Source organism: Nuphar pumila, chromosome 8, assembly GCF_984573655.1.
Source record: "Nuphar pumila chromosome 8, dmNupPumi1.hap1.1, whole genome shotgun sequence".
Taxonomy (NCBI): domain Eukaryota; kingdom Viridiplantae; phylum Streptophyta; class Magnoliopsida; order Nymphaeales; family Nymphaeaceae; genus Nuphar; species Nuphar pumila.
This window is the reverse complement of record NC_143256.1, coordinates 31,695,331-31,839,509: the sequence shown is the minus strand read 5'-3', so window position 1 is coordinate 31,839,509 and position 144,179 is coordinate 31,695,331. Positions and strand designations below refer to the sequence as shown.

Below are 144,179 nucleotides of genomic sequence, written 5' to 3'. Positions count from 1 at the left end.
CACTTCTGCACCATAAGTCACAAACATCTCCATAAATATTGCCATTTTTCTTTTTAAATCTATCGCAAGATTTTCAAAAACCAAGACAATATTGATAAAAATGCAATTTTTTAAAGATATATAGAAGTATCACATTTTATCCCAATATTATCACGTTATTTAACATAAGATCTATATTTTTTTACTTTGTAATGTTTTCTAATATTTTTGTATATTTTTTGCCTGTTTTTGTATTGCTGCTTACTGTGATTAGCAGACCATCGCTTGTTGGTAGGAGCAGCTACTGCATGTCACCTTGTGTTGGGAAGTTATTTGGACGTTGCAGGATCAAAACCGAATGGTAGTAGGGGTCTGCCTAACCCCAGCTTGTCTTTAAAAAAAAAAAGAAAAGCTTACCAAGTAGGGAGCTCCTAATTCCTAATACTGAGCATTGGCATTAAGCCCATAAATGGTCATTTGCATCCTATTAAAAGTTTAACAAATTAGGGAATTCGTAAATAAAAATATTTACATGAAGCCCATATTTACCATCCAATTCAAAATTTAAATGGTAGAGATCCTCGGTCTGAATTGCTCCTTATTGAGGGTAATGTTGAACAACGTCTTATGCTGCATATTTTCTATTTATAGATAGAATCTCTGCAATTTTGACCGTGTATGGCTGTATAAAAGTCCATCTTTACCATCCAATTCAAAAATTGAATGGTGGAGATCCTTGGTAACAATTTCTTAACTTATTGAGGTTAAATTGGATTTCTCTGAATTTTTTTTACCGTGTATGGTTTGTATTTGACATATGAGGAAAGACAAGGGTGTTCCAGTCTTTTTTCCATATTTTACTGCGGGCGGTGGCCATGCCCCCATTTACCCTTCCGCTATATCTGACCGTTGGGTGAAAAAAAGAAAGGGAAGCTATGTCGGCGATGGTTGTTCTCTTGTGAGTTGCTGCTGGAAAGAAGGATGTTTTACTCCCAGTGTATGCTGTCTAGCAAGGGGCCATTGAGCGCCATATGGGTGGCTGCTCACCTTCACAGGAAACTCAAGAGGGCCCAGATTATGCAGACCAACATCTCTTCTTCTATTGGTAAGGTTCCCTTGTTCTTCTTCCTCTAGAAGAATGATTCTAGATGCATAAGAAGTTGTATGTTTGATGTAACTTGATGGTGGTATGCCAAATTTGAAGTCTAACTTCTTCTTCTTCTTCTTCTTCTTCTAGAATGGTTTTAGAAGAATGAGTGGTCGTTTGTTGGATGTAATTTTATGATGGCATGCCAACATGAAGACTAGAAATTATAGCCTTCTTCTTATTTTTCTTCTAGAACGATTGTTTGTTAGATGTAGTTTTATGGTGGTATGCCAAACTTGAAGTATAGCAATTGTAACCTTGTTCTTATTCTTTTAGAATGGTTTTTAGCTGAATGATGGGTTGTTTACTTGATGTAATTTGTGGTATATCAGATTTTTGAAATTTAGTGATTGGGCTTTGTTGGGTCTCTCTAGAAACGAAGATGGTGTATTTTGAGAAACAGAATTTGGGCTGAGAAGGACGCTAGGTGGATGAATTTGCGAGCTTTTTTGGGTTTCTTTGTTAGTTGAACGCACCCATCTTGTTCTTTTATTTTTTTGTTGGTTGGGTCAAAATTATTGCAGAGACTTTTTCTGTCTTTATGGTGGAAGGTTGAAAGTTGGTTTGCAGAGTTTTTTACCCAGAGGTTTTGGAAGGGGTTTTGGGAGTTTTTTCTTGACTCTTCTTGAATGATTGGATGCTAGAGCTTTGCTTCTTTAACATCTTTCACGTCCTTGGTTGGAAAGTAGTGAGGAATTTGTTTTTCTGTTAGTACTAAATGGAAATACAAGTGGGTGAAGGGTTGAACGAAGTTGTGTGAACATCAAATTTTTCTGATGCCTTCCTGTAATGACAATATCAAAATTAGCTAATTGGCCTTTGCTCGGGTTTATTCAGGAACGGATTTGGTGGAATATTGAGCAGAATATAGCCCCTGTATTTGGTCGAATATTTGAGCAGAACATTGTCTTAAGGTTGCTTTGATGGTTCGGTTATGATATTTTTTTTTCGGGAAGGGGTTATTGACATACTCTAATTTTGTGCTTTCTTTGGGCTTCCTTGTGGACTCTCAATTATCAACCAAATGTTTTGGTGCCACTTTTGGTCGAAGTTGATCTTGGTCTCGCTTGAGCTTGTTTTTATTAGACCCACTTTTTGAGCCTTCTCTCACGAGATCCATTCATGAAGGCATCTATTCTTGTCTATTTACTTCTTCTCCATGAAAACCAAAGGGTTTTAACCATTCATAAAGTGATTTTTCTTCATACTATCGAAATAAAGGCATAGACAATGATGGAAATTCATTAAGCCCAGTTTTGTAAGGACATTTCCTTCATAAAAAATTGGAACTTTTGAACCAAATTTGAGCTTTATCTTTCAAGTTAATCTTTTTTGGGTGCTTTGATTGGTTTTGTTTGCCAATCCAGTGCACTCTTTAATTTTATATAATCCTCATGCTAATTGCATGTAACTTTAGCAATTGGGATTCTTGGTTCCACTTAGACCATAATTGGTGCGGTGTATGGGACAAAATGTACAAACAGTAAAATGTTTCTTTGATTAGTGTTGGGTTTTTATTCAACTTTTTAAATGACAGTGTACTCATCTTTTTCTTTATTTTTCATGCAGATTGCATAATTAAAGATCCCATTGAGGTTCCCATCGCGTTGAGAATATCTGGCCACCTTCTACTGGGAGTTGTTAGGATATACTCAAAGCAGGTGGACTACTTATATGATGATTGTAATGACACATTGACCAAGTTGAGAAATTCTTGGGGTTCTATTGGAGCCAGCTTGCCTGCACCAACTAACATTGCACCTTTTCATTCTATAACTTTACCTGATAAATTTGAGCTGGACACTTTAGATCTTGAGGAGCTAGGATATAGAACAGAAGAGTAAGGAACACTTCTCCATATCTTTTTTGAGAATTATATGTATCTTTTGAGATCTATTCTTTGGAGTATAATGACGCTTATTACACCATATGTGTATGTAGCTCTCCTGATAAATATGTCAAAACTTATGAACAGATTACTCTTGAAGGTATCTAATTTTCCCAACCTTTTAGCTTGTCACTCGTCTGTTTTCTTTTCTGTGCCCTAAAAGTTTTATCCTTGGGTTATGCTGCATGACAGATGAAGAGGGGTCACATGAGAATCTTAATGTGGTATGTGGCTTCATAACTGTTGTTCATATTCTGGCTATACACAACATTAGTTTCTGGATCTGTTACATGTCTGTAGTAATTCCCTTGGGCGTATTGATTTCTTTGCGCCTTTTGGCTTTTCTATGAAGGATTATCGAATGGGTGAGGCCACATGGAATTCAGCTCCTACAGACAACTTGCCTATGGAAGATGAGTATGTTTTGTAAAATTTGTATTCTATCTATTTGAACTTTGAAGGTACCTAATTGCTTCATGAAGACTTACAACCGACTGCTATTTATCATTGTAGGACTCTTCTTCCCCATCCAATGGATGTGGATTTTCACATGGATGAATTGGATGGATCTGATTACGAGGCAACAAGGAAGAAACTTCGAGAAAATCATATGTATGAGGAAATTCTGGAACCCATACTGTTGGAAGAAGTTCATGAATGGTCAGATTCTCGACAGCACTCTGTAAGGTTTGAAGGTCAGTCTGCACCTGTTGATGAAAGTAATCATGAGGAGAAGATAAAATTGAAAAAGATGAGAAACTTTGACCTTGAAGATGCTCAAATTCCTGTTAAGGAACTTCCTGCACATTCAATGCCTGTATCTGAAAGTCCTGCCAAGGCTCCTAACTCCCCTGTACTGCCAGCTCATGGTCAGTAAGCATGGTCCTTTTCCAATACTAGTAGTAATTAGAAAGTATTATTTGTTTTTTTAACTAACATGTACTTTTCTTGCTTTATTCAGATGATGTCGCACCTGAATTTATTGCTCTCCCAACCCCTAAGAAGCAAGAGCAGAATTGGAAATCAAGGAAAAGAAAAGTGCCATTGGAGAACCTAGGAAAAAAGGCACTGCTGTTTGATGAAAATATTATCTTACCTAATGAGTAAGTGGTGACTGTTTGATCATTTCTCACCCATTTGTTTTTAAGATCTATTGTTGGCTGTCTTCTTTTGAGGTTTAGCAAATTTTATCACAATGTACTGCCTGTTTCAATCTGAAGATGATTTTTTATTTATATTTTTTTTATGGATCGGATTATTGAGTTTATTAGTTTGAGTAATTGGCTATTGTTCTGAATTTACAAAAATAAGGTCTATGAGGTAAGATGCCAATTGTTACTATATGAAGAAACTGAGTCATAAAGTTGAATAATACTAGTTTAATTAAGTTTAACCTGTAGAACTCACACTTTAGGTCCTGAACAATCTAGGTTACCATTTCTTTGAATGAAGGAATTTGAATAAGAAAATAAGTGGATAGCTTTCCTGTCAGTTTCATCAAAGGGGCTTATGGTTAGTTGTTAATTGACACTTGATAGCTTTTCTGAAATAAGAAATTTTCATGATACCTCAAATGCATCCAAGCTGCTGATCTATGCTGGTTCCTATTTGGTCATACTTCACAATTTGACAGAAATAAATATTATGGCTTTGTCATTTTGTAGAAGAAACAATTGAAATTGTGAGGTGGTTTACGCAAAAGGTTATTGTAGCATATTTTCTATGGATATCATCATTTAGGGTGCAAGGAGAAAGATAAGCCAGGTGATCTGTCTCTTCAACCAACAAAGTACCAAGTAATGAGAGGTCCTTTTGAAATATTGCATGCTTAGGGTCCATGATTTGCATATGATTGCTGTTCTAATCAACAATTCAAGAACAACCATCTCCAAGAGTGTATATATATACATAGGGAAGGGGGACCGTCCAACCAAAGGAAGGTCCAAAATCTACAACCAATGACGATCGGATGGCTCCCCTTCTCCAATGCTTGAGTATCTCATCAGTCGGACCTCATATGTTTGTTCTTTATAATTTATTTAGTAAGAAATGTGCTTTACACAAAGACTTTACGACATATAGACATGTTTTTTGAAATGTTAAAAATTGATGGCTTTACAATGCATTTAAAACTTTACAATACAAAGTATTGTGGGTCGTTGATTTTTAGCGCTTTCAAAAACACATCTAAACATAAAAAATTTATAATCTAAAACATATCTCTCACTAAATGAATGATAAAAATCCAATATGTAAAGTCCGGTCTATGAAAAACTTGATTGTTAGAGAAGGAACACCGTCGATTATCATTGGTTGTAGATTTTGAACTTTCCTTTGGTTGGATGGTCTCCCTTATATATATATATATATATAGTGAGGGGTAGGTGCTTAATGATACGTGCCTAATGGGGTTTTCAAGTTTTTTTCGTTTTATTTTTAAATTCTGACCATACAGATGTGATCTATGTACTTGATTTTATAGGGATCAGCTCCATTCCGACACATGGGTGGATTTTTATAAGGTTCGAAAAATCAACAGACCAAAATCTTTGTAAATTTTTTAGGCTCCAAATATCATTTTTTCATCGAAAACACATGATCCATATGTGGATTGCTCGTACCATGCCCAACACATTTATGGGGTCGGAACTGCGAAAAAAACACCAGAAGAGCAGAAAAACCCACTTATCATTAAGCACCTACCCATTTCTCTCTCTCTCTCTCTATATATATATAATGCACAGGATATACAGTGGGCTTTATACTTAACTACCTACTTATATACATATATGGATGTATGAATACAAACAAAAAACTAATATGTACACATATATCTTGCTATAAGTTCCAGTTCCTGATGATGAACCTGTTCTAACGTACATATTTTTCTCTTTTTTGTGTAAAGTGGTGTCAGGCTTAAGAATAAGCCATGGTGGCACTGGGGAGATTTCAATTCACTCGCTTATAACGAAGACAACAATGTTCTGGTGATCTTCAAGGGCTTTCTAGGACTTCATCAATTTTGCGGATTCTACAATGTTTCTATGGGAGGAGATTGAAAACAAATAAGAACAGATAAAAAGAGCAACTTACTACACACGATTTACGTGGTTCGGTGCTTATGATCACCTATGTCCACGGGTCAAATACTCTACTCAATATGACGACTTGAGTAGGTTCCATTATTAAGAGCCTTTAAATAGCTTTTAAAAGTAGATAACATATCTGGACTCTCTCTCTTTCTATCATTATCGTGAACTTCTCTCACAATATTTGGAATCTCTTTATGTTTAACGTGAACTCCTCTTGAGATAAGGTTATTTTGGTTGTCAAGAGACTCCATTTGCTTATCACGTATAACCTTATTGCACATTCGGTTATGGGACATTTGCTTAGCCACCTCATTGTGATCTTTATCATGTATAACCTTCATTTGCTTATCCACCTCGTCATTGTTATCATGTATAACCTTCATTTGATTATCATTCCCCCCTCAAACTCGAGTTGAGGTTAATCCACAACCCGAGTTTGCTACGAAGCTGATAAAAAATAATTCGAGGGAGAGCCTTGGTCAAAATGTCAGCTACCTGTTGTGACGAAGGTACAAACTTAATGATAAGACTGCCACGAGCTACCTTTTCCTGAACAAAGTGAAAATTAATATCAACATGCTTCATGCGAGAGTGAAATGCCGGGTTGATGGTTACGTGAAGAGCTGAAAGATTGTCACAAAATAGAGTAGGCAGTTCAGATAAATATATCCCAATATCTCGAAGAATAAATGATAACTATGTAAGTTTGGCTGCAGTTGACGCCATTGCCTTGTATTCAGCTTCAGTGCTGGACTGAGCCACTGTGTGTTGTTTCTTAGCATTACAAGATATGCAATTGGCACCAAGGAAAGTGCAAAAACCTGTGGTGGATCTTTTGGTAAGAGAACAACCTGCCCAATCCGCATAAGAGAAAACATATAACTGAATTGGAGTATTAGCCAATAATCGGGTTCCATACTCAATGGTGCCATGAATATATTGCAAAATTGTTTTCACCATTTGAAAGTGAAACCCAATGGGATTTTGCATGAATTGACTAACATAATTTACGCTATATGAGATGTGGTATGGTAAATGTCAAATATTGTAACCCTCCAACCAGACTTCTATACAAAGAGCAGTCATGGAATAATATTTCACTTTCTTTCGTAGGATGAAGATTAGATGCCATAGGAGTGAAGATTTTTGGGTTTTTAAATCAGCAAAAACCCCTTGTGTTTCATTACTTGTTAACACCATTTTTTTTGTCTCAATCCTGACCAAACCGAGTCGGCTGGGCTCTGCCAACATATGGCTGCCCAATCAAAACACCAACAGTCCCTATTTTTTTTTTTCATTAGTATGCAGGCACTTGGCCCAACCCCAGCCGAACTAGGTTCGGCTGGGCCTGACAGGCCCTGCACGCTAGGCTGCCAACCAGCCCAATTGAAAGCCATATTTTTTTTTTCCAACTGTTTTTTTTTTTCAAATACCATGCCTCAAAACACACACACACACACACACACACACACACACATATATATATATATATATATATATATATATATATATATATATATATATATATATATATATATATATATATATATATATATATATAACCAGCCAACTACCAGTTGGCTGGTTTTTACTTTTTTAAACAGTCACCACTCTGCACAGGCCGAACCTGTGCAGGTCTGCCAGTCCACCCAGCATAGGCATAATAAAGTTTTTGATGTACAGGAAAACCAGTCATGTTCAACTTCGGATATGCATGCATAATACATTAATATGGCCAATATTATTTTATGTCCATATGAACTTATGAATAACCATTCACAGTCCTACATATATAGATTTTCATTTTGGGAAGCACGTATGGACAAGTAACTTACAAATATGCATGCACATATTGATTTTAAAATCCACTTCTACAAAACCCCATTACGTAATCCCTTTATCATGAAATATGCCATTAAACATACCATCCTATCATGGTAAAAATTCTGTTTTAATTATAAAAACAATCATAAACAGCAAATATGCATAAAAAATATATATCTATATGCAAATCGCAACACACTTTGCTTTTCAAAATGTCAGAACCCTAGATCTGCGTCACATTATATATATATATATATATATACTTTCACGAATATTTTTGTCTCAAAATAATTTTTAAAAATAAGGAAATACATTGATTTCCACCATGAATCCTAGAGTAAATTTTCATATTTACTCTTTTCTCATGGGTTTCAACTAAAACATTGCATGAAAATCGAATTCATGCTCTTTTTCTCATCCGAAACAAGAAAATGACTCATACCTTGATCGTAGATCGAAAAAGAACAAGAAAACAATGGTGGAAAAATGTTTGATGGTTGGAGAAGAAGCTCCCTTCTTCTTCCTCATCCTTCTTTTCCTTCCTTTTCCTCTCTTTCTCTCTCCTCTTTCTTTTTCTCTTTCCTTTTTTTTTATGCTTAAATAGGCCAAGAGGGGGGTGATGCCCCCCCCCCTCTTCTCCAGCCCCTTCTAGATGGGCTGGAGAAGAGAGTACAACCCAATATGGGTTCTCTTCTCTCTTGAGAGTTTCGAAAATTATAAAATTCCAAAGTGTTGACTTTTCAATGTTTTATTTTAAGTAGACTCTGTAAAACCTTCTTAGTTCTTCCATAAGTAGTTAAGGACTCTTTTAAGAGTCCTAAACCAAAGCCAATTTAAAAATTTGAAATTAAATACAATTAATTAATTAATAAATAGTTAGAATCTTCTAAAAGTTATTTTATTGAGCTAGGATACTTCTTAAGTGATTCTATATGGGTTTAAGTACTCTTCTTAGAGTCCTAAATCAAGACTTAAATCAAATTTCAAAATTGAAATTAATTAATTAATTAATTAGTGTTAATTAAAAATTTTCAAAGGTTATTTTAATAACATAGAAGACTTCTTAACATTAAATAACTTTAATTTAAAGCTATGTCACACGGACTCGGCTAGGGAGGTGCCGCACCCGAGTCGACACGCCCCGACACGGGTGCGGACACGGGTGCGGCCTCGGACACGGCCTGGACTCGGTCAACGCCGAGTCGGACTCGGTCAACGCCGAGTCGGACTCGGTCAACGCCGAGTCGGACTCGGTCAACGAGTCCAGGCCGAGTCCGTCTTAATTTTGGACTCGGTCAACGTTGACCGAGTCCAAAAATGTCCATTTTTAGTACAAAAAAAAAGATCTTTTTATATATTTTTTAAAAAAATATATATATATATATATATATATATAGCATGAGTCTTAAACATTAGGCCCAGAAAAAAAATTATTCTTAAATATTATCATTTAATTCTCTCTCTCAATCTTAAAAGCTAATAAATTCTCATCCACGAGTACCAACACTTTTCATCCACCAAGTTCTCTCTCTTATAAAAGCTAATAAATTCTCATCCACGAGTAGCAACACTTTCTCATCCACCGAGATCTCTCTCTCTCTCTCTCTTTTTCAAATCTAGCTTTGAAAAATTAAAAGCTTTTAATGCTTTTAATTAATGTTATGAATTTTAGCAAAAGATATTTAATGCATTTACCAGAACATGCTTTTAGTTAATGCTTTTAATTAATACCTTGATGATGTTTTATTCCCATGGTAGCTAAGACTCGGCTGAGTCAATGATAAACTCAGCCTAGTTTGGTTCTAACACAGTTATACTACTATTTTAACTCAGTTAGTTCAAGATCTGAGACAACTTGGAAGAGTCACGAGCCGAGTCCAAAATTTATATAGACATATGCACACACTGGATATATATATATATATATTTTTAAATATATATATATATATATATATATATATATATATATATATATATATATATATATATATATATAGCCGAGTCCCCGTGTCCAAAATTTTTAAAATTGCGCCGCACCCGTGTCGCACCCGCACCCGCACCCATGTGACATAGATTTAAAGCTATCTAATAAATTTAAAGGTGGAAATTCGTTGGGCATGGATCTGAATCCAAGATCCAAATCTATCTCCAGAAATCCAAATGGGTCTTGGGCTGGATCAAATCCAAATTAATATGGGTCTTGGATAGAGTTCAGATCAATATTAATTTGGATCAAATCCATCGGATCCAGTCCAATCCAAATCTGGATCTGAATCGACAAACTGCTTCTTTTTCGAAAAAATGCAATTTTCTGGCCAACCATAGCCTGAATTTAAAAAAGTAAAATATCATTATGCTCAGAATTTTGAGACGCATCCAACGATATCTAACTTGAATTTCGCCTCATAAATTCATCCAAAAATAACCTGAATTTTGCTCGAATTTAAAGGTTGAAAATAAAACCTTTTCTCACGTTTTAAGTGGCTTGTTTAGGCCTTGACAATGAGACCTGGGCTAAGTCCAGACTCAAAAGTGTTGGCCTAAAATCGTGAATCTACCGATTTTTCTTCTATACTTAGCCAAATTTTCGAAAATCTCAAATTGACTAGGTGTGAAAATACGCGATATTACATAGATGTATGTATATGTGTGGATGTATAGAATAACAACTCTAAATCAATATAATTAGGAATACCAAATAATGAAACTAAGTTGAGATTGAAATGAAATGTAGTTGATGACAAATTTGAAAAAAAAAGAACTTAGGTAAATAGGAAATAAACAAATAAGATCATAAAAGGAAATGGATAAAGTTAATGACGCAATGTTGATTGTGTGTTAACTGGTTTGACTATGCCCATGATGCATCCAAGAGTGTCTGAGTGTCATGTCGTGTTGACACAAGATATGCATGCTAAGTGAAGTGTCTATGTGACATAGCTAAAAATTATCAAAGAATGGTGAGCTTAGTATATTTTATGTTTAGAGGAACCAATGTTTTACTAGTTAACTGTTAAGATATATAATATCATACTGTATTTGTTGTATGTACCTAAGTATACTTAGGTATACTTATTGGTACTTCTTTTTGTATTCTTATTCTTTTGTAGTTAAGGTATACTTTTGGTTTACTTATTGATTTTTCTCCTTAGTAGTGTAAGTAGACTTAATAGGGTAAAATAGGTAGGTTGACCAAAACTAGCCATTAGGATTGTGCCTAATGGCTAGTTGGAGGAGGTCCAGCTAGCCGTTGGACTTCCCTCTAACTAGCCGTTAGGCTAGTTCCTCTCCCCCTTTTATATATAAGTGTGTGGGTGTGTAAGTGAATGTGAGAGAGGATGGATGTATATTGATTGTGTGTGCATGAGTGTTGTAGTGAGGTTTTTCTTGTATATTTTTTTGTGTTTATTTCACATCAATAAAATATTAATTTATTTTTATATCTTGTTTCTTCTCTTGTGTTTGCATGACTTATTGTATCTAGCCAAATGCATTTGGATTTCATTTATGTTGTTATTTTTAGTTTCTTATATCTCAGGTTTCGTGCCATGGTATCAGAGCCAAGAAAATCTTCTTGGTATTTTGCTTCTTTGGGTCTTGGGACCCTTTGGTTTGAGTATGTGCCTCATGAAGGAATCATGATCGATGTATGACTTAGATTCAAGGGAGATTTTGACCCAATATGTATCTTAATATATGGTTATTTTTACTTGAGTTGTCTATCTCATGCATTATGAATGAGAAAACACTCATTTTTCTTATCTTTGAAAAATTATTTGTTATTTTTTAAAGCTCTTTTATTGAAATTTCTTTGTTTTATGCTTGTTGGATTTAATTGCTTGTTAGCAAATAATTGAGCTCTTTGAATTATCTTTGGTATATGGGGTTATTTTTAAATCTTTTAAATGTTTTTCAAATTTTGTAATTGGATTTAATTGCATTCATATTTGTGCTAATTTAAATTTTTTATTAAATGTTTTATATAAGGTTTATAATATTTATTTGATTTTGTGAAATAATATCTATACATGTGTGTGCTTCTCTGAGATCTAGTTTGAATCTTAGGTTTTTGAACTGTCTTTATTTAATGTGTACGTGTGTGATCTAGTATTCTTGAGCATGTGTTTGTGGCACTTAGATGCTTTATTCGAGTACCTTGTGGTTATAAATGTCGAAGCATATCTTTATATATGACTTCAAATTCATGCCTTTTCATTTTGAGGGTTGTGATCTTTTTTTGAGGCTAATCCTTGTGAACATGACTTAGAAACTTGTGGAATTTATATGGATGCATATTGCATACTCTTAAATTATCTTTTGTGTGAAATCCTTAGTAGTTTTATTCGATAATGTATATTATAAGTTTTTTTGTATATGCATGAGGATATTTTCATGTGTGAGCACTTTATAGGATTTTGATATGTTCTCTTCATACATGACATGTTCATATTCTTACCATGGTTGGATTTGTAATACATGCTCTTGTATTGTGTATTAAGCACTTTTGTTTGTATCTTAACATGTATTAGATCTATAGGATCATATTGTTCTTTGGATATTATAATGTATTTCTTTATGCATTCTTCGAGCATTATTATGAGCTTAATAAAATAATATTCTTTAAGTGTGCTTTCTCACCCTTAGTGGTTTGTGTTCGTGACCTTAGTGGCCTTGAATGTGTATCTCTCACTTCATCACATGGTCTTGAATATGTGAATATGCTTTTTGTATTTGTGAGAATTAATTCATATTTTAAGTATGGTCCGATTTTTGTCCACTCTTGTGCTTATGTTCGTGACTTGAGTGCTTCCATTGCCCTAGTGGCATTGTGATTATTTCACTATTGGCTATTTCCCTCTTGAATTGCCTTCTCATTGCATTCCTTGTAAGGCTTTCTCTTTTGAATTTTTGATGCACATCATTATGTGATTTATGGGTGTCTTATATATGGTCTCTCATGAGGTTTTTAGTGATCTTGTTTTGCATATTTACCTCTTGAATTTTTTATGCTTCTCGTCATCTTGTTTTGCATATGATTGCACCTTTATTTATTCGAGGTTTCAAACTACCTTTGTTGGATTTAATTTGAAATATTGTGTTTTAAATTGGCTCTTATTTATAACCTCTTTTTGGAAAGTGATTTATGAGGTTTTTCTTGTTGTCTTCTTTTGGCTTGGATTTACTTCATCACAATATTTTCTTTGATGTTTCATCTCTTTTCTTTGGCCTTTTGAGGTGAGTTGTGTACACCTCGTTGTTGTTGAGCGAGTGAGTTGTGTGCACCTTGTTTTGTCAATTTACATTGTCGGTTTATGAGTGTCATGTTTGTTGAGATGAATGTACAAGGTGTCCAAGGTCCTACGCCAATCAAAGAAGGATCCTAAGAAGCCCAAGACATCTCCTAGTGTGACTTTTCCTCTAGAGTCCCCTCTTGAAAGGACTCCTAATGTCGAGAACTCCTCTTCATAAAGGACTTCTATTGATTGTAAATCTAATGTAAGAAACCAAACCAATAAGGACTCCAAGGTGATTGGAAATTGTAGTGTCCTACATAATCTTGGATGTACTCTTTGTGCCTGTATAAATGAAATAGGCTCCCTCCTCTCTACGTGAAATAGAGAGAGTGAGGGTTCATTGTGGATGTAGGTCACGTTAGACCAGAGTTGCCAGAAGCTTCTTAGATAGGTAGGAAGCCCGCTTCTCTGAAACTCGCTTCTTTTGTATACGTTTTTTTGTACTTAAGGTATACTTTTGGTATACCTATTGGTTTTTGTCCTTAATAGTATAGGTAGACTTAATAGGGGTAGAATAGGTACTTCTCATTTGTTGCATGTATTTTTCAGCCATTATTTAAATGACTGATTTTTGTATTTTTATTTTTTGTTTTGTTTTTATTATTTTTCTTTGTTTTTGGTCAAATTAGGTTGACCAAAAGTAGCCACGTTAGACCAGAGTTGCCAGAAGCTTCTTAGATAGGTAGGAAGCCCGCTTCTTTGAAACTCGCTTCTTTTGTATACGTTTTTTTGTACTTAAGGTATACTTTTGGTATACCTATTGGTTTTTGTTCTTAAAAGTATAGGTAGACTTAATAGGGGTAGAATAGGTACTTCTCATTTGTTGCATGTATTTTTCAGCCATTATTTAAATGACTGATTTTTGTATTTTTATTTTTTGTTTTGTTTTTATTATTTTTCTTTGTTTTTTGGTCAAATTAGGTTGACCAAAAGTAGCCATTAGGACTCCTAACGGCTAGTTGGAGGAGATCCAACTAGCCATTGCACCTCCCTCCAACTAGCCCATCTCCCTCTTGTATATATAAGTGTGCGAGTGTGTAAGTGAATATGAGAGAGAATTGATGTATATTGAGTGTGTGTGCATTAGTGTTGTAGTGAGGTTTTTCTTGTATATTTTTTTGTGTTTATTTCACATCAATAAAATATTTATTTACTTTTATATCTTGTTTCTTCTCTTGTATTTGCATGACTTATTGTATCTATCCAAATGCATTGGATTTCATCTATGTTGTTATTGTTAGTTTCTTGTGTCTTGGGTTCCATGCCATTTCGTGACATTAACAATATTTTCTCCTTATTGAAAAAATGGATTCTAGTATGATAAGCTTATTGTGCCTTGTTTTGAAAGAGTATTGTAGTAAGATAAGCTAATTGTGCCTTGTCTTTATTCACAAAATGCTATTTCTAGGGTTATTGAGAATGACATCACATTTTGCAGGGTCATGAGGCATAGATTGCATGATACTAGTAGAATTATGCGTAATCGGAGGACAGTACCTCTTTTAGTTTTTGATGTGCAGAGGATCTCCACAATTTCATCTATGGAGCAGATATTCTTCATACCCTCAATTCCTTGTGAGTTTGGTTGTTTTGAGTTCACATTCATCTTTCTGTCAATTTCTTTCAGCAGACAGGTAACTTTCCTAGCAGGTATGTCACCAGAGCTTAGAGAACTACTGATAAAAAGCTTTGAAAAGCCCAAGACAAAAGTGCAGTTTGTAGGGCTCTCAAAATTAGCTGAAGGTAATGTAGTTAAATACCCTCAGAATTAGCTGAATGCAAATGTAGTCTAACATAACATGGCCAAGACTCCTGGAACCGAATTAACAAATTTATATGATGCTCAGTTGATGGTGCTACATCAAGGCTTGATGATACCCCTGTAGCAGAAGAGTATTTTGCCTCAGTTTCTGAGCAAAAGCAACCAGAACCGCTTGAAAAGAAGCGTCTCAGACCAAGACAACTGAAACTGACTGATGATGAGCCAGATAGCATGCAAGTTCAAGTATCACATGCAAGAATTGAAAACGAGCCAGATAGCATGCTTCAAGTTGAAGCATCAAAAATTGGAAACAAAAAAGTTTACAGCACAAGCTCTGATTTCAGCCTTAATCTATCGGATGAGGTAGATGTTGTTTGTTTGGTATTCTTACAGTTGCTTGTCTTTTGACTGTTTGACTGCCAGCATTATTGTTGTTTATGGTCTCTCACTATTGATTTTGTTGCAGGATTTGAACTCTTTTGTTGTAGATGCTGGACGCCAATGTAAGACATCTACTTTTTCACAATTTTCCAGTAAGAAGGTGAAAATTCAGCAATTGTGAATCCTAGGAGGTTTCTTATAATTCGGATCTGTTATTTCATGGTTAGTTTGTTAGGAAGATGTCTACATAGTTGTGGTTCATTCACATTAAACATCTAACCGAAGAAGAAAGCTGCAGGTTCCCTGAATCACTTCTACATTCTTTGAAACCCTTCTCCCTTGCTTGCCTTGATCCGTAGCTCAGAGACTGATCATCACATTTATAATGTGTTGATCATTGGTTCAATTCTTGTAGCCAGATTTTCTTTCATGTCCTTTTCTATGATTGATAATATTTCCTTCAGATTAAGGAATAGTAAAAGAGGGCGTTCCTTTTAATCTTTTCGTTCTAAAACTCAGGTTATCAACCTCTTTTGCCCATGTTATACACTCACTTTTGCAGTCCAATTATGTTCCAGGAAATTTATTTAGAGCAGTTGTATCTCTACAGAACAAATTCTGACCGATGAGTGGAAATTGCTTAGTGATTGATTCTCAGTATTCCTTGTCCTTTCTTCATCTATAATGTTCATTGGCTTAGTATTCCCTGTAAGTTATTGGTCGTTGAATCCACATAAAACTTGTCAGGATCATGACTTTTTTGCCTCGGCATTATCTAGCTCTTGCATACCAGAAACTCTTTTTAGGTAGTATTATTACAAATATGTCTGAGAACTGTTTTTTGGCTTTTCGGTGGGTGTGTGGGATCGGGGATGGCACACAGTCACACAGAGGTGCATACTGCTAACTGTGACTGATTTTGATGTATTTAGGTGATTTTGATGGTCATAGTAACTGGTCGAGAAGGACTAAGTAAGTAGTTCTGGAACCTTATACTAACCTTGATATTTATACGCTGAGGTTAGATTGTTTTTATTTGTTCATGGCTGTTTTTGATGAATTCAATGACTCAGGGTGGTAGCACAATTTCTAAGGGACATTTTTAAGAGCCCGAAGTTGCAAAACCAAGATAAAGGTCTAAATGTGACATACGTTCTACAAGGGAAAACAAGAAAGGAATGTGCTCTATTTTTCATGGAGATACTGGTACTTTCCCATTTACTGTTCTGTCTACATCTATTATATATGTTATTTGTTAGTAGGGGAACTGGCTGCTATGTGTTTTTCACTGATTGATGTTAAGAACTCTAGCTGGTTCCGAGAACCGAATTAACATGGTAGCTGTATGGATGAGCCGTATGGAATGTGGGGTTTGGCATGCCTTTCCATGTTCAAACTTTTCTGTTGCCACATTTCTGGTTGAATTCAGAGTGATGATGTTTAAGTAGAGGGATTGTTAGCATGCCAATTTCGATTTAGGTGTAAAATGGTCATATGCAGGAGCACTGGGCTGTTGTATTTAAGCAGAATGTGGCATCCACTGTGATGCTACCTGTCAAATTTCTTTTTTGGTGGTGGATTAGGAAATAATAACAAATAAAATAAAAATAGATGTCATCCTCCTCGAGACTGTCTGGACCAAAAACTCAGTGCTTATTTTTATACTTGTTAAGAACTCTAGCTGGTTCCGAGACCCGAATTAACATGGTAGCTGTATGGATGAGCCGTATGGAATGTGGGGTTTGGCATGCTTTCCATGTTCATACTTTTCTGTTGCTACATTTCTGGTTGAATTCAGAGTGATGATGTTTGAGTAGAGGGATTGTTAGCATGCCAAATTCAATGTGGGTGTAAAATGGTCATATGCTGGAGCACTGGGCTGTTGTATTTAAGCAGAATGTGGCATTCACTGTGGCCTTTGTCAAATTTCTTTTTTGGTGGTTGATTAGGAAACAATAAAAAATAAAATAAAAATAGATGTCATCCTCCTCGAGACTGTCTGGACCAAAAACTCAGTGCTTAATTTTATATTTGTTAGACCACAAGGGCTCTGCACACCTGTCTAGGTAGGTCATCTTACAGCATTCAAGTTAAGTATGTCACCAGTTCGATCTTGCAGTGTGCATCCCTTGCTGCAAGGTCGAAGCCAACGGGAAACTATCCCCAGTGGGCAGGAGGGAGTACTCGTGGAATTTTACACCGCAGACAGTGAAATAGGGCCACGATCAACGTGGCACATCTCTGCCTGTAACTGGATGTCCGAGTCATAATGATGGTTTCTCCTTGTTTTATATTGTTGAGAGATTTCTTTAGAATTGCTGATTACCATTTATTACAATGTAGGTTTTGAAGACGCAAGATTTTATAGATGTCGAGCAAGATTCACCTTATGATGATATCCGGCTAACACCATTGCCAAAATTAACCAAGCTACACATCTGAATGAGTGAATGTTGATTACAGTGGTAAGTTCATTCTTTTTATGCATTTTATCTTATTTTGAATTTGAAGCATGTGTATGAGTGATGATCTTTTTGACTGGGAGAACAGCAAGGAAAAATGTTGATCCATGGCCAAGATATGGCTCCAACAAGTTCTCTATGGGTATTTTAAGCTTCAAACATTTAGACTATAATGGGTTATTCCTATGAGATAAAACCCATACATTTTGAGTTGTTTCTTTGAGACTGCTTACTGCCACTGATCACCATGTAGGTTTTGAAGAAAGAAGGCTATATATATATATATATATAGGTGTACAACAACACTGATCTGATGACGATGTGGATCTAACCCCAACTTTAGATGCTGAATGCTAGTGATTTTTGGCATCTTCCATTTTGGATTTGGAGCATGTAAATAAAGTAGTCAGTTTTAGTTGAGAATCTGGAGAGAATGTGGTTCCGTGGTTACTCGATCCAAAAAAGACGACTTTACAGCAAGACATCTGATGAAGATGTGGATCTAACCCCAACTTTAGATGCTAAATGCTAGTGATTTGACATCTTCCATTTTGGATTTGGAGCATGTAAATAAAGTATAGTCTGTTTTAGTTGAGATGAAAGTTTTCAGTTCATGTGCATATGATTTGGACCTCAAATATTTCGAATGGGCATGGGGTTTGTGATATGGAACCTTTGTTAATCCGTGGGAAATACATGCTTGTAGACTTTTCACCAGTTTATCATCCTAGCCAATCCTAACCGATTCAAAGAACTCTTAATTGCAAGTGTTTTTCATATCATTGTTTGTTTACTAGAAAGAAAGCGTGCTTTTGGTCAAGACTTGGTTTTTTATCATAGATTTTTTTATGCAATATGGTCAACTGATTTTTAGCTCTCCTTAGGGAAAGGCTTTAATCATAAAAGCTGTATGATCTAATACATGATCTTTCCACTAAATAAGCTATAAAGATTATATTCATAGGATCTGATTAAGCAAAAAGCGCTCTAAACTATTGCCCTTTTGAATCGATTAGAAATTAGGATGTTTAACTTGGTAGGCCGTAACAATTACTGCGTGCTTTATAAAATGATCATACGATGCCAATTAGAGTTTGCCTAAAGTTTGGTCCAGATGGGGGCCCACCCCAGAAGACAGGGTTGGCTCTGTCCTAACAAACCATAGTAAAGGATTTAAGGATGATCAATAGTCCCTTCCCCCTCCAGAGCGGCAGAAGTCTGAAACCAGCAGCCGAGCTTGAAAATAATTTAATTTAGATTCAATTTGAGGTTTCAAATCCGAATCTAAATATATGCAGAAAATGTATCTGGTTAGCTATCTTATGCTAACCGGATCTAGATCCAGATGAATCTGAAATCTGAATGTGAATTCCAATTTGATTAGGCCAAATTCAATAAAGGCAACATCCAAACTTAATCTTTCACTTTTACAGCTTAATGTGTGTGTAGAGATTTGTAACGTAGGCTTGTAAACGGGCTGGGTCTGGGTTGATCCGGTGATGACTCCAATTTTCAAAGAGTGGATCAAATTTTGCATGTGGGTCTTACTCTGAACAATGATATACATATGGATCTAGATGTGATCCAACCCCCACTGACCCTGGATTTGCTAAAAACAGGTCAAGTATATTGTTTTTTTCATAGAGTACGTAAAATGTGTTGGACCAGACATTTATCTCCTCATTTCTAACTCAGATCTGATTAAGTCTCACACTACTCAATCTGAATCCGACCCATTTGATAAATGAGCCCTATTTTAATGAACATTTGTACAAGTTTCTTCACGCTTGTGCTCATGAGCCCCTAGCAGGCTCTGGATCGGACCTGAGGGACATGCGTTTTGGATTGGGGTGGGCACTGCCCACCTTGACTCAAACCCTCCTTTGGGGAATTTTTGGGTCTACTTGGCTCCGCCCGTCTGAAACAATCCATAAGTTTTTGTCAACTGATAGCCCATACTAGGTCCATATTCACAAAACAAGCCGGGCAGATAGGGATGCAAAAAGGTTGGATCAAAAATTGCAAAACCTTCATCCTGGATCTGACCCATTTGTATCCCTTGAAGTCGAGAGTTATTGGTGTTATTCTCATGATTTTGTCGGTTATATATATATATATATATCATCATCAAATAGGTTTTTCGAACTTGGGTTGGTCGCGTTGCCGAACGTGTGCATAAAAAAAAATTTAATTTGTGTCCTTTTAGTGCTGTTCCTGACCGCTGCTACAAGACCAGAGTGCGCAAAAAAATGACCAAGCATCACCGATGATCGCTTGCATGATCAACGGTGATGCTTCATCCTACGCATCATCAAACAGTTTAACTGGATCTAATCAAAGCTGCGAACTAGTTAAACCTGTCACATGGACCACTTGGATCCAAAATGGGGATATTTTGTCTTACCCGACCTGTTTTTGTTAATGTCCAAACCGTAAGCAACCCAATCCAGACTGGGACTTTATCTGATTCTTATTTCACTATTTAGACATATTTAGTGTTAATTTAGTAATAACTCCAATGTGGTGAACAGTTTGCTTAATAAAAGGAAACTTCCTAAACTTGAATCGTACTCATACTGCCTGAATTCAATATTAGAAGACAGGATACATCCGGCCTACCAACCACCGCCCTAACTCACTCACTCACTCAAGACGGCCTCTTTGATCTTGGTCCATACAGACGATTCGGCGAAATGGACTCGGCCAATATGAGTTTAAAATTAAAATCATCATACATGGCCTATTAATTATGTTAATAGGCTCTTCCATGCACTTTGTACGCCTAGGTGCTAGGGCAGAAAGACAAGCCTAACGATCCGAACAGTGCATGTTCGGGCTCAACTTGTTTACCAGTGGATTGAGCTCATGACTTGATTCGTGTCCGTGTTTAGCTGAGCCAAGCTCAAGCTCGACTCGTTTTGAGATGAGGCGAATACAAGCTGGATCATGTAAAAACATTCCATGTTATTTACACATGGAATATATATGTATTTTTTATACGGAAAGTGATTACTGTACAGCAAAAATGATGAGTTTCCCTAAAAACCTCACAATTTGTTAAAATTCATCCTATGTCCAAAATCGCAAATAAGCAACTCTGTTAGGATGTTTTTACCCTTCACATGTGTGAAACTCAAGAAATTCATGCGATATATCACTCTGCTTGTCAGGTATCACAAACTCTCGCTTAAGAGGAGATCCACACATTTTTTTTTCGAACCTCACGAAGCACTCAACATATTATGTTATTTATGTGGTCTTCTCTTTTAATCGTAAAATCACAATTACCTTAGTAAAATCGCTTATTTTATACCAAAGTCATGAAAAACCGTGCGAACCATCTTGATCTCTTTTCTCTAACCCTCGCTTAAATAGAGTTCACACATTTTTTTTGGTTTTCATGAAGTGCGCAAAAACAAGTTTTGCTAACCTCCTTATGATCGTAACTTTGTAAATACCTTAGGACAATCACATATTTTATACTAAAGTTTTGTGAACCTTCTTTCTCCTTTCTTTAAACTACATGTCTAAATTTGCGATGTTCTTTCATATTTGTGGTTTTTCTACTAGAATAAATGTGATTCTTCAAGGGTATAAAAAGTGATTATCCGCACCCCAAGGCTATTTTTGCATATTCTAGGGTTTCTTTGGGATCTTCAACTTATGGTCCCCTTCTTGATCTTTTGTAAAAAAAATTGTCGACTTTTTTGGCAACTATGTATAGCCACTTTTTCCTAGCGATTCATCAACGACACTTCATCATTGAGTTTTTCATATTCATTGACAATGAGTTTTTCGGTAAGCACATTCTTAACGATGAGTTTTTTTTGGTAAGTACAGTATTTCTGATGAGTTTTTCAGTAACTCTTTTTTTTAAGTTGTATATTCTCTCTTGTACATCTCTTTATGAGTTTTTCGATAAACTATAGTAGTATTAGAGGCATTGCAATTTTTCTTTTTCTTATCTGATATCATTAAACATTGTTTCATGTTTTTTAAGCATGCTTTTTAGTTTAGCTTTTCTGGACTACATACAAACAATGTTTGATGGCTATGAGCACTTTTATATAGAGGCTTGATGCTCATGTATAATTTAATGTGAAATGTTAAATTATGTTCTTCTCAGTGTTGAGTTTGCATAGTTTAACACAATATGGCAACTGAGAAGTCTGTGTTCGAGGGGCCCATGCCCACATCGTCTGCTAGTGTCAGAACACAAAAAAAAATGCCAAAGAAGAAAAACTAAGTATTGGGTTATTCTATCTACTAAGATGTACACCATCAACTTGAAATGTGGATAGAGAGGGAGCCAACTCTATAGCCAAAATATTGGTTGTCCAACATTTATCACAAAAAAATGCAGCCTCAGTTATGAGCCACCTCCAAAAGAGTAGCACAAAACACCTAAAATGTTGACCAAATTACAGTTAACTCCTAGATTGCACAAAATTGAAGTAGAATGTTCAAAAAAGAATGAAAAGTTTGTTGCCACAATCATATCTACCATCTCGGAAGCGTCTAAGAAGGGAGAAGGTGGAGGGGGACTCAGTGAACAAGAAGTTTGAGCCATGCACTTACTCTGAGGTTGTTGCTAACCTCAATGACCGGGTAGATAAAGCTAGATACATGACCACAAAGAATGTGGATGATAGAGGGGAGGAGGTGGTGGCTTAACAATGGGAATGAGAGGCACCTTAGTAAGGGGTGGATGAACGTCAGCAAGGAAAGGATGAACCTCAGCATGGGGAGGAGAAACTCTACAAAAAATTGGAGGAGGCACCTAAGTAAGGGGAAGATGCAGAGAAAAAAATAAAAGGTCCAAGGAAGAGATCGAAGCAGAGAAGAAGGTTTGGTGTTCCTGGATAGGTACTTTAGTCATTTGTTATTTTGTATATAAATATTTTTAAAGGCTCTATTGAGTCTCGAACCTTCTTTCTTCCCCAATCCTACTCTTTCTCTCTCCTTCCATTATGTGCACGCGTAGCTCAGCCCCGCCCCTGCATCTCCCTGGTCATCTCGATCCCACTATGGTGACATAACCCTACCCCACGGCCCCCACCCTTGATCCTTTTACACATGCGCAACTCCCATTTCTCTCTCTCTCTCCTGCCCCACTTTGCCATTGAGGCATTGACCCTGGTGGGCCAGCCCCACCACAAGCCCCATCAGGCCACCACACCATGATGGTATGACCCCATGGGCCACCCTTGACCACACCTCACTTTCTCAATGTTGTTGTGGCGTGTGTGGCCCCTTTGATTCTGAGTCTCCTAAATCTTGAGTCTCGACACCACTGACCCACTCTCTCTAGTTTTGGGGTCTCGACCATGAGCCCCTGCCAATACCATGACTGACCGCCCCACAACCACATGCCTCTAGCCCACCTCTCTCTCTCGATCTTGTTGTGGCCGTATGACATGTGCAGAGTAGTGCCCCCTCCTCACCCAGACCCCAAAATGATAGAGAAAATAGGCAACATTCTTCAGTTGGCCACACCATCGGCCCATCACTGTCCTTCGATGCACCGACACATGCACATGACATTATGGTTTTTGGTAAATTTTTAATTAGTATTGAATTAGTTTTTTTATTATAATTTTGTGGTTAACCCAGTAAGATGTAAGTCTTTTTGTACATCATACCTACCAAATTTGAAAATAAATATTGAAGGACAAAATCTACATGCTAATCCAATCCTACTCGATATGTTAAATTATGATGTCATACTAGGCATGTATTGATTACATCAACATTATGCAAGAATATTATGTCAGAAAGGAAAAGTGATATTTAATCAACCCGAAATTCCTTCTTAAATAGTTGCATTTCAATAACTAGGGCTTAAGGTTTTTTGTGCTTATTTTTCTCAATTAGCATTTAGGTTTTCTGTATTTTTTAATCAACGTTAGACATTATTCATATGCTTAATTTTATCTAGAAATTGAGTTTTTTTTTTGTTTCAAATAGCTTATGTATGAAAACTATGAATAATGTTTTCTATTATTGAGGGTTTTATTTAGTTTTTTGCTAAATAACATGAAAATTTAATTAGGTTTTAGAGTTTATTGGATTTTTTTGAATAACATTTTGTTTTTTATTTTATTTTAAAATATGATACATATTTAATTTAAGTATTTTTATACCTTTTTAATTAACATTAAACATGATTCTACATGCTTGATTAGTATAAATGCATAATTGATGATTTAAGAATTAGGGTTACGATTGTGCATTTGTTTAAATGACATAAAAATTGGATTATGATTTTAGGGTGTTATGTATTTTACTTTTTAATTAACATTAAACATGAAAAATGAATACTTGACTTTTGTTAGAACTTAGAATTTTAGGGTTTTTTTGTTTCAATTAGCATAAATGAGAATTTTAGGTTTTTTTTTTCAATTAGCATGTATTTGTTAATTAAATAACCATGATCATGATTTCATCTTTGATTTATGTTATGTTTCGTTTGTGTTTTTTTCTGATTTGTTTAAGTATTCAATATATATGGAGGTAGTTTGATTATTTAAATATTTTTGCAATGCAGATTTACCAAAGGATTAACAAGGCTTATCATTAACTTTAGTGGTGTGTTTACAAACTTGATAGTTTCTACTTTGCATATTTTGAGTATTTGAATTAATTCAATTCTTATTCACTTATTAAATACTTGCTACTTGTTAGTAATTATTATAATACTTATTACTTGTTAGTAATCATTAGCATATAATATTTTTCTAAAGAAAGTTAGTGTGTAGTTAATGATAAATGATTATTAATTTTATTCTTATTTGGTTTGATAATGTATAGGGATGGACAAATTCATTATAAGAAAGCTTATTTCTCATCAATCTTCTTCAATTGAAGTAAATAGAAGATATGACGAAGAAAAATTACATGAGAAATGAAGCCGAATAGAAATTAATCTAGCAAAATTATATGTAGATCTAGGGCTTCATGTTCTTATATCTAATTATCATCCTGATGAACAAAATAATGTTTGTAGGGTGTATCTTTGCAAGGGGTCCTTGTCAATCTCGTAATCACAACTTTTCACAAAAGAAGATTGAGGATAAATTATGAACAATGCTTAATTTGTTAAGTGTAAAGGTTGATTAGAGTATGGCAAATCTAAAGATGCAGTGTTTTGCTTGTATTGCTATCTTTTCAAGCCAAATTGGGCCGATCAAGTAAATGAAAAAGCATTTATTTCTCATGGGTTTGATAATTAAAAGGAGAAGAAGAAGCTTCATGTGTATATTGAAGGTCCTGACAGTCATCATAATGGTGCACAAACTAAGTGTGAGAACCTAATGAAGCAAGCACAATATATTCAAATAGTGTTTCACAAGCAATCAGATTGCCAAAGAAATTAATATTGAGTTCTCCTAAATGCAACAATTATCATAATTAAATATTTATTGAGATAGAAATTGTCATTCGGTGGACATGATGAATCTGAAGACTGTTAATAGATAGAACTTTCTTGAGTTGTTGAAGGTTTTTACAAATATTGATATAAAAAATATTGTACTGCAAAATTCTCTAGAAAATCCCAAGTTGGTATCACCTTACATACAAAAGGATGTTGTGAGAGCCGTTGTTGTGTAAACAACAAATGTCATTATTCAAGAACTTGGAGATGCATTCTTTTCTATTTTAATCGATTTAAACAACACATATTTTGTTCTAGTTAAAGAAAAAAATAACTATTGTTTTGCGATTTGCCAATAAGCGAGGTCAAGTAGTCGAGTGGTTTTTTGAGCTTGTACATTTTTATGACACGTGTTATATCTCTTAAAGTAGCAATCAAAGATGTATTTTCTAAATATGGGCTAAGCCTAGCAAAATTGTGTGGACAAGGTTACGATAGAGCAAGTAATATGTGAGGAGAGTTTAATAGACTTAAGACATTAATCTTGAGAGAAAATGAATAAGTTGTTTCTATTCATTGCTTTGCACGTCAACTCCAATTAGCATTGGTTGCTCTCGCAAGAAATCACTCTCAAGTCAACTCATTTTTTTATACAGTTTCTACTGTATCAAATATTTTTGTAGCCTCATGCAAACAACTTAATCATTTTTTAGAAGTACAAGTGATTCAAATTATCAAATCAATTAAGTTAGGTGAACTTGAAAGTGGGCGATGATTAAATCAAGAGAAGACTCTCAGATAGCCTGTTGATACACGTTGGAGCTCTCATTATAGTGCATTGATCAATTTAATCAGCATGTATTCTAGTGTGATTGATGTATTATAAGTTATTGAAAGAACTTCAAGTTCAGGAAAAAGAGGTTGACTTTGTATTTTGTTTACATTTGATGTGTAATATTTTAAGAATCATTCATGATCTTTCATCAGTACTTCGGCAAAAATATCAAGATATTGTCAATGCTATTAGTTTAGTTGCAGTATCAAATGAACGATTTCAAGAAATGAGAGATAATGGATGGGATTCCCTTTTGGATAAAAAATTTGCTTTATGTAGCAAGTGTTTTATGTAGCAAGGATTTGGGTATGGTTAGATGTATCAAAGATGAAACGCAAAGGGTTTTAGTCAAAGATGAGGAGATTAAGGAAAGATGGAAAGATTATTTTGATAAGCTATTTAATGATAGTCATGCTCAAGATCTTGGAGACTTCTCTATTCCTTTTCATGAGATAAATCGTGACTTCATGCGCAAGATTCAAAAGAAAGAAATTGCAGAGGCTTTGAAGAAAATGAAATCAAGAAGGGCAGTTGGCCCAGATGGTATACCTATCGAGGCTTGGAAATGCTTGGGAGAGAAAGGTTTAGAATGGTTGACAAATCTTTTTAACTTGATTTGGCGAACAAATAAGATGCCTAATGAGTGGAGGAAGAGTACTTTGGTGCCTTTATATAAGAATAAGGGTGATATACAAGATTGCACAAACTATCGTGGTATAAAACTCATGAGTCATACTATGAAACTTTGGGAGAGGGTGATTGAGTCTAGGTTGAGGAAGGTTGTCATGATATCGGAGAATCAATTTGGTTTTATGCCTGGAAGATCAACTATGGAAGCTATACATCTTCTTAGACAACTTATTGAAAGATATAGAAAGAGGAACAAAGATTTGCATATGGTTTTTATTGATTTAGAGAAGGCATACGATAGAGTACCTAGGGACGTTCTCTGGTGGACAATGATGAAGAAAGGTGTTTCTCTCAAGTACATTAGTATAATTAAAGATATGTATGAAGGAGTAGTAACCAATGTCCGCACTTGTGGAGGGGTGACAACCAATTTTCCGATAACGGTTGGGTTACATCAAGGATCTGCTTTAAGCCCTTTCCTATTTGCGATAGTGATGGATGAGCTTACGAGATCAATCCAAGAAAATGTACCGTGGTGTATGTTGTTTGCTGATGATATTGTTTTGATTGATGAGTCTAGAACTGGGGTTAATGCTAAGTTAGAATTATGGAGACAGACATTGGAAGCTAGAGGTTTTAAGTTGAGTAAGAGTAAGACTGAATATATGGAATGTCGGTTTAGTAAGCAACGAAGTAGTGATGGGAGTGTAGTGAAGCTTGGTGAGCAAGATATACCGGTGAATGATTATTTCAAATATTTGGGATCCATCATTCAAAAGTATGGAGAAATTGATGGAGATGTAAATCATAGGATAAAGGTTGGGTGGATGAAATGGAAAAGTGCTACTGGAGTGCTGTGCGATCGTAGAATGCCATTGCGGTTGAAGGGAAAGTTTTATAGGACGACTATTAGACCCGCTTTACTATATGGTACGGAATGTTGGGCTGCCAAGAGACATCATATTCAAAAAATGAGTGTAGCTGAGATGCGAATGCTTAGATGGATGTGTGGAAATACAATAAAAGATAAGATTCGGAACGAAGAGATACGTAAGAAGGTAGGTGTTGCACCAATTGAAAATAAGATGCGAGAGAATCGTTTACGGTGGTTTGGACATATTCGGCGAAGGCCTAATGATGCTCCAGTTAGAAGGTTGGAGAAATGGGAAAATATATTAGTTAAAAGAGGTCGGGGTAGGCCTAGGAAGACTTGGATGGAGATGATAGGAAAGGATATGAATGCTTTGAACCTCACCGAGGACATGGCGTTGGATAGAAATGATTGGAGGAAAAGGATTCATGTGGAAGACCCAAAATGAATTTCTTTTTTGGTTCATATCGCTGACCCCAATTGTTTTGGGATGAAGGCGTAGTTGTTGTTGTTGTTGTATGTAGCAAGTGTGATTGTTATTCCTAATATGATTGATTTATATAGGCCTTAAGGATGATTGAGACGTAAGGCTGAAGATATTACGACGTTGCATCATTATCGTATTGAATAGTTTTATACAATTATTGACATGCAACTTCTAGAGTTGAACAATAATTTCTACATAAGCAAATACAAAGATACTTTTTTATGTAGCATGTTTAAGTCCAAGAAATTCATTTTCTGCATTTGATGAAGACAAGTTGATATCTTGCAAAATTTTATCTTAGAGAATTTTCTACATCAAATTTATTGATTCTTGACAATCAACTATAAACATGTATCATTGATGTGAGACACAATATGAAGTTTTCAAATTTAAAATACCTAGTTGAGCTATCAGAAATAATGATAAAAACTGAAAAGCATAATGTGTTTTCTCTAGCTTATTTGCTTATCATGTTAACTTTGACTCTATCAGTTGTGATGATAAGTGTTGAAATGGTGTTTTCAACTATGAATATTATCAAGACTCAATTGCATACTTGAATGGGAGATAAATGGGTAAATGATGTTTTGGTTACTTATATAGAAAATGATATTTTTGACACCATTAGCAATGAATCAATTATGAATGACTTTCAAAATATGGAAAATCAACAAGGCCAATTGTAAAAGGTATGTGTTAGAGTAACTATTTGATTTTTTTTTAAAACATGTTAATATATTCTAGTTTCCTATTAGTTTTATTGTCTTTTGTTCATTGGATTGTTACTTTAATTTTTTTTATTTTATGATGTTCATCTTCGTTTTTTAGTTGGTTGAACTTTTTCTAACTATTTATAAAATATTTATGATGTCCTTTATAGATTTTTTAGAAGATTAACTAATTAATTAATTATTTATTTGTAAGATGTTTGTATTCCTTTCTCAGATCTTGTTGAATGCATTTCAAGATCGAAACTTGAGCGTGGTCACACTACATTATCCATAAAAGGTACTTCTTTTGGTCTTTATATCACATAAAGCTAATTGTTAGAGTATACAAGCATATTATTATGGTACTCTTTAGTTTTTCAATAATTTTCTTTATTACTGAAAATATGTTGTTTAGTTTCAATCAAGGTTCTTAATTATGAATATCACACTTGTAATTCTTTATTTTTTTTTGCACTTGTTAGTATAGTTTATTATAAAAAAATGTATTTTTTTACGGTGCATTTGTGCCCACCCTAGTTTAAATTCCTGGTTTTGCCCCTGCTTTGTATATATATTTTATGCATTCTTCTATTTATATATTACACTTAGTGTGTCACACACACACACACACACACACACACACACACACATATATATATATATATATATATATAGAGAGAGAGAGAGAGAGAGAGAGTCACTAGAATATCAAAATTGAAAATATAAGAAATATCGTGTGAACCACAACTTTCATGATTTTTTTCTCTTAAATATAATATGGATGTGATCTACATGCTTGGTTTTATAAGGACCAGCTCTTGAATCATCCCATTATGATAAACAAGATTTTTTTAAGTTTTTAAAATCAATGGCTAATAATCTTCATAAATATTTAAGCATTTAAAAATCACAGTTTTCATCTAACATACACGATCCAACAGTTGATTCATAGCAAATTTATTACCATATTGAACACATCTACAATCTACATGGTAGGATTCAAAGAAATGCTGGAAATGATCATATTTCAGTTCTCTCTCACACACACACACCCTAAGCCAAGCTCAACATCTTGTGTTTAGGGCTTGGCTCGTTTAAGCTCGATCCACCAGCTATACAAACCAATAAAAAATGAGTTTGTGATGAGCTGAACCGAGCCGAGTGACGAGCTGATCAGCTCGTTTAACAGCCCTACTAGGTGCTAAGGCGATTTGTACAACTTTCATTGTCTGAACAATCGTTTTCTTCATTAGTGAGTGTTAATTTCAATGTATTAGAAATAAGGCGGACAATGAGTGATAGTTGTAAAGCACCCAACCTAAGCTAAATCCGAAAAACAGGACATGGGCATAAAAAGTATCGGCAATGTTATCCCGTCCATGTTACTCAAAAGTTAGGTTCAGTTGACCCGGACAACATTGACAAAAACAAGGTCAATGTAGTCCGTGTCAACTGGACTAAACTTTAACATGTGGATCGGATTTAGGCTACGACTCCACCCGGACACTCAACGGGCTTGAGTGCACACTTGACAGCCCTATTGGGATTGCTCCTTTAGGGTGTGTTTGATCATGGGACGCTGTGGCGATCAAAACTCTGGATGTGGTGGAACATGCGTCCCCCTTCCTGTTACGCCGAGAATGGGACAACGGGAACACTAAAAAAAAAACTCAGGCGGAGGGAGGTCTCTCTCTCTCTCTCTCTATATATATATATATATATATATATATTAGGGATTTGAATAAAAATTCTTTAATTAAATTATTTTATATTTAGTTCGATTATGGTTTTTAGTTGATTGAATAGATTTTTTCTTAAATTTTTTATTATGTTTTTTTTTCTTTGATTTCATTGATTAGGGCTTTAAATCAAATATCTTTAATTAGAGCTTTTGATATTTAATTTGATTAAAGCTTTATTTTGATTTGACAAGGGCTTTTAATCAAATTTTCTTAATCAGGGTTTCTTATAATTATTTTGGGTAGGGCTTTTATTGTATTTGACTAAGGTTTATTTTTTTTATTAGGTTTTTTATATTAGTAACGCTACAATGCTTTGGGAACACCTACCCCCACCTAGTAGAAATCATAGTTGTATGTTGTATCTTCTCAATCAGACCTTATAGATGCACTTTATACAATTTATTTGATAAAAATCATGTTTGGATCATATTTTTTTGACATAAAAATAGGTTTTTTCAAGTTATGAAATCTTGATATATTGTGAGCTGTTGATTTTTGAGCATCTTAAAAAACATACATCTATGCCATAATTACATGATCCAAAACTTATTTTCCACTAAATAATGATTGTAGATTATATCCATAGTCTGATCAACAAAAAAAACTTCAAATTTTGGAAAATTTAAATCTTCTATCAGGTGGGAGTAGGTGCTCCAAGAGCACTGTATCATTATTAATTTTATAGGTTATTTATGATTTTTTTTATTTTATAGTTTATTTTTTTAATTTAGAGTTTTTTGGTTTATTTGTGATTTATTCTCTTGCTTTTAAGATTTTATGATTTTTCATTTATATATAAAAATATGAATTCTTATTATTCTTAAATTACCTAAATTTTAAACATTTTTTCGTACTTGGATCCAATTTGAGATCATATTTAGGGCTAAAATCCATAATTTTTTAATAAACTTTCATAATTAGACCCAATGTGACACCGATTAAAGCATATTTATATAATATTAATTCTTATTTTTTCTCATATTACCTAAATTTTAAATATTTTTTGGTACCAATCTAAGATCCATATCCAAAGCTAAAAACCATATAAGCACGTTAAAACATTCATATGGTAGGGCGGGTCAAGTCGTACGATCCAAAACAAAGTTATCCAACCCATTATCCATATGTGTCCAACCTAATCTTGGACATGCAATCAAACACACCCTTAGGTATACTAGATTGCCTTTTTGAAACAAAATTATCCAACCCATTATCCATGTATGTCACAACCCAATCTTGGACAAGCAATCAAACACACCCTTAGGTATACCAGCTTGCCTTTTTGGCTTACATTGCTTTCTTTCTTTCTTTTTCATTTTTCCCCATTAGTTATTTTTTTCATTTCTTTTTTCCACCGTATTCCTTGTATCACATAACAAACTGATCAACAAATGATGATTTCATGTTATTATCATGTCCTCTAACACACCCTGTAATGGAACATTGAAATATATGTCAAGATTAGCAAAAAAGTGAATGATCACAACCCTATGTGGCTAGTAATTAAAAGCACTTAGTTCACCATATGGTGGGTAAATCTCATAGAACAATTTATTTTTGTCATGCCCAACAAAACACCATCCAACAATATCAGGATGCCCCTTCTAATTGCCATTGAGAGAATGCAAAACATGATGATGAGCAAAGGACATAAGATACTTCTAAAAAATTCAATGGCAGAGATGCTTCTCAACAATCAACATTGACTTATTAAGTGCCATTGTCATGGACATACTTCTTCAATTGGTCAACGCAGTGTGATGGTCCTTCCTTACCACTGCAAGCCTTTTGGTCGGTCGCTTGCAGCTGCAAAAACTTTGATAATTGAAAGTACAAGAAAGCGAGAGAATAGAGAGGGAGAGAAATCGAAAACACTCAGAAGCAATCACAACAAGGGTGAACAAAAGAAAGCTCTTCGCATTTACATTCATTCACATATTTGCCTGAAGGCTCGTTACAGTTCAGATCTACAGGCTGACCCTTCAGGGTATTTTTTCAACTTGAACCAAAGTGTATGGGTGGCTCGGAGAAAGTTACATGTGACTTGACACTTTACATCAAGATTCAACCAAAGCAAAATAGACTCTAGACACAACTATACAAAGTAGGTCGTAGGGGAACAGGCTCCCCCCTTCAAGTTATGCACCATCATCGGCGCCATCTGCTTCGTGGTAGGCCCTGACTTCAACCAGATAGTGGATCCTCATCCAGAATGCTGGCTCTCACGTCGGCTTTGCTGTCTCCTCCCACTGCATCATATACTTCTTCGGTTTGCCCAACTAATTGACCTTGTGGCAAAGAATTTTGTTGAGATGCTTCTCGGCCCGTTATGCTGTCGAGGCCCTCTGCAGAATAGGAGTGCGTTGTGGCACGCTACGTTCTGAATCTTACTCATATGCATAGAATAGTCTCTGGTTGCACACATGAAACACCGAGTGCATCTTGAAGTTTGGGGGTAGGTCCAGCTTGTATGCTAGGTTGCCCACTTTCTTGGTGATGGTGAATGGTCTTTCTTACTTCCTGATTAGTCCGAAATGCCATCCACGGAAGATGCCTGTGCAATCCGGGTAGAGTTTCACCAACACCTAGTCTCCAACACAGAACCCAGTGAGGCGACAGTGCATGTCTGCCCACTTCTTCATCATCTTGCCCGCTTTGTGCAGAAATGCTTTTGTCAGCTCGGTCTGCTCATGCCAATCTCGAACAAACTGATAGGCAAATGTTGTCCTTCCCTTCTCCTACACAGCTAGAGTATGCGGGGTCAGCAGCTACTGTCCCGTGGCTATCTCAATCTGGTTGTGGCCTGAGGACTCATTCTTCTAAAGATTATAGCATAATTGGACCATGTCTAGGAGCTTTACCTAGTCTTTCTGATTGATACTAACAAAGTGCTTGAGGTATTTCTCCAATAATCCGTTGATGCGCTCCGTCTGCCCATCGGTCTATAAGTGAAAACTTGTTGAAAATAGCAGATCAGAGCCGAGCAACCAAAACACTTCACGCCAAAATTTTTCCATAAAATGAGCATCATGATCGTTCATAATACTTCTTGGTACACCCCAGTGCTTCACAACATGCTTAATGAACAACTCCACCGTCTTCTCTACATGGCATTCTTTGAAAGCTGGGATAAAGGTGGCGTATTTAGAAAAATAGTCCACCACCACCAGGATGAAGTTGTAGCCATCTACCTTCGACAAGCTAACAATGAAGTCCATGGAAATGCTTTCTCAAGGACGTTCTGAGATAGGTAAAGACTCAAGGAGGCTGGCAGTCAAGGCACGTTCGCACATACCCCTCTATATTGTCTCTTATTTATGGTCAATAGTAACCGCGCTCAAGGAGTGCCATGGTCCACTCCTGACCTAGATAATCTGCCTATAAAGTATCATGGCACTCCTTAAGTAATTTGTGGCAAAGACTTCCCGACCGCGACATAAAGATATATCCCCCTTTAGTCATGAGGAGGTCATCCACACAATCTACAGAGGAACTACCAACTCAAGGGACCAAAATAACAAGCATTTTGTTTAAGATGGGCACTCCGCTAACCCACAATCTTAGGAGAGAATATAAAAGTTTAATTGAGTCTCTAATATTCAAAGGTGCAAATCCATCTAACCGAATTCAACGTGTGTTCTCTACATGCATAAGGCAAACGTCACGCTCCACCTGCGAGCCTAATGCACAACTAGTAGGAATCTTTAGCTTATCCATGTTCCCTTAGCCAACTAAACAACAACCTTACACTTCTGCTTACTATTGACAAGATGACCCATACTACGCTACCAACATCTTGCTTATATGCTTGGTCAACAACACTTAAATTACACAAATTTGTGTAACCGACAAACCCTAAAAGATATTTGATTTCTGCTATCATTTAAAGACCTTTGTAGCCAATATCATTAATAGAATCCCTGAGATAAAAGAAGGATCAGAACATCTCCAAGATGAAGGAGTTTGCGACGTACCCTTTCCCGAAAAAGAGAGAAAAGTCAGGACACATCCAAATGAAGGATGATATAAAAACCCGAGAAAGTTCAATGACTCAAAAAAGAAAAGAAAAAAAGAGAGAGTGCAGAAAGATCATCGTGGGAAAACACCCAGATATCAAACTGCCAAATTTGCCAGAAGTCATCTTTTCTCATGCAAAATTCCTTTATCAGTATCTTTTCACTACTTGTTTTTATGAAATTAAAAATATTTCTTCTCTTCTCATATCAAAGAAATGGATAGCTTCCTTGAAGAAAATCATCAGCGCTAAATTTTTTTGAATTTGACTCTTAAAACCAAGGAGTTAACCTCGATGGAGGAAATACTCTAGGTAAAAGAGGGAATGTCTTTTGCACATATATGCACATTTTCAAGTGTTTGAGTCAACTATAATTTTATCCTATTTGGCAAAATTTTCTAGCTATTCAAAAAAGAAATAAACATTCAATATCTATTTTGATGCAACCTAACGTTGTTTATATTTTTCCAAAAAGTTACCTTTTTCAGAAGGAGTATCTCTTCCTGTCCCATCACGGTTTCTTCACTCAAGAAATTTGTATGGTCGTACCCACTCAGGTTAAGGGTCAAAACCTCAATTTTCTGCTGAGAGGCCATTGATTTCAAAAGCTATTTCAGTCTCAGCAATGAGACACCCAAAATCATCCCCTTTTCCAAGCTTCAAGGAACCCCATCTTCTTCCTTTCGCAAACCCCTTTTGGATTTGTTCGTCCAAACTCCTAAGGTCCCATTATGGTTTCTTCATTTGAGGATTCCATTTGGTCGTCCCCTTCAGGATAAAGGTTAACCTGAACCTCGTGCCACGAGGTATCTTCCTTTTTCAGGTTTGAGTTAAACCTGAGTCTTGTTCCTACAAAATTCATCGTTTTGACAAGGTGTTTTTCTTCCAGTCCCATCATGGTTTCCCCATCAAAGGAACCCATGCTTTATATATCCATCCAAGAAAGGATCATACTTGAGCTTCATCTCACGAGGCATTTTTCTCAAAAATGTCCCATCAAAGTCCTCATGTATTCCTTTCCTCATTCAATTCATCTTGATATATCTTTGTCCCATCCAGGTTAAGGGCTAAACCTGAGTCAGTAAAAAAAAAATTGATCTTGTCTCACCTATAAAAGACTGAATCAAAATTCTGATTTCTCCATCATTTCGGGATTTTCACCCAAAGTCCCATCACGATTTCCTCATCCTCTGTTATTCAGTCATGCCATTTTTAAGGATTTCGTCTTCCCAAAGCCATTCAGGGTAAGGTGTTAAGACCGAGAAGTCACATTTTCAAAAAAAATCTTCCACACCCAGTTCAGATCTGCTAACTGGAGCATTTTCAAAAATTTGGAGTGTTATCTTTGCCACTAAGCTCGGCCTTCAACCGGCTCAGTAGCAAAGAGGGGCATCTGTGAACACCCCAAATTATTCAAAGTTTTGTAAAAATATCCTTTTTGCCCCTGATCGCATCTTCTGAGAAAATCAAAGCAATTTCAAAACCAAATTTCAGTTATTCTTCAGATTTTCTGGATTAAATCCCATATTGATATATCCAATCCGATTTCGGATCCGGATCCAGTAATCTGAGCCTCGTTATCCAAATTTTCTAATTAAAATTTCAAAATACCAAAAATAAATTTTTGAAAGGCTCAGACAGCCTATCTGGTATCCTGTTGGATCCACAACTCTGTATTTCTCGATTCGAGGTTTTTTAAACCTTGAATATTTCCTCAAAACTCGGATATAAACTCACTTTCTGAAGAATTTTTCAAAAGAATAGCCTTGAATTCTCAGAAAAACCCTTTTTTGTAAATATTTCTCAAAAATACAAAAACAATTAGTTTTAAATCTTTATTTCCTCGTAAATCTTAGGATTTTATTCTAAAAAATACAAAAAAATTTTGAAAAACAACAAAAAAACCAAAAAAATATGAAAAACTATGAAAAAATGAATGGTTTCAAGCTTTTTAAAGCCGTTTTACTAAAAACCTTATTTGAAAAACCATTTTATATAAAGTTTCCTTTAAAGGGATCCTTTTTTTGGAAATACTGGAAATATACAACGGTTTCTGTTCTGCGCATTTCCACCTCTGGAAGCTTCCATCGAGCTCCTGTTCACAGGATGGCTCTCCATGGTCAATCCTTAACAAACTCCTTCATTCTCCACCCTCAATCCTCAACGGATTTCCCCTCTCGAGCCTTCCACTTTCCCTTTAAGAAGAGGTCTCCAGACTTCTTCGAGATCATCCATTTTTCTTCTCTGATATCCTTCATCCATTATCGACTTTTCTTCTCGAGCATCCATCATCTGTGGCCCTCTGAACACTGTAAGCAATCCCTTCTGATCGATTGGAGAAGATCAATCCAGCCTCAAATTTCAGAGAAAACAGCATCGTTCGATCGAACCAATCGAAGCAAAGTTCCATTACGGGATATATGAAATAAATGGAATTTTTATCATTTTAATTTCAATATTATAATAGTTAGATATCAATGAGAATATCTATTTTCAGCCTTAGATAGAATGAATGAGCATGTAAATACCATTTGTTTCATCATTTTTTTTATTTCTGAAAATTCACAAATGGGAACATGAATGACACATGCACCAGTCTAATAGGAGGTGATTAAATCCTAAGTTGATGATTTGCATCAATGGCCATAGTCAAGATGTGAACAAAACTTAGGATTTTCATCTTTTATGGAATAACACTGGATCCACGACTGGACCCCTTTCAAAAATCATCATATTTTTCAAAATATTTTCCTCTTTTATCAGAGTTTAGTTTAAAATTAATTCGATACATATATCAATGGCCATAGTCAGGATATATTGAGAGTTAATTTCATTTTAAACTCTATAAAAGCACCAAAAATGTGTTTTATTCTTTATTTGAATTTCAATATGATTATTATATGATACATTCAATGACCATAGTCAGGGATGTATCATATCTTCAATCTTATTTACATTCATTTAAAGAATGAAATATGATTTTCAAATCCAATTTCAAAATTATTTAAAATCATTCATCATTTAGGATAGAATTGCATCATATTTTCAAAATTCCTTTTCAAAAATCCAGGTGGTTTTTCTTCAAATCAATCCTTATTTATAGGTTCAGATTCTCAAAATTCAAAGTCCAAATTGACTTTGAAATTTCAAATTCATTTTTGGTATTCAAAACTTCAATTTCCAATTCATAATTCAAACTTCAAAGTCCAATTTAACTTTGAAGTTTCTGATTTTCAAATCAAGTTTATCTTCTTATCTTCAAAACTCAAAATCAAAGACTGAGATTGATTCTGAATCTCAAAAATTTGACTCTTCCTAAATTTTAAATTCAATATGGGTTTTCAAAACCCAGATCCATCTTCAAAAGTCCCATTTGGACTTTCAGATTCCAAACCCAAGGTTAAAAACCCCATTCCATCTCAGATTCCAGATCTTGGATCCAAATCCATCTTAGGATCCAGAATCCAACTCCATCTTAGATCTCAGACTTCAGATCCAAAACCCATTTTAGGATCCAAAATCCAACTCCATTTAGGATCTAGAATTCAACTTCATCATTGGATCTCAGATTTCAGATCCAATTCCCATTTAGGATTCTAAATCCAGAATTCAATTTCATCTTGGATCTCAATCCAGACCTTGGATTCAAATTCCATCTTGAATTCCAGATTTCAAATCAAATTCTATTCCCAATTCCAACTTTCAATTCCAATTCCAATTCCATTTCATTCCAAATTTTAAAATCCAAGTTTATCTTGATTCCCAAAATTCCAAAAACCAATTCTGTTTCCCAATTCTATTTGGATTTCTCAAATCCCATTCTGATTTCGAAAGCTAGAATTCAAATTCCATTTTTAAACATTCATCCAGGTTCAAAATTCTAAATTCAAAAGTCCATTTCTGACTTTGAAACTTCCTTCTTTTCCTTTTTATCTCAACTTCAAATCATTCTTTTCAAAATTAAAGATTTATTTTCTCAAAACTCTGATTATTTCAAAGACTTAGAACTTCAAAATATCTTTCCTGATCTATCTCAAGTTCTAAGTTAGATCCAATCATTCGAAAACCATTTCTTCACTCTATTATCAAATTTAAAAACACTTGGAGATTTCCAAAATCATTTTTCGAAAAGAGCATACATCCTTGCATTGCACAAGCATGATTCTTTGTGCATATAGACTTAGGATAAATTCTTAGATAATCTTTTAGCAAAGCAAGAAGGCATGAATTCGACCCTTAGTTCGATTATCCCTGATAAAGGCGCCAGAAACGGTCGAACCTCGTACCGACGAGCGAGCTCCGTCTCCCAATTTTTCCCGCAATATTTTAAAAAAAACAGAGGCGAGTTATTTTCTTAAATATTTTTCAAAATTAAGGTCAAGTAAGACCTTGCAAAAGAGTTCCTCTCTCTTCTTCCTTTTCTCATTCTCTCTTCTTTTCTATCTTTTATTCTCCTTCAAAAGAGGGGAATAGAGGTTAGAAAGGCGAAGAGAAAGGAAAAGAGGAACGAGAGGAAAATTTTTGCGATGATCACAGGTTTGGCGACCGTGATGGGACCTGTCTTCGTCCGGTCAAATTTATGCCTTTTTCTTTTGCTTTGATATTATCTAAGTCTTTATTCTCCAAATGTCAGCTTCATTTCTATGCAAACCTTAGGAGCCTAGACTCTATCCTAAGCTGACATCATTGCATATAGGATTTAAGTATGGTTTGGTAGGACCATATTGAGAAGATTATTCCATGCTCACATTAGACTTAGGTCTGAAATACAACTCTCCTCAATTCTAGGAATTGAATATAAACAATGTATGCAAGTGTATGCCTCTCTTCATTTTAAATCTATCTCTTTAGGACTTGCATTAGAGCCATCTGATTTCTTGCATGTTGAACATGTTTTTGAAAACATCCCTACCTATATTGTCCCGGTCTTCACGTTGCTGGGTTGTCTCACTGAACCATAGTTCGGGAGAGAGCCTCACAACTGGGCCACTTATTGTGGGTTCGCGCCCCCTAACACGTACCTAAGGGCCATAGTCCGAGGTATATCGGTAGGCGCTCAAGGATGTTGGGAAGCCATTACCTTAGAACCAGAGAAATATTTCTATGCCACGTACTTCGAGTTTCGGCTTAGATATATCAGCATATCTTTATTGGAATCAGATGATCTAAACCTTAGAGTTAGGATTAAGGTCCTACAAGCCATTTCAAATATTGCATTTAGAGTCAGCCTTTAGGGAGTGTTGTGTGCGCATCCTTGTTTATGCAGCTTTGGTTATGCAATGTTTCTCTTATTTTCTTATATATATGTATCAAACCTTTTTCAAAAACCCTGGGTGTATTATTCAAAATTTCCCCTTACTTTCAAAAAACCCAGGTGAATATTTTCCTCTACTTATATTTCTTTTCTCTTTTAGATCAAATTTTTCTTTAAAACCCTAGAAAATTCCTTTAAAATTTCCTCGATCTTTCAAAAATTTCCAGGTTTGTACCTTCAAGAGTCTATCCATAAGTCCTGCATTCTATCTGATCTTCCTCATTCTTCTTTGCCCCAGTGTCATTTCGATGGCATCTGATTCTCTCGATGCTGTCTTTCCCAGAGATCATGTCTTCTATCAGACACAGGATGGATCCACGGATCATCGAGTCATCCAGTCTCATCCTTTCTTCCCTCGGTGGTATTATTCTTGGTTCGCCACCTTCTCGCGTATGTTCCCAGACCACCTGGATGACTGTGGGTTGGAGATGGAATCGGCAGTAGGCAAGCGAACCATCAACGGGAGTTTGATTCAGGCTGTGGCAGAGGGGTGGAATCCACATACCTGCACATTTTGGTTTTCATGGGGAGAGATGACTCTATTGATGGACAAATTCAACGATATTATGGGATTGCCCGAACCAGCTGGTCAGCCAGATGATCCTGTCGAGCAGCAGTTCCTGATCAACATCAAAGGAGTGGATGTTCGAGAAGCCTTAGCTAGAGCAAGAGGGAGCAGATCCTGGCCTCTCACAGAGATCGATGAGAATCAGTTCATTGACCTATTTGGACTCTATCGCAAGTACGAAGCTTACGAAGAGGTTGACACCTTGTCTTGAGCAGCGAAAGATATAATTCAGCATGCCATGATCTTATGCACAGTGGGATTAGCTTTCTTCCAAGATAGTCAGAATTTCATTGACGTCAAAGTTGCCCAACTCTTTCGAAGATGGGGAAGCAAGCAGACCCGTCAGCTTTCAGTCTCTATGGCCGCTTTAACCTTTCTTTACCGAGGTTTGACTCATTTTGCCCTTGAAGAGACCATTCTGGTGGAAGGATGCACTTATGCCCTGCAATCGTGGTTCCTACGACATGTTCCATCAAATTCCAGTTCCTTCAGATTTAGCAGTAAGCAGCCAAAGTCGGTCATTCAGTATCGAGCCTTGATCGAGAAACTGCATCAGAAGAAGATCGTTTGGTATTATTTTGACAGGCGGGAATCAATTCCTCACTACACTTATGCTCGCAGCAAGCGCTACAGATTGCTTGGCCTCTTCTTCTGTGTTGATTATCAGCTAGAAAGATGTCTCAGACAGTTTTCATAGTGGCAGGTTCGCACCAACATCCGCTTCCCGACGAGCAACATGCCAGAATTCAATCTGCAGTCGGATAAGTGGTCTGGGGCATACCATGTCACCAAATATACTTGGAATTCTTTCATTTCTCTATCTGTATTTCCAGAATCTAATGTATCTTCTGAATATCAAGAGTGGTGACAAACTATCTGCCCGCCCTCTCTTTGTCTTTGAATTTACATCAATAAAATTTACTTTTGTTCTATTTGAAAAGCTTTTTTTTGGGCTAAAAATTTTATTCTTTTTTTTACCTTTTCTTGTTTAAATAGCACAAAATGGTCACAATTCTGGTGACGACCTCATCCCGGGTAAATGGGACATTCCTCCTACTTTTCTTCAATATCTTTTATCATGGTTGACGACCTCGCCTAGGTAACAAGGCACATTCCTCCGTTATCATAAAAATGGTAACACAATTATCACAAGTCTTGTGATGACCCAATCTCGGGTAATGGGATAATCTCTTAAAATTGTCTACCAAAACCCTTCATTCTTTCCTCAAAAAATTGTGGTTTTCAAAAAGTTTCTTCCATACTCTAACCATTCTCGTATTCTACAAGAAAACTTTGGCATCCCAAGATGGTTCAGACTAGAGCTGGTAAGCAGACTGTTCAGCAGCACAGCGACAGTGAGAATGAGGAAATGAACTCTCCTAGATTGTCCAGGGGACATGACTTAGGGGAAGAAAGTGATGTTGATCCTGCCATGTACAGAGTATTTCAGAAAATGATGATGAAGATGATGGCTGAGCAAGTCAAGGCTGTTCCAAAGAAGACATTTTCTAAGAGTAAGATAAAGAAGAAGCCCATGAAAAAGCCTGTCAAGATCAGTAAACAGAAAATACAGCGTGACAGTACTTTTGAGAACTCAGAATCAGCTGAAGAGGACTCTGAAGAAGAAGAGAAAATGATGTATATCTCGAAGCATCTGCGACAGCCTAAGAGGACAATTGAGGAGCCTGTATCAGTAAAACCCAAGTACGGGGCCCCCGCGGAAGATCCAATCCAAGCGCTAACAAAGATAGTCAAGGATCTGCAAATCCGAGACAAGGGAAAGAAATCATACACCAGGCAGGACTTCTACCTCGGCTTGGAAGGAGATAACAATCTAGAGAACCTCCCCAGGAAGTTCATTAAGTTTGACGGAACCGACAATCCCAAGGCCCACCTTGCCATGTTCTTCGCCGAATGTGCCAGGTTCAGCGAAGATAATCGTGCTCTCTTCCTATGCTTTCCCCGCAGTTTGGAGGGGATAGCTGCCAAATGGTATGCCAAGCATGTCAATCCCATTGAACTGAGGGATTTTGACAAGGTTGTTAATATGTTTATTGAGCGCTTTCTGTTCAATACAGAAGCTTTGCCCACGCTCAATCATCTGTACAACCTTAAGCAAGAACCCAATGAGAGGGCCAGAGATTTTATCCACAAGTGAAGAAGTATTTGTAACAAGATGAGGAATCCCATCTCTGAGGAACATGCCCTCCAAAACATCCTCAACAACTTCTCACAACCTCTGAAAAGCCTCATTTTTCCATACCCGTCCAAATCATTCATTAAACTGATAGAACGAGCAGAATGACTCGAAATGGGAGTAGAGAATGGAATGTATGAAGGCGTCACTCTGGCCAAGAATGTCCAGGATCCGAAAAAGAAGGCACATTTTACTTACTCGGCCGATGCTCTCGGGGATAATCAGAGCAGTAGCAGCAATAACGGCAATAACAATGGCACGAAGCCTGAGCAAAAGAATGGGAGAAAAGGAAAGTTCTTTAAGAACAATGATAAACCTCTTTTAAGCGGTCCTCAACAAAAAGGGGATCTTCAGGAAAAGCCCAAGCATATCAATTGGAGCAGGGACCAAAAATTTACTCCCCTCGACCAGCCCTTGGAAAAAGTTTTGGAATATCTATTGTCTCATGGAATGGTTAAACATCCCAAAGTTGCAGATCCGCCAGTGATCATGGGAAGGTTCAATAAGCAGTATTGCAAATTCCACAGGGCAATGGAGCATGATACAGAGTATTGCTTCATCCTGAAGCACTTGATCCCGGACTGTATTGACAAGAGTATCCTCGTAGAAGATGAAGAGGAAGGAAAAATGGAAATTTTATCAGCTCCATTCCCAAATCATTCCCCGCAACCATTTCAGAACATTCATTTCTTCCACAAAGCCATATACATCCATACTCCAAGAAAGACATAAGTCTCTAGCATCAGGTAATGATTCTACATCGAGACCAGCCTACATCCCAGAAAATGAATATCTTCTCATTTTTGAACCAAATGAATGCATCAGTTGAGAGCGGAAAAACTTAAGTTTTCCCAAAAAGATTTCTTAAAAAGGAAGCCTTCGCAGAGGAAGCAGAAACCTCTAAGGCAGTCGAAGAGCGAGCCAATAATCTCCAGAAACCGATCACGACACTCTCCAACATTTTCATCCTTGAATTAACTCATGATTCCCCCAAGCATCAAGAAATGCTAGATGATTTGCTGAGAAAGATCAAGGTGAAGCCAGGCACCACGCCAGAAGATATGGCACGTATAGTAAATAAGATAATGACCAATGCGCCTATCACCTTTTCTGATAAAGACTTACCAAAGCCTCATTCATTCCATAACAATGCATTGTATATCGTGGTAAGGACCAGGGCATGACTGTCCTGCACGTACTTGTTGATGGAGGCAGTAGCCTCAACATCTGCCCAGAGATGACAACAAAGGCCTTGGAATTAAAAAAAGAAGAATATGTGCCTGATCCTATCACAATCTATGGCTTCGACAATCACGGGCAGACTGCAAAAGGCAAGATCTTCCTGGAAATCTTCATTAACTACTCAGTGCATACAGTTTTGTTCCATGTCTTCAATGTGCCGCCCACTTATAATCTTCTGTTGGGACGAACATGGATCCACAACACTAATGTCGTTCCATCAACCCTCCACCAGTGCAAAAAATGGTCCATGGGAGGAATGATCACCACCATTCTGGGAGAAGATCCCGAAGAAAGGCTGCCACAGCCTATGATTCCCCGTCCAACATTTACAGCAGATATTCCAAGCATTCGAGAAGCTGATGAAATCAACCTCAGCGAAAGCTTAGAAATGCTGAAGTTGAAAGATGTCCTGAAAGAAGAAAACGTTGCAGCCACGGTCCAATGGCAAGGACCCTGTTTCTTCAAGTTAGGAGGACGTATCAACTACACCTCCTTCAAAGATCATCCCTTATTTCCTCAATTTTCCAAAGCAAGAAAAAAATTTGATCTGCTGATAAAACATAGATACCAACCATTCTAAGGCATGGGAAAAAATGAGGATGACATAGTGGAGCCTATCATTCCCGTTCAGCATTTAGACAGTTCAAGGTTGGGGTTCACCGGCCAAGATTCTAACAAGAAAACAATATTTGTTAGAGGAAACAAATGAGAAGATGATGCCTTAGTTTTCTTGCTTTCTGTCCTTGTTTTTCTGTTGATCTTGTAGGGACAATATAGTCCCATCTTTTTGTCAAATTTTGTAAATATCTTACTTCCAATCAATGAAAAGTTAATATTCTCTTCATATTTTGGCGTCTATCATTCTTTCTTATATTTTGTCGGTGCCATTATTCTTTGCTTTGTATAAAAAGCTTGTTTTTGGCTTGTACTTTTCCTTAAAAACCTTTCTTGGCATTTTCAGGATCATAACTCCTGAATCAATGAAGAAATTCATTATCAATCCCAAATATTCAAAATTGGCAAGGATTCCTAAGATAAAAGTCAGAGCAGAGGTCAGTCAGGCAGCAGAGCAGACCAAAGAGCTAGCATAATTTGATTCAACTATCCAAGAATTGCCAGAATTTGCTCACATTCAGAAGCAGGATAAACCCTCATCTTTGGTTCAAGATCCAACTGAGGATATCAACATCGGTTCAGAAGATGATCCGAAAATTCTCAAAATTGGTTCAAGTCTAAATGCAGTTGAAAAAGCAAGACTCGTCCAGTTCCTTAAGTAGCATCAAGAAGTATTTGCCTGGACTTATGAAGATATGCCAGGATTAGATCCCAAGCTGGTTGAGCACCGACTCAAATTAAAACCAGATTCCAGACCAATCAAGCAGAAACTGAGGAAATTGGACCCTCAAATTAAGCAACAAGTCAAGGAAGGACTTGAAGATTTGTTATAAGCAGGCTTCATCCGAGCCATTGATTACCTAGACTGGTTGGCAAATATCGTGACAGTTCCTAAAAAGAACGACAAAGTTCGGATTTACATTGATTTCAAAGATCTCAATAAGGCTACCCTGAAGGATGATTATCCACTTCCCAACATTGATCTTTTGATCGATAGCACGGCAAGCCACGCTATGTTCTCCTTTATGGATGGATATTCAGGATATAATCAGATCAAGCTGACCCTTCGCGATCAGTCAAAAACTTTATTTACTACACCATGGGGAACCTTCTACTATACTGTAATGCCATTTGGGCTCAAAAATGCCAAGGCAACCTATCAGAGGGCAATGACCGTCATTTTCCACGATCAGATGCATAAGAATATGGATGCATATGTGGATGACATTCTGGTCAAATCTAAAGAAGAAGAGGATCACCTTAATGCTCTTGGTCAAGTTTTTGAATGACTCATTCTTTATAAGTTGAGACTTAATCCTCAGAAATGTATTTTTGGAGTAGAGTCCGGCAAATTGCTCGGTTTCATTATCAGCAAAAAAGGAATAGAGGTGGATCCGGCTAAAGCAAAAGCAATTATTGACATGCCGCCTCCAACTAATCTCAGGGAACTGCGAAGCCTTCAAGGGCGTATTCAGTCTATTCGCAGATTCATCTCCAATTTAGCCATGAGATGTGAACCTTTCAATCATTTGCTAAGAAAAGGAGTAAAATTTGAATGGGGATCGGAATGCCAACTCTCGTTTGAGCGCATCAAGCAGTATCTCCATAATCCACCAGTTTTGAATCCTCCAAAATTAGGGAAGCCTCTCTTATTATACATTTCCGTCAACCAGAATGCTTGTGGTGGATTCCTCGCACAATACAAAGAAGGCAGTTTGATAGAGCACGCCATCTACTATGTGAGCAAAACCTTCATTGACTATGAGAAGAAGTATTCTCAGATGGAGAAAACTTGTCTAGCTCTGGTTTGGATGTGCCAGAAACTGAGACATTACTTGTTGGCATCTGAAATCAAATTTCTATCAAAGCTCAATCCTCTCAGATACATTTTGGAACAACCATTTCTCACTAGTCGGATTGCAAAATGGCAAGTCCTCCTAATGCAATATGACTTAGAATACGTTTCTCAAAAGTCAATTAAAGGCCAAGCGATCACAGATCAGTTGACAGATTTTTCCCTGACAAAAGAAATTAAAGCAGAGGATGATTTTCCTGACGAGCACATCTGCAATGTCCAACAACCTCCAGTTTGGAACCTATTCTTCGATGACTCTAAAAACATGTCTGGCATAAGGATTGGAGTTTTGTTAATCACTCCAGAAAAAGAAATGATCTCGTATTCTCTCAAACTTGGTTTTCAATGCACTCATAATATGGTCGAGTATGAAGCTCTAATACAAGGCCTCAAAATTCTGCAAAAATTCAATGTCAAGAGAGTGCATGCTTTTGGCGATTTATTATTTGTCGTCAGTCAAGTTAACACTGAATGACAGGTGAAAGATTCCAAATTGATTCTCTATCAGAAGATCGTCCTAGCTCTTGTGGACAACTTCGAAGAATTTCAGCTCAATCACATCAGAAGAGAGCACAATCAGATAGCCGATGACTTAGCCAGCCTGAGCTCCATTTTATCATTCAAAGGCAGTGAATCATGTCGTTCTTTCGAAGTTGGCAGACTTGAGCAACCTGCTTTCATTTCAACCATGCAAGTAAACCAAGTCAATCAGAAGGAGAAGCCTTGGTACCAGAATATCAAAAAAATTTTTGAGACTGGTGAATTTCCACCAGAAATGCCTAAAAGGGAGCAACGTGCAATTCAGCGTATGTCCATCCGTCATTTCATCCTTGCCAATGTCCTCTACCGCCGTGGTTTCAGTTCTGAATATGCCAGATGTTTAGACAAAGAAGAAGCTATGAAAATTATCCAAGAGGCACATGAAGGGATTTGTGGCGGCGATGTTGGCTATCCGACTCTCGTCAAATAGATCGTCCGAGTAGGGTACTACTGGAATACCATGCAATAGGACTGTCATAGATTTGTGAAGAAGTGTGTCAAGTGTCGGATGCATGCACCTTCCATTCATGCGCCGACCACATATCTACAATCAGTTGTTTCTCCTTGGCCATTTTCTATGTGGGCGTTCGATGTAGTAGGCCCAATTACTCTGTCTGCTTCCAACGACCACAAATACTTTCTGGCTGCGACAGAGTATTTCACAAAATGGGTCGAAGTCGTCACTCTGCGCACAGTAGAAGGCCGCCATGTGGTTTCTTTTATTCACAAAAACATTCTTTGCCGCTTTGGCATACCATATGATATTGTTTCAGACAATAGAAGTCATTTCAAAAATGAGAAAATGAAAACATTTTGTTCTAAATTCAAATATTGCCATCATTTCTCAGCTCCCTACTATCCTCAAGGGAATGGCCAAGCAGAGGCTACCAATAAGATTTTGATCCGCATTTTGGAAAGGACTGTGAGAACAGGTCGAGATTGGCATGAGAAAATTCATGATGCACTTTGGGCATACCGAAGCACCATTCAGACTCCGACTAATGCCACTCCTTCAGAACTTGTTTACGGGACTGAAGTAGTGTTACCTCTCCATATCCAGAAGCCCGCTCTCAAATTCGCCTCCCTTAAAGAATTGCCACTTGATCAATATCAGCAGCATAGATTGGTGCAGCTGGATCTACTAGATGAAAAGAGACTCAAGGCAGCAGAGCATGCTCAAGCTTATCGACAGAGGATAGCTCGACACTATGCCAAGTCTGTCATTGAGAGAAAATTTTGAGTTAACGATTTGGTGCTCAGATCGACAACTCATATCAAGCATCGACCGCGGGGCAAATGGTCACCCAATTGGAAAGGCCCTTATGTGGTTAAAGAAGCATTGTCTCGCAATTCATATCGGCTGATCAACGTAGATGGGGTAGAAATGCCAGATCCTGTCAATGCTCTGCATTTGAAGAAGTTTTATACCTGAAATGTTCATTCTAAGCCTTTTGTACTCTTTAAAAGAAGTCGTTTCAATAAAACAATGATCTTCTATCAATTCTCGCATTCTTCTTCATGATACTGGGGCATTTTATTTTGATCTATAATTGTCTTCCTTCATCATATGCAGGCAGGATTAGACAAAATTCTTTTCTCAAATTCTACTAATTCTCAAATGATCTTGTGATCTTTAATAATTTCATTCATATGGTTTATTTTCTCAATTTAATCAAATTTCACCAAATTATTGCCAATTTTTGTTAAATTTTAACAATCTTTTGTCAATTTTACTATTGAATTTTTATCCATCTTTTTCTTTTATACCCTTTCAGGTTAAGGGATAAACTTGATGCCTCCTTTCAATGAGGTATTCTTTTTATTATTTTTTTCCCCGTTCAGGATAAGGGGATAAATCCTGAAAGCAGACCACATACAGTTAAACTATGATGGTCCATTAATTTGCACCAAGGATCTTTGATTTTTAAATTCTTTTTGAAAATCGAGCTCATCTGTAAAACCCGATCCTCGCATTGGATATTTCTCAAACTTTTCAATCGTATATTGAGCTCATTTGGAAAATCCAGTCCTCGCACCAGTAACTTTCTAAATTCAGTCTTCTGATCATAGTCTTCCCTTCTACAAAATTCAAGTTTTGTCTTAAATTTCCCAAAATTTAATATATTCCAACAGATCCAACACTCGTTGGTCATGTATTTCCAAAAAGATCCAACACTTATTGGTCATGTATTTCCAAAAGATCCAATACTCGTTGGTCATGTATTTCCAAAAGACCCAACACTCGTTGGTCATGTATTTCCAAAAGATCCAACACTCGTTGGTCATATATTTCCAAAAGATCCAACACTCGTTGGTCATGTATTTCCAAAAGATCCAACACTCTTTGGTCATGTATTTCCAAAAGATCCAACACTCGCTGGTCATATATTCCAAAAGATCCAACACTCGTTGGTCATGTATTCCAAAAGATCTATCTCCCGCTGGTCATGCATTCCAAAAGATCAAACCCTTAGGGTGCGATTTCTCAAACTCTATCATTTCCAAACCTTCAAAATCTTTATTCCATCAGTTCCCAACCTCTAGGTCGCAGTGTCTTCAAAATCTCATCATTTCCTTAACCCTCGGGATATAATCTACCAAATTCAATCACTTTCAAACCATCAGATTAAATCTTTCATCTCAAAATTCAGTTTCTCATAACTGGTCTGGATTTAAAAACCAGTGTTTCCACTGGTCGGGATTTTCAAAATCCAGTTTTTCATAACTGGTCGGGATTTGAAATCCAGTGTTTTCACTGGTCGGGATTTTCAAAATCCAGTTTCTCATAACTGGTCCGGATTTAAAATCCAGTGTTTTCACTGGTCGGGATTTTCAAAATCCAGTTTTTCATAACTGGTCGGGATTTTCAAAATCTAGTTTTTCATAACTGGTCGGGATTTAAAATCCAGTGTTTTCACTGGTCGGGATTTTCAAAATCTAGTTTTCATAACTGGTCGGGATTTGAAATCCAGTGTTTTCACTGGTCGGGATTTTCAAAATCCAGTTTTTCATAACTGGTCAGGATTTGAAATCCAGTGTTTTCACTGGTCGGGATTTAAAATCCAGTGTTTTTCACTGGTCGGGATTTCCAAAATGTTAAAGTCAAGTTTTTCAAAGTCTGATCTTTACATCATTTTCCTAAATTACAACTAAAGGTCTCATCAAAATTCATATTGAGTGATTATTTCACAAAAGAATTCTGGAATATTATGCCAATTTGCTAAAAACAGTTGTTGATTACAATATACTTACTACACAAAAGAACTACCTCAGATTACTTCTAGTATTCTTTCCAAAAAGGTGAAACTTTTTGCGAAAAAGGGATAAAATTCAAATCTTTTTCCTGTTAATCAACCAAAAGGACGTGAGAAATGCCCTCGACATGATTAGCGAAAGAACTATTCAATGATATTGAAAAGCCAGAAGCGAATTGATATTGATCATGGATATGACGCATGTTTTAAAGACTGCTATCTGACAATCAGGCAGTGAAAATATCTTGAGCTATAAAAGAATCCACTCCACCCATGTCTCCTCATCTATTTAGAGTTGCAATCAAATATCTGCAAAAGGGATCTCTCAACTGTCGTCAAGATGAAGACGGATATGCGAGCTAGACCCCTGGGGCCAAAGAAGATTCAAATCATCTGCGAGATGAAGGAGTTTGTGAAGGATCCTTCCAGGGAAAGTTCAGATCACCGTCGAGATGAAGGCGAGTGTAATGAACCTACTAACAAACCCTAAAAGATATTTGATTTCTGCTATCATTTGAAGACCTTTGTAGCCAATATCATTAATAGAATCCCTGAGATAAAAGAAGGAACGGAACATCTCCAAGATGAAGGAGTTTGCGACGTACCCTTTCCCGAAAAAGAGAGAAAAGTCAGGACACATCCAAATGAAGGATGATATAAAAACCCGAGAAAGTTCAATGACTCAAAAAAGAAAAGAAAAAAAGAGAGAGTGCAGAAAGATCATCGTGGGAAAACACCCAGATATCAAACTGCCAAATTTGCCAGAAGTCATCTTTTCTCATGCAAAATTCCTTTATCAGTATCTTTTCACTACTTGTTTTTATAAAATTAAGAATATTTCTTCTCTTCTCATATCAAAGAAATGGATAGCTTCCTTGAAGAAAATCATCAGCGCTAAAATTTTTTGAATTTGACTCTTAAAACCAAGGAGTTAACCTCGATGGAGGAAATACTCTAGGTAAAAGAGGGAATGACTTTTGCACATATATGCACATTTTCAAGTGTTTGAGTCAACTATAATTTTATCCTATTTGGCAAAATTTTCTAGCTATTCAAAAAAGAAATAAACATTCAATATCTATTTTGATGCAACCTAGCGTTGTTTATATTTTTCCAAAAAGTCACCTTTTTCAGGAGTATCTCTTCCTGTCCCATCACGGTTTCTTCACTCAAGAAATTTGTATGGTCGTACCCACTCAGGTTAAGGGTCAAAACCTCAATTTTCTGCTGAGAGGTCATTGATTTCAAAAGCTATTTCAGTCTCAGCAATGAGACACCCAAAATCATCCCCTTTTCCAAGCTTCAAGGAACCCCATCTTCTTCCTTTCGCAAACCCCTTTTGGATTTGTTCGTCCAAACTCCTAAGGTCCCATTATGGTTTCTTCATTTGAGGATTCCATTTGGTCGTCCCCTTCAGGATAAAGGTTAACCTGAACCTCGTGCCACGAGGTATGTTCCTTTTTCAGGTTTGAGTTAAACCTGAGTCTTGTTCCTACAAAATTCATCGTTTTGACAAGGTGTTTTTCTTCCAGTCCCATCATGGTTTCCCCATCAAAGGAACCCATGCTTTATATATCCATCCAAGAAAGGATCATACTTGAGCTTCATCTCACGAGGCATTTTTCTCAAAAATGTCCCATCAAAGTCCTCATGTATTCCTTTCCTCATTCAATTCATCTTGATATATCTTCGTCCCATCCAGGTTAAGGGCTAAACCTGAGTCAGTAAAAAAAAGTTGATCTTGTCTCACCTATAAAAGACTGAATCAAAATTCTGATTTCTCCACCATTTCGAGATTTTCACCCAAAGTCCCATCACGATTTCCTCATCCTCTGTTATTCAGTCATGCCATTTTCGAGGATTTCGTCTTCCCAAAGCCATTCAGGGTAAGGTGTTAAGCCCGAGAAGTCACATTTTCAAAAAAATTCTTCCATACCCAGTTTAGATCTGCTGACTATAGCATTTTCAAAAATTTGGAGTGTTATCTTTGCCACTGAGCTCGGCCTTCAACCGGCTCAGTAGCAAAGAGGGGCATCTGTGAACACCCCAAATTTTTCAAAGTTTTGTAAAAATATCTTTTTTGCCCCTGATCCCATCTTCTGAGAAAATCAAAGCAATTTCAAAACCAAATTTCAGTTATTCTTCAGATTTTCTGGATTAAATCCCATATTGATATATCGAATACTATTTCAGATCCGGATCCAGTAATCTGAGCCTCGTTATCCAAATTTTCCAATTAAAATTTCAAAATACTAAAAATAAATTTTTGAATGGCTCAGACAGCCCATCTGATATTCTGTTGGATCCATAGCTTTGTATTTCTCGATTCGAAGTTTTTTAAACCTCGAATATTTCCTCAAAACTCGGATATAAACTCACTTTCTGAAGAATAGCCTTGAATTTTCATAAAAACCCTCTTTTGTAAATATTTCTCAAAAATACAAAAAAAAATAGTTTTAAATCTTTGTTTCCTCGTAAATCTTAAGATTTTATTCTAAAAAATACAAAAAAAATTGGAAAAACAACAAAAAAACCAAAAAAATAAAAAAAAACTATGCAAAAATGAATGGTTTCAAGCTTTTTAAAGCCGTTTTGCTAAAAACCTCATTTGAAAAACCATTTTATATAAAGTTTTCTTTAAAGGGATCCTTTTTTTTGGAAATACTGGAAATATACAACGGTTTCTCTCCCGCGCATTTCCACCTCTGGAAGCTTCCATCGAGCTCCTGTTCGCAGGATGGCTCTCCATTGTCAATCCTTAACAAACTCCTTCATTCTCCACCCTCAATCCTCAACGGATTTCCCCTCTCGAGCCTTCCACTTTCCCTTTAAGAAGAGGTCTCCAGACTTCTTCGAGATTATCCATTTTTCTTCTCTGATATCCTTCATCCATTATCAACTTTTCTTCTGGAGCATCCATCATCTGTTGCCCTCCGAACACTGTAAGCAATCCATTTTGATCGATTGGAGAAGATCAATCCAGCCTCAAATTTCAGAGAAAACAGCATCGTTCGATCGAACCAATCGAAGCAAAGTTCCATTACGGGATATATAAAATAAATAGAATTTTATCATTTTAATTTCAATATTGTAATAGTTAGATATCAATGAGAATATCTATTTTCATCCTTAGATAGAATGAATGAGCATGTAAATACCATTTGTTTGATCATTTTTTTTTATTTCTGAAAATTCACAAATAGGAACACGAATGGCACATGCACCAGTCTAATAGGAGGTGATTAAATCCTAAGTTGATGATTTGCATCAATAGCCATAGTCAGGATGTGAACAAAACTTAGGATTTTCATCTTTTATGGAATAACACTGGATCTACGACTGGACCTCTTTCAAAAATTATCATATTTTTCAAAATATTTTTCTCTTTTATCTGAGTTTAGTTTAAAATTAATTCGATACATATATCAATGGCCATAATCAGGATATATTGAGAGTTAATTTCATTTTAAACTCTATAAAAGCACAAAAAATGTGTTTTATTCTTTATCTGAATTTCAATATGATTATTATATGATAGATTCAATGACCATAGTCAGGGATATATCATATCTTCAATCTTATTTACATTCATTTAAAGAATGAAATATGATTTTCAAATCCAATTTCAAAATTATTTAAAATCATTCATCATTTAGGACAGAATTACATCATATTTTCAAAATTCCTTTTAAAAAATCCAGGTGGTTTTTCTTTAAATCAATCCTTATTTATAGGTTCAGATTCTCAAAATTCAAAGTCCAAATTGACTTTGAAATTTCAAATTCATTTTTGGTATTCAAAACTTCAATTTCCAATTCAAAATTCAAACTTCAAAGTCCAATTTAACTTTGAAGTTTCTGATTTTCAAATCAAGTTTATCTTCTTATCTTCAAAACTCAAAATCAAAGACTGAGATTGATTCTGAATCTCAAAAATTTGACTCTTCCTAAATTTTAAATTCAATCTGGGTTTTCAAAACCCAGATCCATCTTCAAAAGTCCCATTTGGACTTTCAGAATCCAAACCCAAGGTTAAAAACCCCATTCCATCTCGGATTCCAGATCTTGGATCCAAATCCATCTTAGGATCCAGAATCCAACTCCATCTCGGATCTCAGACCTCAGATCCAAAATCCAACTCCATCTTGGATCTCAGACTTCAGATCCAAAACCCATTTTAGGATCCAGAATCCAACTCCATTTAGGATCTAGAATTCAACTTCTTCATTGGATCTCAGATTTTTGATCCAATTCCCATTTAGGATTCTAAATCCAGAATTCAATTTCATCTTGGATCTCAATCCAGACCTTGGATTCAAATTCCATCTTGAATTCCAGATTTCAAATCAAATTCTATTCCCAATTCCAACTTTCAATTCCAATTCCATTTCATTCTACATTTTAAAATCCAAGTTTATCTTGATTCTCAAAATTCCAAAAACCAATTCTGTTTCCCAATTCTGTTTGGATTTCTCAAATCCCATTCTGATTTCGAAAGCTGGAATTTAAATTCTATTTTTAAACATTCATCCAGGTTCAAAATTCTAAATTCAAAAGTCCATTTCTGACTTTGAAACTTCCTTCTTTTTCTTTTTATCTCAACTTCAAATCATTCTTTTCAAAATTAAAGATTTATTTTCTCAAAACTCTGATTATTTCAAAGACTTAGAACTTCAAAATATCTTTTCTGATCTATCTCAAGTTCTAAGTTAGATCCAATCATTCGAAAACCATTTCTTTACTCTATTATCAAATTAAAAAACACTTGGAGATTTCCAAAATCATTTTTCGAAAAGAGCATACATTCTTGCATTGCACAAGCATGATTCTTTGTGCATATAGACTTAGGATAAATTCTTAGATAATCTTTTAGCAAAGCAAGAAGGCATGAATTTGACCCTTAGTTCGATTACCCCCGGTAAAAGCGTCAGGAACGGTCGAACCTCGTACCAACGAGCGAGCCCCGTCTCCCAATTTTTTGCGCAATATTTCAAAAAAAACGGAGGCGAGTTATTTTCTTAAATATTTTTCAAAATTAACGTCAAGTGAGACCTTGCAAAAGAGTTCCTCTCTCTTCTTCCTTTTCTCATTCTTTCTTCTTTTCTATCTTTTATTCTCCTTCAAAAGAGGGGAATATAGGTTAGAAAGGCGAAGAGAAAGAAAAAGAGGAACGAGAGGAAAAATTTTGCGATGATCACAATTAGGCCCCTTCAAAAATCATAGTTTTAAGTATTTTTTCTCACATCTAACACCGTATATGTGATATATAGGTTTTGGTTAGTGGGAATTGGCTTTTGGATTGTCAGAATTTGACATATATACCGGTTTTTTCTGGTGATCCAAAATCAATGGTTATGAAGGTATCAATTTTTTTTTGCTCAGAAAAATATGTTTTTTCATAAAAAAAATATGACCCAAGAGTCGATTTCCACTAAATCGAGCATGCTAAACATATCTAATGGTTCAGATCTATCATAAAACACTTAAAACCTATAGGGCAGAACAAGAAATAGAGCCTAATATGTTTAGTTCTCTCTCCCTCTCTCTCTCTCTATCTATCTATCTATCTCTCTCTCTCTCTCTCTATATATATATATATATATATATATATATATATATATATATATTATACACACACACACACACCATTATTGCCTTAGGTATTTTCACTACGTATCTCATATACATATAATATATATATATATATATATATATATATATATATATATATATATATATATATATATATATATATAAATATATATATACATATATATTGATATACCTATATATATACTTATATAGTCCTTAGTTGAGTTTAGCATAGTTAGTCTCTTATTTTCTAAAATACAAGAAAATAAATTTTTTCAAAATTTATTTCTTGTTTAGAAATTAGTTGCTTCCGCATCATACACTTGGCGTGTACTTGTACGCATGAGACTAACTCCTGTAGTTCGGTGTTCACCTTTTTAGTATCAGAGCCTAGGCTAGGGTTTACCTACCTTAGCGAGATCCTATGTGCATAGTTCGCCATGGCTTGGCGACAACGCAAATGTGGTCACAATGATGGATTCGTTGCGAATGACGCAAGAGATCGAAAGCATGTTGTGCGAGACTTGCAGCATCAAGTCAAAGAGTTGACTCGAATGGTTCGCGGCTTGAACCAAGATCAAGAGCATAGACTAGAGCGCATTGGGTATTTAGAGTGCCGATTTGAGCGAGATGATAAAACCCACTTTGTGGGATCACACGAATCCCACAAAAATAGCTAATATGATTCAGATAATGAGTTTGAGATCCCCACTCGAACACATTCTAGTAGATCCCATGAAATGTCTAGAAGAAACAACTGAAAAACTGGGATAAAATTTGAAATTCTCAAATTTAATGGATCTAACACTCTTGAGGACTTCTTAGATTGGTTAGGAGAAGTCAAATATTTTTTGGAGTTTCAAGAAGTTCATGAACACAAAAAAGTAGGGTTGGTTGCCCTTGGGCTTAAAGGTAGGACGATTTCATGGTGGCGTCAAGTTAAGCAAGCTCGACACAATCAAGGCAAGGCCCTAATCTCTACATGGGCACACACGAAGTGAAAACTATGCACATAGTATTTGCCTCAAAATTATCATGGGAAATTGTACCCTAGGTATAAAAACCTCAAACATAGAGATCTTAATTGCCAGTGTCATGTGAATTCTTTGCATAAGAACACGAGTTGGGGTGCTTGTAGGTCTTTTTCATCATCCACACCCCAACCAAACCCTTCTACATGTGAGCATATTGCATCTAGTGTTAGGTTATCTCGTTTTGATCCTGAAATAGAACCGAGTCTACCAAGGTTTCTAATTCGGTAGCGTCCATGTTTTCCACCCTATTGGGTGAGTACGGTTTTGTGCCCCATTCATAGATAAGATTCATGAACAATCTCTCTCTAAATTTGAGGGTGAACCATCTTTGATGAAGATATGGAGATATAAGAGTTGGTCCATACTCCTTTGACTTTTGAATTAGAGTCTCATAAAGAACCTTCCTGTAAAATCCTTGGTTCTTCGATCTTTGACGAGCACGATGAGGAAGTCGAAGAAGAGTACCCACATGTTTTTGAAGATGCCGTAGTAGTTGATGAGGTTCGCAAGGAACCTATGAGTGTAATTGAGGGCAAATCTATTTTTGATGAATTTGAGGATAGTAGAGGTCAACAAAAAAATTGTTTTCTCGAGCATTTAGGAGTTGAGGAAGAAATTTCTCATGTTGAGCCTTTAGAGATTACATGTACACATTTTAATCCTATATGTGAATTGAACATTTTGTGTGTGAAAGGCCTAAATTTTTTTGTTTCATTAGGAATTGGTTAATCTAGGACATGCATTAGACATTACATTTGAAACTCGAAAAAATGCATGTAGTTCATTCGAATTATTGCTTTTTAGTATGTGCTTTATTGCTAGTTTTGCGAAAGGAAATGCATCATGTAGTAATCTTAGGCCGAAATCCTTTTATTTGAGTGAAATTTTACATATTTTTTTTCTTGTTGATGCTCAATTTTTTTTTGAATTTGTAATTGCCTTGTTTTGAAGAAAGCCTGTTAAATATTTCGTCAAATAATTTTTTGCTTTACGAATTCTATCTTGTATTGAAATTCAAGAACATGTTAAATATGAATTTTATGAAGAATTAAATTAGAGGAATCAGGTAATCTTCCAACTTGAAACTTTTATTTTCCATAACATGCATTTTTATTTTGTTTCTTTTGGAATTATAAGCTGCAAAATATTTATTAGAGAATTTTTTTACAGGTATTATGGAGATCCGCTTGAGAAGAATCAGGCTTCGAAGATGAAGCCTTTAGATCTAGGAGAGAATGATGCAAGAGCATCGAGATCTGTGCCACACATGAGAGGAGTGAGTGTAGGATCCAAATCTAGAAATCTGATAAAAAATGCAAATCCAAATATACCCGATCCAATTTTGATATATTTGCCCCAATTCGGGACCCAAGGTATTTTGATAATTTTATTTTCAGTAATTTTCTGAGAATTTTGCATAGTATATCTAAGAAAATTCATTTTGACATTTGATTTCGTTATATGAATTTTTAGAACCACATAATAAGCTTTTGTATTTTTTTATAGAAGTCGGATTCTACAAATTTGGATAGATCTGGTATCCATTAGGCTTAATTTTGTGGTACTAGAGGGTGTAGTGGGTCTGATAGGTAGTTTTAATTTTAAATCCAAGATCTAGATCCATATTGTTGAGTGAGCCCCTCATTTCATGCCAAGTGGAATTCATTTAGTGGGCTTTGAGGGAGGTGACCACTTGAGTGTCCAACCAAGGGCTAACCACCTCTCTTCAAGCCTCATTGGGCTAAAAAAGAGGTGCTGCCCAAAAATCCCAGCTCAATCTCTCTTGGTGGCTCCTCATTGGCCAACCAAGAGAAGAATATGACAAATTTTTCAAAATAGGGCCTTTCATCGGCCTCTAAGGAGGTAGCCTCCCATATGGCCAATCAGATCCCATGCTACTTTCCTCCTTCATCTAAAAATAACTCCAACAAAAAATAGGTAGAATCTTTTTGACTAATTTTGAGAAAAAATTTTCTAGAAATGAAAAGGAAAATAGGAGAGAAAAAAAACATGAACTTGGGAGATGTTGAACTTGTGGATTGCAAAATTCATGAATGTCAAGGTTGTGAATCTAAGGCATTGCTGAACTGAGTTGGAGGTCCCCTTTGGATGTCCTCCATTGTTGTCTTGTGCTACTGCATGTGGTTTGCTAGTTCATATTTGGCACAATCGAAACTTGTGGTAAACCGATCCATAGCTGAACACAACTTGTGGCACATTAAAAACTTATGATGCCTTTAGAGCTTGTGGTTGGGCGTGAACTGAGCCCCATTGAACCAGACCATGTATCTCACTTAGGTGGTGAACGATTGTTGCCGTTTGGAATAGTGTTTGTGGCAGCAACATTTCCAGGGACATTTCCTAAACTTAAATAGAAAGTTGCCTATTATTGTATGCTAGGACTTAGTGTGTAGTTTGTGAAAATGGTGGGTCTGAAATCTTGTTTTTCTGTACTTATTAGCATTCCATAAGATTGGTAGTTTCATTATCAAATGCTTGTTTGAGATTATCATCAAAGAGGAGAGTGAGTTTTTTTTTTTAATACCACTGAAATCATCTGTTTTTAATTCATTTACATCACTAGCTGAATTTGCGTACAACAATAGTTATCATGCGAGCATCAAAATGACACCTTTTGAGGCTATATATGAATGGTCATGCCAATCTCTGATATATTGGGATGAGGTTGATGAGTGGACTATACATTTACTAATCATATTGCAACATTATACTCAGCAAGTATAGATGATACAAGATAGGTTGTGTATGGCTCAAAGTCAGCAGAAGAGCTATGCAGATCGACGACGTAGAAAACTCACTTTTGACATAAGAGATTTTGTTTTTGTCAATATATCTCCTATCAAAAGTGTTATACCTGTTGTTATGAAAATGTATGCATGCATAGGAGAAGGGTCATAAGTGAGCTTGTGGGTCAAAAGAACTATTGTGGTGCCATAAAAACACATATTGTGTTGTGTAGCATGTGATATGACTGTATTGTAAGGCATGGATAATATGCAATGTGCATGTGTTTCCTCGAGATTGGGCATATAGTTTAAATAGACTAATAAGGTGATGCATGTGCACCAAGTTATAATATTGATATACATGCACACATAACTTAATTTAATACCCAACTTGTTTAAATGCATCTAGGCGTATGATGCTCGACAAGTTCAAAGGTATTGAAGCTTACTGAATAGGTTAACCTGAATGAGCTAATAAAATTATGTAACTATCATGAATGTGTAGTATGAGGCTCATTTCAAGAAGGCAATGTAGTAAGTTACCCTAGAGGAGTAATTAGGCTATTGAGCCACGAGTGCCAGATTATTTGGGCACATGTGAGGTAATGCAATAAACCCTCTAATAATAATGATAACTCATTCAAAACTCGAGCTTACCTTAGAGAGAGTATATATTACAAAACTCTGATCTTCGTGACATTTTAATGCTTCAAGTGGCAATGACTCAGTTGGTCTTCAGTCCTCAAAATTAGAGGGTTGGACTACCAATTTGCCCTATGTAGTAGATTAATGTTCTTATTCTCCAGAAGTTTGGGATGCATCTTGTTCGTTTTGGGCTTTGGGGTTTTCTCTTGGTCATTGCACCCTTCTCTTTGGATTCCAGTTCAAGTTAGTCACTTGGGTTATTAGAATACATAATACAATAAACCCTCGAGTGATCTCATTATACTTGGGCACATTTACTTTATAATGAATTTGTATTGAAATATGCCCCTATGATGTAAATGCTATATTGTGGGTATTTACATGTTCTAGATTATTGTTGCATGGGTTTAATTGTTATATTTTGTCCACTAAATTGCATCATAATAAATATGAAAATGCATTACATATGTTCTAAAATATGTATGTTTATGTATACTTGGTACCATAAATACATACCTTGTTATTGTGTTTCTACTACTGAGACTTGTTGAAGTCTGACCCACGTATATTATACATTTTCAGATAAAAAGTAATGAGTTAGAGTTGTTGCAAGGATGTTGCGGTGGGTGGTGCCAGGAACTAGGGGTGGCAAAACCTGACACGACCCGCCAACCCGCCTCTTAGGCGGGTTCGGGTTGGGCTTAAGCCAACCCGTTTAATAAACGGGTCGACCCGCGTAACCCGTTTATTAAACAGGTCGGGTTCGGGTTGGGGGTATGCCAACCCGCCAACCCGGCTGACCCGTTTAATAAACGGGTTAGGCGGGTGGATCAACCCGCCAACCCAACCCGTCAACCCGCCAACCCGACCCGCGGACCCGTCGACCCGCCAACCCGACCTGCCAACCTGACCCGAGAACCTGAGAACCCGTTTACCCGACCCAACCCATTTATTAAATGGGTTGGCGGGTCGTGTCGGGTTACCCGTTTATTAAATGGGTCGGGTTCGTGTTTGCCACAGCCGACCCATTTAATAAACGGGTCGGGTTCAGGTTGAGGTATGCTGACCCGCCAATCCGTCGGGTCGACCCGCCAACCCGACACGATTGCCACCCCTACCAGGAACCATCAATTTTGTCTTCTCGTGATGTTGCTTTGAACATTTAACTATTATTATTAAGACTCATTTTGTAAATGCTTTATAAGTTTGATGAATGATTCAATTTGTTTGTAGAATGGTAGTGTTGGGTTGAATATATGCAATCCCCCCAGAATTCTAACTGAAACAAAAAAACAAATGTTTTCGTTGTTATTTTTATTTTCTTGAAAAAAAATTATGGTTCTATTTTTTGCGTTAAAATTTTGAGGCATTACATCTTTATTCAATCCCGTTAGCGCCAGTGAGCTTCCACCCAGCAAGGATCCTGTTGGACACCTCACACCAGTCAAATACCCAGCCACTAGCGGTGGCCCCACTGGCTACTATTCCAAATGGGTCTCAAAACCCTAACTGCACCACTTCCTTTCCTTCTCTTTATCATGGGGAGGAATATTAGAGACCCAATTCGATTTCAAATTGGTTCCATCTCATTACTCTCTCTCTCTCTCCACCTTTTAATCCAGGACTTAAAGCTGATTCAAGATTTCAAAACTAGTTCTAAACCTCCTTTGCTCAATCTAACCATGCTTTGGACTCTGGACTAACCCAAAATTGTCAACCCAAGCTAGACTAAATGCCTGTCCAAACTCTATGGGTCAAACCCAAACCCGATATTCTGAACCCAATTCGTTAAACCAGTCCCAATACCCCCTTGGGACCCATATAACTCTTATTTGGGCCAATATCTTCTCCAATATTCACCCAAACCAACCAAAAATGACACAACTACCCATTATGACCCAAATCCCTACTCAAACCAATCAGATCCTATTCAAACCTGTCCTTCTACTTGTCCAAGCCCTAATCCGATCAAAGTCCACAAGTCCCAAACTCATATCAACCCACAAGACCCAAATCCAACTCCACCAAGGTCCAACACAAACAGAAAGTGGATCCTGCAAAACCATACTTAAATGAGGCTGATGGAGATCTGGTAGCAAAATTTAAAGCACTCATAGTTCAATTACGACGTCTCCTTTACCAAGGTTTGAAGTCTGTGCAAGAGTATATTGAACGGTTGCATACCATGACTCTAGAAGTCTAGATTCAAGAGACCATCGAGGAGCAGGTCAAGAGGTATATTTTTGGATTAGGGTTCCGTATATGTAATGAATGTAATGGTGTCGAGATTTCATCTTTTGATAAAGCTATTCAACAAGCTCCAGGTATCGAAAAGAAGTTGGCAAAGGAAAAGGAGAAGCCTCTACAAGTCCCTAAACTTATCCAGATCTAAATAGTTGAAACCCACTTAAAACCCAATCCAAAACATATCCCAGAACTTAGCAAATGGCCAAATCCAATTAAAAAAGATTTGGATCTAAAACCATGTCTCAAATTCAAATCCCTGATCCTCCTAAACCCATTTGGACTGTCCTATCTCACTATCCAAAAAACTTAAATTGGACTTAAACTCGAGCCCATTGGATCCAATCCAAAATGAACCTTCCCATACCCTACCTCCTATCTAGATTCAAACCTCACCCAGATCCGACTTATCTAAACTAAACCCATCCGAGAGCCTTAGCTTGTTTGGAGTGTGTCACCAATAGTACGTGGAGCAAGAGATGATAAGACGGGAGATCCAGATCATTGGTTTATCGATTTCTCTACCATGAACCATATCAGCATTGAGATTCAACGAACTATGGATGGTTATGGAAGAACATCACAGGCATTCGAGCACATATTGGGTAGGGTTATGTTTGGTCTACGCAGTTTCTGTAAGAGGGAGGCTATTCTGTTTCATATTGTGGGCCCATAACCCAAAAAGTGAAGCAAAATTGAAGAAAGTATAAGCGGAATCCAAACTTGAAGGCAAGTCAAATAACAATATTTTTGGATTAAAAATGCCAAAAAAATGAAAATTTTCAAAATATCTTGAAGAATGCATGGACACAAAATTGCATTTTTTGAAGCTCTGCATGACATACATTTATTTTGTTGATAGTGACGTGAATCACCAGAAAGTGGATTTCACTACCTTCTTTTTTAAGGTACTGTTAATTGCGGTTATTTTCTTGATGATGATGATGATGATGAGTGACTGACGCCCTATGAATTATGCATATTTCAAACTTAATTATGATAGTTTTATTTTGTTCGTCGTTAGCTTTACCCACAATTTACTTTCCTATTGAGGATGATTCATGATTCAACTAGCCATTGTTTTCTTAATCATACTTTAATTGTTTTTAACTGTTTATTTTAATGAAATAAAAACATTTTTTTTTTACTTTTATTGATAACACCATATGACCGTAGAAAAATAAAAATTGCATGAAATGGTAAAACTCTTCAAATGAAGGATAATAATAAAATAATTAAGAGAACAAAAAGGTATTGTTTCACAGCTGATTGAGTCATCACATCACAAAGCCACTAGCAACTATTCAAGTTGGTATTGGGATAGTTACAAAAACTGTGGGCAGTAAATGATATTAAAAAAACATATAAGAAACACAATGTTTATTTTTTTTCTAGACTATGGATATCTACATCCTTTCTAGGTAATGGCGCACAATGGATGGAAAAAAGAGGTCACATCTATTCTTTCCCAATTGTAAATGATAAAAGTGTGAGACTTTTTACTTTCCCTTGGCTTTTTTAGTTTGTTTTTTGAAGGAACTAACAAAAATCAACTTGATATCTGTTTTAAAAAGGATTATTATGCATTAATGTTTTTTCTTAAACTTCAAAATTCTTGTTATAGGCACCTCCTTCACAAGGGATGGATCTTGCTTGTGCACACACACAGTTAATTTCAAAACTGAATGCCTTATAATTGACAGTTTACTCATTCCATGGTATTTATGAAACCCTAACACCATCATTTGAGTATCGCTGATGTCTAACCCAAGAAAAATAAAAAGTTGTTTGTCTCCTACCTCCACCTCTTAACCAGGGCCAAAACTTAGATTCTTTTTGGCCTTGACAATCCTCCAACAAGCCCAATCTCGATCATGGCTTTATCCTCATGCAGCTATCATGTGTGAAGATGCTCGAGGTGTGCCCGACACATCTTCTCTAGACTCTCCTGCATTCATAGCAGAAAAAGTAAACAAATGATTTAAAAAGGGTTTCTTAAGAACCAGGAAAAAGAAATAACAAAAGTTTAGATAACAACTTTGGTCAGGTAAAAAATCTTGCACTACCTAAGGAAGGAATATAATAGAAGAGATAATCCTTTGTCAATGTCGTCACCCTCCAGAAACAACCATCTTCAGCTCTACTGCAAGCGTCATGGCTCCCTGAGAGGGTGGGTTCTTGTTTTAAAATGCTAATGACAATCCCGAACCTTGGAATTGTAGTTAGAAGTCTTTGAACTGTCATCAGAAAAGCTGATGAAAATGACGAAAGTGTTGTTAGTAGAGTGGGATTTTGGCGACTAGTTTTTGCCATTTTTCACCAGATTTTAAGGTGTTTTTGGTATGATTTTTTTTAAAAAAAATCTTGTTAAAGGGGTTTCTAAACCTATATTCTATGATTTTAACCCCTAAAAATAGATTTTTAACAAATATTGGCCAAAAAGGCCTGTTTTAGGTATTTTTTCGAGAAACTGAAGGGTCGACCTTCGATTTCTATGGTTTAAAGCATGAAAAAGGTCCCCACCTTGTTGTTTTTGGTCCAAAAGCCGAATAGACTGATTAGATCGGTCGATTTCAGGATAAATCAAGAGATTTCAGAAAAAAGGGATGAGTTTTTTTAAGGCTTAACTTGTTCCATATCGATCTTCGGTTAAGGAAGCCACTCACGCAGTGAAATCCGAGGCTCAGCCACTCGTGGATGCCATCTTCAAGTTTAGACTCTCGAAAGTCTTGAAACTTTTTTAAGAAAGTAGCAGGAAAAGATCTCTATTAGGGTTTTTATCCCTAGTGTCGTCAGCAATCCCGATAGTGTCATCAATAGTTTTAGATTGTCGTTAGTAGTTCTTACTAATGTGTTGTCGGTACTTTTGGAGTGTCATTGGGAGGTCAGGTCATAAGGACTTATTTTTTTTTGTAGTTAGACGTTGCTAATAACAATCAGATTGTGGTTAGCAATCTTTGAATTGTCATTACCAGTTTCTTAACAACACATGATTTGTTATTAGCTGTTCTCTTCCTTGATGTATCCAAATCTCCAAAAGGATTTTTTTAAGTAATCGTTCTCATGCATTCGCATGCATTTTATGTTTATTTATTTATTTTTTCTAACCTATTTTCTTGTATAAACTCAATTAACATTAGGTTCATAGATTATCTCATAGATTGATGAAGAAATTTGAAAGCCAATCAGACGTGATTGGACTAGACATATCATTTCAGATGTTTGTATCTTATTTCGATGCTTTTTACACAAAAGCTTGTCTCCGTCTTTGTTTTTTTTAAAAAAAGTCTTTGCTTTTTGAGAATTAGTCAGCCTTCTTCTCTACAATCTTACGTGACAAGATACTTGTTTTGTCTTTCATCCAACCTTTCTCAACATAAGTTTTATGCTCATCATATTGAGTTCAAGAAAAAACTCTCATGTGATACTAACTTAGTATTTGATCCAACTTCATTTGGCAATACTTCTTTACTTACATCGACATGTGCCATAGAAAGACCCACGCATAATAGCTATAACCTATAGAATCTGGCATCAATGTATTTGTCTTTTCATAAGATTTTTTTGCAAAGCACAATGTTAGAAACAAACCTTTGCTCTTTCCAAAACTGATGCATCTACTTTTTGTGCTGCCAACTGAGCTTTGCATGCTCAACAACAGAAATAGGCATCTATTACCCCAATTTTGATGAAGTAATTTCATGTTAGGAATCATATGCTAAAGTCCAATATTTTTGACTTATTTTAAAGCTATTCTAACTTGAACTTTATTTTTTGACTTTAAAACAACACTCTCAAGTTTTTTTTCTTAAAAATTAAACTAAAGGATCTTAGCTTTCCAACACACTGCTCTTTAATCCGATATTAGAGTCAAAAGTTATGACCAAAACAAGTCAATCTGGTCGAATAGTCATATCTTAGCTATTAATGACACATGGATTGTCATTAGCATACCCTTATATTATCGTTAGCAATGATGAATGGTCGAAAACCATTGGCCTAGACTAAGATGTGCCATCAACATTTATTTAACAATACATGAATTATAAAATTAGACTAAGATATGCTGCTGACCCTGATGAGACTATAAAATAAGAAATAACATCAAAATTTTGGCCGAAATGGTGAATTTCGATTGTTTTTTGCTTGGACCGGGATCCCTCGGGAGCCCTGTTTTGATGATACGGTTAACCCGAATATCAAACGACCTTCAAATTATGCCAAATTCAACAGAGAGTATCCCTTTACTCTTAGGAACAATATAAAATAGTAAAATGCATGAAATAGCATAATCTAGATGCAAAATTTCAAATAAAATTCTAAAATACGCAAATTTCGCCTACGGGCATGAGCCAAACGTAGTATTTAACACAATAATGGAGCAATTCACCATAGAAATGTCTGATATTTTGCAGGCTGTTGACAGACATAAAAATGAACAAATTTGGCTTTTACATCTTTGGGATTTGACCTATAATGAGTTTAGTAGTAGGGATCTAATTCTGATATGTATGAAATTAGTGGGATCCGCTATAAAACAGGTAAAAGCAATAATAGGCCACCAAAATTTCCGAGATTTTAAGGAGACATTTCTAACATTCATACAAACAATTTTCACGTTTATAGTCTCATCATTTGACCCACTGACAGAGAAATGTAAATACGATAATACATGCATAAATAAAAAAGACAGGTATAAGTACCAAAACAACAGACTGACATTAAAATTACAGAAAGGGCATGTAACCTACTCTAAAAATTATAAAATTTCTGATTCAAATAGTAGACATTCTGATCATAAAATTCCTCATTTACAGATCTGGATTTCGAGTTATGCCCAAAGAGCAACAGTCGAATCAAGTTGACCCAGAGTCTCAGGAACTCGTATCAAACTAGGACACGTGTTCGGTAGTCTCAGATTTTTGACAGGCAACAAATTATTTTGGAAAAATCTGATAAAATCAGATTAAATACCATATTCAATCCCAAGTCCAGGGCATTTTTTGGATCAGGAATCGAATCTCTCATGAGGGAGATCTTGATTTTATAAATCAGGATCCAATACCCTTAACGTTTTTTGGGTCTTAAAACCCGGTTCAGTATTTCAGACATTTTGCCAAACAAATAATTCCAAATGTATCTGAAATTTTTTACAGAGTATTAGGAACAACTATTTGCATAATGTATGATTTTTTGGGATTTTTTTGACTGAAATATGAACATAAAATGATAAAGGGACTGTACGCTAGATTCAGACTATCACAGAAGTTAAAATGAAAACTAACAAAGCAATAATACACGCATGATATGCTAGAAACTATACTAGTAGGATGCATTTAATATAAAAATCATAATGATGATGATGATGATATGATGCAGCTGAATCAGGGAGGCGTTCACTCAGTTTGATGTCCACCATAGAAAAGGGGATTCAGTCCATTTGCTTGGACGAATCATCCATTTCACTTGGTTCTCAAAATCGAAACTCACATGGTGAGTTTATACCCTTTACACATTCAGTCCAAACCTGAGCTTCATCTTTATAGCTCCAGCCATCGTCTTTAAGGTATCCTCGTCTTAACTATTGAATATATAAATCTGGCAAAATGAGGGAAAATGAATGGGGCTGGTGTTACCTTGGTATTGCCAATAGCGATAGAAGGCGATCCTTGGTACTTAGCTATTGCACAACTGTTGGGGGGGGGGGGGGGGAGAAGAAGGAGAACAAAGGTTAGCTCCTCCACGCCTAGCTGCTCCTTAATGGTTCGGCTATTCCTTAGAGGCCTGCTGGAAGATGGGAGGAAGAAAGAAGAAATTCTGAGGGAGGCGTGTTGTGAGAGAGAGATTAAGAGAGGAAATGAGGGCTTCAAAAGGTGTTGGCTGACTGGGGTGCTGGGCTAATGGAGATCTTCAGAACAAGAGTGCATGATCCCTCAGAAGGGGTGTGTGAGGCCCTTTTAAAGAGCTGGCTACTTCTTAGGAAAAGCAAAAAGCAATTTTGCTTTTCCTAATTTGTAGGAAGAGAAGGAGGGGGCGAGTTGGCTCTTTTTGAAATTTCAAAATCTTGTTTTGCTTTTTCTAAAGAGGAGTCCAGATGTGGCGTCACCTCAAGGTGGGGGCCCACATTGTTTACAAAATAAAAGAAAAGGAGGGCTCTGGAGAGGCGCCACCTCAGAGGGGGATTTGAAAATTTTTGAAATCATTTTGCTTTTCCTAAAATCATGTCAAAGTGCTACTTTTGAGGACCTCTCAGAGTGGCGCCACCTCATGGTGGAACGACCCCCCCCCCCCTCTCTCTTCCTAGGTGTTTTGAAATTCAAACATTACATTTGCTTTTTTCTGAAGGGAGGCATATGTGGTGCTACCTCAGGGTGGCCCCCACACTGCCACATGGCACATAGGAGTGAAGAGCACTAGATGGCGCAGGGACAAGACTCCTAATTTCTGGGACTTTGAACTAAAGCACTTTTCTTTTGAAGGACACATGTGGCGCCACCTCAGGGTGGCCCTCACATTGCCATGTGGCCGAGAAGCACCAGGTGGTGCCATCTCAGGGGTTATTGTTATATTTTCATTTTTTTCAAAAAGCCTAGATAAAGTAAATATTTAATTTTTGTGTGGCGCCACCTCAGGGTAGACCCCACGTCACTTTTTATAAAAGCAAATTTGAAGTCTTAAAAGTAAAAAAGTAAAACCTCTTTTTTGGAATTTATATAAAACCTATACTAACTGATAAATAAGAAATAAGACTTGGCATAATTATGAAAACTTGAAAAGAGGTGACCCTTCAGAGCAAATTTATAAAATGATTTTGAAATTGCTGATAAAGAGGGTAAAATAAAGAGATTTTATAAAATTCAAAGCCCTTTTGCAAAAACTGAGATAAAATTTCTAAGTTCAAAGCTTTGTCCCCTTCTTCAAGCAGAGCCGGTCTAGCTGACAAAATTTGAAAATCAATATTAAAAATTATCCAGATTGTTTTCCTAAGAAAACATTTTGAAATTCAGAGCCCTGGGGGTTAAAATGAGAGGAATTGGCAATTTGAAGACCCGAGGGTTTGAAATTAATTTTGAAAGAGTTAAAACTCGAATCTGGATTGAAAATTTTGAAAATCAGGAGTTCTGGACCTCGAAATGACATGTTGTGCAGTGAAATGCCTATGTGATGAAAAATGAAAGACTTGGAATTGGAGATTTTCGTCTCCTGGTATGAACAAGTCTTTGAAAAATCGCGATTGGAGGTGACTTCTGAGCTAAATATGGAAATTCTGAGAATTGTAGATGAAATTTGGACTTTTGTAAGGTTTAGGCTCAGAAATTGACCATTTTGCCCTTAAGACAGACTGTGATGACTGCTTGGAAGTGTTGTGGGAGGTGAGTGAAAATTTGGGGTGTTTACAGAATCATATGCTAAAGTCCAATATTTTTGACTCATTTTAAAGTTATTCTAACTTGAACTTTATTTTTTGACTTTAAAACAACACTCTCAAGTTTTTTTTCTTAAAAATTAAACTAAAGGATCTTAGCTTTCCAACACACTGCTCTTTAATCCGATATCAGAGTCAAAAGTTATGACCAAAACAAGTCAACTTGGTCGAATAGTCATATCTTAGCTATTAATGACACATGGATTGTCATTAGCATACCCTTATATTATCGTTAGCAATGATGAATGGTCAAAAACCATTGGCCTAGACTAAGATGTGCCATCAACATTTCTTTAACAATACATGGATTGTTGTTAGTAGATGGATTGTCATTAGTAGATCCTAAAGTATAATTAACAATGATGAATTATCATTAGTCATTGACTTAGACTAAGATGTGTCATAAGCATTTCTCTAATAACACATGTATTGTCATCAACAACTAGCCTAAATTTGGATGTATGGTTACATGAATTATTGTCACAAGATTCAAATTATCATTAGTAGAATGTGTTATTAACACCATGTATCATTAATGGTTTATTTGATCAAAAAATGCACGCTAGATGGACATAAACATCCCAAAACCCTTATTCTTATCCCACTAAATAATGAGATAGGATTCATTGAACCTAGTGTAACCCTTAAAGCCCTAAATAACATTTCAACTTATCTCTTTCTTAATCACTAAGTTAGAAAACCTCTAGCCAATCATAAAGGTCCTTCAAACCTTCAACTAAACAGATCTTGCCACCTCAATCATGGACAAATCTAGACCCCTAGATCCTGAATACGTAAGGATAATGTTTGTGTCTACCAACAAATCTATAAATAAGAATCCCATAATTCATATGTGCATCTAATATTTGAGATTTAAAAGTACCCTTACTCTGCATAAATCTCTATTCAACCTAGACTCTAGAACCTAGCACTCTAACCTTGCTTAAATAGGTTTAGCCAAACTAAACCTATTTAACTTAGTCTGAGATCAAACTCTCTAATCACACCTATCCTCTTAAAGCCTGCACCTAGCCAAAGTATTGTCCAATTTTATTGTGCTCTTTATCATTGTAGAAAAGGCTACCTAAGCTCGAGGTGATATTTGATCCCTTTTTTGTGTATTGATTTCATTTACTATATTATTTTAAGTGTGAATTTTTCTAACTTTACCTAATCATGTTTTTCTCAAGTCTTGATGGTGGCTCACACCATCAAACTTATTTCTTTTATAGGATCCATGTGCGAGGTATGACTACTCGTAAGCTAAAGCCCAACGTTGAAGATTTTGATTCTACTATTCCCTGCTCAACGAAGGAGTAAAGATACATAACTTAGAGCGGACCCCATAACTCTCTAATCTAATATTTGGATCTAGTTTTAAGAATCCAAAACTCTTTTTTGGATAACCTTCTTTTGGTTTTCAAAATTTTGGGATTCATAGGCTCAGCTAGCTCGCCTCACCTCACTAGACACCGATTAAGGTGAGGAAGGGACCCAAACTTGGTTGAGGCAAGGAAGAGAGGCCATGTCAGGCTGAGGCCAACTCACCTCCCCCGTCCAACCGTAGTTCATGTGAGCTCACGCAAGTCAAGTGCCTTTAATAAGTTGGAGAGAGAGAGAGAGAGAGAGAGAGAGAGAGAGAGAGAGAGAGAGGTCATGGAGGGCCTTGACTTGATGGTCGTCCGGTGTAAAGGGGATAGTACAATGTGGAAGTCTCTGACTTTGTGATCGTCTGGCATTGAGTGAATCTTCGGTGATGACGCTGTGATGATGGGAGAAGGAGAGGGAGAGACATGCAAATCCCTATGAAATAGGTAAAATATGTTAAAAAGACAGGTTTAAGTACTAGAGGTTCGCACATAGGGTGGTTAGCAGCCCCTCTCTAGATAGTAACCGGTAGCTTCTTGATCCATAGGAGCCTAAACAAAAATGCACGTGTTGACTGTCCATAGCACGTGTGATGGTTAGTGAGTGCGCAAAAACAAAAAAATGCAAAAAATTGTAAAAAATGCAAAAAATGCTTTTAACATGCCTTTAAAGCGCCCCTAGAAGTCCTAGTGAAACTTGGACCTTTAGCAGCGCTTCAAAATACTACAAAAAAGTTATTTTAATACTAGGTTCATCTTTGTGACATATTAGCGGCACTTTAAAGTGTTGCTAAAGGTCCCAACAGAACTAAGGCCTTTAGCAGTGCTCCAAAAGCATCGCTAGAACCCTATTTTCCTATTTTTTAACGTTTTGTGAGTTTTTTAGCATTTTTGTGCATTGACCGTCTATCACGTGTGTGTGCGATAGACGGTAAGTGTGTATGTGTTTTGTTTAGGCTGCTATGGATCAAGCCGTATGGGTTTCTCATATATATATTAATATATATAGAGAAAAAGTGGTAGTTGCGAAAGCCTTAAGTGCGCAACTACCTACGGGATCACGCTGGCCATCTATCATAGGGCATAATGGACAGCCAATGCAAAAAATGTGAAAAAAATACTAAAATGTGTTTTTTGCACATTTTAGACTCTTTAGGTTTTTTGACGGCCGTTGAAGGTCCCAAGCCAAAAATGGGGTGGCGGTCAAAAAACTGTCACTAAAGATCTCATTTTTTTCTGGGGCCTTAAGTGACATTTTTTTGACAGCCGCAGGTCTCATTTTTAGGTGAAATATTTAGCGGCAGTAAAAAACTTTAAAAGTGCAAAAAAAAGTGTTTAGGACCTTTTTCACTTTTTTTTTTTGGTGACCCTGTGATGGATGGCCTAGATGATCCCGTAGGTAATTGGGTCCCTAAAACTTGTGCAGCTACCATTAGCTCTCTCTCTCTCTCTCTCTCTCTCTCTCTATATATATATATATATATATATATATATATATATAGAGAGAGAGAGAGAGAGAGAGAGAGAGAGAGAGAGATTTGGAATCTGTGTTCTAATTTCTAACCATTCGGAACAGGGGAAGATGTTTATGCAATTTTATTAGTTTTTTTTTATATGGCGCGCTGTGCCAACCACACATATTTTTAAACGTTTCTTATGTTGTTGATCAGTAAAGTGGTGACATCTGGTAGGTTTTCTTTTCCATGAGTTGGAAGATGTACTCCTTTAACAATATAATAGAATATGACATACTGACTTGACTTGTGTTTCTGGGTGAAAGTGGCTGTCAATGGGTCTGGTCTAGATCCAATATCACAACAAATGGACTCACCTAAACCTGTCATGTTGACCATTTACTGAAACATTTCTTTAATAGTTCAGCTGTGGTAGGATAGAGATCCTGACACTAGGAAGGAGGATCAGGTGCAATGTGATTATACACTTAATCACACTTTGAGTGTGCTGCACCAACTATCTTTGAGATACAGCCTGTCAGGTGTAGGATGACCAGCAAATGGATGTGATCAGGCACAGCAGCATACAAAAAGTGTGCAATCACATTGCACCTGATTAGCTTCGGCACTTGGGCCCAGCTGGGTTCGACCAGTTTGAGGCACCCGTCTAGCTATTCTATATCCAATTCAAGACCAGAATCTGGATTTAATCAAATCACCACAATGAAAATTTGGAACCTTTTTCTCTCTATCAGTGCGGATTTGTGGAATGTAAAGACCTAGAATGGGTATGGACACAAATTTGCATCTTATGAAGAAAAATGACTGGCCTAATGGGATGTACAAGGATGATGGTTATCACATAAGGTTCCGGGTCAGAATGTACAGCTCTAGAATAATCAAATCCGGTTAATCAATCTATTCAGATGCGGTAATTAAGGATTTTGCATCCAAATCCAGATCAGAATCCAAAACAAGCCTGAAAGGCATATCGAACTTGCTACATGGATCTGGATTCCGCAGTAGTTATTTTCATCTCATCGAAATCGAACACCAAATACGATTAGGCCGTATCTGTTATGCCAGATCCAGCAAAGCCTTCATAAAATTCGAATCCGACCCATTTCTTTCAAACTACTACTGCGCTTTCTTTTTTTTTCTATTTTTCTTTTTTTGAGGAAACCCATAAGAGAGTTAAACCCTTTGAGAGAGAGAGAGATGGGGAGCCTTCTGTTCTTGCCATTCCTCTTGTGCTTCCTTTTTGTGAACTCACAAACTGATAGTTGCAGCTCCAATCTTGTCCTAGACCAGTTGTCCTCATTCAATACTACATCACTCAATTGCCAATCCGTTTGGAGTTCTGAAGATTTCATCTTAAGAGTAAGCAACTTCTCTTCCATGATTCTCCTTGCTAGAAGAAACTAACACAACTTGGCATGTGCAGTACAAGGAGACCACACCAGGTGTTTGGAGCTTTGTGCTATCAACACGGGACTCGAATTCATGGGTGGCCATCGGATTCTCAAGCAATGAAAGAATGTTGGGGACGAGTGCAGTCATAGGGTGGCCGACCGGAAATGGCGCCGGAGTGATCAAGCAGTACTACTTGAACGGATATAGCAGAGGACATCAGTCCAACCTGACCAAGGCAACCTAGCCATGGTGAACCCAGCATTTGTGTCCAAGTCTTCAAGGCTGTACCTAGGTTTCCAGCTTAAGGTGGCCGCACACCTCTCTCATCTCTCATATATGCGGTGGGCCCAAGAGATGCTATTACAAACTCTGACGGCCTTCTTGACCAGCACAGATCCTTTGCATCAACTACTCTAGACTTCTCAACAGGTATTTTCCCTCATAACGAGTGTGCATGCATTTGAGTGTCTTGCATCAAAGCCTTACGCCTCCAACCCTGGCCAAGACTTGAGACTGTTCCAATGGCGGACACACCCGTCTTCGGAGACCAGTGAATCCCCACCGTTTGTGGGCCCCACATCCTGCGTCAAGCACGGGACGTGAGAGTCCCGTCAAAGCAGGTTACATCTGTAACTTTGGTCCCGCTTTGGTGGGATGCGACTGTTGCTCCCCATGGTGTGGGACAAATGCGTTCTGGGTCGTGTGAAATGAGTGCGCCTAGAATGGGAAGTGTGATGTGCTGAGCCAAGTGCAACTGCGCTTTGGTTCAATGAGTGACATTTGATGTTCGACTCGAGCCCATTGAGTCAACTTAAATTCCATCCTAGATCGGCATACGTGGTTATAGGTGTTGAGGATACATCAATTCTTCAAAGAACTACGGCTTCGCAACGACGTGGTGCGTACGTGCACGTATGCATATCTTGGGAACACGGATCCTATCACTTGAAATAGGATGGGTTCCATCCTACATTCAATCCTAGCCATCTAGCCATTGATTGGATGCCTAGGATTGAATGTAAGATGGAACCCATCCTATTTCAAAAGGTGCAGGTTATATGTCCCCCCGAAGACGCACTGTTTGCTACAGTGCGTGTTTGGGGGTCTGAATGAGCGCCACCACATATATAAGCTCATGGGGCTCGTATCCCCGTGTGTGTCGACATCAATTAGTATCAGAGTCTGGTGCGGTTGCAAAGACTTAAGTACCCTTTCCGCCAAGAGACGACAGTTAGAGAAAAGAACAAAAATGTCCTCCATCTAGAAAAGTGAAACGACGGTTCGAGATCCTCCATCTACAAAAGTGAAAGGCCGGTTCGAGAATGATGTTAACTCTTCAAAGTCCAAACGTTTCGTTTTTGCCTTAAGCAGTAAACTTTTGCACCATCTATTGTAACAGGAGCTCTCTTTGATGACGCACCCTTTGTCATCGTCTGCTAACACTGGACTCTCTTTTGTCATCGTTTGCTTCTACCGGAGCACCCTTTGTCATCGTCTGCTGCTACCGGAGCAACCTTTGTCATCGTTTGCTGCCGCTGGAGCACCCTTTGTCGTCGTCTATTGTCGTCGGAGCATCCTTAAGACAACGATTTCGCAGTGACAGCATTGTTGCCACCATTGACTCCATCTACCTTTTGGGTGTGTCTCCTCCACTGTCGGATTACCAAAACTTATATCATTTCAATGAGTTTCGTAAGGTTTCGTTATGCAAACAAATCAATTTATAAATTTGAATGCTAAATCTTACAACTGGTTGTACTATTCATGTTAAATAACACCTATTTTCATACTCAAACAAATCTATTTGTACCTATCCACCTTCTAGGCATCAAAAAACAGTTAGCACAATTTGTTATAAAGTAGCAACGATTTATACATTTGAAGCAGTAACGATTTAATAAAATTACTATGATTTTTACTTAAGTTTGATAAATTGTAGATCAATGTTTACCCATAAAGCCCAAACGTTACAACGATATCTACTTACTTTGAAGGTTGCGATTACTACAACGATTTGTAAGTTTGAAGCAACAACGATTTATACATTTAAAGCAGTAGCAATGTGTATTTATGAAGTTACCTCGATTTATACTTAAGTTTGCTAAATTTTACAAAGATATTTATTTATGAAGCCAAATATTGTGATGATTTGTAATGTTGCTGATTGTTTAACAAATGAGATAATTTGTAATGTTATATACTTGGGGAGACGGTTGTAACATATAATGATGCAGTTAAATTTATATGTTGTGCAGGTTAGCAATGTCTAAAGCTTATCAGACAAGAAATCCCCTATCGTTCGATTTCATGAGACTTAATGAAATGATCTGCTATTCCCATCTATATGAGCGTTATGAAGGGTACCAAAATATAATGAAGATTGAGAATGATAAAGAAAGGCACAAAGCGTTGGAATTATATTATACAGAGCAATATCCATTAGATATTGAGGCTGAAGATCAAAAGAAGCACGAGGAAGAACGATCACTGAAGAAGAAGAAGAAGGATGACGAAGGGAAGGAAAAGCAAAGAAAGAAGGAGGATAATGAAAAACAAAGGCAAATGAAGAACGAGGAGGAGAGAGAGAGGGAAAGGCAAATGAAGAAGGAGGAGGAGAGGGAAAGGCAAATGAAGAAAGAAGAGGAAGAGAAGGAAAGACAATTAAAGAAGAAGGAGGAGGAAAATAAGGAAAGACAAATGATGAAGATGGAAGAGGAAAGGCAAAGGAAGAAGTATCAAGATGAGGAAGAGAAGAAAAGGCGAAGGAAGGAGGACGAGGAAGAGAAGGAAAGGCAAATGAAGGAGAAGGAAGACGAGGAAGAGAAGGAAAGGCAAAGGAAGGAGGAGGACGAGGAAGAGAAGGAAAGAGAAAGGAAGGAGGAGGACGAGGAAGAGAAGGAAAGAGAAAGGAAGAAGCAGGAGGAGGAAGAGAAGAAAAGGGAAAGGAAAAAGAGGAGGAGGAAGAGAAAGAAAGGGAAAGGAAAAAACAGGAGGAGGAAGAGAAGGAAAGGGAAAAGAAAATATAAGAGGATGAAGAGAAGGAAATGAAAATGAAGAAAGTAATTGAAAAGCAGAGTAGGGAGCCGAAGAAGCAAAGGAAGGACGAAAAAAGTCAGAGAATAGAGGTAGGGGATGAAGAAGAGAAAAGTGTGACCAAGGTACGTAAATCGGTCATGTCTGTCATGATTTACTATGAGAGTTATTACTATGTATAGTGATTAATGTGATAGTGATTACTATGTATAGCGATTATTATGTATAGCGATTATTGTGATAGCGATTACTATGAACGATTTATTGTTATAGGTATGATTATGTATAGCGATTACTGTGATAGCGATTACTGTGAATGATTTACTGTTATAGGTATGATTATGTATAGTGATTACTATGTATAGCGAGTATGCAACAATTATTATTTATAGTGATTATTGTGTACAATGATATGTAGAAGTACAAGTAGGACTAATTTTAAATTGATATGAAAAATATGCTATTTTGTGTTACAGGAAGGTCACAAGAGAAGTAGAGAACCAGGTGAAAAGCTCAGAGGGCAGTGTTAATGGCCTATAGTTCTATCATGGTATGGACAACTGAGTGAATATCAGAAGGATCAATTGCAAAATATGCACTTCGACGACCTTCTGGACCAACATTCTTTTGAAATGTGCTGAAACACCATGACCCACATGGTAAATAAGTGAAATAATAAGACAAACACATTTCAGTTGGATTCTTTTGAGATCACCATGACCCTAGAAGATGTGGCACAGATTACGGGCCTTAAGTGCCATAAAATTGCTATCCTATTACGGGATTCAAACTATACCGCAAGGGACAAGTGCATGGTTCTTCTAGGAATATCGATGGAGGAATGGAGGCAATCACTACAAGAAAAAACGTTGTTAGCGATGAACTTTAGCGACGGAATATTTCCGTCGCTAGTTAGCGACGGATTAACGAGCGAAAAACATCCGTCGCTATAATGAACGAAGCTTACGAAAACAGCGACGGAATATAGTCCATCGCCAAGTTCGTCACTAATTAGCGACGGCTTTTGCGACATATTGTTTTGTCGTTACAACCGCACCATTTGGCGACGACGTTTGCGACAGAAGCTATTATGTCGCTAATTAGCGACGGACTTGGCGACGAAATATAGTCCGTCGCTCATTTCGTAAATTTGATTTACGTTGGCTTAGCGACGGAATTAATCCGTCGCTAATTTTTGAATAACCCTAATCCCAGACAACTTTTCCTTTTCTTCTTTCGCTGCTCCCGTCGTTTGCCGCTCCCGCCGTTCATTGTTCTCCGGTCCTACTCCCGCCGTTTGTCGGTCCAACTCCCGCCGTTCGCTGGTCCCACCGTCCGCCGGCCCCGCCGCCCGGAGACAGGTAAACGCGCATTTTTCGGCAGGGGGTCAACCCCCTGCATTTTCCGGCAGGGGGTCGACCCCCTGCTGTTCCGACAGAGGGTTAATCCCCTGCCTTTCTGGCACGGGGTCGACCCCGGCAGAGGGTTAACCCCCTGCCTTTCCGGCAGGGGCTTAACCCCTTACTAGAACAGGCAGAGGGTTAACCCCCTGCCGAAACAACAGGGGGTTAACCCCCTGCCTATTCCGGCAGGGGGTCGACCCTCTGCCTGCTCAGGCAGGCAGGCGACCCCCTGCTGTTCCGGCAGGGGGTCGACTCGCTGGCGAAAAGGCTGGGAGTCGACCCCCTGCCCGAATAGGGGGTCAGTTAACCCCCTATGTTCCGTAAGGGGGTTAACCCCCTATGTTCCATAAGGGGGTCGACCCCCTGCCGGAACAGCAGGGGAGTCGACCCCTTACCGGAACAACTTCTTTTTTTTTGTGGCGACTTCATTTTAAAATAACATTTTTTTGTGCAGATTTTTCAACGGAACCAGCTCGTGCTGAGCTACCTGTGGTAAGTAAGTGACAAAAATAATGCAAATCGGGTAAATACCCGTGGTGAGTAAGTGATGCAAGCGTATCACATGTTATTTAATTTATTAGATATAACACTTTATTGTTCACACACTCACTTAGTTGTTGATATTTAGGGTTGCTTTGTTGGAGTTCGGAGATCATGTTGAGCATGATTTTAATGTATGAATATGGAAGTGTTCTTATTTTTGGAGTACGGAGTCCATGCTAGGCATGATAGTAGTTAGTGAGATATTGAAGTGTGTTTGCTGCAGGTACATGTTTGTAATTTGTTTGATATGAATGATTACGATGTATTGCAATGTTTGATGTAATTGTATCCATGCTTGCATGTAGTTACTTTCAATTTGATTATGACTTCCATGTGAAATTGTATAATGAAAGCATGCTTCAAATGATTGTATCGTGTCATTAATAGTTTGCACATGAAAATATTAAGTTATCAATGCATGCATCAAAATTTTTGTTATTGTATGACATCATATATTGCATGATAAATTTGATATTTTCTTCATCGTAGCATTCTGATTGTTCTCTTTTAATTCGTTAGGCTATTATTCGTAACATCATAAGAAAATGACTGCAAACCGTGAATAGATGTACCGCAGGATAGTGGACAATGAGTTATCGCATGAATATATGGATGGTGTTGACAGTTTTATTGAATTTGTAACGGCAAGTGTCAGTATAGTGGATCCCACAGGTCAGATTAGGTGTCCCTGCAAGATTTGTAAGAATAATTGATTTATAGAACCTCATAGCGTTAGACATCACCTATACAGGAAGGGTTTTGTGAGTGATTATCAGAATTGGACGTTTCATGGAGAAGAATTTAGAAACGATTTTGATGCACGGGTGAATGTGGTGCACGATAATCCATATACGGATTTGATATTTGATGCCGCAGGAACAGAACTGGGTTCTGCTATGAGTTCTAGTGATGTAAGAGCTGCCGTAGATGAAGAATCACCAAACGATGCAGCTAGTAGATTTTATGATTTACTTAGAGATGCTGATGAGCCACTTTGGAACGGTTGCGAGAGTCACACTATGTTGTCTGCAGTTCTTCAACTAATGAATTTGAAGTCCGAGTATAATTTGAGTCAATCATGTTTTGACCGTTTGTGCATGATTGTGAAGAACATGTTGCCCAAAGATGAAAAATTGCCATAAAATTTCTATCGTGCGAAAGTTATGGTCAACGCTCTAGGTATGGGTTACAAAAAGATTGATGCTTGTCCAAATCACTGCATGTTGTAGTTCAAGGAGCAGGAAAACAACATATCATGCCCGTCATGTGGGCATCCTCAGTTCAAGCCAAAGACAAGAGGCAATGGTAGCACGAGATCAAAGGAAGTTTCATACAAGTCGCTTCGCTACTTTCCTATCACTCCTAGATTGCAGCGATTGTATATGTCTTCAAGAACAGCTAAACACATGAGATGACATGCAAATAAAGTTCGACACGATGAAAACAAGATCACGCATCCTATTGACGCTGAAGCTTGGAAGCACTTTGATCGTACTCATCAGAACTTCGCAATGGAAGTGCGAAATGTTAGACTCGATCTATGTTCAGATGGATTTAATCCATTTGGGGGTAGATCAACTCCATACTCATGTTGGCCAGTATTTGTAACTCCATACAACCTTCCACCAAGCTTGTGTATGAAACGTTCAAATCTTTTCTTGTCTCTGTTGATCCCTGGTCCGACCTCACCTGGCCAAAATCTTGATGTATATTTAAGGTCATTGATTGATGAACTAAAAGTACTGTGGGATGACGGTGTTACCACGTATGATGCCCACAAAAAACAAAATTTCAACATGAAGGCCGTTGTTCTATGAACAATCAGTGACTTCTCTGCATATGGTATGTGTGATCATCGCAAAATTTTTCCTCTCGTAATATTCTCTCTCTTCCTTCTCTTTTCCTTTCCAACCCCTTATTTTCCTCCTTTTTGAAGGGAGAAGAATAAAAGATAGGAAAAGAAAGAGAGAAGGGAGAAAAAAAAAGAAGAGAAGAGAAGATGAACTACTTTGCGGGTTTCACTTGACCTTAATTTTGAAAATATTTTGAAATAACTCACCTCCGTTTTTGAAATATTTGCGGGAAAACTGGGAGACGGGATCCGCTCGTCGGTACGAGGTTCGACCGTTCCTGGCGCCTTTACCAGGGGTAATCGAACCAAGGGTCGAATTTTTATGCCTTTTGCCTTGCAAAGATTTTATCTAAGTATTTATCCTAAGTCTAAAATGCACAATGAATCATGCTTGTGCAAATGCAAAGATGTATGCTCTTTTTGAAAAAATGTTTTGAAGAAATCCCAAGTGAATCCGATAAAGTGAAGAAATGTTTTCTAACTTAGAACTTAAGATTAAAGTTCTAAGTTTTTAGAATAATCAGGGGCTTGGGAAAATAAATCTGGAATTTGGAAATTGATCTTGAAGTCTTGGAATACAAAGAGAATGAAGGAAATTTTCAAAGTCATAAATGGACTTTGAATCTAGAAGTTTGAACTTGGATGAATATTTGGAATGGAATTGAATTCCACTTTTGAAGTTTTGATTTTAGAAGGAAATGTGGGAAATCTAAAGGAAATGGGATTTGTAACAATTGGAATTTCAAGATGAAATCTGAATCCAAGTTCTGGATTCTGAATAGAGTTTTGAGTTGATTTTGGGTTTAGGGTCCGAAATAGGAACTTGGTTTGAATGAAATGGAATTGGCTTTAAGAATTGGAATTTAAAGTGGAATTTGGATTTTGGAATTTTGAATGGAATCAGATTCAAGATTTGGAATGGAATTGGTACACGAAGTTGGAGATCCAAGATAGGGTTGGGCCCTGGATCCTAAGAGGGAATTGGATCTGAAGTCTGAGATCCAAAGTAGAGTTGGATTCTGGATCCTAGAATGAATTTGGATCTAAGCTTTGGAATCCAAGATGGATTTAGGTTCTGGATCCTAAAATGGAGTGGATCTGAAGTCTAAGATCCAAATGTGGAATTGGGTTCTGGATCCTAGAATGGATTTGGATCTGAAACTGAGACCCAAAGTAGGGTGAGGATCTGGATCCTAAGAGAAATTTGGATCTATGATTGAAGATCAAAGTGGAATAAGGGTTTTGGATCCTAAGAGAAATTTGGATCTATGATTGGAGATCCAAAGGGGAATAAGGATTTGGATTCTAAATGGAATTTGGATCCGTGATGGGAGATCTAAAGGATTTGGACCCTAAATGGAATTTTGGATCTGTGATGGGAAATCCAAAATGGAATGGAGTTTATACTTGGAAATCTGGATCCAAGTTGAGACTAGGATTTGTCTTTGGATTTGGGTTTTGAGAAGTCCAAATAGGACCTTTAAAGATGAATCTGGGTTTTAGAAACCCAAATTTAACTTGAGATTCAAATCCAAACTTTGATTGAAGATAAGGGGATGAACTTGCTTCTGAAATCAGAAGATAATTTCAAAGTTAAATTGAACTTTGAAATTGGATTTTGAATTGAGTTGGAAATTTGAAGTTTATAAAGGAATTTCAAAGTCAAATTGGACTTTGATTTTGAAATTTTGAATCTAAAAATGAGATAGAATTGGATTTGAATAAGATCTGATGAAGAAGAAGAAACACCTGGGATTTTGAAAAAGAAGTTTTGAAAATATGATGCAATTCTACCCTATATGATGAATGAATTTGCATAAGTTGAAATTGGGTTTGAAAATCATATTTTATTCTTTAAATGAATTTAAATAAGACTAATGATATAATACACCCCTGACTATGGTCATTGAATGTATTATATAATAGTCATATCTAATTTCAAATGAAGGATAAAATGCCCTTTTAGTGCTTTTATAGAATTTAAAATGAAATTAACCCTTAATATACCCTGACTATGGCCATTGGTATATATATGGAGTTAATTTTAGGTTAAATTCTGATAAAAGAAAAAATATTTAAGAAAATATGATGAATTTTGAAAATGGATCCAGTGCGGATCCAGTGTTATTTCATAAAAGATAAAAATACTAAGTCTTGTTTACACCCTGACTATAGCCGTTGGTGTAAATCATCAACTTAGAATTAACTTACCTCTTATGAAAAAGTGCACGTGTCATTCGTGTTTCACCATTGTGGGAATTTTGAGAAATAAAGGCAAAAATGCACGAAAAACAAACAATTCATGATTTTACTATGCTTATTCATTCTACCTAAAGCAAGAAATGTAAAATTTTTATTCAAATCTAGCTATTACAACATGTGAAATCAATTTACAACTTCAAATGATAACTTTATCCACATATTTCCTGCAAAAACTGATTTGGTAAGATACAAATATATATAAAGAGATAGAAAAATGTTATATTACAAATGTAAGCACATATATAATATCCTTAAACTATTTAGAGAGATGACAAGCTAGAATGTGCATGAATTTACCATGTAAGCAAGTGATATATAATATTATGAATAAAATATGAAACCGGATAGGCTCATTTAAGATGTCATGCTTTATACAGGGAAATAGTTTGGGCAATGAAGATAAACTGGGCATGTGGGTTAATGTGTTATGAAGAGAGGTGTGGATGCCTATAGAACCGCAAATGGATGATGAAAATGCGGAAGTGGTACATTGCAACGATATAGCAAGTGGAATGGATTTAGGCAATATGTTGGACAGGTTGGTATAGCAATGATGTGGTTGCAGCTATAAGGGAGTTGCTGTAGAGAATAACAACAAGGTCTGATGGTGATAATGTATAACAGGCATTAGGATATCAAAGAGGTTCTTCAGGGCACTATGCTTGAGAGAACAAGAAAGACCGTCCCTAAAATGGACACTTTTGAGTTCACATTCAGCAAGTGTGAGACGGTCAGAAGAGGAAGAAGGATTAGCTGTAAGTGAGATTCCTACTTCAGCTAAAGGAGGTCTTCTACAGTTGAAACTAGGTGACTCAGGTTCCAGAGATTTATGGAATCAAGTGAGGTTGGGTCCCTTCCTGGAGTTTTATAAGGTTTACTAAGGGCTATGGGTGTAGAGGATTGGATGACTGGTTTTCTCAGCAAAAGGAGCCATTCTGATCAAGGGGACTAACTTCCAGGGATTTAAAAGCAAGGATGATATCCAGGGGAGTGGTGATGCCTTGTATGTGATATACACTATGGTTTTGAAATGTAGCAAGTGTGCAATATCATGAACTATATTGACGTGGATTCAATGGAAAAATGGCAAATATAGCAAATCTGATGACAATGAGTACCTAGATGTCATGACTATGATGGGATAGTAATGAAATGATAAATAAGGAAAGGTGGAGAGGTCTTTGTATGACATTTACAGTAAGTGTCATAAAGAATGTTTATTAAGTCAAGATACAGGTGAGAGATGAATCCAGTCTTAAACAATTGGAATTCACATAAAAAAAAATAATTAATTTGCTAAAGGGAAAAAAAAGTGCAGCCTCTTCTGCAGGTTGCTATGGATGACTTTTTAAAAGTCATAGCAGTTGAAACATCTCAACATTGTAGTGTCCAAAATGAACATCCAGATTGGTCATGAACTTAAACCTTGGCTCCCAAAATTGATGTGCTTACAAGTTACCTTGGGTGTTCCTTTCAGCATTTAGCAGACAATCAGGAGTCTATATTATTTTTTTGTTAGTCTTCAAACTTATTGAAGATTAATTCTCAGAAATGAGAGCCTTGATCAAATAGTTACTCTCTGCTCTTTGAGTTTTTCAGCAATACTTAACAACAAGAGAAAAAAAAAAAAAAGAATCTTTAGTGAAGTAAATCCATGTGAAAGCACAATGGTTGGTATGACATATACTAATAGATGTGGGAATGATGTCTATAGCCCTGTACAGATTGCCATGATATATAAATGCATGATAGTTAAATTAGTAAATGATGGTAATGAAACAAGTTGATAGAGGATTACATACAGCAAGGTAATAGATAAGTTTGATATATGATGCAACAAATATTAACGTAAAAGATGCTGGGAATGCTAATGAAATGACATATTGTGTGTGAACAAATCATTATTTATTGTAACAAAATGCAAATATGCAGACTAAAACTTATACAGTGTATGCACAGGTGATGACTAAATGTGAAAAGAGTAAAAAAAGTTTGTACCTTGTTGCTCTGCAGGTGAAACTTCTATAATGTTATGGGAATGTTGATGCAGATATTACAAAGAGATCAGCAAGCGCGTGTTCACATGGTCGGCTGATACATTGTTCAAGACCAAGCTATAACACATATGGGGAATTTGTGGACACCTTTGCAATAGGCAACTGTATGTAAAAAAAAAATACACATATCAAAAGAAAATGCAGTAATTTCTGTTTAACAGAGGGAATTCAATAGAAATAATTTCTGATAATTTAGAAAACATGCAAGATGTTCTCCCTTTTTTAACCAGATAGTGTTCCTGCCCAGATCTGAAAATTTGTCTTCGGAACAGAGCCTCCCCAATTCCATTCCTGCTGCAATTGGTACTTCCAGCAGCTTATGAAAATAAAAGAAAGAAAGAAAAAAAATGTGCAGATGCTAGAGCAAAATTCACACCAATAACTCTCCTTTCTTCAGCTTGTGAAATTCACTTCATCGTCACTATATGATACTGACAGCCTGGTTCAGGAAAGAGGCTCTCTCTCACGTTATGCCTTAACCAAGCTTCTTATTCATTGCTGATATATTCTGATGCTTCAGTATCTGAATATTTATTTCAGAATCGAGGTAGCTGAACCGCCCTGTATCCTGATTCCTTGGATCATCTGGATGCAGGGCATGCCCACTTTTTCCATATATCCCACCAACGTGAGAATCCCTTTTAAATCTTGGCATTCTTTGGGAACTCTACAGGACTGGATCACTCATATAATATGGTTTGTATATTTGATGCCCCATTGGTGCATCAAAGGCCCAGGTGGAAGTGGTAAATATTGAAATAGCAGATCATTTTCTGCAAAATGGCTTTATTGACAACAACCGCTTAGTCTTGGCACCAGGCTGATGACTACAGGTATATCGCAATGGGTTAAAATCTAGAGGCACAAATGAATATACATATGGAGATGAAGGCGACAAATGTAAAATTTCAGTGAGCATATAATACAGTAGTTGTTGTAGGGAGGTTGTCTTTTAGGAATGGAAAATATGACTTTATTCATGGTGGTGCCGTCGAGAGGTCATGGAGATATGGTGTTCGTGAGATGCACGGGGTACAAAAATGAAACATGAACATTGTAACTAATATTATTGTTCTGAGATTCCTTCAACCGATTGAGAAAGAAGAGAAAAAAAAAATGGAAGGAGTGGGTTCGATGATGAAATGATAAGAAAAACAAAAAAAAAATGTAAAGATTACAGAGGGATGAAATTCTATCATTCAATAATGAATCTAAAAATGCAAAATGCAAAAGATATGACACCACAATATGAGAACATCTGAGCTTTTAAAGCAAAGGTAGGCCTCTGAAATATCCTGCGGAGATATAACTGCATGTGAGATACAAAAATGAAAATATATATTCTAAATGCAAGACGTTGATTAAAAGATGAACACATGATTCATATGGATGAACCAATGAACCCGCAAATGATCAGATACAGGGACAACCCAAATAAAGAGGCAAACGAGAGGTAAAAAAAAGGAAGAGAATGAGGCTACAGTAGCAAATGAAATTTGACAGCAGTAATATATCAGAGATATAACATCTATTTCCAGAGCTCAGCATTTTTTTCTTAGCACTCACCCATTTCAATTGTATTGTGCAAGATCTATAAATGATTTACAATAAGACGCTAATCGATCTAAGATCAGATATCAAGGATGAATTGCCATGAATAATGGTGTAAATTCCATTAACCCTTTGGAGGTGATTCAGAACCACCTCGTGATTTGATAAATATGTGTGAATTCAGAGAAAAAAAAAAAACATACCATTATGAGGGAAGCAACCCAGAGCATTTGAACCAAAGACATGACATGCTGAGCGAAACTGAGTATAATCCTTGGATGAAGGGGGAGGGAACTTCTATGTCTGTCACTGCCGAATGTAACAGATGGCTAAATGCTGTGATGCATCATTGCCGCAAGCGACTTATTGCCGTTGTTAGTTATATCAGGATAAACAATCAGATAATAATGCAGCAGAACCCATGAACATTAAGCAAAATTTGAGAAGTAGGCGAATGCCATATTGCGACCAACGACAACACAGCAACCGAACCGATCGCAGAGTATATTGAATCGAGGCATAGTCTAGACGATTCTCATCCCCAAAATATATGAGTATCGAACAAAAATATAATGGAAAGTAATGATAAATAAATAGAACAAGCACGATCGGTCTGATAAAATGGACTGCAAAGAGATATTTAGACTTAAACGACATGAATTGGGATCTACACTTGCACAGACTAGAGAAAATCGATGAAATAAATAAAAAAAAAAAGAGAAAAAAAAATGTGGGAATCGGTAGATTCCATTGATGTCGCATAGTGTGGGTCGATCCTGCTATAGGCAGGTCGACCCACCATTTTGCCTTATAAAAATAACAAAACAAATGAAAAACCAGAGGAAAGACAGGGCGACACTATGAGAGGAAAAGGAGATCTCTAAAAAGGATCAGAGAGTAAAGAGTCGCTTACCTATAATTGCAGACACTTCAGAGTAGTCGGCTTCCTTCCGTCAAATAAGAGAAACCCCAGGAAATAAGAAGAAGGAGAAGAAAGAGGGAGGAGAAGGAGGAAATTGAAGATGATCCGATTGCATATGTGGAAGGGTGAAACGGGTCGTCGAAGGAGAAGAAGATGGTAGGGTAGAAGACGGTGAAGAGCGGGGGTTTGAGAAGGTCTCCTGAGTCCCTTCTTAAGGAGGAAGAGGAAGCTTCAGGAGGGTTTTGAAATCGGTTGGAGATCGAAGGTGGAGGATGAAGGTTTGGAGATGGAGGGTGATGGCGAGAGGAAGCCATCTGAGAAGAGGGGTTTTAGTGTGATCGACCATGGAGGAGAGAGAGAGAGAGAGGGGCGATGAAGAGAGTCCGCCGCCACTCCTCTCCGAGGTTTTTTAAAGAGAAACCCTAAGAAGGGTTTGTAAAAATTTGGATTTTCCAAAAGAAGGCTCCGTGTAAAAGATTTTTTATAAAACGGTTTTAAATTGATTTTTTTAGCAAAATTGATTTTAAAAAGCTTAAACCCATTTGTTTTTCTCATAACTTTCCTAATTTTTTTGGTTTTTAGTTTATTTTTCAATTTTTTGTATTTTTAGAATAAAAATCCTAAAGCTTGTGAGAAAACAAGGATTAAAACTAATTTTTTATGTTTTTTTTTTTGCAAAAATATTTACAAAAGGGAATTCTTCTGAGAATTTTAAAGTCATTTTGAGAAAACTTCTTCAGAAGTGAGTTAGGATCCAGGTTTTGAGAAAATATGGATTTAAAGCACCGGATTTGAACCTAAAAACGATTTTGAATGGATCAATATGGTTTTTAATCCAGAAAGTCTGAAGAATTTGCTTTGATTTCTCAGAAAATGGAGTTACGGGCAAAAAGGGTCATTTTTGGTTTTTTTTGGAAAATTTGGGGTGTTCACAGTATGCTATCTGGTTGGAGCACACATGAGAGGTTGGCATGTCCGTACTGCATGGAGGATTCAAAAGCTTTTAGATTGAGGCATGGAAGGAAGCCTTGCTGGTTTGAGTGCCATCGTCGGTTTCTACCCAACGACCATCCGTTCCGACGACAAAAGAATGCGTTTAAAGCAGTCACAACTGAAACGGAAGGTCCATCCTCAAGATTGTCTGGCATAGACATTCTAAGAAGATTGCGATACTTTCCAGATGTATTAACAGATGCCCGCAGTCTTACACCCTTTCGTGGATTTGGAAAAAATCACAATTGGACGAAGAAATCTATTTTTTGGGAACTACCGTATTGGTCGACCCTATTGATACGACATAATTTAGATGTGATGCATGTGGAGAAAAATGTGTTTGATAGTGTATTCAATATAGTAATGAATGTTAAAGGAAAAACGAAGGATAATCCAAAGGCCCATATGGATTTAAAATTAATATGTAAAAGACCAAAATTGGAACTCAAAGAGTATAATGGCAAAGTACTGAAACCAAAGGCAAAGTACATGCTCGGACCTGATAAAATAAAACATGTATGTCAATGGTTGAGACAATTGAGATTTCCAAATGGATATGTCTCTAACATTGCTCGGGCTGTGAAGATTGACGATGAACAATTATATGGGTTGAAGAGCCATGATTGTCATATATTTATGCAACGATTGATACCCCTAGCATTCCATGATATGTTAGACAAACCTATATGGGGGGTATTGTTTGAGTTGAGCGAATTTTTCAGAACATTGTGCGCATCGGAGGTCGTAGTATCAGATGTAAAGAATCTCGAGGACTCTGTCATCACCACTGTTTGTCTGCTAGAAAAGATATTTCCGCCAACATTTTTCGATGTTATGGAATATTTGATCATACATTTGCCATATGAACTAAGGGTTGGTGGCCCTGTGCAATATCGATAGATGTACCCATTTGAAAGGTATATATTTTTTTATATTTGTCTCTTTAATGACAAATATTTAAAATCTACCAGGATCGGTTGCTCAATGGAAAGAGTACCCAAAGGAGGTGTTAGACAGATTGTGGTCATCATTCACGGTATACAGTTGTTCCTCATAGTTAATGTATTTCATATTTAAAATTTTTAAGTAATGTCTACTAACTTTCTGAAAATATTTGTAGGCTTCGAATCGCTTCGCAACTACGGTGGAAGAAAATGATGTAAGAAAGGTGTGGCAGAAGGTGATTGCCAATCGATTTGCAGACATGCTGCACAATATGAAGACTACAACAAAAAAATATCTGGCATAATAGATGATCCACTACAGTGGAAGGGTCATGGCCTTATTACTATCAGGAGAGATTATTGGGATGAAATGTGCGATAAGTGGGCGGGATATGCATTTTGAAATTGCTCTATGAAGGCTGCACAAAATCGAGCGAAAATGCCCGAAGCACATCTACACACAGATGGATCTAAGACATTTGGGAGCCACCTGAAGAAAATGGTAACTCATCAATATATAATATTAATTTTATAAGTATTGTTGCAAACTTGTGAACTAAATCTTTTGTCCTTTAACTTCGCAGGAAGCAGAAAAAGAAGGCATTGTACCATATAAGGATATGTTTGTTGAAACACATAAACGGAAGACCACGGGAGTCTTCGTATCAGAGAAGGCGAGAACGACAATGGTATGTATTTATTCTATTAATAATCATTGCAATATGCAAGTTATCATAATGTTATAATTAATTATTAATGCATACTTTAAACATTATTTTGTAGGAGGCATATAAGCAACAGATGGTAGAGCGATATGGCAATGACGCTACTCAACATCCATCATTTGATCCTGCAGCATGGGTGACTGCAACAGGTGAACCCAAAAAAGGTCGCATGTTCGGGTTTGGGAGTAATCTGAACACTTCACCAGTTATTGCTTCTTCCAGTTACGGCTCACAGACTTCTTTCGCCAACATAAGCTCTAAGCAGCAGCCTATTCTTTCCGGTGATGATGTACGCCAGATCATTAAGGACACAATGAATGACTACTTCCATGACACCGTCGCCCCCTTTCTCCGAGATGAGATAAACAATCTTGTGATGAATAGGAGATCTTCGATTGCAGGTCTCTCTCAGGTATAATCACATATTCAGTTTTTTGTTTTCCTTAGAACACATATGAGCATAATCGAATCACATATATAACTTTTTGCCTGCCTTAGAGCACATATGAGCATGATAGAATCACATATAGAGTTTTTTGCCTGCCTTAGAGCACATATGAGCATGCTATAATCACATATAAAGTTTTTTGCTTGCCTTAGAGCACATATGAGCATGATAGAATCACATATAAAGTTTTTTTGACTGCCTTAGAACACATATGAGCATGCAATAATCACATATTCAGTTTTTTGACTGCCTGAGAACACATATGAGCATGTTACAATCACATATTCAGTTTTTTTACTACCTTAAAACACATATGAGCATGCCAAAATCACATATAGAGTTTTTTTACTACCTTAGAACATATATCATTCATGATAGAATCACATATAAAGTTTTTTGCTTTGCCTGCCTTAGAGCACATATGAGCATGATAGAATCACATATAGAATTTTTTTGTCTGCCTTAGAACACATATGAGCATGCTATAATCACATATTCAATTTTTTGACTGCCTTAGCACACATACGAGCATGATCAAATCACATATATAGCTTTTTGCCTACCTTAAAGCACTTATGAGCATGGTAGAATCACATATAGAGTTTTTCTAGCTGCCTTAGAACTCATCTGAGCATGATATAATCGCATATAAAAAATTTTTAATGCCTTAAAACACATATAATTCATGATAGAATCACATATACTGTTTTTTGCCTGCCTTAGAGCACATATGAGCATGATAGAATCACATATAAAGTTTTTTTATTGCCTTAGAACACATATGAGCACATGATAGAATCATATATAGTGTGTAATTTATTTTATTATATTTTGTTTATCAATATTAACTGTTCTTTTCTTGTGTAGGCTGCTAGCGATAATCAGCGTTGCGGAGCTGAAGGGACAGATAAAGGCAATGAACAAGAAGACACACAAAATCTTGGTGATGATTAGAGAACTGTGTTGAAGAAGTTCTATTTTTTTTTGTTTCCTAATTGTAATTGTTGAATTGTAAATAATTAAACTTGTTAATTTTAAGGTGGAACGATTAATTGTTGTAGATTCCTTTTATATGGAATTTTTTGTGTAGTTTGTTTTTTATTTACAAGAAATATAAATTGTACAGGAAATATAAATTGTACCGTTCTCGGTATTTAATTTTCAAATAATTTTTTTTTTCGTGTTTGCGACGGATTAGCGACGAAAACATCCGTCGCTATGCATATAAATCTAGCAACAGACGTAAATCTGTCGCCAAGCCGAGGTCGTCGTTTAGTACCGGCGGATTGGCGACTGAATACATCGATTGTTATTTCATCGCAATTAGCGACGAACCTGGCGACGAATTTATTCCGTCGCTAGTTAGCGTCGAAAAATTTGCGACATAAGCATACCGTCGCCTCGTCGTCACTAATCCATCGCTAAACCGGTTAGCGACGGATTAGCGACGGAATGTGATCGTCGCTAATCCACTGCTTTGTTGTGGTGAATGTATTTTTGGTGGAAGAAATTCCACATCGATGAAAGTTTATTTTTTTCGTAATAAATGGGAAGGTCAGTTTGCTACATATGCATCTGAAAGGGCTGACCAAGAGTTGTGTGGCTTCCTTCTTTATTTTTTTGGACTTACTTTATTTATTGATTTGTCTGGTTTGAGAATAAGTTACCTGTGGCTATAATTCTTGGAAGACTTATATAAAGTCGACAACTATGCATGGGGTGTTGCTATGCTCGCACACTTGTACAATCAACTTTACCATGCGTGTAATGGTACAAAAACCGTCACAGGGTTTTGGCCATTTGTCCAGGTAATTGTTTATTACATATTTTATAGTTGTAGACTAAGATAGTTGAAGGTTATAGTCTTACTAATATATATGATTTTATAGGCCTGGTTGTGAGAGCCTATTGTCACCTTGTGTCCTCAGTGTGACCCTGCAATTTGTGGTTTTCCAAAGATCGACTGGTGGGCTAGAATAAATGTAAAGCAAGATAATGCTAAGTTCATTTTAGATTGTCTGCAATTAAATGAGGTAAATGGTTTAAAATCGTTTACAATCATTTTAGCATTTATCATTCATTAGTATAAATCGTTGAAACGTTTAGCATTCTTAAGTAATCATCGCTGCAGGATTTTCACTTCGTTAGTACAAATCATTCTAATGTTTAACATTCTTAAGTAATAATCATTGCAAAATTTTGTATTCCTTAGTACAAATCGTTATCGCTTTAGCATTTAACTTTCATTAGTGTAAATCATTGTAATCTTTAGCATTCTTACGTAATGATCGTTGCAGGATTTTGTATTCCTTAGTACAAATTAGTATCGCTTTAGCATTTAACTTTCATTATTGTAAATCATTGTAATTGTTAGCATTCTTAAGTAATGATCGTTGCAAGATTTTGTATTCCTTAGTACAAATCGTTATCGCTTTAGCATAACTTTCATTCGTGTAAATCATTATAGTCATTAGCATTCTTAAGTAATGATCATTGCAGGATTTTGAATTTCTTAGTACAAACCGTTATCGCATGTAAATTGTTGTAATCGTTAGCTTTCTTAAGTAATGATCATTGTAGGATTATTTCTTCGTTAGTATAAAGTGTTATCTTTTTAGCATTTAGCATTCATTATTGTAAATCGTTGTAATATGCATCATTTATTAGTGTAAATCATTTTAATACAAAGCTCTCATTAGTAATAGTCATAATATATTTAACACTCGTTATTATAAATTATTTTAATATTTAGCATTCATTAGCATGAATAATTATGTCTATACCTAAACCATAATCTCCAATGTACAGGTTGTGTGGAGATCATATGGAGATGGAGAGAACAAGGACCAAGAGATTGTTGTTCAGGCGGCGAGACTGTTTGCCTGCGATATTTGGCTGTTTAGCAATTATGAAGCCGAGTTGTAGCATGGTAGTCGAGTTCTCCTACAAGCTGGCTTGGGATAGTACCAAAGCGGCCTGTGGAAGTAAGAAGGAAGATGAAAAGTGATGGGGCCAGGAACGTGAATTGGCACGATCGCTTGAGGAAACAATTGGATAGCTAGAACAAAGGAGGTGTTTGTGCCATAGCGTATGATTATAAAGAGCGACAATATAACCCCAATTATTTCAAAAAATATTGGGAACCCATGCGTCAAAATCTGGAGATTGAGAATAAGGAGCGTGGAAATGTTGGAAACCCATGCGTCCCTCCTGTCTCCCATCATGTCTCATCTCCCAGTATAGAAAACACGTCCATTGTGTCCCTCTGACTGCAACAATGATTTTCTCAGTTGCAGTACACGATGAGGAGCGAACACAACTCATAAAAAAGAAGGTAGACTCCGCCACAAGGTTTGAGATGCTGGAGAGGGATAATAAGCAGTTACGAAACATGTGAGGAATTTGGGGAGACAAATGTGGTCACTGGTAGAGCTGATTACCAGTGGTTTTAATAAGATCACGAGAACCAAGAGGCCACTGAAGAAAGAGAGTCTACCAAAAAAAAGAAAGACGATTTGTATGTCAAAGTCCATCTGAGTCGTCAAGTGCCACTGAATAAACATTATACAAATTTTTTATCCTGATATTTATTTGTTGTAATTCTATAATTCTTTTTTATAAAGTGACATTCTATAAATGCATAATTCTTTTTTTAATAAGCGTAACACACAAGTGCCACTGAACAAATCATTGTAATGTTTGACCTTCATATAAAAAAATTTGAAAAAGCATTTAGCATTGTGTACTGTGCAAATTATGAATTGCTTTTATGAGCATTCTTCATATCGCAATTTATACAAATATTGATAAAAAGATGAAACACTTTATACGTATAAAGACTACGTACTATCGCAATTTGCTACATCACGATTTGTACAACCATGCCACCAAAACCCATCAAATAATTGAACCAAATCCGTTTGAATATCCTATTGTGATTTGCCTTTACGAGCTTTGTCTAAGCAAACAATACGTTCTATCACGATTTACGCAAATCAACACGATGTTTAGACTTAGTAAAGAACAAATCGAGTTAACTTCAAAGATACAGACGTCATTGTGTAAATCGCTTTGGGACAATATTTGGTATAACGATTCAGATACATTATATATACAACGATTTGTCTTACCTGGATTTACATTGATTGATAAAAGATGAATAAATACAAATCTACTTAGAACCACAATTCTTTAAGTATCATAATATAATGATATTTTTCCTCTAGTGATTTGCTTTTATGAGCTATGTCTATGTGAACGATATGTCTATTGCGATTTACATAATGACTGATTTATAAAAGGCGAAAAAGAAAAACAATAAATAAATCAACATGATGTTTAGACTTGGTAAACTACAAATCCTGAAATAGTAGCAAATCGATTTCACTGTAACGATACTTGCTATAGCGATTTGCTTGATACCGATTGTCCTCTTACAAATTAATTTTATGAGCTTCGTGTATGTGGACATGTCCTATCACGATTTACACAATGACTGATTCATAAAAAGCGGAAAGGAAAAATAATAAACAAATCGACACGATGTTTAGACTTAGTAAACTATAAATCGAGTTAACTTCAACGATACATTACAACCATATTCATTTACAAAATATATGAGTATTTAGTTATAATACATGACTATCATCATCAAAGAAAACATATATCATCATCAGCATCATCCCCACGTCCAAATAGTTATGTGCTTCGAGTGCAATTCAGATGCGCATGAAATCCAGCTTGCTTTCAGGCAGAACTGAAGTATATCGAAGGTATGGATTGCAACAGGCAGAGAAGATGCAACCTGCATGACTAGTACCTTCAGTTTACTGAGTGGCCTTCGCTAGTCACTGGGAATGATAGAAGGCAAATCTATCTACTAATGGAGGTCCTTATCTCTTTGCAAGTTTTTTTTTGCAACATATTTGTACCTCTTGATTATGCATATTCTTGTTCGCATGTGTTCCTCCTAACGTATAAGAGCTGCTTGATTTTTTCTATGCATAGACTTATACCAAGATATGCAACTGCCCTTTGACATCCACTTCTACCAAATATCTTAACATCAAAATCTAAATTACCATTATACTTGAACACCAAAAATTCTTCAAAATGCAAGGAATGACATGGGACAAATGCTGGCCAACCATTCTTGAAAAATATGGCATCATCTTTAGCGTGCACTTTCACATGCCAAGGGCTGTCTGTATGGCTGTTTAAGGTGACATTAGCACATTTATCTAACTTGATGCGCCTTTCAAAGGCTGGAGGAATGTACTGCAAAAGCAAATGGTCTTTCAGGTCATGCATTTATCACTAGCTAGGGGAGAATTTAACACTCAATCAAATGATTCCAAAAGTTCTCAAATTCTCATCACAGATAGAACCCCACATAGAACAATCGAAACAAATGAGTATTTAGTTACAATACATTATGGAAAGCTACTTATGGGAAGACATTTTCGTCAAATGCATATCTATCTTTTAGAGACTCTCATTTTTACAAAAGAGATCACCAAAACATCCATATCGTTCATTGTCGAGTTCATTTTCTGCTGCAAAATGATTCTATGTGCAGTTGCGGATACATCCTTTCTAAGAAAATGAGCTCAAAATGATTCTATGTGCAACTGAGGATACTCCCATTGTACCATTTTGTCATAAAGTATATCAAAGATTAGGCAGATATTTTTCCAACTGCGAAGTATGGTTTGCGAATAATGGAGGGACCGATAGTAGGAATAGATCAAATAGATGGACATCAACATCACCCCCTGTCTATCATGCAGAATATCTGTGTTTGCTCCGGTATGGCGACAACGATTGAAGACGATTATGGTTGTTATATTCTCTGTAAGCTTCGATATACTTCACAACAAATACGCCATAGTCATATGTGTCATGAATATATCGATGTATACACAGAAGATAACAACCATAATCATCATAGAAGATTATACAGATCTTTCCTCATAGCGTGAAAGAACTATGTTATCAGCATTGAACCCCATCTATAAAGCACAGGTAAAAGGAACACAGAAGAACAACGAAGAAAGAAGAATACAAGAAAGAAGAAGAAGAATGTGATGAAGAAGAAGAAGAAGACGGAGACGAAGGAGAAAAAAGAAGAAGAAGAAGAAGACGAAGACGGAGGAGAAAAAAGAAGAAGAAGAAGTTGCGTTGTCGCAAAAAAGAGGAAGAGAGGTTAATTAGATTAGGGTTTTAGACGTGGACAATGGGTCGGGTAGGGTTTTACATAGAATAGGGTTTTACCACGTGTACACAAATCAACACGACGTTTAGACTTAGTAAAGTACAAATCGATTTACAACTTGATATAAATATTTAAGTAAAAGTTGCAAATCGCTATCATTGTTTTATAGAAGGTGTTCTATCACAAACTGTACAACAATGGACATAAAGCGGAAATGATTTGTCCTATCATGATTTGCGTTTACGAGCTTTGTCTATGTGAACTATGTCCTAACGCAATTTACACAATGCTATATTAGTAAGAACCCCTTATTATAAATCGTAATCTCACGTTTAGTACTCATAAATAAAAATCATGATTTACACAATAATGTTATATTAGTAAGAATCATGATTAGGGTTTGTTGTCCTATCATGATTTGCTTTTATGAGCATTTTTTACGTGAACAATGTCATATCATTATTTACACAACGACTGATTCATAAAAGGCGAAAAGGAAAAACAATAAACAAATCGACATGATGTTTAGACTTAGTAAACTATAAATTGAGGTAACTTCATAAATACAAATCAATATCGTTCACAAAGACAAACAAAGGCATATCATTGTCGTGGTAACTTCATAACTACAAATCGACGTGATTTACAACCATATTCATTTACAAAATATATGAGTATTTAGTTACAATGCATCATGACCAATGGTTTGGCTTAAAAACAATACATGACCATCATTATCAAAGAAAACAGACATCATCATATGCCCAATCGCGATTAGGGTTTAGGATTTTTGGGGTTTAGGCTTTATGGTTTAGGATTTAGGGTTTGCGGTTTAGGGTTTCGGGTTTAGGGTTTGGGGATTGGGGTTTAGGGTTTAGGTTTTAGGATTTAGGTTCAGGGTTTTAGGAGTTTAGGGTTTAGGGATTGGGGTTTAGGGTTTAGGGTTTAGGGTTTAGGGTTTAGGGGTTTAGGGTTTAGGGTTTAGGGTTTAGGGTTTAGGATCTTGGGTTTTATATTTTAGGGATTGGGGTTTAAGTTTTAGGATTTAGGTTTAGGGGTTTAGGGTTTAGGTTTTTGGGTTTTATGTTTTAGGGATTGGGATTTAGATTTTAGGACTTAGGTTTTAGGGGTTTAGGGTTTAGGGGTTTAGGGTTTAGGATTTATGTTTTTGGGTTTTATGTTTTAGGGATTGGGATTTAGGGTTTAGGGTTGACGACCTTTGTCTATGTGAACGATATATTCTATCATGATTTTGTGAACACCTCAAATTTTCCAAAAATCCCCTTGTTGCCCCTGGGTCCCTTCCTTTGAATAATCGGGTCAATTTTAAATCAAAATTTTCATTCATTTCTTGGATTCACTGGAATCTAGACTCAATTTTTATTTTTGACCCAGTTTCTGATCCAAATCGGATATCCAGATCCAATTCTGAAACTGAATCTCTTATTTTTTAAAAAAATCAATTTCTTTGTATTTTCTCAGAGGTTTTTTTTTTTTAATACAAGGTCCGATCTCAATTCGAGATCTGAATTCTAATGTTTTATCAAAATTTTCAGGACCCAGAGCCATCTCTGAAGTTATTTTCTCAAAAACCTCATTTTGAAAAAAACTTATATCTCAAAATAAAAGTTTTGCAAAAATACTTCAAATACCTCATCCTTTAAAAATTCTCATGTTTTCCTTATGGTTTCAGAGTTTTTTCTCTCAAAAAGTCAGAAAAAGACAATTCTTAAAACCTCTCTTTAGCTAAAACCCCTTTTGAGAAAACTTTTGAAAAGAGCCCTTTATTGAAAAATTTGGAAAACCCAAGGACCCCCTGTGAAAAGCCAGTAACGGCCTTCTGTTGCAAAAACCGCAGAGGCGCTTCCTCTCCCATCCATCTCCAACCTCCATCCGATCTTTTTCCTTCTCGATTCTTCCTCCTCTTCTTATATAAACGATCACAAGAGTCGATCAAAGGATCGTCTTCACCCCTCCACCTTCCTCTCAATCGAACACCGCGTTTCACTCCACCATTTCATGATCTGTTCCTGTTTATCTTTTCTCTTATTTTCCCCGTATCCCCTCTTTCTCATCGCCCTTTACCCCCTCCTCTTTTCGGTTTCCTCTAATTAATTAACAGAAGCTTGGGGCCATTCGGGGAGGTCGATCATTCCTTACGACTAAGAGGTGAGCAACCACCTTCTTCCTCCTTGAAATTCCTTTGGAAAGCCCTTTCCCGTTTTATTATGATCCTTTTGTGTTTTATTTCAGTTTTCTTTCGTTTATTCTTACTTTTGTTTATTTATTTTTATTATTATTATTACAATGCGTTAGAGGTAGGGTCGACTTGCATATAGCAGGATCGACTCACATCTTTGCAGACAACGAATGGAATTTCCTACTTTCAACATTTCTTTTAGTTTCCATTTTATTTATGTCGTTGATTCCACGATTTGCTTTGGCCCACGCTATCAGATCTGACGATTCTTGGTAGCTTATCTGAATCACAACCCGATTTCCTGTTTCCTTTGTGTTGTTTGGCTGGCTGCTACAACTTGATTTTCTAGCATTGGGGATTATCTCAATCGTTCTAAGAATTACTGTATCCATGCATTTTTGTCCATGTCCCTCATTCCATTGAGTGCATCTATGTTTGGATTAGCCTCATTGACATGTGTTATGTTCGGATTTTTTGCATATACTCGTTTGAGATTCACTTCAGTCAATTTGAGTTAGCCCGTCTGCAACATCTGTGATCTCTCATGTTACATGGATTTTCCCTTTTCTGCTTTTGTATTTTGATTTTTCCCTTTCACTTTGGTTTAAGTGCATCCCTTGCCATGGGATCGATTGACAAATTGATGGGAGTTTCATTGTCGTCTTCTGTTTCTGTTTTTTTTTTATTATAATTTCCATTTCCATCTTTTATTTTATATGATCTTATAGTTTGATTTCATTGTAACAATATCATATTTTAATTATATACCATATCACGTTGGATCGTATTGGCTTCATCGTGAATCAATTCAAATTCACGGTAAAGTCTGTTGTAGAGATATGTTGTTACAAAGAAATTTTTGGAATTCAGTGCGTCAAAGCCTTTCCACTTTACCTTATTTTGTATAATATTATCTACATCGTTCATAGCATCATTCAATCCATCTAATCCAGCATTATCTCCCTACATCCTCACTCGTACACCCAGATTCAGGTTTGTGTTCATTTGCATCTATGTTGTAGCGTCTGTAAGCATCATTCATGCACCGGGATTCATTACCCAACATCTCACTCAACGATTTACCTTATGCTTTTTTTTTTCTTCTTTCTTCCTTTTTTTCTTTTTCCTCATTATAACATCTGATTCTATTCTTTTTTTTTCTTTTGTTGTTTTAAGCAACCCTATTGGTTTGATTTTAACAGCATCTTGCCTTGTCCTTTCTTTGTCATTAACGTCCTGTTTTGGGTATAGCATTTTCTATGAAGGCATTGTATAATCTGTTCAGATTTCACCATGAAGTGGAGGTAACCCATGGTGAGATCTACTGTAGTTTCATTGTATGGACGACCTTGGGTAAAACTAGATGAACCCTGCATTTCACATCATTTACCTCACTTAATCCCATCATCCATTTTCTTTTCCTGTATTAACTATATCACTGCCTTTTTTTTTCTTCTCTTTTTCTTGTCCTTCTTCTATTTTTCTCTTGTTTGTTTAAGAGTTGGAAATAGGCAATATGTCTGGTATAGTTGGCAATGGGGTATATCATCACAGCCTAGTTTTCGGTGAAGGGAGGGGAAGAAGCTGTTGGGGTGAAGAAGAAATGAAGTAAGACCTGTGCTGGAATTTTGCTTTGAATAACATTTCGCATACAGGTTACATTCAATACCAGGATATTGCTTTGCTTATCACCAAGTCCCTTTGGTAAGGAATTAGTTATCAAGGGTCGTCAGTTCACTTTATAAATTTGAGAAAAGAATGGTATCCTCATTGGCATGCAGAATGGATGGCATTTGAAATTCAGACATCGAGGTGATCAAAACTCGTTCGTATCCTTTCTCAATTCTCATTCTTGGAATGATGTGGAATAGACCGGGAAAGTTTTTCTGCTACATCTGGGGTTTGGAAAGCATTTGGCAAATGGTAGCCATTACTTTCTTTCTTTCTCTGCTCAAGTCTTTGCTGATTAAACTTGTTCATGACAGGGTTTCTGGCAGTACCAAGTTGAATTAATAAAACAAGGGCAGGTTGAAAACCATATGCTAATCACAAGAATATCTTTATGCGAGGGTATAGAAAATCGCTGAAGGAACAAGATGTGAATCGATGGGGGTGATTTGAATCACTAACAGCCTGGTGACACCACATGTTCTGGACTGAAAGTTCAAAAGGTGCGGGGATTGTCGCATGTACAAAGGTTTTCACAATACAAGTTGGTGTGCCTCTTGTGTTTGTGGAAGACAAGGACAACTGCCAACGATTCTTCTAAAGATCTCTGCTTTGATTCCTCATTCAGGTCCAGCAATATTTTTTTTCTCTCGTGGATAGTCTTTTCTTTCTGTCTAAGCTTCATTGCACACTATCCTTTATACCTACTTCAGTATACCCTACAACAGCACACAACACACACATCTGTAGCTCCCTTTCCTGCTATCTTTACAGGTAAAGGTGCAGAGTCTGTCCATCCTCCTACAACTCGGGTGGAAAACACCTTTGATTCTGGTTTGAAGAGTCACTCCAAGCCTTTACTTGCCTCATCTTCCAACCACTTATCCATAGGCTCCTGTTGTCACATACAACCTTCTCTTCCTACTAACATACCACCACTTATATACCCTACGTTCACAACCGCCCATCACTGTCATTCACCCATGCTCCACCCTATCGGCTGTCACTATTTCACAGCACATCACGCATACACATCTCCAACATCCCCAGCCCATTTCATGTTTACTGTTACTTCACCCTTCTTACTCCTCACTTCTTGCACTTACAACAGCAAAGTTGCATCCATTTGCTTGCTGTGTAGAACCCTTTACACTTGCTAAATGCATTGTTCTCTTCATATCCACTAACACCTCAGTTTATACACAACAGTTCCCTTCCTTCATACTGTTATGCCCATTGCTCTATATCTCATTAAACCCTTGCTGCAAAATCACTAACAACCCATTTACCTGCATTATCACTGTCAACCCCCATGACCGGAGCTCATACCCTATTTTCTGCATTTACTATATTCATATTCTCCTTTGTTATACGGATGCCATATTTGTAAAAATGTGAATCACATCCATCTCATCTCCATCATATTTTCATTTACCATCATTTTGGTTCCATTAGTATCATGTCATTTCATTCAATCTGGTAAGTCATATTACAGTTCATTTTTTTATATGAAGCATGTCATCTCCCATGGTCATTGCATGTTGTACTAACTCTGTTTTGCAGGTAGTAAGTTAAAGATGTTATTTTAGTTTAGGAATATTAAATTCAATTTCAAATTCAGTTGAAAGGTTGTAATAATTAGGTGTTAATGAAACTTTCATATTTCCTATATTAGATAGAATGAATAAGCATTGTAAATATCCTGAATGGCTTGTTTCATATTATTTTTCTCTTTGTTTCTCAAAAGATCACAAATGGAGACACGAATGGCATGCACACCATTCTAACAAGAGGTGATTAATCCTAAGCAAATGACCCACATTGATGGCCATAGTTAAAATGTGGATAATGCTTAGGATTTTCATCTTTAATGGAATAACACTGGATCCACATTGGATCTCCTTCCAAAAAATCATCATATTTTCAAATATTTTCTTCTTTTATCAGAGTTTAATTTAAAATTAACTCAAAATATATATCAATGGCCATAGTCGGGATATATTGAGAGTTAATTTCATTTTAAACTCTATAAAGGCACAAAAATGTGTTTTATTCTTCACTTGAATTTAAATATGATTACTATATAATACATTCAATGACCATAGTCAGGGATGTATTATATCTTTAATCTTATTTTAATTCACTTAAAGAATGAAATATGCTTTTCAAATTCAATTTCAAATTCTTTAATTCATTTCACCATTTAGGCTAGAAGTACATCATATTTTCAAACATTTCTTTTCAAAATCTAGGTGATTTTGAGATATATTTTTTCAAGTATCTTCTTCATTTCTTAAATCAATCTTCAATTCTTATTTTAAATTCATTTTTTTCTCAATTCTATCTCATTTTAAAATTAAAATTTCAATTTCAAAGTCCAATTTGACTTTGAAATTTCAAATTTCATTTTTTCATTCAAAAAAAATTAATTTTCCATTCAAAGTTCAATTCAACTTTGAAATTCCAAATTCATCTTCAGAATTCAATTTCAAATTCAATTCAACATTTCAGATCAAATTTCAAAATTCAATTCAACTTTGAAATTTTCATTTTCATCTCCTGATTCAAGTTTCATTCTCTATCCTTTTTTTTAAATTTCAAAAGTCAATTTTGATTTCTGAGATCCAATTCCCGGTTTCATCTGGATTTCTGAAATCCAATCCTATCTTCAAATTCCATGGGGATTTCTCAAATCCACTTCAGATTCAATATGGATTCTCAAAATTCAATTCCAGATTTCTCAAAATCTAATTTTCCACTTTTAAATTCAACTTGGATATTTTAAAGATCCAAACCCAAATTCAATTTAGATCTGAAAACCCAAACACATTCAAAATCCAGACCACAGATCGAACTTTATTTAGGATTCTAGATTTTGGATTCAACTTCATCTTGGATTTCAGACTTCTGATCCAATGCCATTTAGGATTCCAGATTTCGGATTCAAATCCATCTTGAAATCCAGAACTAAAAATCCAATCTTGTTTTCAAATTCCACCTAGACCCAAGATTCATTCTGATTTCAAACTTCAATTCTAGAATTCCACTCCATTTCTCAAATTCCATCTTGATTTTCAATCCATTTTTGAAGTCTATATTCAATCTCCCTTCTTCAAATTTAGGTTCATCTCAAATCTTTGATTATTTCAAAACTCAAGATCTATTCTAAATCTTAAAATTAGAAAAATCTAAACTTCTCCAAGTCCATCTTCAACTTTCAAAAATCATTTCTTCACCATATTCTCAAATTTATTTCAAAATCATTTGGAAAAATCAAAAAAAAAAAATTCTAAATTATTCTTCTCAAAAGCATACATTTCTGCATTTGCATTGCACAAGCATGATTCTTTGTTCATCTTAGACTTAGAATAAATTCTTAGATAATATTTAGGCAAAGCAAAAAGATGTAAATTCGATCCTTGGTTCGATTACCCCTGGTAAAGACGCCAGGAACGGTCGAACCTCGTACCGATGAGTGAATCACGTCTCTCCTTTTTTCCGCAAATATTTCAAAACGGAGGCAAGTAATCTTTTAAATCTTTTCAAAATTTAGGTCAAGTGAGACCTTCACAAAAGAGTTTCCCTTCTCTCTTCTTTCTTTTCTCTTCTCTTTTCTTTTCTGTCTTTTATTTCTCCTTCAAGAAGGGAAATAGAGGTTAGAAAGGAAAAGAGGAGAAAAAGAGAGAATGATACAAGAGGAAAATTTTTGTGATGATCATAGAAGTTGGCGACAGTGATGGGACTCGTCTTCGTCCAGTCGAATTTGTGCCTTTTGCTTTGCTTTGATATTATCTAAGTCTTTATTCTACAAATGTCAGCTTCATTTCCATGCAAACCATAGGAGCCTAGACTTTGTCCTAGCTGACATAATGCATATAGGATTTAAGTATGGTTTGGTAGGACCATATTGAGGAGATTATTCCATGTTCACTTTAGACTTAGGTCTGAAATACAACTCTCCTCAATTCTAGGGATTGAATGCAAACAATGTATGCAAGTGTGTGCTTCTCTTCATTTAAATTCTATCTCTTTAGGACTTGGATTAGCGCCATCTGATTTCTTGCATGTTAAACATGTTTTTGAAAACATCCCTACCTATATCATCCCGGTCTTCACATTGCTGGGCTGTCTCACTGAACCATAGTTTGGGAGAGAGCCCCATAACTGGACCACTTATTTGGGTTAGCGCCCCCCCTACCACGTACCTAAGGGCCATAGTCCAAGGTATAACGGTAGGTGCTCAAGGATGTTGGGAAGCCATTACCTTAGAACCAGAGAAATACTTTATATGCCATGTACTTCGAGCTTCAGCTTGAGTATATCAGCATACCTTAATTGGAATCAGATGATCTGAACCATAAAGTTAGGATTAAGGTCCTACGAGCCATTTCAAAATATTGCATTTAGAGTCAGCTTCTAGGGAGTGCTATTCTATGCATCATTGCTTGTATAATTTGATTCTTTTGTAAATATTATCTTGAAAATTCTTATTTTTCAAAACCCTGGATGTTTATTTCACAAAAAATCTTTTATTTTCTTAAAAATCCAGGATTGTATATTTCTCATTTCTTTATTCTTTTGTAATTTTCTTAAACCCTGGACATTCTTTTAAGTTTTTCCTCTATCTTTCAAAAGTCCAGGCGTATTTTTCTTCTTTTCTTCTGATTTATTTAATTCTTTTGATCCTGTCTGCAAATTTTTAAAATATTCAGGTCTTGTCATCCCTCGTCAAATATGTCTTTAAAATTTTATTTTTTCTCATCCAAGATCTCTTTTATCAAGAAATCTCCTCTCAAATCTTTTAAAATCTCCTTCATCGTCTCCCTTTTTCCCAAAAAAAATTCCCCAAGGTCTAAACCCTTCCTTTATTCTACAGAAAACATCAGGCTTTCCATCATGGTTCAAACGAGGGCAGGAAGGAAAGCAGCTCAGCAAGGCAATGACAGCGAAGTGGAGGAAGTGAACTCTCCCAGATTGTCCCGAAGACATGATTCAGAAGAGGATGATGTACAAGATATTCCAAAAGATGATAGCAAAAATGATGTCTCAACAAGCTGGGGCAGGTTTAAAGAAGACATCCTCTAAGAACAAGATCAAGAGAAAGCCAGTAAAGAAACATGTCAAGATCAACAAGAAGAAAGTTCAGCAGGACAACACCTCTAAAGGTAAAGAATTGGGAGAGAAGGATTCTGAGGAAGAACAATTTGTGTTCATCCCAAGACATCTGCGACAGCCCAAGGTGGCAGAAGAGCCTGAATCAGTAAACAAACCTAGAGATGGGGTCTCGACAGAAGATTCAATCCAAGCACTAACTAAGATGGTCAAGGATCTGCAAATCTGAGATAAGGGAAAGAAAGTATATACCATGCAAGACTTCTACCTTGGTCTAGATGGGGACAACAGCTTGAAAGACCTCCCCAGAAAATTCATTAAATTTGATGGATCCGGCAACCCAAAAGGCTCATCTTGCAATGTTTTTCGCAGAGTGTGGCAGATTCAACAAAGACAACCGTGCTCTTTTCTTGTGCTTCCCGCGCAGTCTCGAAGACATAGCGGCTAAATGGTACACAGAACACGTTAACCCCGTTGAGCTACAAGATTTTGACAAAGTGGTTAATCTATTTGTGGAACGATTCATGTTCAACACTGAGGCACTGCCAACCCTCAATCACCTATATAATCTGAAGCAAGAGGACAAAGAAAAGGCCGTAGATTTCATTCAGAGGTGGAGAGACACATGCAACAAAATGAGAACCCCCATCTCAGAGGAGCACGCACTCAAGGTTATTTTCAACAACTTTTCTCAGCCTCTCATGAGCCTTATTTCTACCTACCCGTCAAAATCATTCATCGAACTTATTAAACGAGCTGAGTGGTTCGAGATGGGGATGGACAATGGGATGTATGAGGGCATCACCCTCATCAAGAGCAGTCAAGATTCCAAAAAGAAGGCAAATTACACCTTCTCGACCAACTCTGGCGGCAGTAGCAGAAAAGATGGCAAGAACAAACAGACAGGTCAGCGGGAGGAACCCTTCAAACAGAATGACAAGCCGGTTTTGGCCAAACAGAAAGAAAAGGTAAAACGTGATGGTTGGGGTTATGACCACCAATTCACTGGTCTAGAACAATCCCTCGAACAGGTCCTTGAATACATGTTGAGCAAAGAGATGGTTAAACTTCCAAGGGTTGCAGATTCTCCGGTCACCATAGGAAAATGGAAAGACAAATTTTGCAAATTCCACCGAGCTTTGGGGCATGATACTGAACACTACTTCATCCTGAAGAACATCATCCAGGATTGCATTGATAAAAATCTTCTGGTAGAGGATGAAGACGAAGAACAGCCCGCTGTCCTGACCAAGCCTTTCCCGGACCACTCAAAGAACTGATAATGCCAAAATTTTCCTTGCTTTCCTCTTTTTTTTTACCAGTCATTTTGTAGGGGCAAGTCAGCCCCAGTCTATTATGATCTTGTAAATACTCAAGTCTTGTTTTCAGTTTTTGCTTATCAATGAGAATGTCAATTTTCTTCATATCTTGGGTATTAAATTCTTCTTTCTTTCGCCATATTGGGGCATCTTTTTTTAAAAAAAAATTACATTTACAACTTCCAAAATTTTCTTCGCCAACAAAATCCTATTCTTTTCAGGATGAGGGATAATCCCGACATCATCCATGAGAGAAATGATATTACCTATGAGGGTTTTTCAAAATCATAAAAATCTGAAAAAATTCTGCAAAATCTTCGTCATGATCACCAAAAGTTTTAAATTTTGGTCCAATCTTTTTCAAAATCAACCATCGTGTTGATCCTCTTTTTCAAAATCGGTCTCGAACCATTGTTTTCAAAAATCAACCCTCATGTTGATCTCTCTTCAAAATCAACCCTCGTGTTGATTCTTCTTCAAAGATCAGTTCTCGCATGGATCAACGTCGCAGTTGATTCTCTTTCCAAAAATGATTTTCTCATGAACATTCTCATCCCACTTTAAAGATCCCACATGCAGGCAGGATCAAACAAACTCTTTTCCTCATTTTTTATCAATTTTTCAATCTTTATCAGTCTTATTAGTTTTATTCATCTTTGTCAATTTTATCAATTTTATTGATTTTTCATCCATTTTTATTAATTCTTCTTGTCAATTCTTATTTTCAGTTACCCTTTCAGGTTAAGGGATAAACCTGATGCCTCTTTCCCATGAGGTATTCCTTTATTCTTAATTTCCCACTCAGGTTAAGAGATAAACCAGAATTTCCCTCTCAGGTTAAGGGATAAACCTGAACCTCGTCCTGCGAGGTCCTTCTTCCTTCAGGATAAGGGATAATCCTGAAGTCTTTCATCGTCTTCCAAGTATCCTCAAATTTTTCACCAAATTTTACCAATTTTTACTAGATCTTTGTTAATCTTTGTCAATTCTTTAGTAATTCTTATTCTTTATCAATTTTATAAAATTTTATCAATTTTATTGATTCTTTATCATTTTTTTTATCAATTCTTGTGATTCTTTATCAACCTTTTATCAATTTTGGCAAATTTGTCATTTTTATTCTTTTCTCATTCAGGATAAGGGATAATCCTGAGACCTCTCGTAGGAGCAACAATGCTACATGTGAGAATTCTTTTATAAGACAATTTTTTATCAGTTTCCTCAATCAATTTCTATCTCCTTGTTTCCTCAATATTATTCTTTTTCCCCATTCAGGATAAGGGGTTAATCCTAAAAATCAGACCACGTACAATTAACTATGATGGTCTTCTTCATTGCAAGTCAAATAATTCAGTCCTCGAACTGGTCATTCTCAATCCTAAATCCGGTCCTGTCACTGACAATTTTTCAAAATTCAATCTTCTAATTAAAACTTTCTGCCAAAGGCCCGAGCTCCGACTCGGATTTTCCTCTCTCTTTTTCAAAAACCCAACCCTCAGGTTGGTTCATCCATCTTTTTGAATATCCGAGTTCCGACTCAGACTCTTCTCTTTTTAAAAAACCCAACCCTCAAGTTGGTCCATCCATCTTCTTAAAATATCCGAGTTCCGACTCAGACTCTTCTCTTTTTCAAAAACCCAACCCTCAGGTTGGTCCATCCATCTTTTTAAATATCCGAGTTCCGACTCGGACTCTTTTCCTTTTTCAAAAAACCCAACTGTCAGGGTAAACCTTCTTTCAAAATCTAGCCTTCTAGTTAATCCCTTCCAAATTTCAAGCTTCAGGTTTATTCCCTTCAAAATTCCTTCTTTCTCCTTCATGTTAAGGGATAAACCTGAGCTTCCCATTCAGGATAAGGGATAATCCTGAAACCATTTATATAAGCAGCATAGTCTTCTATAATGGTCCTTCCAAATCCAGTCTAACACTGGTCCCTCACCAAATCCAATTCTCACATTGGTCCTTCCAAATCCAGTCTAACACTCGTCCCTCACCAAATCCAATTCTCACGTTGGTCCTTCCAAATCTAGTTTAACACTGGTCCTTCACCAAATCCAATTCTCACATTGGTCCTTCCAAATCCAGTCTAACATTGGTCCCTCACCAAATCCAATTCTCACGTTGGTCCTTCCAAATCCAGTCTAACACTGGTCCCTCACCAAATCCAATTCTCACATTGGTCCTTCCAAATCCAGTCTAACACTGGTCCCTCACCAAATCCAATTCTCACGTTGGTCCTTCCAAATCCAGTTTAACACTGGTCCTTCATTAAATCCAATTCTCACATTGGTCCTTCCAAATCCAGTTTAACACTGGTCCTTCATCAAATCCAATTCTCACATTGGTCCTTCCAAATCCAGTTTAACACTGGTCCTTCATCAAAATTCCAATTTTCTCGAATTGGTCTTTCAAATTCCAGTTTTATACTGGTCTTTCAAATTCCAATTGGTCCTTCAAAATTCTAATTTTCTCGAATTGGTCCTTCAAAATTCTAGTTTTACACTGGTCCTTCAAATTCCAATTAGTACTTCAAAAATTCCAATGTTTACATTGGTCCTTCAAAATTCCAATTTTTCTCAAATTGGTCCTTCAAATTCCAGTTTTACACTGGTCCTTCAAATTCAATTGGTCCTTCAAAAATTCCAATGTTTACATTGGTCCTTCAAAATTCCAATTTTCTCAAATTGGTCCTTCAAATCCCAGTTTTACACTGGTCCTTCAAAATCCCAATTGGTCCTTCAAAATTCCAATGTTTTCATTGGTCCTTCCAAATTCCAATTTCTCAAATTGGTCCTTCAAAATTCCAGTTTTACACTGGTCCTTCAAAATTCCAATGTTTACATTGGTCCTTCCAAATTCCAATTTCTCAAATTGGTCCTTCAAAATTCCAGTTTTACACTGGTCCTTTAAATTCCAATTGGACCTTCATCAAATTCCAATGTTTTCATTGGTCCTTCCAAATTTCAATTTTCTCAAGTTGGTCCTTCAAAAAAATTCTAGTTTTACACCGGTCCTTCAAATTCCAATTGGTCCTTCATCAAATTCCAATGTTTTCATTGGTCCTTCCAAATTCTCAAGTCAGTCCTTCAAAATTCTGATGTATACATTGGTCCTTCAAAATTCCAATTTTCTCAAAATTGATTCTTCAAATTTCAGTCCTTCAAAATTCTAATGTGTGTACATTGGTCCTTCAAAATTCCAATTTTCTCAAAATTAATTCTTCAAATTTCAGTTTTTCAAAATTCCAATATGTACATTGGTCCTTCAAAATTCCAATTTTCTCAAAATTGATTCTTCAAATTTCAGTCCTTCAAAATTCCAATATGTACATTGGTCCTTCAAAATTCCAATTTTCTCAAAATTGATCTTTCAAATTTTAGTTTCATCCTAGTCCTTCAAAAATTCCAAATATTTACATTGGTCCCTCAAAATTCCAATTTTCATAAATTGGTCCTTCAAACTCTAGTTTAACACTGGTCCTTTACCAAAAATTTCTTTACCAAAATCCTTCTCAAATTCCAGTTTAACACTAGTCCTTTACCAAATTCTTTTACCAAGGTCCTTTACCAAAATTCTTTACTTAACCTCATTTTTTAAGTTGGTCCTGTAAAAACCAGTTTTACTGATCAAAATTGCCAAAATCAAAATTTTCAGCCCGAGGTACTATCAAAATTTATATTGAGTGATTATTTCACAAAAGATTCTTGAAAACTTTGCCAATCTGCTAAAAATGTGTGGATTCTAAAAAGAATCACTTCAGATTACCTCTAGTATTCTTTTCAAAAGGGTGAAGCTTTTTGCGAAAAAGGATAAAATCCAAATCTTCTCTCTGTTGATCAACCAATAGGATGTAAGAAATATCCTTGGTATGACTAGCGAAAGAAATATTCAATGATGTTGAAAAGCTAGAAGTAAATCGATATTGATCATAGCTATGACGCATGTTTAAAGACAACTTTCTGGCAATCAGGCAGTGAAAATATCCTGAGCGATAAAAAGAATCCACTCAATCCATATTCCTCATTCATTTAAGCTACAATCAAATATCCGCAAAGGGGATCTCTCAATTGTCGTCAAGATGAAGACGAATATGCGAGTTTGACCCCCGGGGTCAAAGAAGATTTGGATCATCTCCGAGATGAAGGAGTTTGTGACGCATCCTTCCAGGGAACGTTCAGATCACCGTCAAGATGAATGCGACTACGCTGAGCCTCCCGATAAAACCTAAAAGATATTTGATTGCTGTTATCATCAAGATATTTTTTGACCAATGAGCCAATATAATTCCTGAGAAAAAGAAGGATCGGAGCATCTCCAAGATGAAGAAGTTTGTGACATACCCTTCTTCAAAGAAAAAAAGAAAAACCAGGACATCTCCAAAATGAAGGATGATGTAATGAACTTCCCCCGAAACCCAAGAAAGCTCAATATCTCAAAAAAAAAAAGTGCCAGAAAGATCATTATGAGAAAAGTCCTAGGATATCAAACTGCCAAAGTTGCCAGAAATTATCTTTTCTCATGCAAAATCCTTTCATCAATATCTTTTCACTGCTTGCTTTTATGAAATTAAGAGCATTTCTTCTCTATTCATATCAAGGAAATGGATAACTTCCTTGAAGAAACTCAACAACATAAAAATTTTGAATCTGACTCTGAAATCCGGGAAGTTAACCTCGTTGGAGGAAATACTCTAGGTAAAAAAGAGAGAATATCTTTCGCACACACGTGCACATCTTTCAAACATTTGAATCAATTACAATTTCATCCTATTGGCAAAAATTTCTGGTTATCCAAAAATGAAATAAATGCTCAATACCTGTTTTGATGCAATCTAGCATTGTTTATATTTTTCAAAGAGAGTTGCCTCATTCTGGTGAGGTATTTCTCCCAGTCCCATCCAGGTTAAGGGCTAAAATCTGAGTCTTTTCAAAAAAAATCTTATCTTTGTCTCAGCTATGAGACTTCTTCAAAATCTCTCCTTTTTACCATTTCAGGATATTCATCCCAAAGTCCCATCTCGATTTACTCATTTTTCTTCTGTCCAAATTATTTTCATTCTAGAGAATTTCGTTCTTGCCAAAACCTTTCAGGATAAGGTACCAAACCTGAGAATAATGTTTTCAAAACAATTCTTCCACACCCAGTTCAGACCTCCAGACTAGGGCATTTTTAGAAGAAAATTTGGTGTGTCTTCTTTGCCGCTAAGCTCAGCTTACAACCGGCTTAGCAGCAAATAGGGGCATCTGTGAAAACCCCAAATTTTCCCAAAAATCCAAAAATTCCCTTGTTGCCCCTGGGTCCCTTTCTTTGAATAATCGGGTCAATTTTAAATCAAAATTTCCATTCATTTCTTGGATTCACTGGAATCTAGACTCAATTTTCATTTTTGACCTAGTTTCTGATCCAAATCGGATATCCAGATCCAATTCTGAAACTGAATCTCTTATTTTTCAAAAAAATCAATTTCTTTGTATTTTCTCAGAGTTTTTTTTTTTAATACAAGGTTCAATCTCAATTTGAGATCTGAATTCTAATGTTTTATCAAAATTTTCAGGACCCAGAGCCATCTCTGAAGTTCTTTTCTCAAAAACCTTATTTTGAAAAAAACTTATATCACAAATTAAAAGTTTTGCAAAAATACTTCAAATACCTCATCCTTTAAAAATTCTCATGTTTTCCTTATGCTTTCAGGGTTTTTTCTCTCAAAAAGTCGGAAAAAGACAGTTCTTAAAACCTCTCTTTAGCTAAAACCCCTTTTGAGAAAACTTTTGAAAAGAGCCTTTTATTGAAAATTTTGGAAAACCCAAGGACCCCCGCCCTGTGAAAAGCCAGTAACGGCCTTCCGTTGCAAAAACCGTAGAGGCTCTTCCTCTCCCGTCCATCTCCAACCTCCATCCGATCTTTTTCCTTCTCGATTCTTCCTCCTCTTCTTATATAAACGATCACAAGAGTCGATCAAAGGATCGTCCTCACCCCTCCACCTTCCTCTCAATCGACCACCGCGTTTCATTCCACCATTTCACGATCTGTTCTTGTTTCTCTTTTCTCTTATTTTCTCTTTATCCCCTATTTCTCATCTCCCTTTACCCCCTCCTCTTTTCGGTTTCCTCTAACAGAAGCTTGGGGCCATCCGGGGAGGTCGATCATTCCTTACGGCTAAGAGGTGAGCAACCGCCTTCTTCCTCCTTGAAATTTCTGTGGAAAGCCCTTTCCCGTTTCATTATGATCCTTTTGTGTTTTATTTCAGTTTTCTTTCGTTTATTCTTACTTTTGTTTTTTTTATTATTATTATTACAATGCGTTAGAGGTAGGGTCGACCTGCATATAGCAGGATCGACTCACATCTTTGCAGACAGCGAATGGAATTTTCTAATTCCAACATTTCTTTTAGTTTCCGTTTTATTTCTGTCGTTGATTCCGAGATTTGCTTCGGCCCACGCTATCAGATCTGACGATTCTTGGTAGCTTATCTGAATCACAACCCGATTTCCTGTTTCCTTTGTGTTGTTTGGCTGGCTTCTACAGCTTGATTTTCTAGCATTGGGGATTATCTCAATCGTTCTAAGAATTACTGTATCCACGCATTTTCGTTCATGTCCCTCATTCCATTGAGTGCATCTATGTTTGGATTAACCTCATCGGCATGTGTTATGTTCGGATTTTTTGCATATACTCGTTTGAGATTCACTTCAGTCAATTTGAGTTAGCCTGTCTGCAACATTTGTGATCTCTCATGTTACATGGATTTTCCCTTTTCTACTTTTGTATTTTGATTTTTCCCTTTCACCTTGGTTTAAGTGCATCCCCTGCCATGGGATCGATTGACAAATTGATGGGAGTTTCATTGTCGTCTTATGTTACTGTTCTTTTTTTTTATTATAATTTCCATTTCCATCTTTTATTTTATATGATCTTATAGTTTGATTTCATTGTAACAGTATCATATTTTGATTGTATACCATATCACGTTGGATCGTATTGGCTTCACCGTGAATCAATTCAAATTCACGGTAAAGTCTGTTGTAGAGATATGTTGTTACAGAGAAATTTTTGGAATTCAGTGCGTCAAAGCCTTTCCACTTTACCTTATTTTGTATAATATTATCTACATCGGTCATAGCATCATTCAATCCATCTAATCCAGCATTATCTCCCTACATCCTCACTCGTACACCCAGATTCAGGTTTGTGTTCATTTGCATCTATGCTGTAGCGTCTGTAAGCATCATTCATGCACCAGGATTCATCACCCAACATCTCACTCAACGATTTACCTTATGCTTTTTTTTTTCTTCTTTCTTCCTTTTTTTCTTTTTCCTCATTATAACATCTGATTCTATTCTTTTTTTTTCTTTTGTTGTTTTATGCAACCCTATTGGTTTGATTTTAACAGCATCTTGTTCTGTCCTTTCTTTGTCATTAACGTCCTGTTTTGGGTATAACATTTTCTGTGAAGGCATTGTATAATCTGTCCAGATTTCACCATGAAGTGGAGGTAACCCATGGTGAGATCTACTGTAGTTTCATTGTATGGGCGACCTTGGGTAAAACCAGATGAACCATGCATTTCACATCATTTACCTCACTTAATCCCATCATCAATTTTCTTTTCCTGTATTAACTATATCACTGCCTTTTTTTTTTCTTCTCTTTTTCTTGTCCTTCTTCTATTTTTCTCTTGTTTGTTTAAGAGTTGGAAATAGGCAATATGTCTGGTATAGTTGGCAATGGGGTATATCATCACAGCCTAGTTTTCGGTGAAGGGAGGGGAAGAAGCTGTTGGGGTGAAGAAGAAATGGAGTAAGACCTGTGCTGGAATTTTGCTTTGAATAACATTTCGCATACAGGTTACATTCAATACCAGGATATTGCTTTGCTTGTCACCAAGTCCCTTTGGCAAGGCATTAGTTATCAAGGGTCGTCAGTTCACTTTATAAATTTGAGAAAAGAATGGTATCCTCATTGGCATGCAGAATGGATGGCATTTGAAATTCAGACATTGAGGTGATCAAAACTCGTTCGTATCCTTTCTCAATTCTCATTCTTGGAATGATGTGGAATAGACCAGGAAAGTTTTTCTGCTACATCTGGGGTTTGGAAAGCATTTGGCAAATGGTAGCCATTACTTTCTTTCTTTCTTTGCTTAAGTCTTTTCTGATTAAACTTGTTCATGACAGGGTTTCTGGTAGTACCATGTTGAATTAATAATACAAGGGCAGGTTGAAAACCATATGCTAATCACAAGAAATTCTTTATGTGAGGGTACAAGAAATCACTGAAGAAACAAGATGTGAATCGATGGGTGTGATTTGAATCACTAACAGCCTGGTGACACCACATGTTCTGCACTGAAAGTTCAAAAGGTGCGGGGATTGTCGCATGTACAAAGGTTTTCACAATACAAGTTGGTGTGCCTCTTGTGTTGGTGGAAGGCAAGGACAACTGCCAGCGATTCTTCTAAAGATCTCTGCTTTGATTCCTCATTGAGGTCCAACAATAACTTTTTTCTCTCGTGGATAGTCTTTTCTTTCTGTCTAAGCTTCATTGCACACTATCCTTTATACCTACTTCAGTATACCCTACAACAGCACACAACACACACATCTGTAGCTCCTTTTTCTGCTATCATTACAGGTAAAGGTGTAGAGTTTGTCCATCCTCCTACAACTCGGGTGGAAAACACCTTTGATTCTGGTTTAAAGAGTCACTCCAAGCCTTTAATTGCCTCATCTTCCAACCACTTATCCAAAGGCTCCTGTTGTCACATACAACCTTCTCTTCCTACTAACATACCACCACTTATATACCCTACGTTCACAACCACCCATCACTGTCATTCACCCATGCTCCACCCTACCGGCTGTCACTATTTCACAGCACATCACGCATATACATCTCCAACATCCCCAGCCCATTTCCTGTTTACTGTTACTTCACCCTTCTTACTCCGCACTTCTTGCACTTACAGCAGCAAAGCTGCATCCATTCGCTTGCTGTGTAAAACCCTTTACACTTGCTAAATGCATTGTCCTCTTCATATCCACTAACACCCCAGTATATACACAACAGTTCCCTTCATTTATACTGTTATGCCCACTGCTCTATATCTCATTAAACCCTTGCTGCAAAATCACTAACAACCCATTTACCTGCATTATCACTGTCAACCCCCATGACCGGAGCTCATACCCTATTTCCTGCATTTACTATATTCATATTCTCCTTTGTTATACGGATGCCATATTTGTAAAAATGTGAATCACATCCATCTCATCTCCATCATATTTTCATTTACCATCATTTTGGTTCCATTAGTATCATGTCATTTCATTCAATCTGGTAAGTCATATTACAGTTCATTTTTTTTATATAAAGCATGTCATCTCCCATGGTCATTGCATGTTGTACTAACTCTGTTTTGCAGGTAGTAAGTTAAAGATGTTATTTTAGTTTAGGAATATTAAATTCAATTTCAAATTCAGTTGAAAGGTTGTAATAATTAGGTGTTAATAAAACTTTCATATTTCCTGTATTAGATAGAATGATTAAGCATTGTAAATATCCTGAATGGCTTGTTTCATATTATTTTTCTCTTTGTTTCTCAAAAATTCACAAATGGAGACATGAATGGCACGCGCACCATTCTAACAAGAGGTGATTAATCCTAAGCAAATGACCCACATTGATGGCCATAGTTAAAATGTGGACAATGCTTAGGATTTTCATCTTTTATAGAATAACACTGGATCCACATTGGATCTCCTTCCAAAAAATCATCATATTTTCAAATATTTTCTTCTTTTATCAGAGTTTAATTTAAAATTAACTCAAAATATATATCAATGGCCATAGTCGGGATATATTGAGAGTTAATTTCATTTTAAACTCTATAAAGGCACAAAAATGTGTTTTATTCTTCACTTGAATTTAAATATGATTACTATATAATACATTCAATGACCATAGTCAGGGATGTATTATATCTTTAATCTTATTTTAATTCACTTAAAGAATGAAATATGCTTTTCAAATTCAATTTCAAATTCTTTAATTCATTTCACCATTTAAGCTAGAAGTACATCATATTTTCAAACATTTTATTTCAAAATCTAGGTGATTTTGAGATATATTTTTTCAAGTATCTTCTTCATTTCTTAAATCAATCTTCAATTCTTATTTTAAATTCATTTTTTTCTCAATTCTATCTCATTTTAAAATTCAAATTTCAATTTCAAAGTCCAATTTGACTTTGAAATTTCAAATTTCATTTTTTCATTAAAAAAATTCAATTTCCCATTCAAATCGAATTTCAAAGTTTAATTCAACTTAGAAATTCCAAATTCATCTTCAGAATTCAATTTCAAATTCAATTCAACATTTCATATCAAATTTCAAAATTTAATTCAACTTTGAAATTTTCAGATTCATCTCCTGATTCAAGTTTCATTCCCTATCCTTCCTTTCAAATTTTAAAAGTCAATTTTGATTTCTCAGATCCAATTCTCGGTTTCATCTGGATTTCTGAAATCCAATCCTATCTTCAAATTCCATGGGGATTTCTCAAATCCACTTCAGATTCAATATGGATTTCTCAAAATCTGATTTTCCACTTTTAAATTCAACTTAGATATTTTAAAGATCCGAACCCAAATTCAATTTAGATCTGAAAATCCAAACACATTCAAAATCCAGACCCCAAATCCTACTTCATTTAGGATTCTAGATTGCTTATTCAACTCCATCTTGGATTCCAGACTTCGAATCCAATTTCATTTAGGATTCCAGATTTCAAATCCAATCTCATCTTGGATTACAGACTTCTGATCCAATGCCATTTAGGATTCCAGATTTCGGATTCAAATCCATCTTAAAATCCAGATCTAAAAATCCAATCCTGTTTTCAAATTCCACCTAGACCCAAGATCCATTCTGATTTCAAACTTCAATTCTAGAATTCCACTCCATTTCTCAAATTCCATCTTGATTTTCAATCCATTTTTGAAGTCTATATTCAATCTCCCTTCTTCAAATTCAGGTTCATCTCAAACCTTTGATTATTTCAAAACTCAAGATCTATTCTAAATCTTAAAATTAGAAAAATCTAAACTTCTCCAAGTCCATCTTCAACTTTCAAAAACCATTTCTTCACCATATTCTCAAATTTATTTCAAAATCATTTGGAAAAATCCAAAAAAAAAATTCTAAATTATTCTTCTCAAAAGCATACATTTCTGCATTTGCATTATACAAGCATGATTCTTTGTGCATCTTAGACTTAGAATAAATTCTTAGATAATATTTAGGCAAAGCAAAAAGGCGTAAATTCGATCATTGGCTCGATTACCCCTGGTAAAGGCGCCAGGAACGGTCGAACCTCGTATCAACGAGCGAATTCCGTCTCTCATTTTTCCCGCAAATATTTCAAAACGGAGGCGAGTAATCTTTTAAATCTTTTCAAAATTTAGGTCAAGTGAGACCTTCACAAAAGAGTTTCCCTTCTCTCTTCTTTCTTTTCTCTTCTCTCTTTTTTTTTGTCTTTTATTTCTCCTTCAAAAAGGGAAATAGAGGTTAGAAAGGAAAAGAGGAGGAAAAGAGAGAATGATACAAGAGGAAAAATTTTGCGATGATCACAGATTTACACAATGACTGATTAATAAAAGGCAGAAAACTAAAACAATAAGATGATGTTTAGAATAGATAAATTAAAAATCGTGGTTACTTCATAAATACAAATCGATTTATAACTTGATACTGATTTAAGTCACAATTGCAAATCAATTTTACTGCAACGATTTATCCTATCGCGATTTGCTTTGACGAGCTTTGTCTATGTTAACGATTTTTCTATCGCGATTTACACAATGACTGCCAAAAGACAAAAAAACGGAAGAAAAAATAAATTGACACGATGTTTATTGGTAATGTGATAGATTTGTCTTATCGTGATTTGTTGTTACGAGCTTTGTCAATGTAAATGATATGTCAAGAAAAACAATAAATAAATCAACCCGATGTTTAGACTTAGTAAACTACAAATCAAGACTTAGTTGCAAATCGATTTCACTGTAACGATACGTGCTATCACAATTTGCTTGATACATCCTATCGTGTTGACTAGTTTTGTAAAAGGCAGATGAAATGATATTTTTTGATTTAATTAATGCGCAATGCAATTTATTTGCTCACGCTTTTTTAAAACTGGCGGTATTTTTTGAAAACTGGCAGTATATGAAATGACGTTTCCTTTATATATGAATGGCACGTCGCACAAGTTCAGGATGGTGTTGCTTTGCTTTGCTTCATGAACAAGGAACAAACGAACCAATGTTTTCTTTATAAATGATGTGTTCGTGAATCGAACATATAACATGCTTCATCACAAAGGGGGTATCGATGTCGAGAAAGAAGATGATGACACGACCAATGATGGTGAATCAAGAGTATATTGTCTAAATCTCATGATGAGTTTCTTCAAAATTTATCTCTTTTATGGCATATATTTGATTTGTGTTGTGTACTGTAGAAAAGAATTTCAATATCGTTTCTTGGATATTCTGCTAATGTCAGTGGAACATCCACAAAAAGCAGTGCCCAAAAACTCAGCAAAAATCTCCAAGATAACATCAAACGGATGCAAAACGAATTTGCAGAAGGAAAAACTATCAGTAATTTTATATGTATGAAACCACTATCAGTTATATATTACGTATGCCACAGGTATGTATGTTAACACCGTCATATTTGTTGCAAATAGACTATATCCAATTTTGTCATGTATATTCAAAGCAACGCAACAACCAATACTAGGTACATCGTCACCCCTTATTTCATGGTATATCGGTTCTCTTATATGTTTATTTTCTTTTTTTGTTTACTCTTGTTGCTTCATGTTTTAACCTTACTATTATCACTATTTTGTTCAATTTTATAGGGTTTTACACACGTATACATAAATCGATACGATATTTAGACTTAGTAAAGTACAAATTGATTTAAGTAACAGTTGCAAACCGTTATGAGTATATTACATATCGATATCATTCACATAGACAAACAAAGACATATTGTTGTCATAATTACTTCATAAATACAATTAGACGTCCCGATAATTACCTACTGGTGATGATATCTGTTTTTTTGATGATGATGGTCATGTATTTTATCTAAGCCAAACCAATGTGGTCAGGTAAAAAAAGACTAGGTTTTTCGTAAATGATTGCGGTTGTAAATCACATTGATTTGTAGTTTTAAAGTTACTTATCGATTTGCAACTGTTAATAAAATATTGTTTCTGTATAAAACATAAATCAATATCATGCTGTAAATTACTTCAAATTTAGCTCGATTTTTTTATTGAATTTTATGTTGATTTGTAATTATGGGTTTAGGTGGGGAAGTGATTGGATTGGGTTGTACAACAATGTGTATATTTGAAGGCTAGATGAGACAACGATTTGTTCGTACACTTTTATCATGATTTGTACTCATGCACATTACAATTTTCATACAGTTGTGACCGACATAGACGTCATTGTGTAGATCGTGATAGGACACTACATGGTATAACATCTTACAAATCGATACTAGAAAATGTATAATATCTTATAAATCGATATACATATCGCATAACATATTATAAATTGATACAGAAATTCAACATAATAGCTTACAAATCGACACTACAAAATACATAATATCTTACAAATCGATATACATATGACAAAATATATTACAAATTGATACGAAAATTCAGCATAATAACTTACAAATCGATATTAACAAACAAAACAATATCTCACAAATCGGTAGTATGTTACTACAACCGCGATTTGCAATACATTGCATATACCGAGTGAATGAACGATACCGGATGAGGTAGAGGTCCTTCCTCGCATCTGTAAACAAGCATTCTTGTCAACAGGTCGCACGACTGTAGCATATTTGTCATGAAGTATACCGAAGATTAGGCAGATATTTTGCCAACTACGAAGTATGGTTTTTGCGCAACAATTCAACTACAGTATATGTATAACGATTTGTATATGTGAAGGCTAGATGAGACAACGATTTTCACTAATTGTATAAGCACTGAGAAATGACGATTTACCTACGGTATCAAAATTGTAGCTCTATAGGCTAGATGAGACAACGATTTATACATGTAAATGATACATATTATAATGATTTATACATGTGAAAGATACATTATTAAATAGAATTCACATGTCATTCCTGTGTTACATAGCTTTTTGGATGAAGTCATTTTCATGAACGGTGATCCACATAAATATTAACAATTCTATTTTTGTGGCTCACGATTCATGAAAATAGCTTCATCCAAAAACTCTTTCTTAATAAGACCATCCAGTGTATAAGCATATTCAACTCCTGTTATGTTAAACTCTTAACAAATCTGACAATATCAAATTTGGGTCATGTAAAGAGCATATTTCTCCATTCTTCATGTTATCTGTCATCTTCCTTCTCAAGTGGTTTCTTAGATCCATAGGTGTGAATGACACATTCTCACGACCACCATCTATGTGTGCGCACAAATTGTATGTCTTCCTTGGTACAATGTCGGCGTTATCAGCTATTTCAGCTATTTCAGCAATTGCAGCATACGCTTTAGTTACTTTATGATGTGACCTTAACATAGGAGTCATAAATGAAGATGCTAAATTATGGTTACGATCACTGATTAAAGTATGAACTACATATTTCCCATTCAGAAGTCTTCTTAACACCATTCTCGTTGGACATCCACATCTTGAATCTAGCTTGCTCCTTGTTGGATTTTCACTTGACTTCTCCCAACCTTTCTTAGAACAAACATATGTCTTTCTCACCACGACACTCTGTGCATTTTTTGACCAAGAATACCTTCTAACACTGAAACCAAATTTTAAGGCATAATCATTATAAAATTTGTATGCAGCTTCCTCATTATTAAATTGCATTCCTTCTACGGGAACAGAGTCAAGTGTACTATCATGTACATTTCCAGTGCCTGCACATTTATCAAGTGTATTGTCATGATCGTCTACCTCATTATCGAATTGCATTTCTTCTGCTAGAACATTCAAGTCAATAGTGAATCCAATGTCTGCACCCTTCTTATCATGTGTATCATTAGTGCACATGTTCACTTCTTTAGGTGCGTCATTAGTACAGATGTTTACTTCTCTATAACTTTCCAATGATTGAGATAGATCATCTTCATTGCAACCAGATGATAAGCTCACCACTATCATAAGCAAGATATCATTTTGTATTAGCCAGCGCATACGTTTAATGTGATTTATTCAAGATACATATAACAACGAATACCGATAAGGTTAAGCAAGTCAAAGAAATAATTCAATGAATCACAGTATAAAAGCAACAACGATTTGTTATTTGCTTATACTATGCATCAAGTTGTTACTTACCATGCCAATAAAAGAAACGATTTATCGTATATGTGTGTTTACGATAGCGATTCACATGACAACAATTTAATTATATCTATGACGTTGTGAAACGATTTTAATAGAAATCGCTAAATGAGCAGCGATTTGAATACGAAAATCATCATCGCGGGTGTACAACAATATATTTCCACACGCACACGTTTTAAAAATCTTTTTACAAATATCTTGCAAATCGATACTAGAAAACACATAATGTCTTACAAATCAATACAGCAATTTAGCATAATAGCTTACAAATCGACACTACAAAATACATAATATCTTACAAATTGATATACATATTGCAAATTATATTATAAATCAATATAGCAAATTAGCATAATAGCTTACAGATCGATACTACAAAACACATAATATCTTACAAATTGATATACATATCATAAATTATATTATAAATTGATACAAAAAATCAACAAAATAGCTTACAAATCGGCACTACAAAACACATATTATCTTAAAAATTGATATACATATCGCAAAATATATTACAAATTGATACAAAAATTCAGCATAATAGCTTACAAATCGATATTAACAAACAAAACAATATCTCATAAATCGGTAGTATGTTACTACAACCGCGATTTGCGATACATTGCATATACTGAGTGAATGGACGATACCAGATGGGGTAGAGGCCCTTTCTCGCATCTGTAAACAAGCATTCTTGTTAACAGGTCCCAGCGTCTTACAAATATCTTTCATTTTTCAACTGTCAAAAGGACAAGATCTACGTGCAATAACAAAACAATGCCTTAATGGCACTCACGACGACATGCGTTCTTCAACAATAGCATGATGACATGGAAAGGTACTCACGATGCCTTAATGGCACTTGTTGGAATGTTTGTGCATCATTGCTTTATTTCATACTGCCTAACGACAACGAAAAAGAAGAGAAGACTGTAAAAAGAGATGGCCGACAAATGCCCCTATGACGCCCACCAATGATCGAACCAGTCGATTGATTGATAGTTATCTCCACGAGGTAGGAACAAACCCAAGAATGTTTTGTAACACAAGGCAGGAACGAGAAGGCAGCAATGTGTTGTAACACAAGCTAAAAACCAAGGCGGGAACCTGGACTCGAGATGACAACAAAGGTTGCTCCGGTGACAGCAAACGACAGTAAAGGATGCATCATCAAAGGGAGCTCCTGTTATAGCAGATGGTGCAAACAGAATGTTTGGACTTTGAAGAGTTAATATCATCCTCGACTTTATGGATGGAGGACATTTTTATCCTTTTCTCGAACCATCGTTTCCCTTTTTTGGATGGAGGACATTTTTGTCCTTTTCTCGAATCGTAGTTTCATGGCGAGAATAGAAGGAAAGGGTACTTAAGTCTTTGCAACCGCACCGGACTCCGATACTAAGTGATGCTAACACACACGGGGATACGAGCCTCACGTGCTTATATACGTGGCGCTCATTCGGACCCCGAACACGCACTGTAGCAAACAATGCATCTTTGGGGGAGAACACACAACATCCTCCCTATTTCGAATGATGGGATATGTGTGCATATGATGGGGATGTGCACCTTACCTATACGTGGATTGGTGATTGCTTGACTCTGAAATGAAACTATGGGCTTCTGCCAACAAACCCTGAAATTCTTTGGCGTGTTCGTTTGCCTTTTTACTTTGTAAATATTTTATTACTTTTGTAACCATCAAGCTGTATAATTTTGTATGAAAACTACTTGGTAGTTTGTTTTTTTTATAATAAACTTTACATATTATAAATGCTTTATGAACTATCCATTTAACAAATAATTTACCTTTTGTTTTTTCCTATTTTAGATTAAGGTTGTCACTCATCAATGGTTTACTTCCCACATAACCAAACATCATATAATAACACCATGACCTCACCCAGCTACTTAGGTTGGTAATACTCAATCCCTACCCTGCCATGGAAAACCCTTCCCACGTCTGATCAACTATGGATGTTGACCAAACATGAAAACAAAGGGATGATTTCTTTTCTTTTCTTTTCTTTCCATTAGTTTAAAGTTAATAATTTCATAACTGTGATAGCAAACATGTTGGAAAACGCTGATGAGGTTGAATTTAGATAAGAGGAATCAACTCTCAATAATTATCATTTGTACATCTTTAAATTTTGGGCATCTCCGGCAGAATATTGATGATCCACCAGTGGATTTGAGTTCATTGATTTGTGAAGATTTTGTCTAAGTGATTTGAGCATCATCAGAGTTGTGTGGGGGGATTTTGGCATGTCTTTTTGTGGCTCTACACAATTCTGGCAAAAATATGTTCATGCATAGTTTGATGCCTTGATTTGTGTTTTTTGATGAACTGGCTTGAAATTCGATAACAACGTTAAAACTAAAGTTATTCGCAATTAAATTCTAAGCAACTTTTGTTCAGATCTCATCGGCATATGAGATCTCCAGTAGGCTGTATTTTGGGAAGAGCATTCTCGAACCCATTGGTAGGTTGGGATGGATTGGGTCTGCACCTGACCCGGTGGGACTTGATCCAAACCTCCACCCATTCAAGGAATCGGGTTTGTGCTCGATCTGGTCAAGGACCCAGACCCGTTAGGGGAACCCATTCGAGGGATCGAGTGGATTGGGTTTATGCTCGATTCAGTCAGGGACCCAGACCCGTTAGGGGTTTTGGGTGAACCGGATCCATGATTGACCAGCTCAGACCGGTCCATGACCCGGACCCATTATGGGTTCCGGGTAGACGGGGTCTGAGTTTGACCATATTGGATTTGATCCAAAACCTGGATGCATTATGGGTTTCAGGTGGACCAGGTTTAAGTCTGACCTAGACCCATTGTGGGTTCCAAATGGACCGGGTCTAAGTTTGACCAGGTCTGAGACCTAGACCCGTTGGGGTTCCGGGTGGAACGAGTATAAGTTCAATTCGATCAGACTCGGTTTGAGGCCCGGACCCGTTGGAGTTCTTGTGAACTTGTTTGAGTATGTCCTGGTCCCATTGAGTTTTCAGGTGGACTGGGTCTAATTCGAACTCGGTCTTGGACCTAGACCTGTTGAGGTTCGAGTGGATCGGTTTGAGTCCAACCCGATTCAAGACCTATTGGGGTTTCGGGTGGACCAGGTCTAAGTCCAACCTGGTTCGAGACCCAAACTCATTGGGATTCCAAGTGGATCGGTTTGAGTCTGACTCGGTTCATGACCCGAACCCGTTGTGGTGCCGGGTGGACTGGGTTTGAGTCCAACCCTGTTAGACTCGAACCTATTGGGGTTTCAAATGGATCGGGTCTGGTCTCAACCCGTTGAGACCCAATTCAACAGATAAATAGAGAGATCCGAGAGAGGCCCATAATGAGTCCATAATGTGTTCATAATAAGCACTAGTTGAGGTCACTAATGGAAATGAATGAACAGTTATATAACCTCTAAAACTCAAAAGTCACACATGTATATATATCCCTTCCCTTGATGTGCCCATATCAATATAGGTCACATTTAGATCTGATCCAATAAAAAATCTAACAGCATGTTCCTAATTACCCCAAGGCCAAAGCTCCCCAGTGAGAGGGACCAAGGGTTTTACATAAATGAACTCCATGAGCAAAAGTAGTTTTCCCTGATTAACTAAGAAAATACAAAAAAGGCATTCACATTCCTCTCACCTTGCAACCAAATGCATAGCAATTTCGCTTCCCTAGGACGGGCTTAGTTGTGAAGGAAACTGGGTGTTCCTATCCTAACAATTAAGGGTTAATGCCAGTGTTGTGAGAGGCGTACGCCTCAGTACCTGAAGCGTACGCCTCAGAGGCGAGGCGCACGCTCAAGGTACTGAGGCATGCTGTGATGCGCAAATTGCCCCTCATCAACCTCCAGAACCCCCTCCTTCATCCCCAAGTCTTCCTCCTCCGCCCGATTCGTCGACTGTGCTAACCCCAAGTGTCGGTGGATCCACCGCCACGTGCCGGCCAACTGCTCCTCCGCCGCTCCCTGCATCCCCTCCCACCGCTTCACTTCCATACCAGTTGTGAGAGGCGTACGCCTCAGAGGCGAAGCGCAGGCTCAACGCCTCGCTTCGCCTCATCGCATTTAACAACCTTGGTTAATGCAACACTCAAATGGAGATATATATATATTCATGGAGCTAGCAAACACGGTACTAATGATAGACTTTCATGACTATGTAGGGAAAACTTCTCCAACAAGAGGGTCTGGAGAATCCGAAGGTGATGACGACGACGAAGGCAGTAGCTCATGGGAGTCCGGCCGCGGCAGCACAGGCGACCCTAAAGGCAGTTCCCGGACCTCACATTCAAAAGGACTCATGGACTGCTCAATATAGTGGCATGGACCATATTTCTCCCACTTGGTATTATAGCAGCTAGATACTACAAGCATCGCGATCTAAGCTGGTTCTATTCCCACCTGGACCTTCAGATGACTGGGTTTGGCCTCGTGATCGCTGGATTTCTCACCGGGATGAGTCTTGAGCACCAGTTTGATGTTGAAGATGGACATAAGCTTCTAGGGTTCTTGGCCGTGGGCCTTGCATGTGTTCAGGCACTTATCACAACATGCTAATTAAATACCTAAACTTGATTTTAGTGGTCCTCTAACCAGTTGATTGTGTTACAACATGCTATTAATGTGTTGGGCATTGGTCTATTTAGTGGAAATCAACCCTTGGATCATGTTTTTCTATGAAAAAAAATTATTTTAATTCTGGAAAATTCACATTTACAGCCATCGATGTATGTCACTGAAAAACAAGAAAAATTCACATTTTACAACCATCGATGTTTATATCACTGAAAAAACCTACACACAAGTCATTCCAGTGATTTAAAAGCCTGTTTCTACTGAAAATAAAGTCCATTTGCTTGCCAACAGAATCCAGAATTACATATTTTACAAATTTATGACCACTTTTTCTTCTTCCCATGAAGTTGTGAATATGTCAAATCTGAATTCTCAGCAATAGTTTGAAATTTGAAATTATAGGAAATTACAGATGTCAGCAATTGAATTGATCAAGCATGTAGCCACTTCTATGGAACAATGCACGTTAGACAGTAACTAAAGCGATATTATATATATATATATATATATATATATATATATATATATATATATATATATATATATATATATATATATATATATATATATATATATATATATATATATGATTGGGCGTATCATCAAACGAGGGGTAGGACATGTCCGAACCACGTAGATGTGTTTAGCATGGTTTGTTTGCTAAGGGTGAAGCCTTGGATCGTGCTTTTCTAATTAAAAATGTGATCTTTTGAATAATGAAATTTTGGCACATTGTGGGCCGTTAACTTTTGAACTCCTTTAGAAACCTAATTACTTGTCATAATCACATGATTCAAAACAAGTTTATCACTAAACAAACCATGTAGATCACATATGTAACATTTGATCTACAAAAAATTGAAATTTTTTGAAGAACAAAGTGATTTCTACTCATTAGTACCCTACCTTCATTAGTAGCCAATATTAACCACGTTATATATATATATATATATATATATATATATATATATATATATATATATATATATATATATATATATATATATATATATGAGAACTGAACATATTATGACCCAGAGGTTTTAAGTGTTATATGATAGATCTGAACCGTTAAATGTGTTTAGCATACTCAACTTAGTGAGAATCGACTCTTGGATCATGTTTTTTCGATGAAAAAACATTTTCATGAGCCAGGAAAAACTGATACCTTCATAGCCATTGATTTTGGATCACCATAAAAACCTTTATACAGGTCAGATTCTGATGATCCAAATGTCAGTTCTCACTAAACAAAACCTATAGATCACATCTATGGTGTTAGATGTGAGAAAAAATACCAAAAACAACGATATTTGAGGGGGCAAAACGAATACATTACTCTCTCTCTCTCTCTCTCTCTCTGTGTGTGTGTGTGCAATCCTTAGATGTGCAGCTACGAATGGAATCATGCTGGCGTATCCATCGCAAGCGTGATGGACAGCCAGCATGTGATACGATGCAAAAACTATAATTTTAGTATTTTTCTGTATTTTTTGGCTTTAGAGGCAGTTGGGGACGGGCACTAAAGACCCCTAAAGATGCACTCGGTATTAAACAAAAGAGGTTTTGGCGGTGGTTTTGACTGCCAAGGTCCTAGCAGAACTGGGATCTTTAGTGGAGGTCCAAAACTGCTGGTAAAGCCAAAAGTGCATGATTTTGATGTTTTTTCAGCATTTTTTATGGGAAAACTCTAAGCGTCGTCCATCATACGCACGGTGGACGCTCAGCAACATCATGTTTTAATTGTACAACTATGGATTGCGCTGCTACATCTCTCTCTCTCTCTCTCTCTCTCTCTCTCTCTCTCTCTCTCTATATATATATATATATATATATATATATATATATATATATGAGTGGTAATTTCTTAATCCATACATGCTTGATGAAAACACACTCATGCTAGCATTCAGCGTGCGATGATGCTCAGTATTTCTTTTGCGTAAAAATGCACAAAAATGCCCTTTAACAGCGCTTTTGAAGCGCGCTAAAGGTCCCTTTAGTGATGCTTAATGCTGCTAAAAATATTTTATTTAATACTGGATGTGTTCCCGTAGGGGATTTTACTTACGTTTTGAAGTGCTAACGCACCTTCTTTGCATAGGTCACTGCTTTATTGATTAGGCCAGACAAAAAGTCCAAGTTTAGGAGGTACTGGAACTGGTATCACCCTTGGGTTGGAAGAGTTGCAGTTGTGATCGGTATAATCAACACCTTCTATGGCATCAAACGAGCAAGAGAATCCAAGTCATGCAACGAGTATCCGGGGATTATTCTGGCCATGTTAGGGGTGTCTTCAGTTGTCCTAGAAGTTAAGATCTGTAAAGAGAAATGATGGTGGATATGCCTTGTTTCACCTCATCGTCATCATCATCATCATTGTCATTCCCATCAGTTTTTATTTTTTCATTCTTTTGTGTATCATCCTTACCGTTATTACCTTAGCATTGTACTTCTAGCAGACTTGGTTTAGACATTATTACATATATTAGTTTTATTTTAATTTGATATTGGCAGACATGAGCACAAACATGTGAACATAAATTTTGCTAAATGACACACATATATGTACAAAATACAATATGCTCCTAAAATAAGGTTGTTTTCTACCAAATTGGTTCCATTCAACCGCAAAGTCATCCCTATCATCATACCCCTCCATGGGATTTCATAAATGCAAATTGTTATGATCAAATCGGACCCAGCCCATAGATGTCAACTACATAATTCTTTTAGTGAAGATTGATGCTAAAATTGACGAAATCCAACTTGTGTACATGATTTTTTTGGTGAATAAAAAATCAATGGTTGAACAAACACAAAAATTTGTGATTTAAAAATTAACATTTTTTCATTGAAAAAGATACAATCCAAGGGTTGACTCTTATTAAATTGACATTGCCGAATTCATCTTAAGGTTTATATATGACCAAAATTCAAAACAACTTTAAGATTTAAGAGGGGTGTGAAGATGTAGGATGCAGTTCAAGAAATTATGCAATTTTGGTGCTAGTAAAGACAGGACTGATGCCAATAAAAGGCTTTATTGGCACTGTAGATACACGTGTGTGTTACATTCTGGTGGGCTTAGGTTCAGATTTAAGGTTTAGGTAGGCTTGGGTTGGGTTTGGCCAGGTAAAAGGTCAAGTTCTGTTTACAAGTTCAAGTTTTGTTCTGATAAGCTTTAAAGAAAAATCAGATTCTCTTAAAATATAGCTTAATAAATACTGTAAAAATAGAAAATGGCTTAGGACGCATTTGGAAAGCTTGGGTTAAAATCTTAGGTTCAGGAGATTCGGGGTTACAAAAATATAATTCTGCAAAATTTTGGGTTTGTTTTAAATATGGATTCTGTTCAATTTTTTATAGAGCTTGAGAGAGTGAATTATTTTTTTTAAATAAAGAATAGAAAAATCCTAAAAATTAGGATTAGGCTAGGGACAAGTTAAAAAGGAATTGAGTAAAATTTTATAGTTTGGGTCATTTTAGTTTGAAAATTAAAATTCGGCAAAATTAAGACACAAGTTTGGGTCAGGTCGGTTTTAAATTAGTTTTTGTGCAAAACATATTCTAGTGTCAGATTTAATTCTCTTTAGGGAAAGAATTAAGATCCGATTTTTAGAAGGTTGATTAAGTACACGTATGGATGTCTAGGGTTAATTTTGTACATCTAAACTTGGTGCACATTATTTTTAAGTTAGGTTATTTTTTGAAAGTCGCAGCAATAGAATATTGTTTCTAGAATTGAGTTTGGTGAGAGGTTTCAGCTTAGAAAGGTTTATGAAAATGGGTCTTAAAGATTTATATGGTTTTGGGAGGATGTCCTAAGGTTTGAAAGATGTCTAATCCATTTGAGAATGCTCAAGAACCACGTTAGATAGCTAACACATAGGTGCATCTACACTAAAAATTCTAGATTTAAATTCATTGTATATTGATCATGATAGAGTTTACATTAACCTATAAATTTTGTCCATGCAGTTTCGAATTTGAAACTCTTGTTTGCATACATGTCATGATTCAAAAAATAAACCAGTTGAACAAGAATGGGTTTTAGAGCTGGACCAAATAGACAGACATCTTGTTAGAGTAGAGTGTGTGGGAGTAATGAAGCTATGTGGTTGTACCTTTACGTGTGAGCATGTGTTGATTCATATGCTGCAATTTTATATTATAATGCTAAAATAAATTGCATACTTTATTGATATGTTTGTATGATGATATGATATGCAGCATGAAGTTATGATATGCAATATGATGTCATTTATCTATTTTGATGATTTATGTTATGGTTATGTGCTCTGAGACATGAATTGTATGTTTGCACATGTGAATGCTTATGTATAAGCGAGTGGTTAAAGAAACCTATTTAGTATTATGAGAGCATGAATTTGATATATTGCATATGCTTATATTTGATGTGTTGTAAGACATGAGAATGCATGCTTGCATGTGTTGATGAATGGATTTGTGGTTCAAAGAACCAATGTTGTTCCATGAGTGTATGAATGCATGCATATGTAGCACGTGATGTTATTGTTTTGTAAGGCATGAAAAGCATGCATGCATATATGATTACTTATATATGGGCAAGGGGTTGATGAAAACTCATGGGGTGTTGAAAGTGCATCAAGTTATGAAAATAAATGCATACATGCAAACAAAATAATTTGAGATCGCCTTCACAGGCAAGATGCTCAACTAGTTTAAAGACACCGAAGCATACTGAATAAGTTATGAATATGATTGAGCAAATAAAATTATGTAACTACCAAGATGAGTAATATGATGCTCATGCTTGAAGGGCAATGTTGAGAGTTGCCCTAGAGGGGTACTTGGTCCTTTAAGTCATGGGATGTCATATGGTTACATTTGATAAAAATACATGGAATATAGCTTTAATAAAAGCACTCAATAACCCATTCAAACTCAGGCTTACCTTAGAGAATGTATGTGGTACAAAACTTTGTTGTACCATATGTGTTTTTTAGAGCAATGCATCTCATTTTGTCTTCAGTCATCGAAGTTAGGGGGCAAGACTACCAATGTGTCCTAAGTGGTATGTTCATGTCTTTTGCAGAAGTGCTAGGATGCATGATCGAAATCTCGATCACTGGTTGGTTTTCTTTCGGTCACAAACTACAATTATACTGCGAGTACCCACAAGAGGGTAAGAAAAGAGAAACATAAAGTCTTAAATTTGATTATAGGCAAAAGCATTGAGAGATTGAGATGTTTTTGACTTTTTGAAATGATGGAATGAAATGAAGTGATGCCTTTTTCAGAAATGTGCCTTTGGAACTAAGATTGGGTATAGGATAGTTTATGTGTTCATCGAATGGGTTATGAGATTGCTCCATAAATCTGTGGGATAGCCTAAGGATATAATGTCCATCTATCTACAGGATGATCCTAAGATTGGGACATGGGTAGGCTTTCTTTAAGGGTTTGACTAGGGTTTCTATAAGAAACATGTTAAAAAATGCAATATGCATGAAATGCATAGAAAAATTATATAAAAAGTGCATAAAATATGCATGAAAGGTAGAAAAATAATCACTGAAGAGACCTCATGGAGGGTGAAAAGGCTTGTCATGTCATTCAACCTCTGACGACAAGTTATCGTGGCATTAAGGGGATCTGATAATGACAATTCATATTGTTGATGACACATGATTGTACTTTAAATCATGCCCTTTTTTCTCTAATGACAAGTCAATGTGTCGTTATAAAAACTTTCCAAATTGCTAATGACAATTAGACATGTCATTAAAGAACCTTCCTTTTTCTCAGACAACAAGTTGGATTGTCGGGTTTTCTTTTTGAAAACTTGCCTCAGGGACTGACAACAACTCATAAACCTATTGTTTTCATTGGTGACACCTAGCCCTCCTCTAACAACACCTTAAGTTATCGTTAGTGCCCTTTCAGAGATTTTAAAGAACCAAGGGCTTTCTTTTATTTCAGAATATCAATAAGCCTCCTTTAGTCCTTTTCCTCACTATCTTTCTCTCTTTTGAACCATGGTGATGATTTGGAAAGATAATGTCTTTCCTCACTTCAATGTCTTGGGGCTGACTCATGAGTACTATCGCATGGAGGATGGGGATGTAAAGCTTTTTTTCCTTTGCGTCTATTTTGTTTTTTCCTCTGACACTATTTTTTCTTTTTCTTTGGGTGTAGAATTCAAAGAACATTGTTCCCTCTATCACTCCTTCTTCTTGGTTCATTGATTGAGTGCATGTATTCAAGCTTTATCACGACAAATGCTTGATTGTATTCAACTTGTTGTTAGTTGCTTGACTTTGCGCTTTTAAAGTGAATGGCTATCTTATTTCGGCACTTGCAAAAAGATGAAATATGTGCACCAATACATTCTGGCTTCTGATGGGGAAGCTCAGGATCACTTTGGATGAGTGCATTGTTATTTTGAGGCTTACTTCTTTGCCACAAGGTAAGACTCTCCAAAATCAGTTTTTCTTAAAATGTCCTCCCCATGATGAGCAAACGACTTTACAAAATTTGACTGGTGGAGCACAATGGCCATGCAAGGACCATGATAGGGTCTCATGCATGTCACTAAGATCCTTGTGGGAGGCATACCATAACTTCACTGATAATAAAAACCTATCTGAACAATGCTTGGCAAGGCTGAGAGGTAGTTTCACCCTATGCTTGGCTTTCTTTATTATTTTTTGTGAGACTCGAGAGCTTATGGACCCTTGACATGCACATCTTCTAAAGAATTGGTTCTGCCATGACAAACACCTTTCATTGGGCATGGTTGCTCTAGCTTGTCTATAGAGGGGGGCTGGGCTCATTTACATATTACCAAGACAAGGGCTTTATCGGCAGTAAAGACCTTCTAGAGATCAGGTTTTACTAGCACATCCCAAATCTTTGGCCACCTTAAGTTCTTATGATGAGGAATTTGCTAGAGAACTATGTTGACTTTACGAGATCCTAGAAGCATTGGTCTGTGAAGATTTTTATCGAAGGCTGATTAATGACTTGAAGAGTGAGTCCATCACTTGAGATATCTTGCCAATTTCCACCTTTGGTCTGCCCAAGTTTACAATATTGGTCCCCTGAAAGGTTTTCTGGTTGGCGGGACCTTACTATAGGACCTGTATCGCTTTAATCAATGTCTGCGCTAATTTTCGCAGATTCAAGAGACCATGAACAATAGGACTTCTGAAGACAAGCTGAAGGAGGTGAATCTCGATTCTAATGAGTGGATCACATAGAGGTGATCCACTGCCACAACAACCTTAAAGATGATGAGCAACCATAGATAGGGATGGCAATGGACCGAGACGGGGGGCGGGGGACAAGGTCTGCATCCCCGCCCCATCTCAAAATCCTGCCCTCCATCCCCACACGGGTTTTGATTTTAACCTCCATCTCCTCTTCATGTCTTCCATCTCTGGTCCAAGCGGGGCGAGGTGGGGCAGGGCCCTGTTTCCTCTCGGTCCACTATCATCACTAAGAAGGATTGGGGATGGGGTGGGGCGCGGCAAGGCAGGGATCAGGACGGAGACCGTCCCCGCACAGGTTTTTATTTTAACCTTCATCCCTGCCTCCATCCCCTTTTCATGTCTTCCATCCCCAGTCCAAACGGAGTGAGGCGGGGCAGGGTGTCGCTTCCCTCCGGTCCACTATCATCCCTAACCATAGACACTCAAAACAGAGTGTGGAATGTCACCCAACATTTACAACCACTAACCCTGCCTCCCTGTGGGTCCCACTTGTACTGAGCTACAAGAGAGGGGGCCAGTTATCACAATGTTTGACGAAGACGAGAGGCTGATGGATTGGGTTTTGATTATTTCAACATTAGATATATGGAATGATATTTTTTTTATTTTTGTTGGCCGGCCGCTCTTTCATTCCACAAGTTATTTTCTTATATTGAGGATGATTCGTGCATGTTCTAGCAAGCTATTATTTCCTTATATCATATTTAACTGACTTTTAACTATTTATTACGAGAAAATAAAAATCGTTTTCTTAAGTGTATATTGGTGTTGATGAGCAGCTCCGACTGTCTAGCAGAATAAACGTCTGCAGTGAGCGTATTAGGCATTACTTGACATGTAAACTATCGAGGTAGTAATTATAATAAATAGCTGCAATGTATGACAATGGAACCTAATAAAAAAATTTACACGAAACGGCAAAGCCTTTCCAGTCAACAACAGTAAACTAATTTACAGAACACAAAAACTGTGGATATACACCAGGTTGAGTTTTGACACCACAAAACCTCTCTCTCTCTCTTTCACACACACACACACACACACACACACACACACACACACACACACATATATATATATATATAATCGATGTTGATTGGCGCCATTCCTTTTCTAACAAACAAAATTTTCATCGGTCTAACTTTACACATTGGATTTTTATCATTTATTTAGCAAGCGGCATATTTTAAATTATGAATCTTGGATATTTAGATATGTTTTTGAAAGCACCAACATTCAATGGCCCATAGTACTTTGTATTGTAAAGTTTTAAATGCATTATGAGCGCTCAATTTTTTACATTTTGAAAAATATATCTAGATGTCGTAAAATCTTCATATAAATAAAATTTCTTACTAAATAAATTATAAAAAATAAATATGTAAGACCTGATGAAATGCTCAAACATTAGAGAAAGAGAGTTGTTCAATCGTCATTGGTTGTAGATTTGGGCCTTCTTTTAGTTGGATGGTCCCCCTTCCTTTTATATATATTAATTGTTGCTAATGAAGGTAAGGAACGAATGAGCTAGAAATCTTAAGTATAAGTTGTATCTGACTCAATTTAACCACATAGATGTGTTCAACGTGTTTTGTTTGCTATGGATCAAGCCTTGGATCTTCTTTATCTTTTGAGTTATAAAATTTTGGCACATTATGGGGCTGTTGATTCTTGAACTCCTTTAAAAACATAATTACTTGTCATAATCACATGATTTAAAAAGTGTTTTAGATCACATCTAACATTTGATCTATAAATAATTGAAATTTTTTGAAGAAAAGAGTGATTTTGACTCATTAGTTTCTTACCTTCATTAGTAGTCAATATTTACCCATATATATACACACATATAACCTATTTTTTTATTTTTTCACTTTTTTTTGTACATCAGGTGGTCTATATAACTTTTGTAGTAGAAAATAGGTTTTGGATAATGTTTTCACAATATATAATTTGGTTTTTCCATGGACTTAAAATTCAACAACTCACAATGTGCCAAAGTTTTTTTTGACTAAAAAGGGTCATATTTTTACATAAATAAAATAGATGATTACCATGCTGATACCAGGACAGTTCAAGTGGATACAATTTGTATCTATAATTTTTTAATTAGTTAATATATATATATATATATATATATATATATATATATATATATATATATAGAGAGAGAGAGAGAGAGAGAGAAATATTGGTTGTACTTTAGAGTACCATACTCTCTTAGCTAAATCCCATATGTGCAAGTTTTATTTCATCAATTTGACTCCATAGATGCATCAACCATGGTTCACTAAGAATTAACCTTTTGATTGAAAAGTTTCAATGTAATAATCTGATTTTTTTCAATCGTGAAGTTTGTATGCATTGTGGACCATTGAATTATGAACCTTTTAAAAAATCTGCTGCTTACACAATTTTTAACTAACCAAACAAACCATATACATCACATATGCGGTGCTTAATATATAAAAAAAACTAAGTGTGACCGCATGTACACTCAAAGATAATGAGAAGTGTGTTAGAGTGTTAGGAACCGTCTCGTGAGTGTCATCTGAATGGGAGGGTCTGAATGAGCGCCACATATATAAGCACGTGGGGCTCGTAATTCCGTGTATGTTGGCATCACTTAGCATTGAAGTCTGGTGCGGTTGCAAAGACTTAAGTATCCTTTCTTGCTATTCTCGTCATGAAATGACGGTTCGAGAAAATGAGAAAAATGTTCATTCAAAAAAAGGAAAACGACGGTTCAAGAAAAGGACAAAAATGTTCTCCATCCAGAAAGTCGAGTATGATGTTAACTCTTCAAAGTCCAAACAGCCAAACGAACCTGAAGCGCTCTCTCTTTCTTTTCTGTTTGAACTTTCCGTCATCATCTTCTTCTTTTTCCTTCTCCATGAAACACTGCAAAACCCTTTTTTTCTCTTTCTCTAGAGAAGAAATGAAAGGAGGCAAAGAGCTGGTGATCTGATGGCAATCATCGTCCTCTTCCTGCTAACAGTGGCCGGAATGTTGCTCTCTTCCAGTGGGCAACCGACTACGGCGGCTCCTCTGCCGCCTTCGAGTGACACCTACAACAGAATCTTCCTTCAGTACACCTACAACAGAGTCTTTTAAGTACAATTCATTTATCCCTACGTCGGCAAAACTTCCGATCAGGGCTATGCCTTCCAGGCCACTCTGACGCTGCTCAACACGGGCGTTCGCACCCTCCAGTCCTGACGAGCATTCATCGGGTTCTGGTACCGTGAGGTACTTATCTCGTCCTTTGGCGCCGTGTTCTCCGACAGGACCTACCTCCCCATCAATATCGGGAATGTCATGTTTCTCTCCGGCTTCCCCATTACGAACCTCAAGACTGCCATTGGGACGGTTGGCGACTACAGCCTGATCACGGCGAAGATCGTGCTCAAGGAGGCGGAGTTCGCCATCGCGATTTATGATTTACACACAGTAGCGATTTATGAAAATCGCGTAGCAAAAAAAAAATGGCAAATCCCTACACGATATTCGTAAATCGCTAAATCGTGTTGAAAAAAAAAAGGCAAATCGCATAGCAAAAAAAAAATTGTCTTTTTCTAGAATCATCGTTTCATGACACCAATGACGGAAAAGGGTGTTACGAAAACTGTGAGCGAGAAACAACTGAAGGAAACAATAAACAAGAACGATCAAACAAAACACGACACAAATTTATGTGGAAAAATCTCCCCTCAAATCTTAGAGGGAGTAAAAAATTATGGTCGCCCAGAGGAAAAACTTTATTGCTCTTTTTTGACAGTTACAAGAAGAAAAACAAAGAAAGAATTTATACAAGGCCCAAAAAAAATTTCTTCTGGGGGGCGCTGCCCCCCAAAGACCCCGCCAGAGGCGGCCCCTTACACCCTCCCACCTGCTGAACGCACAGCGGGACCCACACCGGAGGAAACCCCCGGACCCCCCTTCCTGTAAGGACAAAAACTCTGAATCAAGATTCACAACTCATCAAGTTAAACCATGCTTAATGAAGCATTGTAGGATCGTCTACTGGATGTGCACAGAGGCAGAAAGAGAAGGGAGAGAGAGAAAGTTGATGTTCATGGCTTTTCGGGGGATTCTTTTCTCCAATAATCCTGCAGTGCAGGGACTGGATCTTAAATAACTATATCCGAGTATTTAAGTCTTTGCAATCCTTTCTTTTCTAGAATCATCATTTTATGGCCCCAATGGCGAGAAGGGTGCTTAAGTTTTTTCAACAGACTACGCTAACTAATGTTCACAAACACGTACTTACTACATAGGTACATAGGTGGCCCTCGTTGGGGACCCCCGCAAAAAAGGTATGGGTATTCCCGCTACGAAACACTCTCTCTCTCTCTGACCCACCGGTTTCTTGGCACGGGGGGAGGCACCAAACGGATGTATGGGGAGGGCAATCAACGTCGAGGAGGCCGAAGCTCACCTGAGACTCCTTGAACTCCATGTCGCAGAAGAAGAGTTAGGTCTCGGACTCCTGGCCTCTTGTTCTTGATGAAGGCGGCGACAACAAGGGAGAATCCAGAGTGAAGCTGCTGGAGATGGAACTTGGGCTTGTCGTGGAGTTGGATAGCTTCGAAGAACATGAGGAGGGAGTAGGGGTGAGGGGTGGGCGGAGAGAGGAGGAACCGGAGAAGGGTGTGGTCGTCGAGATGGATGATGCCCGAAGGGGACGGCCGCTGCAGTGCAAGAAGGTTGGGGACCAGATCAGTGTCGGATTCTGGCGAAATTTTGGGCAGCCATGGAAAATTAGATTCATCTCCAAGCATGCCTGGAGTGCATCAGGGAAGACACCTTGAAAAGGTGAAAGGGAGGACAAATGAAGATATCACTTATGAGGGGAAAAGTTTGAGAGGTCAAACTGTTAGAACTGAAGAGATAAAAACAGAGTCTCTGGATTTTGCTGGACCAAAAATCCTTGCAGAGCTCAAGAGTGCAAAGGTTTCTGAGATCCATGAAGAGCAGAATTCTGTTTCAGCAAACAGATAGGCGTTAAGGAGTCAAGTTGTCCATGGGGAAGCTGAGAAGAATATGAGGCTGAAAAAGTGTTCAAGCCAAGACCCCAATGCTTTGCTTTGATTTGAGGGCCCAAAACCTCTCAGTGAGATCCTTAAGAAAAAGCGAGAACTGGTTCTAGGAACATGAGTGATTCGAAGAAAGAAGATAAAGAGAGACAGATGGAAAAAAGACATGGCAACTCTGATGTTACAGATTTACAGACCCCGATGGTTCAGCCTTTAAAGCTCAAGAAAGAGTCTAACCAGGGTAGCCATAGTTCTGCCAGTGATGGAAAGATTGAAGATAAATTGGATTCAACAAATGAAGCCTACCCATTTCAAAATGATGAACCGCCAACAGAAGTGGGTTATAATGCCAAGGCAGAAGATGCATTGATGTTGGATACTGAAGACCAAGTTGTGGAAAATCTAAAGAGGGACAAAGAAACAGAAGATGCAGAAAATCCAGATGCAGTGGATGGGGATGACTTTGCAAGAAAGTTGGGTGTTATGTTCTCATAAGTTAATTGTTTTGGCAAAGTTGCCAGAGTTACTCTTTATATTTGTTGTTGGAATGCCACCAAAATGTTTTTGCATGTCTGGTATAGAAAAGAAGTGTTTGTAGGATCTATGTATAGCAGAAGAGGCGTTTTCTAGTATTTTAACTGCTTAGGATGTTGCAGGCACCTAAGGCAAGGTGCTTCAATTGCATAATTGTTTTATACTGCTTCCTTGAAAATTTTAATCGTATTACAGAGCAGATCAGATACTTTAAGAATTATTCTGACCAGTGTTATAAAAAATGCCCCTTGAGGCACAAAAGGCACGCCTCGCCTTAAGGCACGGCCCTCTGTGCCTCAAGGCACAAATTTTTTTTTTTACAACAAGATTTCTGAGACATAATCAACAAGATTTTTTTAGGTTAATCTCATATATTTTCCAGTTATTTTAGTTATGTAATCAGTTTCTTAGTATATTACTATATTTTAACTTTTGTTGGTTAATCTCGTATATTTTTCAGTTATTTCAGTTATATAATTAGTTTTTTAATATATTTTAACTTTTGTTGGTTAATCTCATATATTTTTCAGTTATATAATCAGTTTTTTAGTTACTTTTATATGTTAATATCATATTTTTTAGAATAATCTCATATATTTTAACTTTTGTAGGTTAATCTCATATATTTTCTAGTTATTTCAGTTATGTAATCAGTTTCTTAGTATATTTTAACTTTTGTTGGTTACTCTCATATATTTTCCAGTTATATAATCAGTTTTTTAATTAGTTTTATATGTTAATCTTATATTTTTTAGAATAATCTCATATATTCTAACTTTTGTAGGTTAATCTCATATATTTTTCAATTATTTCAGTTATGTAATCAGTTTCTTAGTATATTTTAACTTTTGTTGGTTAATCTCAAATATTTTTGAGTTATGTAATCAGTTTTTAGTTACTTTTATATGTTAATCTCATATTTTTTAGAATAATCTCATATATTTTAGCTTTTGTGGGTTAATCTCATATATTTTTCAGTTATTTCAATTATGTAATCAGTTTCTTAGTATATTTTATCTTTTGTTGGTTAATCTCATATATTTTTCAGTTATGTAATCAGTTTTTTAGTTACTTTTATATGTTAATCTCATATATTTTAACTTTTGTTAGTTAATCTCATATATTTTCCAATTATGTAATCAGTTTCTTAGTATATTTTATCTTTTTTTGGTTAATCTCATATTTTTTAGAATAATCTCATATATTTTAACTTTTGTAGGTTAATCTCATATATTTTCTAGTTATTTCAGTTTCTTAGTATATTTTAACTTTTTTTTGTTAATCTCATATATTTTCCAGTTATGTAATAAGTTTTTAGTTACTTTTATATGTTAATCTCATATATTTTAGTACTTATTTGAGATTTTCTATTTCTTATTGGTTGTTATTTCATTAATAAAGTATTTATTTATTTATTTGTATTTTTAGATATTTTTTTATAATTTTTTTAAAGTTTTCAAAAGAAAATTTTGAGGCTTACGCTTTATGCCTCAAGGCTACGCCTCGCCTCGGTTTTTGGTGGAGCGCCTCGCTACGCCTCAATGCTTTTCACAACACTGATTCTGACCATATATGCATCATAAATCAAAATCGTGGGCATTGCTTGGGTTATATGATGTGTTATAGTTGGCTGTTTAACTATGGGTTGTTGGTGATTTAATTCAAAGTCTATGTATTTTTGTGTTTATTGGAACTTTAGGAAGCATTAGGCAGAGTGTTTTGTGAGAATTGATGGTGTATACGTTGTTTTCCTTTTTTTCAGTCATTATAAAGGTCACTTTATGTTGAGCATGGTTACTATGTTATGATCAATGAGTCCAGATCACCTTAGGCATCCTCATTATCTATCATCTAGTTTTTAAAAAGAACTTAATATAGTTTCTCCTTTGGCTGTGCATTCATTTAATAAAAAAAAAAAATGGTCAAATTTTTGGGTCGCTACAACATCTATCTATATGGCTATTACATTTAGTTAAAGTGGAGCCCCCCAGTCGATTCTACATCATCATCATTCATAACAAGAACGAGTTTTCAAATGATCAACTGTAGCACTCATGAACAACTTGTGAAGTTTTGATTTTCTATACTACTCGTACCATAAGATGCATTTACCGAAAAAATTCCGACATTCTTTCACAAAATGAATGAATGATAATATATTGCATTCATTATATTCTTTCACAAAATGAAGTCGCTTATTCATTACATTCATTTTATTCTTTCACAAAATTATTGTTTTTCATTGTCTCTTTGATGAAGAGAAAACATAGTATGTGCAAAGATACTTCCATCTCTTGGGCATTAAGAACATTGCATCTTTGATAAAGAAAAAATATAGTATACCATCATTGATTCTACATTCTATATTGTTTTCTTGATTTTTCCTATCACACCCATACCATATGATCAAACACTAATTGTGAAATACGTCAACTCTATGTTGATGAAAAGAAAATAGAGTATACCATCAATTCTACATCATTATCATCTGACACATCTATCTGTCTTTCACAATTTGTTAAAGTAGAACCCTCCCATCGATTTTATATCATCAGCATTCATGATAAGAATATATTTTTAAATGATCAACTGCAACACTCATGAACAACTTGTGAGCTTTTGGTTTTCTATACCACTCATACCATAAGATGCACTTATCGAAAAAACTTATTTACATTCTTTTACAAAATGAATAAATGGTAATACATTGCATTCATTCTATTCTTTCATAATAAAATCGCTCATACATTGCATTCATTTCATTCTTTCACAAGAATGTTGTTTCTCACTGCTTCTTTGATGAAAAAAAAATATAGTATGTGCAGAGGTACCTTCATCTCTTGGGCCTTAAGAATGTTGCATATCATTGCATCTTTAATAAGGAGAAAACACAGTATACCATCATTGATTTTACACTCTATATTGTTCTCTTGATTTTTCCTATCTCACCCATATCATGTGATCAAACACTGATTGTGAAATACGTTGACTCTATATTGATGAGAAGAAAATATAGTATACCATCGATTATACATCATCATCGGCCAACACATCTATCTGGCTATCACAGTTCGTTAAAGTGGAATTCCTCCTTTCCATCGATTCTACATCATCATCATTCATGATAAAAATGGGTTTTCAGATGATCAACTGCAGCACTCGTGAACAACTTGTGAACTTTTGGTTTTTTATACCACCCGTATCATAAGATACACTTACCGAAAAAACTCATTGACATTCTTTCACAAAATAAATGAATGATAATATATTGCAATCAATATGTTCTTTCACAAAATGAAGTCACTTATACATTCCATTCATTTTATTCTTTCACAAAGATGTTGTTTCGCACTAGCTCTTTGATGGGGAAAAACATAGTATATGCAAAGGTACCTCTATTTGTTGGGCCTTAAGAATGTTGCATATTACTGCATCTTTGATGAGGAGAAAACACAATATACTATCATTAGTTGTACACGTATTGTTCTCTTAATTTTTTTATCCCACTCATACTATGTGATCAAACACTGATTGTGAAATACGTTGACTTGATATTGATGGAAAGAAAATACAATATACTATCGATTCTACATCATCATCGTCTAACACATCTATTTGGCTATCATAGCTCGTTAAAGTAGAACCCTCTATTGATTCTATATCATCACTATTCATGATGAGAACAGTCGCAAACAACTTGTGAACTTTTGGTTTTCTATACCACCCATACCATAAGATGCACTTACCAAAAAAACTCATCGACATTCTTTTATAAAATGAATGAATGACAAAACATTGCATTCATTATATTCTTTTACAAAATAAAGTCGCCCATACATTGCATTTATTTCATTCTTTCATAAGAATATTGCTTCTCACTGCCGCTTTGATGGGGAGAAAACATAATATGTGCAGAGGTACCTCCATCTCTTGAGATTTAAAAATGTTGAATTTCACCGCATCTTTGACGATGAGAAAATACAATATACCATCATTGATTCTACACTTTGCATTGTTCTGTTGATTTTTCCTAGCTCACTCATACCATTTGATCAAACATTG

General features: G+C 36.4%; 2 protein-coding genes across 3 annotated transcripts; both read left to right on the top strand.

The window, feature by feature from the left end:
* The first annotated feature begins 911 nt into the window (after positions 1-911).
* LOC149829879 (sister chromatid cohesion 1 protein 2-like) lies at positions 912-18,448 on the top strand. Of its 2 annotated transcripts, none has more exons than XM_090015650.1 (15): positions 912-1,084; positions 2,696-2,966; positions 3,068-3,114; positions 3,207-3,238; positions 3,367-3,431; positions 3,528-3,883; positions 3,976-4,117; positions 14,663-14,799; positions 14,875-14,967; positions 15,072-15,349; positions 15,453-15,489; positions 16,300-16,339; positions 16,441-16,573; positions 17,711-17,832; positions 18,083-18,448. In XM_090015650.1, exons 1-14 carry the CDS (start codon positions 961-963, stop codon positions 17,807-17,809), a joined length of 1,854 nt encoding a protein of 617 aa, XP_089871776.1. In that variant the 5' UTR covers positions 912-960; the 3' UTR covers positions 17,810-17,832; positions 18,083-18,448. The 2 variants fall into 2 exon arrangements, with proteins under 2 accessions (XP_089871776.1, XP_089871777.1); XM_090015651.1 differs by lacking the exon at positions 18,083-18,448 and adding an exon at positions 17,918-17,937 and having other exon boundaries at positions 913-1,084.
* A 24,239-nt stretch (positions 18,449-42,687) lies between these two features.
* LOC149829878 (cytochrome b561 and DOMON domain-containing protein At3g07570-like) lies at positions 42,688-129,623 on the top strand. The gene is made up of 3 exons (XM_090015323.1): positions 42,688-42,866; positions 127,009-127,249; positions 129,393-129,623. The coding sequence occupies exons 1-3, from the start codon at positions 42,688-42,690 to the stop codon at positions 129,621-129,623; spliced, it is 651 nt and encodes a 216-aa protein (XP_089871449.1).
* The last annotated feature ends 14,556 nt before the right edge of the window (positions 129,624-144,179 follow it).

What these genes read in the sequence shown, in the direction of transcription:
- LOC149829878 (XM_090015323.1), top strand. Translation starts at nt 42,688, where the DNA reads ATGGGAGTAGAGAATGGAATGTATGAAGGCGTCACTCTGGCCAAGAAT. An exon ending in AAGAATGGGAGAAAAGGAAA is followed by an intron (nt 42,867 to 127,008) that starts GTTCTTTAAGAA and finishes CACATTCAAAAG; the next exon opens with GACTCATGGACTGCTCAATA. An exon ending in TGGGCCTTGCATGTGTTCAG is followed by an intron (nt 127,250 to 129,392) that starts GCACTTATCACA and finishes TTCTTTGCATAG; the next exon opens with GTCACTGCTTTATTGATTAG.
- LOC149829879 (XM_090015650.1), top strand. Translation starts at nt 961, where the DNA reads ATGTTTTACTCCCAGTGTATGCTGTCTAGCAAGGGGCCATTGAGCGCC. An exon ending in CTTCATACCCTCAATTCCTT is followed by an intron (nt 14,800 to 14,874) that starts GTGAGTTTGGTT and finishes CTTTCCTAGCAG; the next exon opens with GTATGTCACCAGAGCTTAGA. An exon ending in TGTAGATGCTGGACGCCAAT is followed by an intron (nt 15,490 to 16,299) that starts GTAAGACATCTA and finishes TGATGTATTTAG; the next exon opens with GTGATTTTGATGGTCATAGT.